We start from the raw sequence: 144,179 nt of genomic DNA, 5'->3' as shown, positions 1-144,179 counted from the left end.
CACGGAAATGGTCGAGCACCTACAGAAAAACGAGATATTCTCCATTTGTTTTAACCAATACAAAATTGAGAAATTCAGACACGACTTTCTTCTCACGTTAATATTTCATTTAATGCAGTTTCTATGGCGTTATTATATTGAAAAATAGCGAGAACGCATCAAATGCGCGAGCAATCTCTCTCACAGGCAGATTCCCTTGCACAAACCTGGAGGCGTGCGCGCGCTCTCTCTCTCGCTCAGATATCACAACTGCGCGCTCAAACTTTTGTCCTCCTGCATGTGCAGCCATGAATCTAGAATGGTCTTCTCTCCAGGATTTAATGTTGCCATAAGCGCAACATTATAGTGTGGGCACCCACAGGCAGAAACATTATTCGGCGCATATGCCAACAAATATAAATCAATATTTACATAGCGTAATAGTTGTAAATGTATGTGTCTTATGTGTCCCGCAAAATCACATCTACTGTCCTGCAACAGATCAATAGTCAGGTGGTCACCCTAGTCTAAAGTCACAATGAACATGTTTCCTCTTTTATTTACAATTTGCTCTCTCACTGCTGCACTCATATTCTGCTTATCAGTCGCCGGTTACTGAAGAAGAATCCAGCACGAGACAACGATATGGCGAAACCAAAATTGATAGGCTACTGTTACATGATTGGCTGTTAGTGTGTCACTCCCTACGTTGCTAGGTTACCAGAGAACGAGTGCCTTTGTTAATGCAAACAAACTTGCTTCGCAACCTCTGTTTTCTTCCGACGAAGAATAAAAAAATATCGAACGTTTTATCGAACATATTTTTTATTGATATCGATCACGTGTCTATCGCAATAGATATCGTTATCGTTTTATCGCCCAGCCCTATTAACAACAAAAGCAAACATTGAAAATGAGCAGTTCATAGTCACGTGTGTCTAGTATGAGTGTGAATGCAACTATATCTTATGTTTCCTATGTGTTAATTTGTAGAAATATTCTGTCTTCAGTGTGTGCATATGTAATTAACCTCTGGAATGAGTGTTTTATCATTACAGATGGGTTAAGTGAAATGAAAAATTTTGACAAGCTGATAATTTGTATTGAATCTGATGAAAAGACGATACAGAACATGGGACAAGCTTTATGTGGATTAGGATATCCAGCTCTGTCTACTAGTGGTAATTTTGACAACTAACCTTTAAACAGTACCTGATATTATCATTGCCATAATTTGTGTTATTCCAGCCGCGATGTGCAGAGAAATAGAAACCGTTTCTAAAATTTGCGTGTCGCGGCTGGTTAATTAATTGAATTTACCTTGGCATAGCTGAATAACAAGAGTTCAGTACATGGAAATGACATACACTGAGTTTCAAACACCATTGTTTCCTCCTCCTTATATAAATCTCATTTGCTTAAAAGACCTCCGGAAAACTTGCGGATCTCAACATAACACCGACTGTTACGTAACAGTCGGGATCATTAATATGTACAGTGTTTCCCACAGGATTTTGTGAGACTGTGGTGGGTGGACATCGGTTCACAGAGAATTTTGCACATTTTTAAATTTAAATGCATAAATCTGGTGCATTCTGAGAGCAAAATTAAGTGACTAGATCAATGAAGAAATTTGTTCTCTTGTAAACAATTTTGTGCTCTAAAAGTAATTTATTTATTGGTGATGGTAGGTCACATTAGTCATTGCTATTTGTATTCTTATGAAATGAAAAAACAATTATTATAAATAATAATTATATGTATTTATATTAATTTATATTAATAAAAGACGCTTATTTTAAATGTATTGTGCAGCTTTTTAATGGGGCAACAAGATATGATAGATACAACAGAACATAATAGGCTATTAATAATCTTTCAGTGTGCAAAACCATGATAATATGAAACGCTTCAAAACAGCAGCAAAAAAAAAAAACGCTAATGCGCATCCTGGGTGCAGAATGATGTGCTTGAAGCAATATCGAGTCAGAGCGCGCAGTTACGCAGCGCATAGAAAAGTTCACGCCACGGTACAAAAATAATCCCTGTGTATATCTGACTGCATCTAACAGTTTATTAATCATATGTTTCTTCTCACTTTTTTAAATTACAGTTATAGTGCGTGTGACGCCAATTCATAGTCCTTGTGTTGTGCGATCTAACAGACACCCTGTAGCCAGTGTGATGACATCGTTCAGAAACAGCAATAAACTCCAGCAAGATAAAGTCATTTTATCCAAATCCACAGCCCTTTATCTACATATCAAGTATTATAATAGGAATATATCATATTGGAGAGTTTTACCGTGCTGACTGTTGTTACCGAACGCGCCGCGCCGTTTGAGTGCTGAATGATTAACAGCTGCAGCAGAGGGAAGACAAGTTTCTGACTGTGAACTTAACGATGTATATATTTCTTCTGTCCCTCACATGAAGCTATGGAATGGCTTCAGATGACTTTGAATATAGTGCATAATAATTTAATTGGTGCTAGTCTACTTATTTTGCTCTATGACTCCCACTTTTGCCATACAAAAGAGCGCAATTATCAGACTGTAATTTAAATATCGCGACAAACCTGATTTCCGTTTCATTTTGAGACTGTGGCGGGACAAATTTGAATGTGGCGGGCCGCCACAGTCTAGTCAATGTATGGGAAACACTGATGTATGACCCCAATTTTTGCATATATGCCAGCCCATGTTCCAGGCAGACAAGGCAGTATTAACGTCTGGATGTGCACAGCTGAATCATCAGACTAGGTAAGCAAGCAAGAACAACAGCGAAAAATGGCAGATGGAGCAATAATAACTGACATGATCCATGATATCATGATATTTTTAGTGATATTTGTAAATTGTCTTTCTAAATGTTTCATTAGCATGTTGCTAATGTACTGTTAAATGTGGTTAAAGTTACCATCGTTTCTTACTGTATTCACGGAGACAAGAGCCATCGTTATTTTCATTATTAAACACTTGCATTCTGTATAATTCATAAAAACAACTTCATTCTTTATAAATCTCTCCAACAGTGTAGCATTAGCCGTTAGCCACAGAGCATAGCCTCAAATTCATTCAGAATGTAAATGTAAACATCCAAATAAATACTTTACTCACATAATTCGAAGCATGCATACATCATGCATGACGGACATCTTGTAAAGATCCATTTGAGGGTTATATTAGCTGTGTGAACTTTGTAAATGCGCTGTAATATAGTCGAGAGCTTGTATGGCAGGAAGCGCGAGCATTTAAAGGGGCCGCACACAGCCTGAATCAGTGCATAGTTAATGATGCCCCAAAATAGGCAGTTAAAAAAAGTATAAAAAAAAACTCTATGGGGTATTTTGAGCTGAAACTTCACAGACACATTCAGGAGACACCTTAGACTTATATTACATCTTGTGAAAAAGCATTCTAGGTCACCTTTAACAAGCTCCTATATTTTGCAGTATATAAGTTTAGATTGATAATAATGGGTAAAAAGTAGAGGTGCACTGATTGCAATTTACTTGGCTAATTCTGATTTCTGATTTTTTGTTAGTGTGATCAGCCAATACCGATTTTTGCAGATTCTGATTTTCTTTCTAAGAACTATAATTGACAACATATGCAAATCTACTTTACTTTTCTTCAATGCAAATTCTATTCTCATAAAAAAAAATACACAAGTAAAAGAGCTGTTTGGTGTGAGCGCGCAACCTGCGGGAATAACTAAAATTATGCGCAATACAAGCACTATTATAGTGACTAGCGAATGAGAGAGAGGAGGCGCCCAGGTGTGCGTCACTTTACCGTGACAGAGAAGAGAGCAAGAACGTGCAGCTGACGTTACTGCCTGTGCCGCTGGTAACAAAATGGATCGGCTCGGAATCGGTAAGAAGTGAGACTGATCAGCCGATTATGAGGGAAATCGGCCGATTCCGATCCCTGGCCAATCAATCGGTGCATCTCTAGTAAAAAGGCTAATAAATTTTGTTTCTATTATTCTATTTACCACAATGTCAAAGCAACACAGCTTAACCAAAAATAAAAAGCTCTTTCCACACTGATCACATGTGAACAGCTTCTCACCAGTATGAATTCTCATGTGAAGCTCAAGATGTTGTTTGGTTGTGAAGCTGTTTCCACTCTGATTGCAGGCTGGTTTTTCTCCAAGTTTGACATGATGTTTCTCCTCCACTTCACTCAGTTCTTCACTCTCCTCCTCCTCTTTAATCATATCTAAAATGGAAGAAAAAATAATTACTAAAATAATTATAAGAGAGAAATATACATAAAAGTGAGCCCTGATGTAATAGCAGAAACTAGACAACCGCTACAAGATATTATCATTACTTTGATGCCTTTATATAAATTAATCAATGTTAAGAAATGTCCCTAACACTTTCTATGAATGAGGATCAAAGATATTCAATTGTTATTTTTAAAACATTATTGACAAATCTCATGTTTCTGTAGTGAGAACTTCAAGGTGGAGTAAGTAGATTTTGAAAATCACTGTTTAGAAGTTAGTCCACCGACACCAACAACAATCGCGTAACCAATCAGAATTGGGGGGCGTGGCTATAATCTTGAGCACAGAGAACGAGTAACACCATGTCCTAACCAGACGTGATGTGATAAGATTCCAGCAACAAGCAACCTGTGAGACAGTGTTAGCAACCTAATTAGACAGTGATGTTTTCATTACAGCTAAAAAGCTGTGAACACAGAATGATGTTCAAACTCACATTAGACACTTTTAAGATTACATAAAGCCATAAGTCTTAAGTATATTAAGAAATTACGGTCAATATAAGATTTTAAGAGTCAAAATGTGAAGCTTGAGTCTTAGATCTTCTTAATGATGTATAGTTTGTCAAATGCACATTAACAGGCTATATAATAGGGCTGGGCGATATATCGCATGCGATTGTCACGCGCATTTCGTCAGTAAAGCTGGTTCCCTGATTACCGCTAAATCGCCATCTCCTGCTTTCAAATGGAGCGGCATTTAATAGACAGAACCGTAGATTACTGAAAAGCCACGCAATATCGCGTTCACATCGCATATGAATCGCCTTCGATTATGCAGCTCATTATACAGCTCATTATGCGTCTCATTATGCAGATCTTTTGTCTTCTCATGTGTGAATCACATCATTATTCATCAAGATTCACACCTTCATGCATACTGTGTTTCTTGACAAAAAGTGTCTTACAAAATCTAAATCTAAATATTTTTTACATGAACGAGTAGGCAGGATAAATTTATCTTTTTGAAGCAAAATCTCTAGTCTACAACCTCCAATAGCTAGAAGTCTTGTGAACATGTTTTTTCAATAACCTCGCATAAACATTATTCCTTCAAAAACACAAACATGTACATACATGTTCCTCACATATTATGGTAGCCTAGTTCCTGCTGAATACAGTGTAATGACACTTCTCCAGGTCCCGAAAAATCCTCAGACCCCAAAGCCTAATAAGGTAGTGTAACATTTTTCTGACAAACAAATCACTCCCAAATCAGGAATTAGCAGCACAGTAATTACTGACACAGTTAAGGGTAGACTATTTAAATAAAACAAGAATGACAAATAAATGAACAAACTGTAATAAATAAAGAACACGCTGTCCACGCTCATGTTTGAGGTTTAACAAGCTTTATATTTCGCAGTAGATTCATTTAGATTGATAATAACATGTAAAGGCAAATACATTTTGTTTCTATCATTAAATTTTCCACAATGTCAAAGCAACACAGCTAAAATACAAACCTAAAATACAAGCTCATGCTCGTGCGCTCTAGACAGAATACTTCAGTTGCAGGGAACACATTAGTAGACTAAGAAGAATCAAATATATTTAAGTTTAACAAGGTTGGGTTCCTTCAACTATGTATTGCCAAGATACTGGTGATGCATATCACAATGCAGGGGTTAAAATAAGATATTGTGATATAGTTTGTGTCCTACATTTTTCACTTAACCCTGTAACTTCTGACATGGTTTTCCTCCTTTTAAAAACAGAGTATTTATTAAAAATTGTGGCACCCAAAGTAACAGCATCTGGGCCTAAGATATAATAATGCTTTAAAACCTCTTAAGCACTGGCCACACCCTAGGACCCACCGGTGGGTCCGCGGGGGGGTCATGATATTATTTTTTAAAAATCTATAAACTGTGAAGCACAAAACTAGTCATACATGGTATTTTTTAAGCGTAGAACCTCTGTTTTCTTGCAAGTCCCATGATATTTGCATTAATTTTACATAAAAGAAAATAATAAGGTCTAAATTCGTTCTTCCGCAACAATGCCCCCTTGAGAAAATCAGATGAATAATGTTCATATTTCATATTTCTAGCACACAAACTCACCAAACCTAGACAAGTCATACATCAAATGAAAGCTCTCAGGAATGTTACTGTGTACTTTATTTCACAGATCTTATACATTATAGTGACATAAAGAATAATTTTCAAAAGAATCACGAAAACTGAAATGACTCCTGTGAACAAGCAAACTTATGCATCATTTCTGCGCTGATAACTACATCTGTGCTCACATACTAGCCTAAAATATCCTATATCAGCTTTTACTTTAGGTTGTTTTCCTCAAAATGAGACCATTCCCGTGTGTCTGTGAGCATGCATGGCTAAACGGCACTATAATATGTCTCAGATGCGCAGATCAAAACACGCGATGCAGCGTAAAACATTTATGACCAGTATTTGACTCTCTTTGATTTCTGTCGACTTGCAATGACGTCATCACGCAGTGTGTCCTATGTCATGAAAGCTGACGACCCCCCCTCTCCATAGACACATCGATAAAACTTCTAGACCATTCAGAGCCCGAGTTTTTCCTTTCCAAAGTTGAGGAGGTGGGACTAAAGAACACGAATCGCGTGCGCGCCATCAAACGGGATTTGATTGGAAGTTGGTTTGTGATTTTGGATGGCGTTTTTAGCTAATTATTGCGTGCTTTTATTATCTTGCACTTGTGTTAAACTTCTGAGAGTTTTCTGTAAAATAAGACAATTTTTATCAATTTATTCCAAAGTATGTGAGTAGGGCTGTCTTTTAAGTTCAGGTATGCCTACTGGTTTCAGAAATCAAAAATGGTGACTGTAAAAGTACACTTGGAGAGTCTAACGCCTCCTTTCGATTAAAGCTAAATAACTTTTGCTTAGAAGATGTTATCAAAAAAAAAAATTTCTCCTGTTTACTGCCACCTAGTGGAATCAAAAGAGATTGTCTGAAGCAACATAGACCACACATGTCCTAAATTACAGACTCTTAAATAAAAACTTAATAAAAAAAATAAATAAATAAAAATCTGACTTTTTGTTAGTGTTTATCACAGTATTGTAAACATATAAAATCCAAAATATGCAATATTTTACCCATGTTTTAAAATTCAGAGATTTTTCTGTAAAATGAGACCATTTTTATCTATTTATTCCAAAGTATGCGAGTAGGGCTCTCTTTTAAATTCTGGTATGCCTAATTCTGTAAAAAATTCAAAATATGCTGAAGAGGTTAAACTATATAATGTCTAAAATCCTGGTAATGCTGCAAAATGTGAACCATATATAAAATAAATGTAAGTTAATCTGTTAACCTGCATATAGTCAGAATTATTGTCATAATTATTAGAAATGTAAAGCTCAAAAGTATGTGTATTTTAGTTTGTGGGGTGAGTTTAAATAATTATATAAAAGAAAAGTGTAAATATCTTGCAAATTAAAAAAGGTATAAGAGATTTATTTTGATAAGTACAGTGTGATAATTTAGCTGTTGTTTAGCTAACAATAAATACACTGCAGCCATGTTCTATTTCAAATCAAATCTAAAACTCTAAACTATAAAATGCTAACTGATATTCATTCAGTATCTCGGTTTTGTGGTGCAAACTGCCCCATTCAGTTTCAGTCTCTCCTGCACACATTCACAGCTCTCCGGTTTGGTTATGGCTCTAATTATAATTCTTTTGTCATTATTGTAATTACTGGTGATTCTGTGTTTTTGTTTCTTCTCACTTCATCTCCTTTCAAGCATTCAAATGAGCTTTACTATTCAAACAGCTGCATAAGGGCTAGCTAGCATGTTAGCACTTCATCAAAACACGACAATTTATGAGATTAAAACCATGTTTTTGCTCCAAACTCATTGTAACGCAGGTCGAGTGTTTTAAAAAATCGTCTGTGATCTGACGTGGCTTCAAAACAAACAAAAAATAGATGATATAAAAATACATTAGCCTCTTTGTTTGTTTGGCTTTATATGCCTATTCTGCACAGTAATACAGGCTATGTCGATTAGCATTGTGTTATATACACTATTATACTAAAAAATACTCTAATATACTCTACCTGGCATGGCTTGAAGAACACAGATAATCTCTCTCTGCATGTTATTATCGGTGGATATCATGAGGACTACTGTCAAGTCTCACTCTTGCACTTTCTGCTCGAGTGTGCCCTCTTGCTTCCAGTGCACGAGAGAGTTTAGTGCTCCAAAACACAAACATCGCCACATTTAAGGGTAAAAATTGAATATTACTCCTTTCGAAATTTGACGAAACAAATAAGAATATATTGATATTTCTCCAAATTAACTAAAAGCCACGAGGGACATTATTTAGTCGATCACTTTCATGAAGACCGTCAGTTTTTTCTTAGTGCAGCTGAGGTTCATAATATACTAAAATATCGACTCACTTGGTGTTTCATTTTCATAACTTTCAAGACATTACTGTCACTATATGATTTTCAGACTAAAACAGGAATCAAATACTGAAGCTTGAGTTATTTTTAAAGATGTCCCAGATAGCAAACGGACGTCGATTCAACGTTTATTTTTGGTTGTAAAGATCAGTATCAGTCGCCGATCAAATTTCAATGTTGATTCAACGTTCACTATTTGATCGGTACATCAGAACGTTATTACGTCGAAAATATGACATCGATTCAATGTCGAAATGAGGTTGTTTCATCAACAGATACCTACGCCGACGCATATGATCGAAATCATAACGTCTAATATATGTTGAAACTTGGTTAGAGGAATCGGACATTGCGTGCACTATTAGGACGTGCATGTCTTTTGACTTATTTACTGATATAATTTTAATTCGTTATAAAAACCCTATTTAAGTAAATTAAACAAGTTTATAGCAGTGGTTATTTATAATAAATCCACATAAATGAGCAGCAAAATCTATAGCAGGCTCTTACTCTGACACTGATAAAATGAGCAGTCCTCAAGTTTCCGTGATTTCTTGTCCGATGCATCCATTTTAAAATTAAATGAAAGCATAGCCTACCGAAGATTGCTCAAACGGTATCGGCAGGTCATAAACACACGAGAAGGAGCGTTAATGAAAACCATGAATGCAACATATATGTGAAACACTGTTAATATGAAGACTTAAGATGCAAAAGCCTCTAAGTACCGTCTGAAATTTTTATCAAGCTCGTAGGTTCAGTAATTTCACTTGAATGGCAATTAATAGGTCCTTTTCATTGCCATTAAAGTGAAATAACTGAACATAAACATATAAGCTTGATAAAAATGCTCATTTTAGAAGAATTTCAGATGGCACTTAGAGGCTTTTGCATCTGAAGTCTTCATATACAGCTCTGGAAAAAATTAAGAGACCACTCCAAGTTCAGAAATCAATATTAAGTGGTCTCTTAATTTTTTCCATATATATATGTATATATATATGTATACTGTTTATATTTTAAAAATGTAAAAATGCATAGAACATAAAGCTTAAAAATTGATCTTCATGTTACATGCATAAATAGGCCTGTGTACATATGTAAAAATATATTTTAAAAATATAGCCTATTCATGAATCATGTTATGTATAGTTTTTAACAAGAGACAATATTGTGAAACAACGAATGTGAAATGACTATGAGTGTACACAAAGCAACACACACACACACACACACACACACACACACACACTGATGCCTGGATGCTATATGCAATCAATCACACAAACACATATTTATCAAAACCAGCAAGTACATATACTTCAATTCACCCACTCGACCAACAAAAAGAATCAAAATGTCTTTTGAGACTCCATCTATCTTACATTTTTTCATTCTGATTGCCATTGCTCATTGTTTCAGTATGTGTTAAGTTCAAAATCTTCAACGCTAGTTCACATACTGTGTTTGAACTCTAGCTCATAATGCTGTATGGTTAAAATATGTTTTTTTGTTGTTGTTGTTGTTGTTGTTGCTTCCGTCCTGGTGCCCATTGTAGTGGACATGAATAAATCTAATATATTGTACATTTATTTTATTTATTTTTTTACAGTTAAAGAGAATCTGAAAAGCACAAACTGGCTTTATATATATATATATATATATAACAAAAGTAAAGTGTTGGTATAAAAATACTCCAAGCACGTTTTCCAAAAATATAAAGAAGTTCTTTTAAAGTTTCACTTTCTCATTTTGCACAATGGGTCGATAGAACTACAAAATGCATTTTAATTTCATGATTTAATAATTGTATGTAATGTTATAATTCTATATGTTTATGTTTGTAAATGCTGCATGACTGTGACGTGTTTTAATGCGCGTGCGCGTTATCGAATCGCTTTCAAATGCTGTAGCGGATCTGAGTTGCCATGGAAACGGGGAAACGTCAAGCAGCAAGCCTCCGTCTCGCTGTTGTTTTCACTGATTTTAGGTAAGTTTAGTCCACAAAATCACACACATAATATATAAAACTGTTCCTGACACTTTTCTTAAGTGTAACTGACACACTTCTGTTGAATATTTACTTAAAAGAAATGATTTAGTGTCTTTGAAAAAGTCCGTTAGCATCTCAACCGTTTTCAGAAGCGGTTGGCTAACTCTATATTTTGAGCCCTTGTTTAATGAAAGTTTGGGCTTTTAATCTCATCGTTATGTGTAGATGAGATGTTTTGATAGCTTTGTTAACGTTTTGCTGGCATATTATCAATGAATGATGGTAAACTTACTTATTTATTTAACCTAAAAGTATGCGCTGGCTGTACCGTTAATCGGTGACGTCACTTACATGAGCGCGAATATTAGCTGAAACTATTTCAAACACGGTTTGATCTCTAATGGTAAACAAATATTGATAAAAATTGTTCTGTAATTTCAGGGACGACAGAAAACCCCCTCCAACAAAGGGTAAATTCCAAAGTTTGCAGCATTTCTGGAGGAAACACAGGTGAACTGAGAAAGCTCATTAAATATTTTAAAATGCATTTATTTCACAATATATTTTACCTATATCACCATGCATCTGCAGTTTTCTTTTGTAAAATTATTTTTAATGCATTAGTTAAGAAGGCTTTGACATCCAAACGTAAGTGACACTGTATGTACAATAGTGAATTCTAATACTAAAAATATAAATTCTGTTAACTTAAGAAATTATTTTTTTAATATTATGTATTTTATTCTTTCCACCTCTGCTCTAGCTTGGTTCCTTGTAATAAACCTGTAATAAATGTGGTTGGCTCTGTGACAAATTGAATGTTATGTTCCTAGATCCTTCCATGAGGATGGCCTCCTGCACCCCAGCAGAGCTGAGCGACCTCCTGTCAAAGGCCATGAACCAGATGACTATTGTAAGCAAAACCTCAATCATTCACTACACTACTGTTGAAAAGTTGTGGGTCTGTAAGATTTTTACATGTCTTTGAAAGAAGTCTCACATTTTAAAATCATTAACCCCAGGTTGTTTCAGTGAGGTTGTTCTTGAAAGGCCTGTAGGCTAAATAATCAGCTAAAAGAGGTAACATACGTGACAAGTATAATGTTATAATGCTTGTAGTTATAATCATTTATTTAACTATTATGATAACAGGATATCATGGTCATTAATCTATTTTATTGTATTTCTCTGTCTATTTGTAGTTATGTTTGCCAGTGACAGACGCCATACTGTTCCACTCAAAGGTATTTATTTATTTGTATACGTGCATGCATTTTTTAATGATATATTCTTAAATATTTTTACTTATAAAAGCTGATTGTGGTCCAGGGGGTCGACAACTTTAGGCAAGTAAGTTATTTTCGACAGAAATCTGGGCAGCTTACTCATTGCTCATACTCTTAGCCTCTAATGTGTTTGAATTTATATCATCAATGCAATATCAGGGGGTAAAGATATCATTAGAGTTCTTACAGTTATGGCTGTACTATGCTCTTGTTACCAGATGAGATGTAATCTCTAGCGTTTGGAGCTGTGATTCTTCAGGACAAGATGCCATTCACACTTGATACATGAAGATGGTGAGTTTCACAATAGCTGCACAGTCACAAATCAAGAGACTGACTCAAGCTTTCATCCTTATGAGCTCACCCATATGTAGGGATGGGTACCGAAACATGGTATTAAACAGGCCCCGGGGCTAAATTCTGAAAGACCAGAGTATCGATAAGCTTGAACATTATCGGTTCTGCCGTCGGTACTGGAGAAATTACACGCACTATTCATTATTGCTATATAGATGTTAGGGCTGGGGAAAAAAAATCGATTCACCTATCGCAATTTGTTTATGATTTAAAAAAAAAAAAAAATTTATTCCAGAATCAATATTAATTCATATGAAATTTCTCTATTTTAGTCCTTGCCTATAGACGAGGTGGACAGAAGTTACCCACTCATGTGTCATTATCAATGCTTGTCACGTGACGTAAACCAGTCCTGCTGTTAACGAGCAGAATTACTGAAGGAAAGAAACAACAACAGAAAAAGTGAAAAACTTCCAGGCACAGCCTTAGATGAAATCAACCAAAGATAAAAAAAAAGACCTTAAAGGGTTAGTTCACCCAAAAATGAGAATTATCCCATGATTTACTCACCCTCAAGCCATCCTAGATGTATATGACTTTCTTCTTTTTAAACAAACACAATCGGAGATATATTTAAAAATGTCCTGCACTACAAAAAAATTTTCTTACTTAGTATTTTTGTATTGTTTATATTCCAAATATCTAGAAATTGTTAAATCAAGATGCCTTTTCTAGATAATTAAAATTACATAAAATATTTCTTGTTTTCTGGGGGGGGGGGGGGGGGGGGTAAGAAAAATCTTGTTTCTGTTTGAAATCCCAAGATGAAATTCAAAAATCTAAAATCTGTTACAGTTGCCGATGGATATTGCCGCGCATATTGTGGGCAGCCTATAACACATCTCGATTGAGACAGACTGCTTCAAAGCTCATATGTGCTGTGATGCACGGAATATCTGTGATCACATAAACAGTAACATCTTCTCAGCATGTTTAATAATAGAACCTGTTATAATCTGTGATTTTGTCTACACTGGATGAGGAGTGACGCAACACAACAAATTCCTGACAGTAAGCGGGCTCCGCGTTCTATTTTCAACAGTCGGTCAGCTTTTAGCTGTTGAGGCGCGACACAAAAAAAGTCATGTCTGGTGTAGACACGGTGTTAGTTGTTGTTTAGAGTTGTTTAATCCTCCTCTGCTGAGATCTTGAGAGATTTAATGTCTTTTATCTTCAGTTGATTTCATCTATAAAGCAATGTTAATTATGTTCTTAATTTGTATATAATAAAAAGAACCGATAAGAATACCGTTGAAGTACCCGATCAATAATTAACAGTAGCAATACTAATATTTTGCATTAATTATTTCTCTTATATGAAAATTACAATGTAAAAGAAGACGTGACAAGGTCATTGGTCTTCTCACAAAATGCCACGTTAGAGGAATATTCAGAGGGGCGAATTGAAATAATTTCTTTTGGGCATTATCATGCCCACTAAAACTAAACCTGGAATGATAATTTGTGTTACCAGATGAGATACTTTGTAATGGGTATGTATGATGTATGATTTTGATCTGTACTATTTCTGTTTCAGGTTCTCAGGGATCCCCAGTTGAAGGCATCAGGACATCAGATGTTGGCCTGGACAGATGTACCAACAGTACACCACAAAGACCTCTGCTTTTAAATGGATGGCTGATTACTACCATGTTCTGTGAGGGTATTATTATAGCAAAACTGAGCACCTGTGACAGTGGGATTTCTAATTTTAAAGAATAGTCATACATCAGTAAATTATTTATTTATTTTTTTATTTAAAAATTTGAAAGGATTTTTAAAAGTTGCAAACTTTTTTCTCCAGTTACAAAAACAGCTACACCTTTTCAAATTCTTCATTGGGGGTGCACAAATCCTATTTCACAAATTAAGAAATTCATATGCTCACATTTAAGCCGTGCTCTTCAGACACTGTAACAGTCCTGATATGATGTCACACTTTGCAGTATCTTTTTTATTAACATGAATTCAAATTTTAACAAATATATTCAAAATGTAAAGATATACAATCTGACGATCTGATCTTGTCATTATTAATCAATCAGTAATCAACACTGCACCACCCCGAAATTACATGCACTGTAGAAGTATGGTTTTGGCAAGAAATGAACAGTAGCTAAATATTTATTATAAATGCTACTATTTGACATTCAGTATTTTAGTCTATATTAAAGGGATACAAGTCTCTTTTATGTATGATTTTTTTTTTTTTTATTACAAACTGTTTTTGTTTGTTTGTTTGTTTGTTTGTTTTTAGCTAGCACTTAATATTTCTTTAATGTTACCACATGAGAATAGCCAAACAGTGTAGGTGATTCACAAAATCATACACAAAGAAATGTGCATGATTGGCCAAAGTTTTACTGATCTACAAACAAATTGAGCTTATGAATTTCTTAATTTGTGATTTGTAGAATAGGTTTAGTGCACCTGCAATGAAAAAGATTAAAGGCAGCGGCTATTTGCACTAAGTGACAATAGCACATTTTCTTACACTAGGTGAAAATAGTGATAGATTCTATTTACACCATGTAAAGTATCAATTCTTTGCAATAAGAGTAAATAGATGCTATCTATAGGCCTACTTAATATTGGCAGATACTATTTGCACCTCAGTATTTTTGTACATTAACAGGATGCAATAATATAGAGTGTAAATGATTGTATTTATTAAAATGATTAAATGGATGCTGCCTTATTGGTAGAATAAAACCCTCCCTACACCTTCTCCTAACCCTACCCAATAAACATTTTTAATATTATTAAACACTCGTTCAGTTTAGTTCCGCTTTTAGAACATTATTTTCATTTTTATTGAAAATAAATGTGAGCTTAGCAAAAGGCAGATTTGAACCTGCATCAAAAGCCAGAACTCCCTACTCTCTACTGCTGTGTCACTGAAGACGTTGCCTTCTGTGCTTCTTTTTTAAAACTTGAGTGGCCCAAAAGCTAGTGTAAATAGCGTTTGCCAACAAGGGACGCTATTTGCACTTTATGTAAATAGACACTCTGAAATTTAAAAGGTGTAACTGTTGTGTTGTGTTTTTGAGAGAGAAAGGAACTAAGTTTTCAACTACTAAAACATTTTGATGACTTCACTGAAATATTGTCTACACCTTCCACTGTCAGTTGCTCAGTTTCACTACAATAATGCCAGATACAATACAGCATGTGCATAATTGAGTCGCTGTTCTAACAGCTGGGGGCTATAGAGAACCACCTGCACTGCAAATTTTCAGGAGTGACATTCGCATTTATCCAATTACAGGAGTGAATCCGTTAAATCATTGGAGCACTTCATGAATTGACACTGGTTTACATTTAGATAAAGATGAAATATTTTAATTTTGATATAAATGTCAATAATAATTATGAAATAAATTTAAATATTCATAAACCTTGAAATTAAAAAAGTAATTAAAAATATATATTTTATTGTCCATTGTATTGAAATTGTGGGTTACATCTTTGTCACCCTTTTCATCCCTGATGGGTTTACATCCCTGTTACAAGAGCAAGGAACTTACATTTTAATTGCAAAGGAAAACCAATTCATCGTCTATATTCTTCTGTCCTCCATTTTTAAGGGTAAGATTTCTTTATAAATCATCTAGTGACCCATATGTCTTTATTTTTGTTGAACACAAAAGGAGAGAGTCGTAAAGTCTCAGTCACAGTTAGAAAAGAAGCAGTGATAGTGAATTCTGACTCAGGCTGTCAGTCTCTTGATGTTCTGCCTTACATCTCCTTTTGTGCTCCAATAAAAATAACACATTTGGTACAAAAGAACATGACCAGTTTTATACTTGAGTAAATATTGCTTTTAATTTGTAGCTTGAGACTATTTATAATAGCTAATAATTAACTTGTATACCTCTTTGTGTGTATTTGAGAGTAAATGCCTTTTCTATGTTAGTCTTGTATAGAAGGTTTGTATGCTCTAACGATGTAGGCTATTTGTACCTGTATTTTGTAAATATTAAAGCAATGTTAACTGAATGTGATGTGTGATTATTTTGTAGACAGGCTTATCTTTTAGTATTAAGTGTTTGAGATTTTTAAAATAAGTAGAAAATGTGTTAATTGTATAGAGTTATTTCACCCAAATGAAATCAACATCAACGTTGGGTAAGCAAACCAGTTAGATCGATTTCATGTTGAATTCGTGTTGATCTACAACGTCGTTTCACTCAGCTGAAATCAACATCGTTTCGACGTTAGGTAAGCAAACCAATTAGATCGATTTTATGTTGAATATGTGTTGATTCTACAACGTCGTTTCAACCATCCGAAAATCAACATCGTTTCAACGTTCGGTAACCAAACCAATTGCGTCGATTTTCCGTTAGATTTGAATGGAGTGTCTGACGTTGATTCAACATTACCCCGATGAGCAAACTGATGCCGGATCAACGTCGGAGATCAACGTCGTTTCGATGTCACGAGAAACGTCGTTTCTACGTTGATTCTATGTCAGTTTGCTATCTGGGGTATCTTTTAAATTAAAACTAACTAAACGAACTAATGTGAACAAAGAACAAATTAGTGCGCCAACATTCTCCAGCAGGTTAAAATAATATTTAGTTTGACCTGATGTTGACAATTAATATGAAAGTTCCTCAAACCTCCCTTTACTGACCATTTGTTGAAAACAAACATTTGTAACGTTACTCATTTCAGTTTGACTGTTTCTGTTATCTAAATGTGCAGAAGTGTTTTTGAATCTTTCTAACATGAATGTTGTTCAGCATCATGAATGAATGAAGAATATACACCAACCTCTTTGTTCTTCAGATCTTCAGTGTGTTTCATTCTGCAGGGTTCTGGATCACTCATGTTCTCACTGTCCTAAAATAAATAATAAATCAGTTCGGGTTTGTTTTAATAATTGGCACTTCTAAGCATTTGCATGTCTGTCTATTCATGGTAAAGTAACCGATGCTATTTCATACATAATTTTTATTGCTAATCCTAACGTTATACTGCTTCTTCATTTAAATAAAGACATATATCAAGAACTAAAGAAAACAATACAAGTAATGTAATGTCACTTCTTGCAAATAAGAAAAACAGTTGAAAGTACAAAATGTTGACACCAGTGAAATGAGCTTTATTGTCAATTTGCAGGGGCATATTCTTCGTACCTCGCTTAATAAATCTGAGATGATTTGACAGATATGCCAGATCTTCTAATCGTGATAACTGAATTCTGGCTAATTTGGTTCTTCAAACTAATTTGCAGATCGGATTAAAATATCTGGATTAAGTTGTCTAAGATTACTGCGTGTTCTTGTGTTCCATGAAAAGGGCAGATGCATCGATACACGAAACCATTATCAGCAATGCAGCGATTGGCTGGAGTCAAGACGACAACGTAATGACATCATAGAATGAGAAAAGACACCTGACGAAAAACTTGACGAATTTCTAGACATTTATAAGGAAACAGCCAAGCGAATAAATGACAGAAGAACAACATAAATGTTATTATAGATAAATGAAATGTGCACTACTTTTTTTTTACATGATTACCCAATTATTTAGGCTATATTCACAATTTCCAGTATTTGTACAGGCAATTTTTTATTTCAATGTTGTAAATAGCAACTAATTTACCTTTGAAGCATATTTGACAGCATTAATTAAAGTTTCTTAAGGGTCAAGATCAAGTTATCTGCGTCTCCTGCGCTTCATCAAGTCACTCCCATAATAGGCTATCTGTCGCGGTTCAAATGCACAAATGCATGTACGGCATAGACATCTGTACATCATGTGTGTAAGACTCCTATAAAAATTATTAAGTAATTATTCCCTCACGAATTAATCTCTCAAAGAGTAAAACTGTTGGTCTATATTATGGTTTGAGCTTACGGACCTGTTGCTATGACAGCAAGTCTAGGATTAGCGTTGAACCGAACAATCCAAGATCATGCCAAATCGCCATCAGTCAAATCCAGCTAAGTGAGTTCCCAGCTAACCAAAATACGTGACTGTTACGTAACTGCAACGTAATTTGGTGACCAAACTTTCGTCGTGGCGACGTAACTAGTTACGTCGTGGCAACCGGAAAAGTGAAAGGTGCCTATACGTCGCCACAACGTAACTTTGTGACGTTGCCAGTTAGTAACTGCGACGTCGTGGCAACGTTGTGTATCAATAGTTGTGTGTTGGTCATCAGTTGGTAATTCTTATTTTTATTTATTTTTCTATGGGCGGACATGCAGTAGTTTAACCTAATTTATGTCCTCATTTGCCCAAACTAATGTAAAGGCTATTCCAACAGCTGTGAACGATGAATGCAGACTCGAAATGAATTCAATTCATTTATTTTGAAAAACACACAGAACATGAATAAAACTCCAAATAAAAATAATGAAATACACTCAAACTATAAATAAAAACATATAGCCTACAGCGAAACATAAAATAAAAGCATTCAAGACGTTTTGCTCTCAGTATCATTAAAAACATATGCTATGCTAACGTAACATTTTGCATAACATATATTTCAGACGATCAAGGAAATCACAAAGGTAAAAATATTAACAAAAGTACTTAAAGTAGACTGTGGGTAATGTTACTTAACCAATCTGACGCAGTTGTTGAACTTTATTGCTATAAAACTGACGAGAAACACGGAGAAACGTCGACGCTGTCCTCTCCAGCAGCTTGAATGTTTTCCCGGTTGCCATGGCAACTCTAACGGCCACCTGCACTAACGTAAACATAACAATAAAAAAAGGTTTTGCGTCTTTCCAAAGTTAACTTTATACATTTTTATAAAAGCCATTTATTCGTTGTCACCTCGGAAAAATAAATTCTTCTCTCAGAAAAATTAACTTTACACTCTTATCAACATACTGTGGGCACGCGCGCACTACATTTGTGGAGGCGCGCGCTGTATGTCACGTCACTATATATAAAAAACAGTCATCCATACTCTGATTTGGTGAAAAGAAACCTTTTTTTTCTTAAGGGGACATTTCAGTCTTGTGTCTGACATTTAATTACACGTTTTATATTGCAAATTCTGGTAATAATAACATATAAAGAATTTGTAAATGATGGTAATGAAATTACGAGCACATGACGTTGCTGCTACGTTGCCAGTAAGTCATGGAATGACCATTATATTACGAATAGAGGACGTATCTGGAACGTCCTTGGTAATCTTGTAACGTTTGGAGAACGTACTGACGACGTTGTGATATGGTAATTTGATGGTAATATTATTACGGGCATACAACGTTGTAGTTACGTTACTATTAAGTCATGGAATTACCAATATATTACGAATAGAGGACGTATCTGGAACGTTCTGGGTAATCTTATAACGTTAGGAGAACGTACTGACGACGTTGTGAGATGGTAATCTGAAGGTAATGAAATTACTGGCATGCGACGTCGTAGTTACGTTGTCAGTTAGTAAGTCATGACATTACCAAAAAGTACGAATACATTACGTAACTGTTACGTCGTGTGTTAGCTGGGTTAGCGACGTACGAAGAATATGCCCCAGGAGATCTGAAGACATCCGCAGTAATTGTCACTTGCTGGATTGCTCAGGGTGGCCACTAGAGGGCACTTCTTCCCTGACTCTCCTTCCCTCAGCCATGAACTTCAACTCCCATAGTCCTTTGTCTGGACTCCTTATTAATGCATTCAGCTGTAACTCATTTCATTGTTAGCTTCTGTCTATTTAAACCACAGCCGTTTCTCAATATGCGTTCTTGGGCCCGTTCTTTCTACGTTGCTTATTACAGCCGAGATCAAATGACACATCCAAGATGATATCATCGTGCTAATCATGATCCAGCTAATTGGGTTCTTCAAACACACCTGTTGTGTATGATTATTATCGCTGGATTAAGTTATCTGAGATAATTCCCCTTAAAAGGGGATATGTATCGATAGTAGAAACATTGATCAGCAATGCAGCGATTGGCTGGAGTCAAGACGGCAACGTAATGACATCATAGAATGAGAAAAGACACCTGACGAAAAACTTGACGAATTTCTAGACATTTATAAGGAAACAGCCAAGCGAATAAATGACAGAAGAACGACATAAATGTTAGATAAATGAAATGTGCACTTTTTTTTTTTACATGATTACCCAATTATTTAGGCTATATTCACAATTTTTATTATTTGTACATTCAATTTTTTATTTCAATGTTGTAATTAGCAACTAATTTACCTTTGAAGCATATTTGACAGCATTAATTAAAGTTTCTTAAGGGTCAAGATCAAGTTATCTGCATCTCCTGCGCTTCATCAAGCCACTCCATAATATATGTCGCGGTTCAAATCGTTCAAATGCATGTATGGCATAGACATCTGTACATCATGTGTGTAAAACTCCAATTAAAAATATTACGTAATTATTCCCTCACGAATGAATCTCTCAGAGTAAAACTGTCGGCGTCTATGACACTACACGGCATTATAGTGTTATTTGCAAATTTATTTTTAAATCATTATTATTGTCCCTGGTTTACATTAGGGTACTCTTGTGGGAAAGTAGCAGAGGCTGGGACAGACTTTAAACATCACCTCCGCTTAAAAAGATGCAATCTAATCCTGTTTACATGAAATAAGCCTGCTCCCGAGCAGGTTTAAGCTTACGGACCTGTTGCTATGACAGCAAGTCTAGGATGAGCTTCGAAGAACCAAACGATCCAAGATCATGCCAAATCGTCAACAATCAAATCCAGCTAACTGAGTTAGCGACGTACGAAGAACGGGCCCCTTGTCTGTACTTGTGTTCTTGTGAAATGTCATCAGTCGCTGCCAAAGTACTGTTCCAATTCAAAGTGCACATCTAGCCAGTTCAAAACCCTGGATGTGTTCTCAGGGGTTAAATTGGGATTTGTTATGTGGGGGGGCTCTGTGGTTTCAGGCTTTCGAGGGGTGAATGTGTATGCAAAGTCTACAAAATCGTATCATTTGACAAACTGTAAAATATAAAAGTTGAGAGAGCCCTCTGCTATGAACAATAAAATGCTGATCAAAATCATTCTATAGATGCTGGTAGTGTGAAAGCTACATCTGATGACAATAAAATATTTCTGTAGGCCTGTGCCTTCTCCTTTGTGTCAGTATCAAATATAAGAGTGATGCTACCATTAAAGGACAGAATATAAATTCAAAATACAGTGCTCAACATTAAGCCTGGTTTTGTGCTTGTCCTTTGGACAACTAAATTGGTAATTTACTTGCCAGAGTAAAAAAGTAGCTTGTCTGGGGAAAAAAAAAAATAAATAAAAAATAATATTATATATATATTTCAAATATTTTATCTTTTATTTCATATTCTTACATTTGATAAAATAGTAAGACACTATAGGGCTCTTACCAAATTAAATAATTTACACTGAAAAAGTACAACTGCGTTCAATAATGTTATGAGATTCTTTAAATATTTTTGAATAAACAAATAAGAAATGCTGGTGGGAAATTTATACTTTTAAACATGAAATTAAACCGCCAGTAGATGGCGGCAAGTGACCGTCTTAATGAGTGAGTCACTGAGTCATTTATTCAAACGATTCACTCTGAATCAAGAATGAAGCAGTTGTTTATGAATGGGCGATTGAATCTTCTCTCAACCGATTCGTTCAAAGCGCTGAATCATTCGAAACGGCTGACCTGCGAGATGCGCTGCTTCTGCTTTGTTTGGAACTATTTTCGCTGCTACAATAGAACAAAAAACAGGCATATTGCATCTAAAACGTAAGTGATTGATAGTAACTACTTGTTTATTGAACTGTTGTATGAAATTAGTGTCAATTTCAATCGAGGTGATATTCAGGAATTCAGCACTTTCGGTTGTTTGATGCTTAACTTTATCATATGCCGTAAATAGCAAGCTAAACCCCATTTTATTTTTTATTATTGCAACATGATAACTGAGTTTCTTTGTGTGAGCAGAGCTCATTTGTTTTGAATTCTCCTCAAGAGGTTACGTCATCCTCAACAGCGCAATATCACCGCCAGCTACATCCACTGTCAATCACCACTTAAGAGATTAATCATTCTCGCGTTTTGGTTGTTATTGACATTTTAATCAAGCTACTTATCTGGTCAGGCAAGTAAAATTCTCTTTCACTTCAAAAAATCCACTTGTCCCGCAGTCCCGGACAAGTGGATGTCGAGCCCTCGTAAGCCTATGTGCCGGGGCTTAGCCCCGGACGGCCCCGGCCCAATTTAACCCCTGTGTGTTCTTAATCCGCCCCTTTTATCGAGGATGCATTGAGAGGTGACTTGTGCAGACTTGATTCAGCCAGGTATCCCAGAATGCATCTCACACTAACCAGCACACTTCAATAGTAAAGGAGAAATCTTGCGCAATTTAAATTATTATGTCATGATATGTAGTTTTAAGTGTCTGAACCACATTTGAGGCTATTGATGTTTTTGTTTGTTTGTTGGCTAAAATATACTCAAAGATAATCAGGGAAGCCAGAGCGAGTTGAGTGATATTATCAAGTACGCTGCTGTGCCATTTGCAGAATCACTGGACTTGTGTTCTCCTGTCCTTGGGAGTCCGTTCTCCCGAGTCGAACTTGCCAAGTCCATACTACTAAGGACACAAGTTTGAACTTTGCGAACTTGGTTTTGAGAAACGCCTCAGGACAGATGGAGACTGTGATAGTAGGGGGGGGGGTGCCCTGGAGACCTAACAGGTCGGGAGCTTCAGGACGCCATGGCGGTGAGTATATGGCCCCCAACCCTGAAAATTTCTATGGAAGGATCTGTGCATCCCTGGACTGGAGTGGATTCTGAAGCGGGCTTGTAAACTTGAGCGGGCTCTGGAGCTGAGTCTGGGACTGGAGGGGGTTCTGGAGCTGACTCAGGGACTGGAGCTGAGTCTGGGACTGGAGCGGGCTCTGGAGCTGACTCAGGGACTGGAGCGGGCTGTGGAGCTGACTCGGGAACTTGAAAGGGTTCTGGAGCTGACTCGGGGACTTGAGCGGTCTTTGGAGCTGACTCAGGGACTAGCTACCTGCTAGCTACCGTCTACTTTCTTTTTTCCTTTAAACCAAACCTTCCTTGTTGATTGAATGGCGGATTTATCTGATGTATGTTATTCTGATCTGTCCTCGCCAGATCGGGAAGCTGTGGAGACGTTGCTGCCCGGCATTCATCGATCCACCGCGAGGTACAGCGTCCCGCACATCACCCTCGCCCCAGGCACCGGCAAGCGACCGAGACATCCAGCCAGCGAGTCCCGTGTGCGTTGCAGTTTTTCGGACGGCGTTCATCAACGCGGAACGTGAAAATAGAGACACCAGCCACCATAGTCACATGTTTGCCGGGGGCCAGAGCACCTGACATCAAAGCAAATGTAAAAGTGCTGGCTAATGCTAAACGTAAATATTCTAAAATCATTATCCACGTCGGCACAAATGATGTTCGACTTCACCAGTCGGAGATCACTAAAATTAACATTAAAGAGGTGTGTGAACTCGCAAATTCAATGTCAGCAAAAGTAATTTGTTCTGGCCCTCTTCCTGTTCGTCGGAGTGATGAGATAGTTAGCAGGTTATCATCACTCAATGGCTGGCTGTCTAAGTGGTGTGCGCAGAATAATATAGGTTTCATAGACAATTGGAAAAGCTTTTGGGGCAGACCTGATCTGTTGAAAAGAGATGGTATTCATCCCTCCCAGGATGGTGCTGCTCTTCTATCTAGAAATTTGGCAAATAGTCTTAGAGCTGAAACATGACAAACCAAGGCCCAGATCAGGACGCAGACAAACTGGCTAAACCGACCATCTGCTAGCCGCCTCACGTCACAGAACTCAAATAATTCACAGCACATAGAAACTCTTTCACCTAGATATTATCACATAGAGACTGTGTCTGTACCTCAAACTTGTAAATACAAAAAACTTCCGAAACCTTTTAAGAGTAAAAATTTAATTGATGTTCAAAAAATGAAAATCACAGATAAATCAGATAAACAAATGATAAAGCTTGGGTTACTGAATATTAGATCTATTTCTTCAAAAGCACTTATTGTAAATGAAATTATCACAGACAATAAACTAGACTTGCTGTGTTTGACAGAAACCTGGCTAAAACCAGACGATTACATTACTTTAAATGAATCTAGTCCTCAAGGTTATGATTATCGACAAAATCTTCGACAGAAAGGCAAAGGGGGAGGTGTTGCTGTAATTTATAGTAATATATTCAGAATCACTCAAAAGAATTTCAAATATAATTCCTTTGAAGTAGGGCTGCACGATATATCGCATTAGATTGTCACGCGCATTTCGTCAGTAAAGCCGGTTCCCTGATTACCGTTAAATCTCCATCACCTGCTTTCAAATGGAGCGGCATTTAATAGACAGAGCCGTAGATCACTGAAAAGCCACGCAATATCGCGTTCATTATCGAAGGCGATTCATCTGCGATATGAACGCGATATTGCGTGGCTTTTCATTGAACTACGGCTCTGTCTATTAAATGCCGCTGCATTTGAAAGCAGGTGATGGAGATTTAGCGGTAATCAGGGAAACGGCTTTATTGATGAATTGCGCGTGACAATCTCATGCGATATATCGTGCAGCCCTACTTTGAAGTGATGGTGCTTTATGTAACATTATGTAAGTTGACATTTGTGCTGGCTACTGTATACAGGCCACCAGGGCACCATACGGACTTTATCAAAGAATTTGCTGATTTCCTATCAGAGTTAGTACTAGCTGCGGATAAAGTCCTTGTTTTTGGTGATTTTAATATCCATGTAGATAATAATAAAGACGCATTTGGATTGGCATTTGCAGACATTTTAAACTCTATTGGAGTTAGACAACACGTGTCAGGACCCACTCATTGTAGTAATCATACCCTAGATCTAATACTGTCGCATGGAATTGATATTGATGCTGTTGAAATTCTACAGCAGAGCGATGATATATCAGATCATTATCTAGTCTCGTGTATAATACAATTAGCCAAGGCTGCAAAACCACCACCCAGCCATAAATATTGTAGAACCATCACGTCTACCACTAAAGATTGCTTTATAAATAATCTCCCCGAGCAGTTTCATCGCCTTAGTATACCTGACAACTTAGAAGAACTCGATGCTGCAGCAGAAACTATTGTCTCTCTCTTTTCCAGCACATTAGATGCAGTCGCTCCTTTACGTCTAAAGAAGATTAAGGAAACTAATCCAACGCCGTGGTATGATGAGCACACTCGGGCTCTAAAACGAGTTGTTAGAAAAGCTGAACGTAGTTGGAAGAAAACAAAACTAGAAGTTTTTAGCCTTTCGTGGAAAGAAAAAATGATTGAGTACAGAACGGCTATAAGAAATGCTAGATCTACTTATTTTTCAAATCTCTTAATAGAAAACAAACATAATCCTAGGTATTTATTTGAATAAATTAACTAGAAATTAACTAGAAACAGAGATTCAACTGCTGACGTTTCCATAGAGCACAGCAGTAATGATTTTATGAACTTCTTTACTTGCAAGATTGATAATATTAGAGAGGAAATTAAAAACATGCAACCGTCTACAGTTTCGCTTCAGACAGTGCACTGTAGTGTCCCTGAGGTAAAACTAGAATCATTCGCCGCTATAGGAGAGGAAGAATTATCTAAACTTATCAAATCATCAAAATCAACAACATGTATGTTAGACCCAATGCCGACTAAATTACTGAAAGAAATGCTTCCAGAGGTCGTAGGTCCACTTGTTGATATAATTAATTCATCCTTAACACTAGGATACGTGCCAAAAACCTTTAAGCAGGCTATTATTAATCCTCTTATTAAAAAACCTCAACTAGATCCGAGAGATTTAGTAAACTACAGGCCAATCTCGAATCTACCTTTTCTGTCAAAGATACTAGAAAAGGCAGTTTCAACACAACTGTGTTCCTTTTTAGAAAGAAATGGAATCTGTAATGAGAGCAGTCTCAGTACTATGGTTTGGTCTAAATCCTGACTGGAAATCCTCAGAGTTACAAACGATCTACTCTTATCATCCGATCGTGGCTGTATTTCTCTATTAGTGTTATTAGATCTCAGTGCTGCTTTTGACACTATCGATCACAACATTCTTCTAAAAAGACTTGAAAACTATATTGGCATTAGTGGAATTGCTTTGGCATGGTTCAAATCGTACTTATCTGACCGTTATCAGTCTGTAGTAGTTAATGAAGAGATGTCGTATCGATCACAGGTTAAATATGGAGTACCACAAGGCTCAGTACTAGGACCGTTGCTTTTCACTCTGTACATGCTGCCCTTAGGAGAGATCATTTGGAAGCATGGTGTTAGTTTTCACTGCTACGCTGACGATACTCAGCTCTATATTTCCTCGCGCCCTGACGAAACCTACAAATTCACAAAACTAACAGAATGCATAGCTGACATTAAAAACTGGATGACAAGAAATTTCTTATTATTAAATTCAGAAAAAACTGATATCCTAATCTTTGGACCAAAAACTTCCTCACGAAAAAACCTTGAACACACTCTAACACTTGACGGGTGCTCCATTAAATCTTCGTCCTCAGTTAGGAACCTGGGTGTGCTCTTTGATACCAATCTTTCATTTGAAAGTCATGTTTCTAGTATCTGTAAAACCGCCTTCTTCCATCTAAAAAAATATATCTAAATTACGGCATATGCTCTCAATGACAAATGCGGAACAGTTGGTTCATGCATTCATGACCTCAAGACTAGATTATTGTAACGCTCTACTGGGTGGTTGTTCTGCTCGGCTTTTAAACAAACTACAGTTGGTCCAAAATGCGGCAGCTAGAGTTCTTTCTAGAACCAGAAAGTATGACCATATTAGCCCAGTTCTGTCAACATTACATTGGCTCCCTATTAAACATCGTATAGATTTTAAAATCTTGCTACTTACTTATAAAGCTCTAAATGGTTTAGCTCCCCAGTACCTAAGTGAGCTCTTAATGCATTATAGTCCTTCACGTTTATTGCGATCTCAGAATTCAGGCCAGTTGATAATACCCAGAATATCAAAATCAACTGAAGACGGCAGATCCTTTTCATATTTAGCACCTAAACTCTGGAACAATCTTCCTAGCATTGTTCGGGAAGCAGACACACTCTGTCAGTTTAAATCTAGACTAAAAACAAATCTCTTTGCTCTTGCATACACATAACACATTATCAATACATTTACATTTTTCAAATCCGTTAAAGGATTGTTACGCTGCAATATTTAGGTCGGCCGGAACCGAGAACATTTCCTATAATACTAGATATACCTGTACATCAGAATAAGAATGGCATCTCCGCTAATATCTGTCTCTCTGCTTATCCTGAGGTTTGCCGGGTGCTGGATTCAGGCCGTATCCAGATCAGATGGAGAACCTGTGTCTGGACCTGACAACAACGTAGCCCAGGAGACAATGGGCCTACAGACCCAGTTCTGGCTGCATCTATAATTCAGATTTTTAATCCCCGTATCCGCTTACATATATTTATATATAATCTATTTTTAATATCTATAATAAAAATGTATAATTCAGATTTTGATCTCCATATCCATTTACATTTATTATATATAGATCTTCCAAGGGGTTTTTTCCCTCCTAGGACTTTTTTCCCAGTGCTAGCACGCTGGGTTTTTCTCCTAGGGGGTTTTTTCCACCCCTGGGAGTCAGCCGACATTGGCTTAATGTAGCACCATCTTGTATATGTTACATATTACCACGCTTGGTTGTACAGCTTACTTTTAACCACTTCCCTTTTTCTGTGCTTCTAATATGTAAAGCTGCTTTGAACAATTACCAATTGTAAAAGCGCTATATAAATAAATTTGACTTGACTTGACATCAAAAACTCAATGGAAAGCTATTTAAAACATTTCAGTGTCTTTTTAAATTATTTTTTAAATAATTACATCAAATGATTGATGTTGTGTGCTGTGGCTTTACCTTTGCAGACACACTATTGGCTGATTCAGAGGTTGATTTTTAACAGCTCAAGTCTAAGTAACAATGGATGCAATGTAATCTACTAGAGTCAATAATATATAAATAAGTCAGAAAAAATATAAATGTAACAATTTATTGTTAGTCATGCCAATTACAATATCAATTAAAAAATGATCAATACAAAACATCAAATGCTCAGAAATGACAGTAAAAGATGCATACCTGACATTTGGAAAATGCATAAAGAATGTCTGGAGGACACTGAGCATTATGAGCTGATCTGGCCACAGAATCACACCTGAAGTCTCCTCCAACATCTCTGACCAAGACAGAAACTTCTTTCAAATGGAATCATGAGCAAATAATAGGAATTTGCAATAATCAAGGTCCCAGACTTGGGTAGTTTACATCTTTAGGGAACAAGGGAACAATTTGCATAAAAGAGACCAATTGGCAGAGGACCCAAATAATATCTCTAAACTCTTACAACCTTTATTGCCTTTGGGTTCACCTCTGTGGGAATGAGACATTTCAAATGATACCAAACATGTATAGTGTTGTATGATAATTGTCTTAAACTGTATCATGTGGATAATCATGTTTTAAAGAAATTAAAAGGTTAATTTTCTTTTTCTCAGAGTAGCTCTCTCTTCCAGTTTCTATAAACTTAGACATGTGTGTGCAGCTTCTCTCCAGTGTGGATCCTCTCATGTCTTTTCAGATTTGTTGACCGATTGAATTTCTTGTCACAGTGTGAACACTTGTAATGTTTTTCTCCAGTGTGAATCCTCTCATGTGTTTTCAGATTTGCTGAGCAACTGAATCTCTTGTCACAGTGTGAACACTTGTAAGGTTTTTCTCCAGTGTGGATCATCTCATGTGTTTTCAGAGATGATGACTGACTGAATCTCTTGTCACAGTGTGAACACTTGTAAGGTTTTTCTCCAGTGTGAATTCTCTGGTGTTTTTTTAATATGCTCCCTGTAGTAAAAGTCTTCTCACACTCAAAGCACATGTACTCTCTCACACTAGTGTGTATTTTCTGATGTGATTGTAAATCTGACAGCCGTGAAAAACTCTTTCCACACACAGAACATGAATATGGTTTCTCCTTCGTATGAACTGTCAGGTGTCTCTTCAGGTTTGATGCAGTAATACATTTTCTGCCACACTGATCACATGTGAACGGTTTCTCTCCAGTGTGGATCCTCATGTGAACATTAAGACTCTGTTTGGTTAATGAACTCTTTCCACACTGATCACATGTGAACGGTCTCTCTCCAGTGTGGATCCTCATGTGACTCTCAAGACTAGAATTGGTTGTGAAACCTTTCCCACACTGATCACACTTGAACAGATTCTCTCCAGTGTGAACTGTCATGTGAACATCAAGACTTTGTTTGTATGCGAAATTCTTTCCACATTGACTACATATATATGGCTTTTCTCCAGTGTGAATCTTCATGTGTTCCTTAAAATTTCCTTTTTGTGTGAAACCTTTCCCACACTGATCACACTTGAACAGATTCTCTCCAGTGTGAACTGTCATGTGAACATCAAGACTTTGTTTGTATGCGAAATTCTTTCCACATTGACTACATATATATGGCTTTTCTCCAGTGTGAATCTTCATGTGTTCCTTAAAATTTCCTTTTTGTGTGAAACTCTTTCCACATTGAATACATGTGAACGGCTTCTCTCCAGTGTGGATCCTCATGTGACGCTCAATATTACGTTTGTGTGTGAGGCTCTTTCCACACTGATCACATGTGAATGGCTTCTCACCAGTATGAACTCTCATGTGATGCTGAAGACTTCGTTTGGTTGTGAAACTCTTTCCACATGGAGTGCATGTGAACGGTCTTTCTCCAGTGTGGATCCTCATGTGACTCTTAAGATTACAACTGGTTGTGAAACCTTTCCCACACTGATCACATGTGAACGGCTTCTCTCCAGTATGAACTCTCATGTGAATCTCAAGATCAGTTTTGTTTGTGAAACTCTTTCCACACTGAGTGCAGGTTGTAGATTTCTTGGCTCTTCTTTTCTTTAAAAATTTCTTTCTAGTCTTTGAGAGACTCAAAGGTTTTTCTCTAGGTTTGACAGGATGTTTCTCCTCCACTTCACTCAGTTCTTCACTGTCCTCCTCCTCTTTAATCATATCTAAAATGGAAGAAAAGGAATTTTAGAGAAATTATAAAGGATTATAGAGAGGAGGACGAGAGATCATGCATTATATTAGGTTTCTTTATTTTGCAAAAGCACAACATTTTGTTTACTCTGAGTGTACACAAATAAAAGAAAACATTCTTTAGTTTCAGTTGATATATTACTTGTGTCTCTGACAAAAAATGACAAGAGTATTTTAGATCTGTTTTGCTGCAATGTGAAAAAAATCCTGCAAAACGTGCAGAGTTAACAAGCTACTATATTTTGCAGTATATAAGTTTAAAAAGTAGAGATGCACCGATTGCAATTTTCTTGACCAATTCCGATTTCCGATTTTTTGTTAGTGTGTTATCTGCCGATACTCCATTTTTTAATAAATAATTGTTAATAATTATGCAACTAAATTTTGTTTCTATTATTCTATTTACCACAATGTCAAAGCAACACAGCTTAACCCAAAATAAAAAGCTCACACTGATCGCATGTGAACGGCTTCTCACCAGTATGAATTCTCATGTGAAGCTCAAGATGTTGTTTGGTTGTGAAGCTACTCTGATTGCAGGCTGGTTTTTCTCCAAGTTTGACATGATGTTTCTCCTCCACTTCACTCAGTTCTTCACTCTCCTCCTCCTCTTTAATCATATCTGAAATGGAAGAAAAAATAATTACTAAAATAATTATAAGAGAGAAATATACATAAAAGTGAGCCCTGATGTAATAGCAGAAACTAGACAACTGCTACAAAATATTATCATAACATTGATTAATTTATAAAAATGCATCAAAGTAATGTCCCTGAAACTTTCTATGAATGAGGATCATTGATCTTCAATTATTATTTTTAAAACATTATTGACAAATCTCATGTTTCTGTAGTGAGAACTTCAAGGTGGAGTAAGTAGATTTTGAAAATCACTGTTTAGAAGTTAGTCCGCCAACATCAACAACAATCGCGTAACCAATCAGAGTTAGGGGGCGTGGCTATAATCTTGAGCAGAGAGAACGAGTAACACCATGTCCTAACCAGAGGCGATGTGATAAGATTTCAGGCGACAAGCAATCTGACTGTCTACACCAGACACAAGATCTGAGGTGAATTAGCCAGTGATGTTTTCATTACAGCTAAAAAGCTGTGAACACAGAATGATCTTCAAACTCATGTTAGACACCTTTAAGATTACATAAAGCCATAATTTGTGCTGCTATTCCAGCCACAATGTTGCCGATATTTGTGTCATGGCTGGTTAGGGCAAAAACCTTTTATTGCGTGTCTGCCCAGTGTTAATAACTCAAGCTAAGTGAGCTATCCCTATTTGCTGCATACACATTGTGTTACAGCAGGAATCTCTGTCTGTCTGTCTATTTGCATTTGGATTATGTCAAAAAACATTCATCCAGTGGCGGGTTTGTTGCTGCGCATTTTGTGCATTATGGACACACGACACATTCAGAATGAGTAACTTTTAATAAACTAAAGAACCTCAAAATAAACTGGCTGAAAGTGGCGAACCTCACTCAAAGTAAAAACAAAATGTTGTGCTTTCTGTAAAATAAAGAAAACTAACATGATGTGTGATCTCTCATTTCCCTCTGAAAAAAGTCTGATAGTTGAACACAGAAAATGAACAGTAACTTAGTGAATACTAATAACAAAAAGAAACATTGAAATGTCAGGTTTTAAAGGTGCCCAAGAATGCTTTTTCACAAGATGTAATATAAGTCTAAGGTGTCTCCTGAATGTGTCTGTTAAGTTTCAGCTCAAAATACCCCATAGATTTTTTTATACTTTTTTTAACTGCCTATTTTGGGGCATCATTAACTATGCACTGATTTTGGCAGCGCTGCCCCTTTAAATCGCGTGCTCCCTGCCACACGAGCTCTCGACTATATTACAGCGCATTTACAAAGTTCACACAGCTAATATAACCCTCAAATGGATCTTTACAAGATGTTTGTCATTCATGCTGTATGCATGCTTCGAATTATGTGAGTAAAGTATTTATTTTGAGGTTTACGTTTGATTCTGTATGAGTTTGAGGCTATGCTCTGTGGTTAACGGCTAATGCTACACTGTTGGAGAGATTTATAAAGAATGAAGTTGTGTTTATGCATTATACAGACTGCACGTTTAAAAATGAAAATAGTGACGGCTCTTGTCTCCGTGAATACAGTAAGAAACGATGGTAACTTTAAACACATTTAACAATACATTAGCAACATGCTAATGAAACATTTAGAAAGACAATTTACAAATATCACTAAAAATATCATGCTATCATAGATCATGTTAGTTATTATTGCTCCATCTGCCATTTTTTCGCTGTTGTTCTTGCTGGCTTACCTTGTCTGTGCACAGATCCAGACGTTAATACTGCCTTTCCTTGTCTAATGCCTTGAACATGGGCTGGCATATATGCAAATATTGGGGTCATACATATTAATGATCCCGACTATTACGTAACAGTCAGTGTTACGTTGAGATCCGCGTGTTTTCCGTAAGTCTTTTAAACAAATGAGATTTATATAAGGAGGAAGCAATGGGGTTTGAAACTCAATGTATCTCTTTTCCATGTACTGAACTCTTGTTATTTAACTATGCCAAGATAAATTCAATTTTTGATTCTAGGGCACCTTCAAGTCAAATCGGAAACAAAAATTCTCAAATGTAATCTGAATGAAAATAGACACGTCAAACGTCTGTGATTCAGCTCATTATCCGCTAATTCGGTCTTGACCACGGAGCGAGCGCTATTCAGACGCAAATTCTGAGGCAATACATGTATCGTCTCAATAGTGTATTTATTGTCTTTATCTGTATGTTACAGCCATGGTTAGCGATCTCTGGAAGCCTGTTAGTTCCTGGAATGTCACATGATATGCCTGTTCTTTAGAGTAATTAGTGGACTAAATGTGCACAAAGCGCCCTCCGGCTGCAAGTATGAATTGAAAACACAGTATCCAGCGCTCACAGTGATGACAATAAATACAGAATAAATATTACTCCTCTGTATAGAAAACTGACATAAACATGAGAATCCATCAATATCTCTCCAAATGTGCATGACTTTAAGCATATTAAGAAATTACGGTCAATATAAGATTTTAATTTAATTTAATTTAGTCAAAATGTGAAGCTTGAGTCTTAGATCTTCTTAATGATGTATAGTTTGTTAACTGCACATTAATAGGCTATATAATATAACAAATATAGTAGCCTATATGAAATGCCATAGAGGTAGGAATGTTCAGATGCTTTGCATCACAGAAATACATACTGTTATATTCAAAGTATATTCAAATAGAAAATCATTATTTGGTTAGAGACTTGAGACTTCTTTTAAAAACATTATAATTGCAATGTGTTCAATCTTTTGACTAGTAATGTAATAGGTTGTTTGCAATCACGTGGTTCTGGTGACGCGTGAAATACCGGTGGAGGGCAAGCAGTGAAAATTAGAATGGAAGAGATGGAGAAAAGTCATTTCTGTGCTGGTTTAGAAAGATATAAACAGAAAATCACAACATATGGTAGATGTGATCTTTATGTTATGAAGATGAGTGACTTTTCCACTGAATTGAAAGACTTTCCTGCCATCGAGGAGGTAGATCGAGAATGTGAAGCTGCCGTCACGCTGTGTTCAGTTCTAGTTTGGTTTGTTTATATCGTTCTGCCTTTCTACTAGTGAAGTTAGGGCAATATTTCTGTCACGATTTCAGCATAAATGACCTACAATAGCGTCATTTTTCACATTGAGAATTGCAACAAGAGCTCACATCATCGTTCAAAGAAAAAACTGGATGGTGTAATACAATTGTTGCCTTGTGTGTAAAAACGCACTAAGGGAAGCAGGCTGAGGAGGTGATGGGAAGATGCCGTATTTCAAATCTAATATTGTCACTGATTATACCCAATCCCTATCACTCAATAAAATAATCACATAGCTGAGTGTTTTTGAACTTGTTTTCTTTGTTGTTGAATCAACTTCTTTCAGCTTGTTAAACATTTATTTATTCTGATATTTTATACCATATGATGGCTGAAGCAGCAGCGTGTGAAACTGTTCTCATGGTAACCAGATCAACATTGTTAACGGAATATTACAAAAATTAAATGAAAACACCAAATTATCATTCAATGGGATAAAATAGCTTCTCTTCCCTGCAAACAATACCATGAAGAATGTGGATATTTAACAAAGTCAAAAACAAATAAGGTAAGCATGTATCCATATTCATTTCAGTATCAGCATACACAAAACGCTATTAAAAGGCGACAACTTTTAAAGTTAAACGATATACGTTATGAAAACGGTATAAGTTATGAAAACGGTATAAGTTATGTAAACGAAACACTTTCTGTGTTCTCGATTTTATCGATTTGAGCAACCATAAACGATGCAAAACCTACAAAATTTGAGTTTGATAGGATTCCTATATAGAAAACTCACTCCTTGCCCTCCAGACTAATTCACGCTGCTGCTGTGACGTCATGTGCAACCTATTTAACACAGGCCTATACAAAATTTTCTTCACATGATGTGCAATAATACATGCATGCGATCACAAAAATCATGTCTTTTTGTCAAGAGTGGACATTAATCCTGTTATCAGCATAATCACAGAGAGTTTTTTTCTCAGCCTACCTGACTGAAAGGCCTCATTATGTGGCTCATTATACAGATCTTTTATCTTCTCAGGTGTGAATCACAGCATTATTCATCAACATTGATGTTTCTTGTTTCATTTGTTTCTTGACAAAAAGTGTCTTACAAAATCTAAATCTAAATATTTTTTACATGAACAAGAAGGCAGGATAATCTTTTTACATAATTTTGAAGCAAAAACTCTAGTCTACAACCTCCAATACCCAGAAGTCTTGTGAACATGTTTTTTTCAATAACCACGCATAAACATTATTCCTTCAAAAACACAAACATGTACATACATGTTCCTCACATATTATTATAGCCTAGTTTGTGCTGAATAAAGTGTTATGACATTTTTGTCGTTAATATGTTTATGAAAAACTGAAAAAAGCACAAATATCAGGGCATGTCAAAACTTCTCCAGGTCCCCAAAAATCCTCAGACCCGAGCCTAATAAGGTAACATTTTCTGACAAACAAATCACTCTCAAATCAGGAATTAGCAGCACAGTAATTACTGACACAGTTAAGGGTAGGCTATTTAAATAAAACTATAATGACAAATGATTGAACAAACTGTAATAAATAAACAACACGCTGTCCCAGTAAAATCTCATGTTTGAGGTTTAACAAGCTCCTATATTTCGCAGTAGATTCATTTAGATTGATAAATATATTTTGTTTCTATCATTCTATTTTCCACAATGTCAAAGCAACACAGCTTAACCTAAAATACAAGCTCATGCTCGTGTGCTCTAGACAGAATGCTTCAGTTGCAGGGAACACATTAGTAGACTAAGAAGAATCAAATATATTCAGGTATAACAAGGTTGGGTTCCTTCAACTGTAGGGCTGTGCAGTCCCGGCGCCATGGGCGGGCATTGGGGTCCTGGCCCGCCCTGTGAGGCACTAGTGCCCGCCCTGGACGAGTCGACAACTCCACGTCCCACCAACCACTAGTCCTTGCTTTTTTATCAATAGGCTACTGTCATCAAAAGTTATCATTTTGTATCATAACTACCAGATAAAAATGTGTTTGATCTGATTTCAAAAAATAAAATAAAATAAAATAAAAAACAGATTTGATTGGTTTGCAAATATTGAGCGTGGAAATGTTTGGTTGTGTGCTAAGCATAGTGCTGCCGCTTAATGTTAGCGGTCATTTTTTTAAAAACTGCTGAATTTTCTCGTGTGACAGTGTCTGAGGATATACGGCGTTTCTTTAATCAAAGACCACCAAAGTTGGCAGGAGAGATCAGCGAGGTAATGCTAGACGAAAGCCAGAGTGTTGCTGTGTGAGACTGAGACATATCCAGCTGAACTATTTTCGCTGCTAAAACAGAACAAAAACAGTCAATATGTCTAAAATGTAAGTAAATTCATTTTAATTACTTGTTTATAGAACTGCCATATGAAATCAGTGTCACATTTTCAGTCGTGATGGTATTATTCGGCACTCTTGGTCGTGTGATGTTGCTTAACTGTATCATATGTCATAAATACAAAAACTCCACATTTTAATTTTACTGCAGTATTTTCAGGATTCCTTGATGAATAGAAAGTTCAAAAGAACAGCATTTATCTGAAATACAAAGCTTCTGTAGCATTATACACTACCGATCAAAAGTTTGGGGTCAGTAAGAATTTTAATTTTTTTGAAAAGAAATTAAAGAAATGAATACTTTTATTCAGCAAGGATGCATTAAATCAATCAAAAGTGGCAGTAAAGACATTTATAATGTTACAAAAGATTAGATTTCAGATAAACACTGTTCTTTTGAACTTTCTATTCATCAAATAATCATGAAAAAAAAATATTGTACACAAATATTTTGTACAATTGTACACATTAAATGTTTCTTAAGCAGCAGATCAGCATATTAGAATGATTTCTGAAGGATCATGTGACACTGAAGACTGGAGTAATGATGCTGAAAATTCAGCTTTGCCATCACAGGAATAAATTACTTTGTGAAATATATTCAAATAGAAAACAGTTATTTTAAATTGTAATAATATTTCACAATATTACTGTTTTTACTGTATTTTTAATTAAATAAATGTAGCCTTGGTGAGCAGACGAAACTCCTTTTAAAAACATTAAAAATCTTAGTGGTTCCAAACTTTTGGACTGTACTGTATGTGTCTGTATCAGGTCAGTAACTAGTTGGCATGTCTGTTCTTCCTATGTGGAGTAGTGTATTAAATAAATGAGAGGATAAACCCTTTAGTTCATGTGAATAGCTTCTACATACGGTAGTTCTGTTGTGTTTGTTTTATGTTTTTCTGAGAATAGACATGACTTTTTTCTTCGCTGGAATTTTCTACATACCTTGTAACATTATTATGCACTAAGCCACTTAGACTAAATGAATGCAGAAGCATTATCGCATTTTGGTGATTCTCTAGTCATTTTTTTGTTATTGCCGTTTTAATCAGGCCAGGCAAGTAAAAAAATAAACAAACTTGTCCCGGGCAATGTCGAGCCCATGCGACGTGTTTAGTTCTTACTCGTTTTTTTTTTTTTTTTTTTGTCTATTTAATAAATAATCTATTTGTTATTATGCAATAAGGTTGATCTCATTTGTGCCCCCCTGAAAAAAATGTAATGCCTGTCCGTGAATTTGTGTCTGGCGCCGGGTCTGGGGCTATGTATTGCCAAGATACTGGCGATGCATATCACAATACAGGGGTTACGATAACATATTGTGATATAGTTTGTGTCCTACATATTTTTTAACCATATATAAAATTAATGTACAATAAAACAGTTAATCTGTTAACCTGCATATGGTCATAATTATTGTCATAATTGTTAGAAATGTATTGTTAGAAATGTAAAGCTTAAAAAGTATGTGTATTTCAATTTGTTGGGTGATTTTGTGGAATAGTTTGAATAATTCTATCAAAGAAAGTGTAAATATCTTGCAATTTAAAAAAAAAGGTATAAGAGATTTATTTTGGTACAGAAGTGGGAATTTAGCTGTTGTTAATGCTGCTTGAATTTTGTTTCAGTTTGTTCTTCCTTATATTAATAGTTAGATATGGTAGGATGGAAATTGGAGTAGCATTTTTGTATTAGTCAAAATGGTATGTCGGAGTTATCTGTGATTTAATTGTGATCTGGGTTTGGTTAGTACTGGGGTAGGATTTAATAAGACTAGCTAGCTATCCCTTTTCCAATGGGTGGAGTATTATTATGTTGAAATGTTTATTTTATTTTTTCAATGTATATTTTGTGTTATTTTTTTCTTTTAATAACTTGAGTTCGAAATAAAGACTACTACTTGTACTATTTTATGAAAATAAAATTAGCCTCGTTTCAGTCAAGAAATGCACTGCAAAGCCATGTTCTATTTCAAATCAAATCTAAAACTCTGCATTTTATTAAATTTGTTTTTAAGACCATGTGATTTTATTTTAAAACTATAAAATGCTAACTGATATTCATTCAGTGTCTCTATTTAGTGGTTCAAACTACCCCATTCAGTTTCAGTCTCTCCTGCACACATTCACAGCTCTCCGGTTTGGTTATGGCTCTAATTATAATTCTTTTGTCATTATTGTAATTACTAATGACTGTGTTCACACTGTTTTTTGTTTTCTTCTCACTTCATCTTCTTTCAAACATTCAAATGCTTTAGCCTACTACAGCTGCACAAGGGATAGCATGTTAGCACACCATCAAAACACGACAATTTATGAGATTAAAACCATGTTTTTGCTCCAAATTAACTCACTGTGACGCAAGTCGAGTGTTTTAAACAATCTTATGTGATTTGACGTGGCTTCGGAACAAAAATAGATCATATAAAAATACATTAGCCTCTTTGTTTGTTTGATTTTATAGTATGCTTGCACATACAGGCTATGTCGATTAGCATTGTGTTATACACTATCCAAAAATACTCTAATATACTCTACCTGATATGGCTTGAAGAACACGGATCATCTCTCTGCATGTTATTATCGATGTCATATATAAAAGTCTCACTCTTGCACTTTCTGCTCGAGGGTACCCTCTGGCTTCCAGTGCACGAGAGAGTTTAGTGCTCCAGAACACAAACATCGCCACATTTAAATGTAAAAATTGAATATTACTCCTCTCGAAATTTGACGAAACAAATAAGAATATATATATTTCTCCAAATTAACTAAAAACCACGAGGGACATTATTTAGTCGATCACTTTCATGAAGACCGTCAGTTTTTTTCTCAGTGCAGCTGAGGTTCATAATTCATATTAAAATATCGACTCACTTGGTGTTTCATTTTCATAACTTTCAAGACGTTACTGTCACTATAAGATTTTCAGAATAAAACAGAAATCAAATACTGAAACATGAGTTCTATTTAGCCTATAGATGTATTAGACGGGGTACAATATTTTACATTAACTTTGAACTAATGTAAACAAAGAACAATTTAGTGCGGCAACATTCTCCTGTAGGTTAAAATAATATTTAGTTTGACCTGATGTTGACAATTAATATGAAAGTTTCTCAAACCTCCATTTACTGACCATTTGTTGAAAACAAACATTTGTAACGTTACTCATTTCAGTTTGACTGTTTATATGTGATAAAGTGTTTGAATCTTTCTAACATGAATTTTGTTCAGCGTCATGAATGAATGAAGAATAAACACCAACCTCTTTGTTCTTCAGTATCTTCAGTGTGTTTCATTCTGCAGGGTTCTGGATCACTCATGTTCTCACTGTCTTCTTTAATAAACTCAGCTCTTCCTGATGCTCTCATGGGAATATTCCAGCATTTATTGGAGAATTGCGGTGGGAGGAGCTTTACTGATGATGTAACTGTGATGGGAGGAGCTGGTTTGCTAAAATGAAATAGCAGTTCGGGTTTGTTTTAATAATTGGCACTTCTAAGCATTTGCATGTCTGTCTATTCATGGTAAAGTAACGATGCTATTTCATACATTATTTTTATTGCTAATCCTAATGTTATACTGCTTCTTCATTTAAATAAAGACATATATCAAGAACTACAGAATATAATACAAGTAATGTAATGTCACTTTTTTGCAAATAAGAAAAACAGTTGAAAGTACGAAATGTTGACACCAGTGAAATGAGTTTTATTGTCAATTTACAGGAGATCTGAAGACATCAGCAGTAATTGTCACCTGCTGGAGTGCCCAGGTTGGCCACTAGAGGACAATTCTTCCCTGACTCTCCTTCTCTCAGCCATGAACTTCAACTCCCATTATCCTTTGTCTGGACTCCTCATTATTGCATTCAGCTGTAACTCATTTCATTGTTAGCTTCTGTCTATTTAAACCACAGCTGTTTCTAGTGATGGGAAATGGAGGCTTTCTGAAGCATTTGAGGCTTTCATCAAATTGTGAAAAACGGTTCATTACTCGAAGCTTTTAACACAGTGGGCATTAGCGATATCTGGTGGTCAGACTTGTTTTCTTCACCATATCTAAATCATCGTGGAGCAGATCTATGGTTTGAAAAATCATGTGACCAAACAAAGCTTCGGAAGTCTGTGTACTCACTCCAGTCTTGGATCAGTTCTATATAATCTGATGAAATCTCATCTAAATTAATTTGTGACAATGAGACTTACCACTCGTGTCATATGTAGCCTGGTCAACAGATTAACATATTGATTAATAATATAGATGTGATCATAACTTATGTGAGTAGTTATGTTTGGGTGAGCTGTTTAACCTTTATGTTCTGTTCAGGGTCTCTGAGACCCCAGCAATAAAACATGATTAACAATATCATTTTCCTTTATAAATCAGCTGAAGCGCCAATTCTTTTCAAACCAGCTGTCTCGACTTTCCGATACTGCATGACGTTTGAAGCTTCAATCACGTGGTATTGTCATTTCGACTGTCACAAATCCTGTCAGTTCCAGGACTACATTTCCCATCATCCTCCCGGCCAGTCACATGCTCACACTCCACTCCAATCATCATCAGCCACATACACCTGAAGCATATTATCTGCCTGCCTGACCGCCTGCCCGCCCTGACCATTGCCTGTTCCCTGATTACGACTCTGCCTGTTCCTTGCTGTTCCTGTCTGATCCTGATTGACCCTGCCTGTACGACTACGATATTCTTAATAAAGCTTGCAAATGGATCTCTGCCTCAGTCCCGCTCTGTTACAGAAGACCTCGCCGCCACCACGATCCAGCAGCTTTCCTGGAGGACCTTTATACGGTATGGACATTGTTCAATTGTTGTTGTGGAGTACGCAGGGCACACGATCACTGGAGGATTACATCACAAAATATCTAAACCTAGCATATTATTCGGATCTGCCTGACTGCGCACTCATTGACTTTTTCTGTGAGTTAATCAGCCACTCAAAGAACAATTAGTTCGCAATGGACCCCGTTCCACCCTCAGTCATTTTTTGGATTATGCTTTGTTTACTGTTGGCTCTCCGTTTACTGTGGGTGTCACGGAGGAACGCGATTGCTCATCTGGTTGTGTAATGGCCGCCGCGCCAGATGACACTGACAAAATGGCGGTCACCACAATAACAACACCAAGTCAAGTCAGCACTGATTACCTTGAAACACGTCACACCTTCGCTGATCGCCCAGAGCATCGTCACGTCTCCACTGATCGCCCAGAGCCATGTCACGTCTCCGCTGATCGCCCAGAGCAACGTCACGTCTCTGGATCAGTCAGAAAGCGGAGAGGATTACGTTCCATTGTGACTGATCCTCCGCTGACTTCAGCATGAGCGTCTGGCATTCCCAAGCCTCTGCCGGCCGCTTCGCTCTCAAGTACGGTGGCCGCTTCGCTCTCAAGCCCGGTGGCCGCCTCGCACTTAAGCCCGGCGGCCGCTTCGCTCTCAAGTTCGTCTGTTTCAACACTTTCAAGTTCGTCTGTTTCAACGCTCTCAAGTTCGTCTGTTTCAGCGCTCTCAAGTTCGTCTGTTTCAGCGCTCTCAAGTTCATCTATTGCAACGCAGTCAAGTTCACCGGTTGCAACGCACTCAAGTCCGCTGGACACGATGGACAAGATGGCCGCCCTGCAGTGTCAGTGAACAAGGGGGTCGTTACAGCCGTTGAGTCCGCTTCAACCAGTGAGTCCGCTCCAGAATCCGCTCCGGCCAGTGAGTCTGCTCCAGTCCCGCATGCACTTCCTGTCAGTCCCGTCATGGCCACAAGGACTGTGTTCACGTTCTATGTTCTGGCTGTTTTGTGGGCCTGGAGGATGCACTCAGGCTCCTTTGACCATGGACCAGTCTGCCAGTCCAAGCCCGCTGCCATCCCGGAGCAGTCCAAGCCCGCTGCCGTCCCAGAGCAGCCCGAGCCTGCCACCACCGCCCAGGCCATTTGTCCTGCTGCTACCGCTCAGGCGATCTGCCCTGCTGGCGCCACCCGAGCTCCTTGCCCATGAACCCGCCAATGCCTCCGTTGATTTCCCCAAAAACTGGGGAGGGGGGGGCAGTATACCTAAGGGTGGGGAGCTGGAGGGTGGAGAGCTGGTGGGTGGACTGTAGCCCACTAGGGCCATTTATGGACTGTTACCCAGCATGGTCATCTATAGACTCATTGCTGCGGCTGCCCAAGCCGCCTAATCTGCCGTGGTTGCCCAAACCACCTGACCTGCCGTGGCCGCCCGTTGCACCTGACCCACCGAGGCCGCCCGAGGCTCCTGACCTGCTGTGGTGCCTAGAGTTCCTGGACCTGCCCTGGAGACCTCCATACCTGTCTGCACTTTCTTTTTTCTCCATACCTGTCTCCAGGGCACCCCCCCCCCTCTTCGATTGTACCATCTACGGCGCGAGGACGCGCCTTCCGGGAGGGGGACATTCTGTCATACATCCTGTCAGTTCCCGGACTACATTTCCCATCATCCTCCCTGCCAGTCACATGCTCACACTCCACTCCAATCGTCATCAGCCACATGCACCTGAAGCACATTATCTGACTATAAAGGACTCTCACACACACCACCTCACCGCGAGGTCTTGATTACCCTGGTATCATTTCTGAGCGTTTATATTCCTGTCTGCCTGTCTGTTGCCGTTATCGTCTGTTCCCTGTTATTGACCCGTTGCTGCCTGTCCTGACCCCTGCCTTGTCTAACGTCCTGTGAATGATATCTGCCTGTCCTGACCATTGCCTGTTCCCTGATTATGACTCTGCCTGTTCCTTGCTGTTCCTGTCTGATCCTGATTGACCCTGCCTGTATGACTACGATATTCTTAATAAAGCTTGCAAATGGATCTCTGCCTCAGTCCCGCTCTGTTACAGTTACAGTGTGTGATACAATAGTGCTTTGAAAACTGCATCAGAGCCCCGGTATCAACCGTCCCATCACTAGCCGTTTCTGAATATGCGTTCTTGTCTGTACTTTTGTTCTTGTGAAATGTCATCAGTCGCTGCCAAAGTACTGTTTCAATTCAAAGTGCACATCTAGCCAAGTACAGTTCAAATCCCTGGATGTGTTCTTGAGAAAACCTGTGCAATTTAAATGTTAATTATAATTTTTCAGTTATTATGATATGTAGTTTTAAGAGTTTTTCGGGTGAAAATGTGCTGGATTAAAGCTCAAATCTGTGCCTATTTGAAAATTTGATCTGACGTTTTAAGAGTTGTGAGATCCAGGTGAGCACCGGGCGCTCAGCACTCATGTACCCCGCCGAGAGCAGCCTTACCTCAGCTAGTCCTTCTGACATTTGCCACTGGTTCTGATGTCTCTGTAGTGGTTAAACATGACACAATTTGTCTTTTGTATATAACGGGTGATCTTTGGTCTCATGAATCTATAATTTATTCAGTGGCAAATCGTTTTGGCTGAGGACAAAGTAACATTTAATAACTTTATATTTAACTTTACTGTTGTAGCCTTCTAAAGTGCTGATTTTGTACGTTTGAATTGTTTGTTTTATTTCTTATTGTATATTCTTATACCTTTTATACTTATAATGGCTATTGTTGATCATTTAAAACTGACATTTAACAAAAAGAGACAGGTTTGGGTTTGGTTGTATTTAATTTTATTACATTGAAGATAATCAGAGTATGCACATATATTAATATATTATTAATATTAATATGTTTAATATTTTGAAATATAAACGAAAAGAGGCAGGGTTGTTTAATGTATATTAATATATTTGTTATAAACAGTCTACTATACTATGCAGATGTTGAAGATAAATGAATGCGTTGCCTGAACCACATTTGAGGCTATTAATGTTTTTTGTTTTTCTTTTGTTTTTAAATAAAATGAAAAGAGGCAGAGTGGTGTTTTTTTTAACACATTTCGTTTTATTGTTGCCTAAAATATACATAAAACGATATCTGGAGAAGCCAGAACGAGCTGAGTGATGTTATCAAGTACGCTGCTGTGCCATTTGCAGAATCACCGGACTTGCGTCCTCTGGTTCACGGAAGTTCGTTCTCCTGAGTCGAACTTGTCAAGTCCTAACTACCAAGGACGCAAATCTGAACAGTATCCTTTTTAGCTTTTACTATCTGAGTACACTTGAACCAGTGCCAAGTGTTAGTTGGAGATCCAATAAGTTGTAAATTCCTATACCTTTTTATAATGGCTATTGATCATTAAAACTGACATTCAACAAAAAGAGACAGGGTTGTGTTTTATGTTGTATTTAATTTTATTGCAGTGAAGATAATCAGAGTATGCACAAATATTAATATGTATAATATTTTGGAATGAAATGAAAAAGAGAATGTAAATGAAAAGGCAGAGTTGTTAAAATTTTATTTAGTTATTAATATATGCAGACCATACCATACCATACCATACCATACCAACTTTATTTGTTAAGAACTTTACAACCACAAAGTTGACCAAAGTGCTGTACAGAAAAAATAAACATATGTACAATTTATAACCACACAATAAAAGCATTCAAAGTAACAAATTAAATCAAGTAAATAAAGTTGACATCTTACTAGGTGTCAAAAGCCAAAGAGAAATATGGGTTTTAAGAAGGGTTTTAAAAACAGATAAAGAAGAGGCCTGCTTAACATGCAAAGGCAGATCACTTCAGATGACAGATGACTGTTAAATTTAAGCTCAGGGTCCACTTTAACTCCCAGGTTTAATATAGGGTGCCAAGAAGCCCAATTTGCAGTTTGCCAGAATAATATCTGAGAAATGTTTTCTTTTAGCATCTTTCACAGTTTCCTGGTAATGACACCAGCAATCCCTTAACATTTGAAGAGACACCTGCAGTTTGTCCTTCTTCCACTTGCGCTCAGCTCTACGGCACTCACGTCTGGCAGCATGAGTCATGTCATTTAGCCAGGGCTCAGATTTAGTTTTAGGCTGCCTGGATTTTGATGGAGCCACAGTGTCTAAAACAGTTTGGCAGGTGGAATGAAACCATGAACTAAGCTCATCTGTATGCAGTACGAGTACGAGCAGCCGAGAACTGAACAACAGTGGAAGGGTTAATCATGCGACAGCGCCGTGCAGCAGCGCAAGATTTAACTGTATCACAGGCAAGAGCAGTCTCAAATAATACAGGCATATGGTCAGAAAACACTGCGTCACATATCTCTAGATTAGGAACAGGCAAACCATATGGTAAAACAAGATCAAGTGTGTGTCCATGTTCTTGTGTGGGTCCAGACACAGATTGCACAAGATTAAAAGGATCAATGAGGTTTAAAAAACCCTTTGCCACTGCAAGTTGTCGCCAGCGGGGACGAGGAGAGCAGGGGCCGCGTGGCTGGAACACCTCTTCTGGGCCGACGACAGGTATCATCCAGGCGTCGACAGGGTCCAGCGAGCGTCGAGGAATAACGAGGCTAGGCACAACTCCAAACTGATTCCAAAAAGGTGTAGAACAACATGCAAGACGGGCCTTCAACCTCACCAGCTGGCCGCTGCGTTTTCCCCGGCGGCGGGTGCGCTTTCGTCTGTGCTCACGCCGAGGAGATGGAGCCTGGGCACGCCAAAGGTGAGCCGAGAGCCTCGCCAGGAGAAGGGGCAAAGTTTCATGTCCACCATCATCCAATTTTACTATATTTTCGGCAGAAAATTGCAGAGTCTGGATCCATCTTTGGATGCTGGTTGAGGGGCTAAAGCCATCCCTGGATGCTGGTTGAGGGGCTAAAGCCATCTTTGGAATCTGGTCGAGGGGCTTAAGCCATATCTGGACTCTGGCCGCGGGCTAAAGCCATCTCTGGACTCCGGTTGCAGGCTATAGCCATCTCTGGACTCTAGTCGCGGGCTAAAGCCATCCCTGGACGCTGGTTGAGGGGCTAAAGTCATCCCTGGATGCTGGGCGCATGCTAAAGCCATTTCTGGACGCTGGTCACAGGCTAAAGCCATCATTTGACTCTGGTCACGGGCTGACACAGACCCAGGATCTGATTCAGGGGCTGGAGAAGACACTGGAGCAAATTCAGGGGCTAGAGAAGCAGCCATCATGTGACAAGGCTCTGGGAAGGCTGCCTTTTTGTGACAATGCTCTGGAGTCCTATTAGCAGCTGTAACTGGAAGGAAGGCAGACTTTAGCGCTGTTTGAAACCCATTTGCGCTCTCAGGGAAATACAGGCAGGTAGGAATGGGCAGATTCATTGAAGGGGTATGTGGAGGGAGCCGGCGGGAAGTGAGCTGACCAGGCTACGTGTGTTTCTGATGGGGCTGGATGAGGAGGATACTTTCATTTCTTCCACTTCAAAATTAGAACCATTTAAATAGAGAATAAGATTAATAGACTTGACTAGAAATAACAGGCAGGTTTGCTATAGTGAATAGTATCCTTATCCAGACCCATCAGAAAACAAGCACTAAGTGGAGCATTTGGCCAGCCCACCTGATTAGAGCTCAGTAAACTCCTCCACATACCTCTCCAAGGGACGACCATACTGCTTGAGACCCCACAGCAGAGATGTATTATTGGGGTCGGCAGGATTAGATGGGAGGAGAAAATGTGCCTACGGACAGATACTCGGGAGACACTGAGGTAAACATAGATGGATGTTTATTGACAAACAGAAGGTAGATGACAGTGATGTAGGTACGTGAACAGATGAGATGAACTAGGTTGAATGGAAACTAGGCAAGTAGACATACATAGACGTAGGGTCACGGAGAACACAGGGAGATCACTGGAGTGGAAACAAAAGGTTCTTAGGTACACTGGAGACAAACATAGAAATGTCTTTCATGCATGAAAAAATCAACGAGACCAGACAACTGAGGGGGGTGAGTGGCATGCTTAAATAGTCTGGTGATTGTGTGCTGATGGGAAGCAGGTGCGTGTGATTGGCAGATCAGGAGCGGTAATGAGGAAGTGTGTGCAGCCGTGGGCCAGGGAGGATGAAGGGAAATGGAGTTTATGGAGACCAGGACAGACAGAGACTGTGACATGAGCTGTGTCCCAATTCAGGGCTACGCACTTTGAAGTGCATGAAAGGGGTGGGGTTTTGGACAGGAGGGTTGCCAGGTCTGCACAACAAAACCATCCCAAAAGTAGTGTAATCACAGCACAAGTGTAAAAGGATCCCAATCTCAGACGTGGCAACAATGAGCCGAGTGTCCTTACATGGCTAGCGGCTGTGTGACAGACAGCTGACAGTTAATGTTTGTGTGTGCATTTTAAAGTTTTATGACTTCTATTGGGTTTTGACATGCTTCACGACATGACACTGGACCAAAATATGTATGGTTAAACTATGTAATGTTAGTTTTATATCGCTAGCAAGTTAACCTTGTTTTTTTAAAATGAATGTTAAATGAAATGTTAACTCTGAAAATAAATACATTAATATTTATACATTTACTCTGTATTTAAGTCTAAATTTAAAGTACAGTACTTTAGGGTTTTATTAAACTGCACTCCATCTCAGAGACCAATATTGTATTTATGAAAAACTGACTTAGTCTTTGGACATCATGGATATTACAGTTTTATTTACATATTACATATTGGTGAAAATACACTATATAACACTTTATGAAAGAAACATTGAAAATGTTTAGTCCCAGAGTAAAATTCATGTTTCAGTTGTTTTAACTAAAAGAAACTTACACTGACATATCTTAAAATTTACCTGCTATGCATGAGTATTTGTAACAGGCAAGAATTTTAAAGCTATGACAATCAAGACAAAATCTGAATGGGCCATAGATCTGTTTGTATGTTCAAATATTATGGCAGTCTTCGATTGAATCAGTCCTGCAAGTCTCTGAAGCCCATCCAGGTCCAGCAGCTCCACCAGCGTCTCCCTGCTCAGCTGAATGAACATGTACACACATATGCTTTGTTCTGTTTTATGTACTGTTAAGTGAAAATGTTATGTTGTTTTTCTGATGTTAAACCTTAGGTTCTGTTGTAAAAGGTACTTTATGTAGCTATAGAACAATGTATTTTAATGTAAAAACATTTAATTTACATGATGAAAAAATGATTGTATATGTTGTATATGTTTAATGTTTCATGTAAAATTATAAGTTGCATAAAAGAAATAAAATGAACAGAACAATTCTTTTATTTACACACGTGAACATGCGTAAAAAAATGTAGAACAGAAATTATAGTAAAAGAAATTACTCCTGCTCATTTACAAATAAATTACATTACAAATATAATGTACAACGTATGCATTTCATTTTTTAACTTACATCACAAAAATAAGCTGTAAATTAGGCTGTTTCACTGGCAAAGTGACATTTAAATAATATTTATATCGACACATTTTAATGTACCCATTTTACGCACTGTATTCTGTTCTTGAGAAAAGTGGGGGGAAAGCGGACTTTGAAGCGCGATTCACCGGGGCGCGAGGAGGGATGACGTAATTCGAGAGCGACTTCAAGTGCACCCCCTCCGTTTCCCAGTGGAGTGAAGCTCCCATCTCAAGACACTTCACAGTCTACACTATCCCACAATTCATTGCGCCGGTGACAACAGGAGTTCAGTTGTGAATTCAAATAAATGTAAGATATGCACCGGTTTCACCAGTATCTAAATCAAACTGTAATATCCGTGATGTCCAAAAACCTCAGTTCCCTTTCAGTCGGTCACGTTCGACGTACGTCAGTAGTGACCGACGAATTGGGATATCGCTTAGAGAGCCCTATCATCTTCGTGTAAACTAAAACAAGCCAATGGAATTGGCGTGCGATATTTGCATAATGCGCACCGCCCCCGACAGGTGTATATAAATAGGAAGCAGATGCAATCGCACTCTGTCTTTCGCTTCGGAGCCATTCACTGGTGTCCTGTTTTAGAAGACTCCTTTCTTCGTTTGTTTTATTCTAAAACATTGCCTCAGAAGAGGATTTACAGCGAGCTTTCAGTGCTGGTGAAAGGGCACGTTCAGCGAGGTCGCGAGTCTCCGAGGAGCTGAGCTATAAGCTCGAAAACTGCTGTTTTCACAGCAACACAAAGAGTGTGTGCGTGTGTAGCGATTTGGGCCGGTTCCTCGGTATGTCAGGGAGTGGTGTACCTGACACATCGCGTCGCTCCCTGGGTGCTTCAGCACGAGTGAGTTGACTTCCCCTTCTAAAAGAGCTTTACAGACGAACCCTGACAGTATGTCATTTCGTCTGTGCGTTAATGGGTGCGGTCGTTCCCTGGTCCCTGCTGATGGGCACAATCGTTGCATCTCGTGTTTGGGCATTCTGCACGCTGAAGCAGCTTTTGTGGATGGTCCATGTTCCCATTGCGGGAACATGACTATCGCGATGCTGAGGTCGAGACTCTCCTTCCTGAAGTCTCAGGAAGCGGGGGTCCCCTCTCCTATGCCGCGTACGACCGTTTTTTCCGGCCCCGGGAACCGGAATGACGGTACGGCGCTGTATAGGAAGGGTGACCGGAGGATTACGGTCAGGGCTTCCCCGCCGAGCGGAAACGCTCCTCGGGCCCCTGCCGCCTCATCAGCACCGCAACCCATCGTGCCACCGTTGGTTTCCGCTGGGCCCTCTACGGACTGTCCAGCCGTTACCTTTGGTGTGCTGGCGGCGGATCGGATGTCGATCGCTGCATCGGAAGGTGAGCCTGAGTCCTCGGGGGAGGATTCGGACGCGCTGCCGCCCGGGACGGTAGCGTTACCCGAGTCGGATCCCGAGCTCACGGCTGTGCTCTCCCGGGCCGCCTTGTGCGTCGGGCTTGAGTGGAACCCTCCACCCTGTCCCGGCCCATCTCGGTTGGACGATTGGTACTTGGCGGGGGGTCGCGCTGGTCAAATCCAGCGTCCCGCCCCAATGCCTTTCTTCCCGGAAGTACACGATGAGGTGACCAGGTCTTGGCAAGCTCCGCATGGGGCTCATACAGGGCCTGGTCCCTCGTCCGCCTTAACCTCCCTGGACGGCGGGCTAGCCAGGGGGTACGCGAAGATCCCGCCAGTCGAGCGGTCTTTTGCGACGCAGTTGTGTCCAACGGCCGCTGGCTGGCGCGGTGAGCCGCGTCTCCCGTCCCAGGCCTGTGAATTCTCAGCCGGTCTGACTGAGAAAGCTTACAGTGCCTGTGGGCAGGCTGCCTCTGCCCTGCACGCGATGGCCCTTTTGCAGGTCTATCAGGCAAAAGCGCTGTCGCAGATGCCCCAGGAAGGTCCTGACCAACAGCTGCTTGGGGAGCTGCGCGCTGCCACTGACCTTGCCCTCCGGGCAACGAAGGTGACAGCGCGTTCTGTTGGCCAGGCGATGTCTACTCTGGTAGCCCAGCAACGCCACCTCTGGCTGACCTTGGCAGACATGAGGGAGACCGACAAACATCGGTTCCTGGATTCCCCCGTGTCTCCGGTCGGCCTTTTCGGCGACGCGGTGGAGAGCTGTGCCCAACAGTCCTCCGCTGCACAGAAGCAGGCTGAGGCTATCAGACATGTCATGCCACGGCGGTCCGCTGCTGCCTCCACCCAGCCGCCCGTGGCTCAGCCTCAGCCCGCTCGTCGCCGAGGGCGCCCGCCTGCGTCTTCCTCCGCCCCTGCTAAGTTGGCAAAGCAGCAGCCTACACCAGCCAAACAGCAGGGTGCCGGGCGCGGACGTGGTGCCCAGCCCGTCTCTGCCAGCCAGGTGGCAAGCGGTCGGGGAAAACTCGGCCCTGAGACGGGCGACCTGGAGCGGAAGGTTCCTGCCCTTTGGGAGAGTATTCCATCTGCTCTACCACCCCCGGAGGAGGGCCGGGGGGGATTTTGTGGCGGCTGTCCATCTACCGCCGCTGGCTCTCCGGAGTCCAGCGGTACCCACTTTGCCACAAAAAGAGCAGTTTCCTCAAACTCCAGGTCACAACAAGGGGTGTCTGCCAGTGTGCCAGGCTCCGCCTCGCTGCTGTCAGCTCCCTCCCCATTCGCCAGCAGGTGGCAGTGTGATGGTGCAGACCGCGTCCCGTGCGCCGTCTCCCATGCACACTGCTGCCTCGCAGAGTCCGACCCCACTCCGGGCCGCCCTCAAGCCGTCCGAGTCGGGTCCCTCTCTGCCTTGCTGCCCCACCCCCGGTGCGTCTGTGGTGCCTTTGGTCCCGCTGGCTCAGTGTCTGGAAGCGTGGATAGCGCTCCCCAGCCTGTCCAGTTGGCTCATTCGTACTATCAGACTCGGCTATGCGATTCAGTTCGCCCGGCGTCCCCCGGTCTTCAGGGCTGTCCACTTCACTCAGGTGTCGTTGGACAGTGCTCCTGTTCTCCGGGTGGAGATTGCTGTCCTCCTGGCGAAGGGTACAATCAAGCCGGTCCCTCCAGCCGATATGAAGTCGGGGTTTTACAGCCCCTACTTCATTGTACCGTAAAAGGGCGGTGGGCTACGGCCAATCCTGGACCGTCCCCAGGATTGGTTTGCAGCAATAGACCTGAAGGACGCATACTTTCATGTCTCGATTCTGCCTCGACACCTACCCTTCCTAGGTCGGTCTGCGTTCGAGGGTCGGGCATGTCAGTACAAAGTCCTACCCGACATGGTTGTAGCTCCCAACCGGTTAGGTCTTCAGGTCAACTGGGACAAGAGCAAACTCGCCCCCGGGTAGAGGATCTCTTGTTTCGGTCTCGAGCTAGACTCGGTCGCACGGACTGCGCGTCTCACCGAGGTGCGCGTCCAGTCGGTGTTGTACTGCCTGAGCTCGCTCAAGTGCAGGACAGCGGCTCCACTGAAAGATTTTCAGAGGCTCCTGGGGCATATGGCATCTGTAGCCGCGGTAACGCCGCTCGGATTGCTTCATATGAGACCGCTTCAACACTGGCTCCGCGGCCGGGTCCTGAGATGGGCGTGGCAGTGTGGCACGCTCCGAGTCCCCGTGACACCGAGCTGCCTTCGCACCCTTGTCCGGTGGTTGGACCCTTCATTCCTGTGGGCCGGAGTACCCCTCGAACGAGTGTCCAGGCACGCTGTGGTCTCCACAGATGTCTCTGCCACGGGATGGGGGGCCACGTACAACGGGCATGCAGTGACAGGTCTTTGGACGGGGCCTCAGCTGCATTGGCATACCAATTGCCTCGAGTTGCTAGCGGTTCGTCTTGCGCTGGCCCGCTTCAAGGAGCTGTTGTCAGGCAAGCACGTTCTAGTCCGCTCACTAAGCACTGCGGCCGTTGCGTACACCTACCGTCAAGGTGGTCTACGCTTCCGTCGCATGTTGCAACTCGCCCGCCATCTCTTGTTGTGGAGTCAGAAGGATCTGAGGTCCCTTCGGGCCACTCGTGTCTCAGGTGTGCTCAACCGTGCAGCCGACGAGCTGTCACGGCAGCATCTACTTGCGGGCGAGTGGCGGCTCCACCCCCAGGTGGTCCAGCTGATTTGGCAGCGTTTCGGCGAGGCCCAGGTAGTCCTGCTTGCCTCCCCGGAAACTGCCCTCCGCCAGTGGTTTTATTCCCTGACCGGCGGCACGCTCGGCACGGATGCCCTGGCACACAGCTGGCCCCCGGGTCTGCGCAAACATGCGTTTCCCCCAGTGAGCCTTCTCGCACAACTCATGTGCAAGGTCAGGGAGGACGGGGAGCAGGTTCTGTTAGTGGCTCCGTACTGGCCCACTCGGACCTGATTCTCAGACCTCATTCTCCTCGTGACAGCACCTCCCTGGCCGATTCCTCTGAGGAAGGACCCCCTGACTCAGAGACGGGGCACCCTGTGGCACCCGCTTCCCGATCTGTGGAACCTCCACGTGTGGTCCCTGGACGGGATGCGGAGGTTCTGAGTGATCTCCCGCAAGCGGTCGTAGACACCATCACTTCCGCTAGAGCTCCTTCCACTAGGAATCTCTACGAGCTGAAGTGGAACCTGTTCGTCGAATGGTGCGCCTCTCGCCGAGAGGACCCCCGATCATGTTCGGTCGGATCCGTGCTTTCCTTTCTGCAAGATGGGTTGGAGCGAAGGCTGTCTCCCTCCACCCTCAAGGTGTATGTTGCCGCCATTGCCGCACATCACCATGCAGTTGAGGGTAAGTCCCTGGGGAAACACGATCTGATCGTCAGATTCCTGAGGGGGGCCAGGAGACTGAATCCTCCTCGCCCTTCCTCCGTACCCTCTTGGGATTTGACCCTGGTTCTCACAGCTCTCCGGGGTCATCCCTTCGAACCTTTGCAATCAGTCGACCTGAAACTAATGTCTCTTAAGACGGTTCTTCTGGTTGCATTGGCTTCCCTGAAGAGGGTAGGGGATCTGCATGCATTTTCGGTCGACGAAACGTGCCTAGAATTCGGGCCCGGTGCTTCTCACGTCATCCTGAGACCCCGGCCTGGATACGTGCCCAAGGTCCCTACCACTCCCATCAGAGATCAGGTAGTGAACCTGCAAGCGCTGCCCTCGGAGGAGGCAGACCCAGCCCTAGCTTTGCTCTGTCCCGTCCGCGCTCTGCGCGTTTACATGGACAGAACACAAAGCTTCAGGACCTCAGATCAGCTCTTCATCTGTTACGGAGGCCAGCAGAAGGGAAAGGCTGTCTCCAAGCAGAGGATGGCCCACTGGATAGTGGATGCCATCGCCTTGGCGTACGAATCCCAGGGCGTGCCTTGCCCGCTCGGGTTGAGAGCCCACTCCACCAGAGGGGTGGCCTCTTCCTGGGCGCTGGCTCATGGCGCCTCGCTGACAGATATCTGTAGAGCTGCGGGCTGGGCGACACCTAACACGTTCGCTAGGTTTTATAGCCTACGTGTAGAGCCGGTATCCTCGCGTGTACTCGCATCCACTAGTCGGTAGACGTGTTGTACCCACTCTAAGTGTCGGCTTGCAATGCCATTCCCGCCACTGGCCGGATACGTGCATACTTTCACTCCAGTCGCGTTCCCCGCTTGGCGAACCCTGTCGAGTTCCTCCGCCTCCCCCTTCGGCTCGGACATTGCGGAGTGTCTGATGCCAGGCCTACATCCGTCGCTGACGCTGTCTGTTGGCTGGGGCCCATATGTCGTGACCCCTCTACGTGAGCGGTCACATATGTGTATTTTCCACGGTTTAAAACTCCCTACGGGCCGAGTCCGTGTCTTTCCCTTAGCAGAGCCAGCTCTGCTGTCACCTGTCAGATGAGTCTCCCCCTAACCAGGTGGAGCCATCCCAGGGACTCCATATGCGTACTGCCCCCCCGGGCCAGTCCATGTGTGTATTCCCACGTAAACTCCTCCCCCATTGGGTAGGTAGTGGTTCCGCAGCGTCCCTTACGGGTTCGCTTCCCCAGTGTGTCTAGTTTACTTAGTGGGTAGTGGTTAGACAGCAGTAGACTCTCTCGGTGTAAGCTCGCCCCCTTCACCGCCAGCCGGTGCTATGGGCGGCTGAGCTTGTGCTGGGCACTGGAAGGGGTTTTGTAACTGTGGCGCTTTAGTTGGGATCCCAATTCGTCGGTCACTACTGACGTACGTCGAACGTGACCGACTGAAAGGGAACGTCTCGGTTACGTATGTAACCCTCGTTCCCTGAAGGAGGGAACGGAGACGTACGTCCCGTCGCCACAGTTTCTGTACCCTCGCTGTAGTGCGGACACCAGTTGTCTCCTCAGCGAAAAACAGAGTGCGATTGCATCTGCTTCCTATTTATATACACCTGTCGGGGGCGTTGCGCATTATGCAAATATCGCACGCCAATTCCATTGGCTTGTTTTAGTTTACACGAAGATGATAGGGCTCTCTAAGCGATATCCCAATTCGTCGGTCACTACTGACGTACGTCTCCGTTCCCTCCTTCAGGGAACGAGGGTTACATACGTAACCGAGACGTTTTTCATAAAAACAATATTTGTCTCTGAGATGGAGTGAAGTTGAATAAAATCCTGAAGAACTATACTTTGAATTTAGACTTAAATACAGCTTAAATACAGAGTAAATGTATAAATATTAATGTATTTTCACAGTTAACGTTTCATTTAACATAAAAAACAAACAAACAAGGTTAACTAGTTGCAGACGATATAAAACTTAGTTTAACCATACATATTTTGGTCCAGTGTCCTGTCGTGAATCATGTCAAAACCCAATAGAAAGTCATAAAACTTTAAAATGCACACACAAACATTAACTGTCTCTGTCTGTCACACAGCCGCTAGCCATGTAAGGACACTCGGCTCATTGTTGCCACGTCTGAGATTGGGATCCTTTTACACTTGTGCTGTGATTACACTACTTTTGGGATGGTTTTGTTGCGCAGACCTGGCAACCCTCCACTCCAAAACAACACCCCTTTCATGCACTTCGAAGTGCGTAGCCCTGAATTGGGACACGGCTATGGGCTTTCCTGGAGATGTTGGAGACGTTTATGAAACACATGACACATCATTGTTCCAATTGTAAATGAGTAGACATATAACAGAAACTCAATGGAAAGCTATTTAAATTGTTCCAGTGTCTTTTTAAATTATTTTTTAAATAATTACATTAAATGATTGATGTTGTGTGCTGTGCTTTGCAGGCACACTATTGGCTGATTTAGAGGTTGATTTTTAACAGCCAAGTCATTTTATCTGTTCATTTTTAACAGCTAAGTCAAAGCTTAAGACTATTTTTAAGAGCATTTCTGAGAAGTTGTATACATAAGGGCCTATGTAAAACATGACACTGATTTGCAGTAACAATGGATCCAATGTAATCTACTAGATTCAATAATGTATAAATAAGTCAGAATAAATGCAAATGTAAAAATTTATTGTTAGTCATGCCAAATACAATATCAATTAAAAAACGATCAATACAAAACATCAAATGCTCAGAAATGACAGTAAAAGATGCATACCTGACATTTGGAAAATGCATAAAGAATGTCTGGAGGACACTGAGCATTATGAGCTGATCTGGCCACAGAATCACACCTGAAGTCTCCTCCAACATCTCTGACCAAGACAGAAACTTCTTTCAAATGGAATCATGAGCAAATAATAGGAATTTGCAATAATCAAGGTCCCAGACTTGGGTATTTACACCTGTGGGGTTACAAGGGAACAATTTGCATGAAAGACCAATTGGCAGAGGACCCAAATAATATCTCTAAACTCTTACAACCTTTATTGCCTTTGGGTTCACCTCTGTGGGAATGAGACATTTTACCAGTCACACTGAGACATTTCAAATGATACCAAACATGTATAGTGTTGTATGATAATTGTCTTAAACTGTATCATGGAGATAATCATTTTTAAAAGAAATTAAAAGGTTAATTTTCTTTTTCTCAGAGAGTAGCTCTCTCTTCCAGTTTCTATAAACTTAGACATGTGTGTGCAGCTTCTCTCCAGTGTAGATCCTCTCATGTCTTTTCAGAGATGCTGAGCAACTGAATCTCTTGTCACACTGTGAACACTTATAATGTTTTTCTCCAGTGTGAATCCTCTCATGTGTTTTCAGATATGATGAACAACTGAATCTCTTGTCACAGTGTGAACACTTGTAAGGTTTTTCTCCAGTGTGGATCCTCTCATGTGTTTTCAGAGATGATGAACGACTGAATCTCTTGTCACACTGTGAACACTTATAATGTTTTTCTCCAGTGTGAATCCTCTCGTGTGTTTTCAGATATGATGAACAACTGAATCTCTTGTCACAGTGTGAACACTTGTAAGGTTTTTCTCCAGTGTGAATCCTCTGGTGCTGTTTTAAATCACTCCATCTAATAAAAGTCTTCTCACACTCAAAGCACATGAACTCTCTCACATCAGTGTGTATTTTCTGATGTCCTTTTAAACTTCCCAGCACTGAAAAACTCTTTCCACACACAGAACATGAATATGGCTTCTCCTTCAAATGAACTGTCAGGTGTTTATTCAGGTGTGATGCAGTAATACATTTTTTGCCACACTGATCACATGTGAACGGTTTCTCTCCGGTGTGGATCCTCATGTGACTCTCAAGACTAGAATTGGTTGTGAAACCTTTCCCACACTGATCACACTTGAACAGATTCTCTCCAGTGTGAACTGTCATGTGAACATCAAGACTTTGTTTGTATGCGAAATTCTTTCCACATTGACTACATATATACGGCTTTTCTCCAGTGTGGATCCTCATGTGACTCTTAAGTCTACTACTGCTTGTGAAACCTTTCCCACACTGATCACATGTAAACGGTCTCTCTCCAGTGTGGATCCTCATGTGAATCTCAAGACTCTGTTTGGTTGTGAAACTCTTTCCACATGGAGTGCATGTGAACGGTCTCTCTCCAGTGTGGATCCTCATGTGACTCTTAAGATTACAACTGCTTGTGAAACCTTTCCCACACTGATCACATGTAAACGGTCTCTCTCCAGTGTGGATCCTCATGTGACGCTCAAGATTTCGTTTGTTTGAGAAACTCTTTCCACACTGAGTGCAGGTTGCAGATTTCTCGGCTCTTCTTTTCTTTAAAAATGTCTTTTTAGACTTTGAGCGACTCAAAGGTTTTTCTCCAGGTTTGACATGATGTTTCTCCTCCACTTCACTCAGTTCTTCACTCTCCTCCTCCTCTTTAATGATATCTAAAATGGAAAAAAAATAATTTTAGACAAATTATAAAAGATTATAGACAAATCCCATGTTTCTGTAGTGATAACTTCAAGGTGGAGTAAGTGGATTTTGAAAAACACTGTTTGAGGAGACAGAATGAGTAAGAGGGAGATTTGAAAAAAAAAAAAAAAAACAGAAAGAGAGATGATTAGACAAAATACAAAATAGCTCAAAAGTATATCACTGGAATGAAGATTTATGACTGGGCAAGCGCTTCAAGAACTGCATTAAAGGATTATTTCACATTCAAATAAACTTTTCCTGATACTCAGCCCCCTTGTCATCCAGGATATTCATGTATTTCTTTCTTCAGTCGAAAAGAAATTAAGGTTTTTGATGAAAACATTCCCAGATTTTTCTCCTTATAGTGGACTTCAATGGGCACCAAACGGTTGAAGGTCAAAATTACAGTTTCAGTGCAGCTCCAAAGGGCTTTAAACGATACCAGACGAGGAATAAGGGTAATGATCAACTTGCACATGCTTCCGCTTTCCGTATTCTTCAAAAAACTTACACTGCATGTCCTACACCTTCCCTACTCTACTTACAGAATGAACACAGCGCCAGTTTCGTTTTTTTCCAAAAGTAGAATAGGGAAGGTGTAGGACATACAGCGTAAGCTTTTGAAGAATACGGAAAGCGTAAGGCCTTGCAAGTCGATCATTTGTGTTTATAAAGCACATACAGTTGTATTTTTTTTTTTTTTCGAAAATGACAGATCGTTAGACTAGATAAGACCCGTATTCCTTGTCTGGTATCGTTTAAAGCCCTTTGAAGTTACACTGAAACCGAAATTTTGACCTTCAACCGTTTGGAGGCCATTGAAGTCCACTATAAGGAGAAAAATCCTGGAATGTTTTCATCAAAAAACTTAATTTCTTTTCGACTGAAGAAAGAAAGACATGAACATCTTGGATGACATGGGGGTGAGTAAATTATCAGGAAAATTTTATTTAAAAGTGGACTAATCCTTTAATATTAGAAAAGCTTTTCAGTTCTGGAGAGAGCTAAGTGGGAAGGCCTGAAAACAGATGCAGAGGCTGCTTTGATCCCGCTACTCATGTGAGTAATACTGGGTTTTGATTGTCTGGAGCTGCTGTGCTGTTTGCAACTGTAGGAACAATGGACAAACCAGACAAATGAATCATTCAGATGATTCTTTCGAAACATAATTCCAGAAATCCAAACTCAAATGTCATGTGCGATCTCACGGGCGCGGCTCCATCTAGCGGCTGTAAGCAGTATATTTTAGTGTCTCAACATGATTACTCGTCAAGCGCCAAGCTTGTGTTTCGTGCGCTGAATGAGGTAAGGTTTTCCTTATTACCCGATTTTGTACAGTAGTCTCATATATTTTTTTCTCGATCTTTGTGACTTTGCACCCTTGATTTGCATTGCTTGGGCAGCGTATGACTGTATCGTGTGCTACTGTATTTATTAGCAACAACACATATAGTACACTGATATATGTTCTAAAATCGGCTCAAAATATCAAACATATTTGATATCCTCCGACTGGATGGAATCAAAATCTGAAGCTAAAAAATCAGAGTCTATGACCATGATATACTACGCGACTTTCCATGGAATCTTTCAGCTCCAAAAATATTCTTGTTGCTTTATAATATTAATATTGATCCACTGTACTCACATGAACTGATTTAGATGTGTTTTAGTACATTAATAGTAAAAAGAATAATTTATATAACTATGAATGGTTTATAATAACTACAAGTTTATCAGTAAGTATAAATCGGATTTTGCAGAAGTGCAGTTGTTGTGTTTACAACCTTGTCAGTCATTCTGGAAAGTTAATTTACTTCCTAAAATATAATAATGTTTTAAACTATATTGAAAATGTCTAAAAACCTGGTAATGTTAATCTGTTAATATGACACAGCCAAACTAAAACAGATTCTGGTCATGAACCCTTCACATGAAAAGCATATGGTCTCATTTGAAAGCAAACAATTTATGAAAAAAAGAGAATAAAATGAGCCTTTTCACTGCAGCTAAAGCCATATTTCAAATCTGAAGATGAAATGTTAAGAACATGTCATGTGTTTTTATTTTGAAACTCTAAAATGCTAACTGCTGTTTATTGTCATCCTCTAAGCATCTATTCAGTGTCTCTATTGTTTTGTGGTGCAAACTGCCCCATTCAGTTTCAGTCTCTCCTGCACACATTCACAGCTCTCCGGTTTGGTTATGGCTCTAATTATAATTCTTTTGTCATTATTGAAATTACTGATGACTCTCTATTCACACTGTTTTTTGTTTAAACTTTTCACTTCACCTTCTTTGAAATTGCATCAAATGCCCTTATTGAGTGGCACAAAGACTGAGCGGCAGCATTGGATTTCAGCGTGAATGTCGCGAATAACACAAAACACATCCAGAACGAGAAAGAGCAGAGTATATTTAAAGAGTGCCGAAAGATACAGAAAAAATGAAGCAAATGAATCACTGTAATTCACAGAAACAGCCGGACTGCAGGCAGAGAAACATGGATTTGCAGTTATCATTTTGTGAGCTTGAGGTAATTACAATCTTTTACATTAAAACTAACTTTGAACTAAAAGAACAAATTAGTGCGCCAACATTCTCCAGCAGGTTAAAATAATATTTAGTCTGACTGATGTTGACAATTAATATGAAAGTTTCTCAAACCTCCCTTTACTGACCATTTGTTGAAAACAAACATTTGTACCCATTTCAGTTTGACTGTTTATCTAACTGTGATGAAATGTTTGAATCTTTCTATCATGAATGTTGTTCAGCATCATGAATGAATGAAGAATAAACACCAACCTCTTTGTTCTTCAGTGTGTTTCATTCTGCAGGGTTCTGGATCACTCATGTTCTCACTGTCCTCTTTAATAAACTCAGTCTTTGCAGATTTCAGCTCCTCCTGATGCTCTGATGCTCATCTGATGGGAATATCCCAGCATGGGGAATTACAATAGGAAGAGCTTCACTGATGACATATTACAAGCTTAGTTTATGGTGAAACCCAGTGTGGGAGGAGCATCACTGATGATGTGACTGCTATGGGAGGAGCTGATTTGCTAAAATAAAAAAAAAATCAGTTTGTGTTTGTTTTTATAATAATTGACACTTCTTAGCATTAGTATGTCTGTCTATTCATTATAAAGTAATTGATATAAGTTCATACATTATTTTTTATTGATAATCCTAACAAACTGATTCTTCATTTAAATAAAGACATATATCAAGCACTAGAGAAAAGAATACAAGTAATGCAATGTCACTTATTGCAATTATAAATAATGTTAAGAAAACAGTTGAAAGCATACAGAAATAAATGCACTTTTAACCAACAAACACTCTTTAGTGCTCCTTTTCGAACAGGATTAGTTTTACATGGGGAGGTGGGGGTAAAGTAATTATTACCAGAGCTTCTCTGTGATTTTAGTCCTGTCCGAATGTGCCATCTTGGTAATCATTACAGACAATGTCAGTAAAGATTGCGGCGACTTTTACCTTCTGTAAAAATTACCTCAGGTAATACTAATCCCGCCCGAACAGACCTGCTGTAAATATGTACGGTAAAATTCCGTCATTTCCTGTTTCAGTTTTCTGTGCAGTTTTCAAGCATGGAAGCACTTGAAGAAACATTTATTTGTGTTGTAGGTGGTGGGACAAGTCTGTTGCAAACCTCAAGTATTTTCCACATATCATTCAGAGCAAAAAGAAGATCAGAAGCACTTGTCAGAGGCACAAAACTAATTTTATCTAAAAATTTGTACTAAAATTATTTGTGATTACTTATTAAAGAGTATCTGGCACCACCGCACAGTTAAATAAACACATGTAGGGCATCGTTCGACAGAACTTACCAAATAACTTTATCAACAAGGAACATGACCAAACAAAGCTTCATTTGACCAAAGATCCATTTCCTGACCCCATGACCCCCAGCCTTAACAGAAGTGATGATGTGACTTCTTTTAACAAAGAACTCTTCTCAGCTCATCTGGAGTAAACTAATCAAAACCTATCACGTGGGGTCTGATCACATTAAATCTATTGATTCTTTCACAAAACCCTCTTGTATTAACGGATGGAACAGGAAACACTAATCAACCGATTTGTGACCAATGGGTCCAAGACCATTTGTGTTGAGTTTTAACTCTATGCTTACAGACTCAATCCCGAATCTCAAAAGGAAAAATTGTTGATCATTTAAAGTATTAACTATGTTCAGAAAAAAACATGCCATGATGTTATTACTATTATGTTATCCAATGACTTATATGTGTTTTCCTCAAATTCATTATTGTAATAATTGTTTTATTAGGTCACGTTATTTCATGGGCGTCAGAAGCAAAAAAAATGTGGGTGGGTCCTCCCTCTAAATGTTTTTTTTATGCAATTTATAGATAGATAGATAGATAGATAGATAGATAGATAGATAGATAGATAGATAAAATGCCAATCAATCGGTAGTTATTGATTTTTTTTAAAAGAACAACAAGACACAAGCCTTTACATTCAGTCGCATTTTTGCTCCCATTTATTTTCACACATTGATCACACAGTGCATACAAAGTTTAGTCCCAAAGCGCGCACAACTGAAGGAATACACGTTTACCTTTGATTTCGTTCGATAGACAAGAAGCATGGCCTTATGCAGCATTTCATAATTACTGAGGTTACATAATGTATTATGCTAGGGGGGTTCGGGGGCATGGTCCCCTGAGAAAAGTTTGATTTCCTTGGTGTACATATATGCATTTTAGGACGTTTTAAGGCCAACAAATTGGATAACAATAGCTTTAAAACCATGCCAACAAATACATAAATGCACAGTTTTGAGGCATCTTCAATTGCATGTTTGGTCATTTCATTATTTAATTTACAACAGAATAACGACGGTGCATGCCCGTAGCTTCTTTTGCGCTTTAGTTAAGCTACAATAACGTATATGCAGCGCGCGCCGCCGCATTTGCGCGAGCAATTCTTGAGTTCACGCCTCGAGCACAGTAGGCTATAGCCTAAATGCTTGGAGCTTTACTGGCATAGCCTGGCGACATCTCATCTGACCACAGTTCACTGTTGTTCAACTGAAGCTACCTTTTCCGCTCGTTTGACTTGCGCCTGGCGCTGAGGCAAAGGTGGAATGCGCGTCTGAAAAGTGTCCTGTTTGTTGTCGTGGTAAAGAGACATTTCTTTATAAACGCGTTTTACTTGGCAATGTTTTAAAAACTATCTTTATTTTTGATATTTTTTATGCTCTGTTGGAGGTTTGTGGAGTAGCAACACCTGGGGGGAAAAGTGAGTGGGTCCAATATATAAGTGGGTGGTTACAATGGTTCCGACGCCCATACGTTAGTTATATATGCGTAAGAAGTGTGTCATGTTTGAGTTTGAATTACAGGATTTCTTTTTCTCTTTAATTCTGTGTGCATGAAACATTGAAATTCGGTATCAGCGAGATATTAGGAAACTTTATAAAGTTACTAATAAAACAGGAATGTTCGACGGATATCTCATGATGCAATGAATGGACAATTAGACAGGGCGTACTCCGTATAGCAATGTCGGAGGATGGAGCGAACTTTCTCCTTTAAAACTATGCTGCCCAAACAACTGGGTGGAAGTTGAGAACTGATACTTTTACCATGGTTGACTTTTGTTATCTAAGAGCCGCAGCTGCTTTGTCCCATCTAACGGCCGGGGCTGATTTTCCATCTAACAGTCGCTGACCATCTTCATCCACGAGCTGCAGCTGATTTCTCACCCAACAGCCGTCACATCCCGAACTCTGAAACACTCCGTTGAACTTTGTGACCAAAGTCTCCAAAGAAGAGAGCCGCTTAAGCCAGACTCTCATGCTGCGTCCCAATTCACCTACTTATATTACGCCCCAAAAGTATGTACTCTTACTGTGAACAAAAAGTACTTAATTTTGTGTGTGTAGCCAAAGAGTAGACAAGCTTTGGGACATACTATCACATCATACAATTGCGTCTTTTCTCTCTGTCTTATCCTGTCACTGTAAACTGGCCTGTCAATCATCTTACATACTCCACATTTCATTTAGCTAATTTCCTACCGTATCCGAGAGAAATACAGCACGTTGATCTGCCGTCGCGGGTCTTTCATGTGGAGAACTCTCCTCATATTAATGCATAATGATGCATTATAAAGTTAATGGACATTTGGATATTTATAAAAGTCCACATTGGTATTTGCAGATGAAAAATAACACGGATAACATTAAATAAATATTTTTTATCAGGTTGAACTGATTATTAGTCACTCAAACCTCTCAGCTTCGATCGCGCATATCCGCCATGTTTTGTAGTCTTTTAACACTTTTTACTCGTGTTTGTAGTTTTGAACGGATCCCTCGTCCAAAGCGCAATGGGTTGTGGGCAATATTAGCTTTTATCCACAAGTTTCCTACGCCCCATGAGGCCTTGCGTCAAACGTAGGAGCGTCTTCCGGTTCGAGGTAAACAAGCTGGACGTGACACTCATTCATTCAACAGTTGACAGTAATTCAAGATTTAACGATCCAAACTTGCGAACGTTTGTTTTTTACTTAAAGATTTAAGATTCCGGCATCAATATTTGAACAATGTTTTACAATAAAAAATGTTACAGTAATGGTAATGTATTAATTTATGTCAAGAGTGCACATCATGCTAAATCTAACTGATATTTATATTGACATAAAAAGAAAACACAGACCTATTCAGTTGCGCCTGCTTCCATTTATTTGCGATCACAAGAACGCAAAAAACAACTCCACTAAGGCTTTTGAATCCAAAGGCTTACACATTTAGAAATGTGAAGTGTTTAGAAGTGTTTACTTCACTTTTCTGAGCATTTCTATTTATTTTCCTCTAAATTATGCGATGCTTGCTATGTTTGCGTGATCTCTCCGTCTATCTATCCTGATCCTTTCAGCCAGAGCAACAGAGGGAGCTCATGAGAAGACAACGGGAGTTATGAGTTATACGAGTTAACCGGAGTGTGTGAATCTGTGAAAATACGGATTTGTCAGGAATCAACAGGCACAGGGAAGAGACAGATAAAACATTAAACCAAATAAATACACGATTATAATCATATAAGAATTGTCTTCGTTCCTCAAGCAGCCTCTGATATTTTCCATAAACGTGTGTATTTATTATTGCAATGGTTAACATAAGTAGCCTTTAGCATCGCATATATGACAGTGGAAACGTGTCTGGCTCTGGCACGCACGACACGTTAGGAGTAAAATATCACATCATCTGGCTTTGGTGCATCAGTGACGGGTGAAGTACAGACAGCGGGTTGTTCATGCAGGGTCAGGATCCTCTAGTCATGCAGCAGCACTTTTATGAAAAGTCAGTAAAGTAAAGTAAAGAGCAATTAAGGGCACGAAAACTGTTTATTGTATTGTGATATTAATGTAATAAACTGAAATGTTGTCCCTGAGCACCGTAACGACATCTCGCATAAAGAGTTGCAACTTTACAAAGTAAACAATGATCCAAAAAACACTTAGCCTCTTCGCTTATTAGCACACAAAACACCATTGGTATGCTGCTTCCGCCGCCTCACCGGAAGTTGTACCCACGTTCTCTTTTACAGTAGCGCCCCGCGGAAACAGGTGGATAGAGGGTATGCATGTGACGTCACCATCGACCGTTTGGACTGCGGTCACGCACGCTGGGTGGCAAAAGAGTGAGCAGCAGCATTGGTTTTCAGCGTGAATGTCGCGAAAAACACACAAAACACATTCAAAACGGGAAAGAGCTTTGCGGCTGACTGTACAAATAGATTTGACACAAACCCTGAGGTATATATTTAAAAACTAGAGAAAGCAACAGAAAAAGAAGCAAATGGATCGCTGCAATTCACAGAAACAGCTGGACTCCAGCAGAGAAGATCTGCAGTTATCATTTTGTTTCAATTGTTGGATTTTGAGGTACAATCATACCTTATATATTGTATTGTTATATATTGTGTTGATGACTCATCAATTAAATATTTTCTGTCTTATATTATGCATAATTGGGTGTTTTTAAATAAACAACACTGTCAAAAACTATACTATAAAAGTTTTAGGGCTGGACAATATGACGATATTGATTTAAACCTACCGATATTGTAGTTATATAAAATATTCACAGGCAGATTTGCTTTATGTATTTCCCCGGCATCAAATCAGGCACATATAAATGTCAGGAAACACGACTCCTGGCTGCATGTCAATATCCATGGATTAGGTTTATTTGACAAGTTGTAAGAAACACTTTTGAGTCCAACCTTTAGGGTAATTCGTTAGTTTTACTCGCGTTTTCGCCGTTTCTCCTATTAATCCAGTTACGCAGCTGGTTCTTTTGCCACTCAGTCTAGCTGAAGGAGCGTGTTTTCGGCAGGAAAGTGGCGTCGATGCATACCCTCTATAATGTTCACGGATCCACACTTCGAAAATCTACCGGAAATAGTAGACCATCCGGGGACTTTTGCCATACTCTTTTCAACATACTATGCTTTGGGACACACTTATTTTAATCTCACATACTATTTAGGATGGATAGTATAATATGATTTGGAGTGTGTGTGTGTATGTTTGTTTATGTATATACAGGCTACCTCAATTAAATACATTTTGAAACAAAATAAATAAATAAATAAATAAATAAATGCTCAAACATCCATTTTGTACTGCTGAAAAAACAGCTGGTAAGGTAGGTTTTGAAGCTAGTATGCTGGTTTGAGCTGGTTTATGCCGGTCAAGTGCTGGTCCATGCTGGTCCTCAGCTTTGTCAGCTGCTCATATCGGTCATTCAGAACCTCATCCTCATACACTGCAGAAATTCTCTGGCTATGGACGGGCGATGGCACATGAGTGTGAGGGGCTGGAACTGGCTTCAGTGATTGATAAGAAGTCTCTCTACTTGTAGCTATCTGCTGGATCTCCTGCTTCAAAGTGCCGTTCTCTGCCTTGAGCCCTAGTAATGCAGACAGGATCTCAGGTAGAATGTGGGTGTAAAGCTCATCACTGTCTCTTTTCATCTTGCGCCACATAGGCTTAATGTCAGATAACTGTTGGGCTTGGTTGCGGAGCTCATGCCACGCCGCATTGCTGCAGTAATTCAGGCAAAAGGAGCCCCAACTAAGTACTGAGTGCTGTACATGCTCATACTTTTCATGTTTATTCTTATCAGTTGGCCAAGATTTCTAAAAATCCTTTCTTTTTATTGGTCTTAAGTAATATTTTAATTTTCTGAGATACTGAATTTGGGATTTTCCTTAGTTTTCAGTTATAATCATCAAAATTAAAAAAGAAAGAAATAAACATTTGAAATGTATCAATCTGTGTGTAGTGAATGTATATAATATACAAGTTTCACTTTTTGAATGGAATTAGTGAAATAAATCAACTTTTTGATGATATTCTAATGACCAGCACCTGTATATATATATATATATATATATATATATATATATATATATATATATATATATATATATATATATATGTGTGTGTGTGTGATAAAGCGAGAACAAGCTTGGGGACAAAGTGAATGTCCGTAAAGATGTTAAAAATGATGGCTCAGCCCGCAATTGTCACAGATCCCTTGTTCCCCGTACTCCATTTCCCATGATCCTCTTGTTTCCACACCTGCACTCACTTCCCTTGTCATCTCCTCCTCATCACTCATCATCTACACCTGGACTTAATCATCATCACTACCTTTATAATGGACCCACTCCCTTCACTCCCTGTCCATTCTCTGTTTATGTGAAGCTTATGTGAATGTTAGTTTATGTGTGTATCGTGTTTGATTCTCCTTCGTGTCATTAAACTACCTTGTTTGTGGATATCCGTCTATTCATCTCTCCTGCACGGCACACCGTAACAGAAGAACGACCCTTAACACCACCGGATTTCCACAAGTTTAAAAAATGGATTCCAGTCTTTCTGAGGCTCTTACTCCCGTGCCTCCCGCTACCATGACTATGGCAGAGCGGCTCATCGGACTGCTGCAATTTGGATGTTCACTGGAGAGGTATGTGGAGAAGTTTGTTGAGTTGGCTTGTTTGACGAACTGGTCGGATGCTCATTTGATCGCCCTGTTTCTGGATGGACTGGACGAGGACACAATCCGCTTTTGTTAACCTGACTATTATGTTTCCTTAACTGATACTATAAATTTAATTTTGTATTTAAACGGCTCCAAATTCATTGTCCAAGAGGTTCAGGAAAATCTGTGTTCATCTCGTCCAGTCCCCCCAGAAACACGGGTGGCCTGGCCAGTTCGTCCGTCTCCCTCTTCCTCCACATACCCCTCCAGTGAGCTTTTCCCCAGCGCCCTATCTGAGCCACAACCCTCTGTTGTGTCCGGGCGGACCAAGAGGAGGAATCGGAAGAAGGACCGGCTCTCTCCGATCTCCTGCGAGCCAGTTTCTCCAGTCTCCTGAGAGCCCCCTCCGGTTCCCATGGGAATTTTAATAATGTATGAGGGAATGGACTGGATCCCTCTTCAAGCGGTTCCAGCCGCCGCCGCCGAGCCCTCTGCTCCAGCCGCCGCCTCTCCAGCGTCTCCAGTCGCAGCCGCCTCTCCAGCGTCTCCAGTCGCAGCCGCCGAGCCAGCGTCTCCAGTCGCAGCCGCCGAGCCAGCGTCTCCAGTCGCAGCCGCCGAGCCAGCGTCTCCAGTCGCAGCCGCCGAGCCAGCGTCTCCAGTCGCAGCCGCCGAGCCAGCGTCTCCAGTCGCAGCCGCCGAGCCAGCGTCTCCAGTCGCAGCCGCCGAGCCAGCGTCTCCAGTCGCAGCCGCCGAGCCAGCGTCTCCAGTCGCAGCCGCCGAGCCAGCGTCTCCAGTCGCAGCCGCCGAGCCAGCGTCTCCAGTCGCAGCCGCCGAGCCAGCGTCTCCAGTCGCAGCCGCCGAGCCAGCGTCTCCAGTCGCAGCCGCCGAGCCAGCGTCTCCAGTCGCAGCCGCCGAGCCAGCGTCTCCAGTCGCAGCCGCCGAGCCAGCGTCTCCAGTCGCAGCCGCCGAGCCAGCGTCTCCAGTCGCAGCCGCCGAGCCAGCGTCTCCAGTTTACCACAAGCCCACTCCTGCCCACAAAACCACTCAAAAGCCCAAAGCTCCAGACCCGCCATGGCTGCCCACGGCTCCTGACCCACCATGGTTCATGGATCCCCCCTGGAGACCTCCGTTCCGAGCCAGTTTCTCTGGTCTCCTGCGAGCCAGTTTCTCCAGTCTCCTGAGAGCCCTCTCCGGTTCCCATGGGAATTTTAATAATGTATGAGGGAATGGACTGGATCCCTCTTCAAGCGGTTCCAGCCGCCGCCTCTCCAGCCTCTCCAGTCTCAGCCGCCTCTCCAGTCTCAGCCGCCTCTCCAGTCTCAGCCGCCTCTCCAGTCTCAGCCTCCTCTCCAGTCTCAGCCTCCTCTCCAGTCTCAGCCGCCTCTCCAGTCTCAGCCTCCTCTCCAGTCTCAGCCTCCTCTCCAGCCTCAGCCGCCGAGCCAGCCGAGCCAGCCTCAGCCGCCGAGCCAGCCGAGCCAGCCTCAGCCGCCGAGCCAGCCGAGCCAGCCTCAGCCGCCGAGCCAGCCTCAGCCAAGCCCGCTCCAGTTTACCACAAGCCCACTCCTGCCCACAAAACCACTCAAAAGCCCAAAGCTCCAGACCCGCCATGGCTGCCCACGGCTCCTGACCCGCCATGGTTCATGGATCCACCCTGGAGACCTCCGTTCCTGTCTGCTCCTCTCCCTGCACCTGCATGAGATCTCCAGGGCCCCCACCCTATCCACGGTGCGAGGACGCGCCTACCGGGAGGGGGAGGGGGGGGGGATTCCGACCATCGCACGCCCAATTAAACACACTAAAACAAGGACAGGACAAGACAATACATCAAACAATGTGCAGTGTAAGTGTGAATGTCCAGGGTTATGAATAATGACAGAGGGGCAAAGAAATAGTGTACAACATGTTCATGTGCCATCGGGACTGCGTGTGCACCCGTGCCACTGACGGCAGAAACAGCGGGTGGGGAAATGAGCATGGGCCATTACAAAGGTTAGTATTTCTGTGTGAGTGCATGTATGTGTGAGTGTGTGCCAGTGTTGCCCAGCGGTGACAATTAGGTCAGCTGCTATTCATGCACTTAAGTGCTGTTGTGATGGGTTTTCTTTTTTTCTGCTGATAGCACGTTTGGTTTGGTCATGCCATGGTTTCCCACATACAGGTTTCCCTTTTTACCTTTTACAGTCTGAGTACACTTGAACCAGTGCCAAGTGTTAGTCGGAGCTCTAAAATCTCAGTTATCAAGTTTGTTTGCCTGTATAATCTTTAGGGTATTAGGTTAGCAAATTTTTCTTGCTGTCCACGGAGGAGGGACTCGATGAATCAGCTTCAACTCCAGCTCTGATATACCTACACAGTGAATAAATGTAAGATATGATTACATAGGAAGAGGTGACTGAGATGAGTTTGGGGAGGTGGAGGGATGAGGGAACAGCTGAGACAGAAGAGAGGTAAGCAGCTGCTTATACTCTGGCTGTTGATTGGAAGATTAGATGGGCTCGCTCCTCCCTAAATTACATTTAGGAACTTCACTTAGTGCACCGACGTGTTCCTTGTTCCTTGCCTTGCCTGTATTTTTCACCCTGGACTTAGTTTGATGATCGTTTGCTGCCTGCCTTGACCATAGCCTGTGTTTGGAATACTCTCTTGCCTTGCCTTCTTGGTACTGTTTGCTCGTGTTTGACCTACTGCCTGTACAACTACACTCTTAATAGCCTGCACGTGGATCTCCAACTCCATTGTCCTGTCCCATCCGTTACAGAATACTCAGCCACACCGATCCAGATCCAGCGGCTTTTAAAAGCATTTCCAGCCACTATGGATCCAGCAGTTTGACTCGTCAGCCTACGCCAAGGTAATCATACCCTTGAGGACTACAACAATTATACATTGCTTATTTATCAAACCTACCCGACTTTGCACTCATCGACTTCTTCTGTCATGGACTAAACAAAGACAAACTGGTCTGTGATGGTCCTCGAGGGTCACTTCTGGAATTTTTGGATTATGCTTTGTTGTTGTTTGGTTCTCCTTTCACTGTCTGGAAGATTAAGGATGCTTCCCCTAAATGTTTTTTTTTTTGTGGCCATGGAACTTGGCCCATCACAGTGTCTAGCAAGCCCAGTTATGATGTTGGCTAGCCCCATGCTACATAAACCTTCCTGTCCTGTGGTTCCTACACCTAAGCCTGTTCACAAAATAGCCATCATTCCTGAGCCTCGTCACATTTCTGCAGATCTTCCAGAGCCTCGTCACGTCTCCGCAGATCTTCCAGAGCCCTCAGCTAAGATGGCTGCCATGAATCCGCTCCAGAGCCCATTCGAGTTCATGGGTTCACTCCTGAGCCTGCTTCAACCTATGAGTCCAGTCCAGAGTCCACCTCAGTCCGTGAGTCCACTCCAGAGTTTTCCGTGGTCCCAGAACCCAGTCTTGGACTTTCTGTCTGCCTGGTTACGACCACAGAGGTCATCCATGAGTTTCTTGTCTGCCCTGAAACGACCACAGAGGACATCCCTGAGTCCCTGATCCGCAGAGGTCATACTAGAACTGTCCATTTGTCCCAACGCAACTGCAGAGGTTGTTCCTTTATGGTCTGTGGCAAGCAGACCAGAGACGATGTTCCAGTCAGAGCCCTGGAGGGCTTTTCTGAGCTCCCTGTCTGTATTGTCATAGCCCTTGTTGTCAATGCTAACCTCTCTGTGTTTCATGTTTCAGTTTCTACTGTTTGTTGGTTCCCAGTGGTACCTGAGCTGCAGTGGTGGTCGTTTGCTCTGCTGTGGGGGTCTTCAAGCCAGTCTGAGCTGCAGTGGTGGTCATCTGCTTCACCGTGGGGGTCTTCAAGCCCATCTGAACTGCCCTTTGGTCGTCTGTTCCACTGTGGAGGTTATCAAGCCCATCTGCTCCACCGTGGGGGTTTTAAAGCCCATCTTTTCTTCATATGGACTCCATTTCCCACAATTCCCCACCTAGGAACCAATCATGCACTCACACCTGTTTCCCATCAGTGACCGTTTGCCTTGACCATAGCCTGTGTTTGGATCACTCTCTTGCATTGCCTTCTTGTTAATGTTTGCTGGTGTTTTGAACTACTGCCTGTACGACTACGCTCTTATTAATAAAGCCTGCACGTAGATCTCCAACTCCTTTGTCCCATCCCATCTGTTACAACGTCATTGCTCCAATTGTAAATGAGACGACATATCGAACACAGTGGAAAGCTATTTTATAAAATTAAAATATTAAAACGTTTCAGTGTCTTTTTAATTTTTTGTATTTTTTAAATAACTACATTAAATGATTGGTGTTGTGTGCTGTGGCTTCACCTTTGTATGCTCACTATTGGCTGATTCAGAGGCTGATTTTTTTTTTTTTTTTTAAACAGCTAAGGCAAAGCTTAAGACTATTCTTAAGAGTATTTCTGAGAAGTTGTATACCTATGTATAACCTGACACAGATTTGCAGTAGCAATGGCTGCAATATAATCTAGAGTCAATTTATTGTTAGTCATGCCAATTACAAAATCAATTAAAAATGATCAATGCAAAACATCAAATGCTCAGAAATGAGATAAAGATGCATACCTGGCATTTGGAAAATACATAATGATTGTCTGGAGGACACTGAGCGTTATGAGCTGATCTGGCCACATAATCATACCTCGAATCTCCTCCAACATCTCTGACCAAGACTGAACCTTCTTTCAAATGGAATCATGAGCTAATGATGCGAATTTGCATTAATTAAACCCAGACTTGGGTACATAACATCTTTAGAGAACAAGGGCAATTGGCATAGAACACCAGTTGGCAGAGGACCCAAATAATATCTCTAAACTCTAAACACCTTTATTACCTTTGGGTTCACCTCTGTGGGAGTGAGACATTTTACCAGTTGCACTGAGACATTTAAAATGATACCAAACATGTATAGTGTTGTATGATAATTGTCTTGTGGGGATAATCATTTTATATAATCAAGGAGTTAAAAGGTTAATTTCCTTTGTTTTCTCAGAGAGTAACCCTATTTTCCAGTTTCTCCAGTCTTATACTTCATGAGTTTGTGTGCCCATATAATCCTAGCTTAAGTGGTAAACAGATTTGGCTTGCTGTCTGCTATAGAGGGGCTCGGAAAGAATATCCTACTCGAGCTCTGATTGCCCCCCTATAACAGGCAAAAATAAGTACAAAAGGAGGAGAAGGGGAGGAGGAGGGATGCCAAAAGAACTAACAACGGGAAGAGGTAAGATGCTGGTTTTATACCTCGGTATTAATTGGAAGATTAGATGGGCGTACTCCTCCCGAAATTACGTTTATTAACTTCACATGTGTGCAGCTTCTCTCTGCTGTGGATCCTCTTATGTCTTTTCAGATTTGTTGTACGATTGAATATCTTGTCACAGTGTGAACATTTGTAAGGTTTTTCTCCCGTGTAGATCCTCTCATGTATTTTGAGATGTGCTGAATAAATGAATCTCTTGTCACAGTGTGAACACTTGTAAGGTTTTTCTCCCGTGTAGATCCTCTCATGTCTTTTTAGATGTGCTGAATAAATGAATCTCTTGTCACAGTGTGAACACTTGTAAGGTTTTTCTCCAGTGTGAATAATCTGGTGCCGTTTTAAATTGCTCACTGAAATAAAAATCTCACACTCAAAGCACATGAACTCTATTACACCATATGTATTTTCTGATGTGTCTCCTTTGTATGAACTGACAGATGTTTCTTCAGGTCTGATGCACTAAGAAATTTTTTCCCACACTGATCAAATGTGAACAGATTCTCACCAGTATGAACTCTCATGTGAACATCAAGACTATGTTTGTTTTTGAAATTGTTTCCACACTGACTGCATACATACGGCTTCTCTCCAGTGTGGATCTTCATGTGTTCCTTAAGATTTCCTTTTTGTGTCAAACTTTTTCCACATTGATCACATGTGAACGGCTTCTCTCCGGTGTGGATCCTCTTGTGAATCTCAAGATTACATTTGTGTGTGAAACTCTTTCCACACTGAGTGCAGGTTGTATTTCTTGGCTCTTCTTTTTTTTTTAAAAATGTCTTTTCAGTCTTTTAATGACTCAAAGCTTTTTCTCCAGGTTTGACATGATGTTTCTCCTCCACTTCACTCAGTTCTTCACTCTCCTCCTCTTTAATCATATATAAAATAGAAGAAAAAATAATTAATTTCATTTTTGGTAAATCTAAATAATCCAAAGAGAGAAATATATACATAAAAGTGAGCCCTGATGTAATAGCAGAAACTAGACAACCGCTACAAAATATTATCATCATTTTGATGCCTTTTTTCTAAATTAATAAATGTTAAGTAATGCCCCTAAAAAACTTTCTATGAATGAGGATAATTGAAAAAAAGCTCAAAAGAATATCACTGAAATTAAGATTTATGACTGGGCAAGCGCTTTATGACCTGTGTTTTATTAGAAGAGCTATTCAGTTCTGGAGAGAGCTAAGCGGGAAGGCCTGAAAACAGACGTTGGTACTGCTGAAATCACATGACTTTGGAGCTCTGAATCGCTGATTTGACACAAAAGATTCATAACGCTCCAAAGCTTCATGAAGCATTGTTTTTAAAATGGCCCATCACTATATAAATCAGTGGCTGTGTCCGAAATCGCCCATTACTATATAAGTCATTGGCTGTGTCCGAAATCGACCCCTATACCCTTGAAAAGGGTACTATTTGAGGGGACGGCCATTTGTAGTGGTGTCCGAAACCATAGTGGAAGATGTTGAGTGAGCTCGTTCAATCCCATAATGCACTGCAATAAACAAGTGAAAAAATATTTAGCAAAATATGCAAGAAAACTTGTTACACCACCACAATTGCACTCAGATGATCTTCCTCACTATTTTCCTCAAATTAGTGCCTTACTGTGCTAATATGGTCAAATACATACAAAATTATGTCAAAAAGGCTATCTTGGTGAGTATTCAGTTAAACACAGTCAGTTTTGGATCGTTAAACAGCTGAGAAAGAGAATGCATGTGTGTATTATTGGGTCCTCTTAAAGGGACAGCAGTCCAATATTACTACTGCATGTTAATCAAAGAATAAAAGACAAAGAAAATCACTTTCTGCTCTTGACTGAATATGTTTTTTTATAACTTTAATGGTAAGCATTAATCTGTATTTAATTTGTACAATGAAGACTACAGAAACTGTAAAATGATGTTTACTGTCATCCTCTTAGCATCTATTCAGTGTCTCTATTGTTTTCTGGTTCAAACTGCCCCATTCAGTTTCAGTCTCTCCTGCACACATTCACAGCTCTCCGGTTTGGTTATGGCTCTAATTATAGATTCTTTTGTCATTATTGTAATTAATGACTCTCTATTCACACTGTTTTTTTTTTATTTCTTCTCACTTCATCTTCTTTCAAACATTCAAATGAGCTTTACTATTCAAACGGCTGCATAAGGGCTAGCTAGCATGTTAGCTTAGCACACCATCAAAACATGACAATTTATGAGATTAAAACCACGTTTATGCTCCAAATTAACTCACTGTAATGCAAGTTAAGTGTTTTAAACAACCTTCTGTGATCTGATGTGGCTTCAGAACAAAAATGAGACAGAAAATACATGATTTTATAGTATTATTCACAGTGATACAGGCTATGTTTCTGTCATATAGAGGGTATTCGTCACTTTCCCGCCAAAAACGCGCTCCCTCAGCTGCACTGAGTGGCAAAAGAACCTGCTGCGTGACTGGATTTAACAGGGGAAACTGCGAAAACATGAGTAAAACTAACGAATTACACTAAAGGTTGGAATTGAATGTGTTTCTTACAACTTGTCAAATAAACCTAATCCATGGATATTGACGTGCAGCCAAGAGTCGTGTTTTCGGACATTTATATGTGCCTGATTTCGACGGCGGGGAAATACATAAAGCAAATCTGCATGTGACTATTTTATATAACTACAATATAGGTAGGTTTAAATCTGCATAATCACTTATATCAATGTTATATCGTCATATTGTCCAGCCTTAAAACATATATAGTTTTATAGTATAGTTTTTGTCAGTGTTGTTTATTTAAAAACACACAATTATGCAGAATATAAGATCGAAAATATTTAATTGATGAGTTGTCAACATAATATATAACAATACAATATATACGGTATGATTTTACCTCAAAATCCAACATTTTGACACAAAATGATAACTGCAAATCCATGTTTCTCTGCCTGGAGTTCAGATGTTTCTGTGAATTGCAGTGATCCGTTTGCTTTTTTCTGTTGCTTTCTTTTTTTTTTTTTTAAATATATGCCTCAGGTTTTCTGTCAAAGCTATTTGTACAGTCAATCACAAAGCTCTTTCCCGTTTTGGATGTGTTTTGTGTGTTTTTCGCGACATTCACGCTGAAAACCAATGCTGCCGCTCAGTCTTTTGCCTCTCAGTGGACGTGACTGCAGTCGTAACGGTCGACGGTGACGTCACTTGCATACCCTCTATAATTAATTAAAGTCTCATTCTCTGACTTTCTGCTCGAGGGTGCCCTCTGGCTTCTAGTATGAATGAAAGTGCTCCATAATGCTCACATCGCCACATTTAAGAGTAAAAATGTAATAAATATTACTCCTCTCTACAGAAATTTGACATAAACATAATAGAATATATAAATATTTCTCCAAATGTACATGCTTTTGAACTAAAAGCCACAAGGGACATTGTTTAGTCAATCGCTTTCATGAAGACCATCAGTTTTTTCTCAGTTCAGCTGAGGTTCATAATTCATATTAAAATATCGACTCACTTGGTGTTTAATTTTCATAACTTTCAAGACATTACTGTCACTATCAGGTTTTCAGACTAAAACAGGAATCAAATACTGAAACTTCAAGTTTAGACCTTTGTAGTTAGTTGAGGTTATTACAATCTTTTACACTAAAACTAAAGTTGAACTAATGTAAACAAAGAACAAATTAGTGCGCCAACTTCCTCCTGCTGGTTAATATTTAGTTTGACCTGATGTTGACAATTAATATGAAAGTTTCTCAAACCTCCCTTTACTGACCATTTGTTGAAAACAAACATTTGTACCCATTTCAGTTTGACTGTTTATCAAAATGTGCCGAAGTGTTTTTGAATCTTTCTAACATGAATGTTGTTCAGCATCATGAATGAATGAAGAATAAACACCAACCTCTTTGTTCTTCAGTATCTTCAGTGTGTTTCATTCTGCAGGGTTCTGGATCACTCATGTTCTCACTGTCCTCTTTAATAAACTCAGTCTTTGCAGATTTCAGCTCTTCCTGATGCTCGTCTGATGGGAATATTCCAGTATTTATTGGGGAATTGCAGTGGGAAGAGCTTAACTGATGATGTGATTGCAGTGAGAGGAGCTTCATTGACTGTGAAGTACAGTGTGGGAGGAGCATCACTGATGATGTGTTTGCAATGGGAGGAGCTGATTTGCCAAAATCAATGAAAATTAGCAGAAGTGGAAGAGCTTAGAGTAATTTATTGATTTTAAAAACAACATGTTTAAAGAAACTTCCCTGTTCAATAAATAATTACAATTAATGATCATTTTCATGACATACAACTCTCTGGTCAAGAGAGATTCTTGGTTGTTGGTTTTATTGATCATTCTTAAAATTCTTAAAATCAGGCAGGATTGATTTGTTGGTTTGACTCTTTAAAGGTCAAACAGAAGAATTCACTATCAAAGGTTGGAAATGACTGCAGTAAAGTATTGGGTGTGAAATTGCATGGGTTGCCAGATTTGTTTTTAATATTCAGTAATCTGTTGCATGAAGCTAGTTGAACAAACTCTGAGTTTCAGAGTACGTTTGGAGTTGACAAATCCAGATAAATCCAACCTGGTTTAGATCAGGATCAGATGATTCAAAATGCTCAGTATAAACCTTCTCTGTCACCTGTTTGCAAAGCGTGTGCACCTGAAAGAGTGACGAACAGCCAATCACACGGAACAAGGAGAACGTCAGTTTAATTTACTTCTCGAGAGAGAGTCGCGCAATTCATGTCTCTTCCGAAGATTAAGAGATCTTTATGAAAAAATATGAAATTAAACACATTTACAAAGCAGAAATAAACACTGATGTAGTGAAAATTTGAGAAAGAAAATATCTGACTATATCAATGCATGTGAATCAAACAAATATACTGAATAATTAATAAAGAGCTCAAAAGAATACAAGTAAGCTTAACCTGTTAAAAAGATTTATATATTATGAATGTATTATATTTATTTTAATTTAAAAGCAAAGTGTAATACTGTCATTTACTAGGCCTAATTCTATGAATATGTCATGAATTATTCATAATTTTAATTTATTTAATATTAAATTCAATTCACATTTATTTGTATAGTGCTTTTCACGATACATATCATTTCAAAGCAGCTTTATAGAGAATGCATGTGAACATCACAATTTAAAGAATGCAGTTAGCAAATTATGTAATAATTTAGGCAATTAATTTACAATCACTGTTAGCAGTTTAACTGAAGGTAGAAGCAATGAGCTCCTGGAAAAATGAATTACATTAACAATAATTAGGATATAGAAATTTGGGAATGTGCATGTTGACCCAGATGTTGCATCTTCTGAAGTCCTAGCAGGAGTTTGCATCGTCTCTTCATAGGTGTTGGTCATCTGAGGTCTTCTTAAGAGGCTGGATCCAAACTGAGGCTGATGTACTCTCTAGTCACGGGCATCCCGAGGTAAAACAGAAAAGCAAATGGAGAACAATTAGCGTAGCTGCTGTTCATAACATTAAGCAAATATAGTCATGTGCAATTGATCTGGTATGAGATGCATTATGTGAATGCTTGGCTAAAGACATGCGTCTTTAATCTAGATTTAAACTGGGTGAGTGAGTCTGAGCGCCGAACATTATCAGGAAGGCTATTCCAGAGTTTCGGAGCCAAATGTGAAAATGCTCTCCCTCCTTTAGTGGACTTGGATATCAGGTACAACCAGAAGTCCAGAGTTTTTTGTGATCTTAAGGAGCGTGAAGGATTGTAGGGCGATAGAAGATCAGTTACAGGAGCTAAACCATTTAGAACCTTATAGGTCATTAGCAATACTTTATAATCAATATGGAACTTAACCTTAACTTAACTTAACCAGTGTAGAGATGATAAAATTGGTGTTATATGATCATTTTGTTTTTGACCTGGTAAGAACTCTAGCAGCTGCATTTTACATTTACATTTAGTCATTTAGCAGATGCTTTTATCCAAAGCGACTTACAAATGAGAGTAGTAGAATCAATCAAATCAACATGAGAACAACAGTATGTAAGTGCTGTGTGAAGTCACAGTTGGTACAGTAAAGTGCTTGTAGCAATGAGTTTTTTTTATTTATTTTTATATATATATATATATATATATATATATATATATATATATATATAAATACACAGATAGAAGAAGAATAGAAGTCAAGGCAAGTGCTATTATTACTGGGTCAAGTGCTGAAGAAAAAGATACGTCTTTAGCATTTTTTTGAAAATGGCTAAAGACTCAGCTGCTCGGGTGGCAGGTCATTCCACCAACCAGGGACAGATCCGGAGAAGGTCCGTGAGAGTGATTTTGTGCCCCTATGTGATGGCACCACAAGGCACCGTTCACTTGCAGAACGCAGGTTTCTGGAGGGCGCGTAAGTCTGAAGTAGTGAGTTGTATAGGTATAGCGGTGCAGATCCAGCGGTCGTTCTGTAAGCAAACATCAGAGCCTTGAATTGGATGCGAGCAGCTACTGGCAGCCAGTGCAGACTGACTAAGAGAGGAGTGACGTGTGCTCTCTTCGGTTCATTGAAGACTAGTCTTGCTGTAGCGTTCTGGATCAGTTGTAGAGGCTTGATAGTGCATGCTGGAAGGCCAGCCGAGTAGTCCAGTCTGGATAGAACAAGAGCTTGGACAAGAATTTGTGTGGAATGTTCCGATAGGAAGGGTCTAATCTTCCTGATGTTGTACAAGGCAAATCTGCAGGACCGGGCCGTTGACGCAACATAATCTGTGAAGCTAAAACAATCATCCATCACCACTCCAAGGTTTCTGGCTGTCCTGGAAGGAGTGATGGTTGAAGACCCAAGTTGAACTGAAAGGTTGTGATGAAGTGTTGGGTTTGCACCGATCACAAGCAGTTCCGTTTTTGCAAGGTTGAGTTGGAGGTGGTGGTCCTTCATCCAGGCAGAAATGGCTGTCAGGCAGGCTGCAATACGACCAGCAACCGTCGGATCATCTGGTTGGAATGAGAGGTAGAGTTGTGTGTCATCAGCATAACAGTGATAGGAGAAACCATGATCCTGAATGACCGATCCTAGTGATGACGTGTAGATGGAGAAGAGAAGTGGTCCAAGCACAGAGCCCTGAGGTACCCCAGTAGCAAGATGATGTGACTTGGACACCTCACCTCTCCAAGATACCCTGAAGGACCTACCTGAGAGGTAACAATCGAACCACTGGAGTGCGGTTCCCGAGATGCCCTTCGACATGAGTGTTGACAGGAGGATCTGGTGGTTCACCATGTCAAAAGCAGGAGACAGATCCAACAAGATGAGTACTGATGATTTTGAAGATGCTCGTGCCAGTCTCAGTGCTTCAGTGACTGAGAGCAAGGCAGTCTCAGTTGAGTGGCCACTCTTGAAACCAGACTGGTGATTGTCAAGGAGGTTTTGTGTGAGATAAGTAGACAGTTGGTTGAACACAACTCTCTCAAGTGTCTTAGCAATGAAAGGAAGAAGGGATACTGGTCTGTAGTTTTCTAAAAGTGCTGGATTCAGAATGGGTTTCTTAAGCAGTGGGGTAATCCTAGCCTGCTTAAAAGCTGTGGGAAATGTTCCAGTGTGAAGGGAGGAATTGATTATTTGAGTGAGTGCAGGTAGAATTGAGGAGGAGATGGCCTGAAGAAGGGGAGTAGGAATAGGGTCTAGCGGACAGGTAGTAGGGTGATTGGAAAGGATGAGCTTGGAAACATCTGCCTCAGATAGCATGGAGAAGGAGGGGAGAGTTTGTGTGTTTTCTATTAATATGTTATTATCAGTGTGTGGTGTGGAGAATTGGCCGCTGATGGTTGTTATTTTATGTGTGAAGAAAGTGGCAAAGTCATCAGCTGTAAGAGCTGATGTGGGAGGGAGAGGAGGAGGGCAAAGAAGAGAAGAGAAGGTTTTGAAAAGTGTGCGGGAATCATTTGAGTTGTTAATTTTAGTGTGATAGTATGAGGTTTTAGCATTGGAGACATTAGTAGAGAAAGAAGAAAGGAGTGACTGATATAAGCTAAGGTCAGTAGGATCTTTAGATTTGCGTCACTTCCTCTCTGCAGCCCTGAGTCTAGACCGATGCTCACGCAGAACATCAGAGAGCCAGGGTGCAGAGGGGGTGGCGCGGGCTGGTCTGGTTAAAAGGGGGCAGAAGTCATCTAAGCAAGATGTTAGTGTGGTGCAAAGAGTGTCAGTAGCAGTGTTAGTGTCCAATGATGAGAATTTGTTAGGGGGAGGAAGTGTGGATGAGACCAAAGAGAATAGGCGGGATGGTGAGAGGAAGCGTAGGTTTCGCCGAAAAGTGACATGTGGTGGATTGTGTGTTGAGTTAGGGGTCAGGTTGAGTGTGAAAGTAATGAGAAAGTGGTCTGATGTGTGTAGTGGAGTAACCAGTGTATTGTGTATTGGAGCCACAGCATGTGTAGATGAGGTCCAATTGGTTACCTAATTTGTGGGTAGCTGAGGTAGCCACTCGCTTGAGATCAAATGAGGCAAGCAGCGTGTGGAAGTCAGCAGCCTGAGGTTTGTCTAGATGGATGTTGAAATCACCAAGTACTAACAGAGGAGTACCATCCTCAGGGAAGGATGAGAATAACACATCCAACTCCCCCAAGAAGTTACCTAGCTGACCTGGGGGATGATAAACAACTACAACATGGATTTTAGGTAGGTGATGGTAATTGCAGTTAGGCAGTTAAAAAAATCAAAAAAAAAAAAAAAAATCTATGGGGTATTTTGAGCTGAAACTTCACAGACACATTCAGGAGACACCTTAGACTTATATTACATCTTGTGAAAGAACGTTCTTGGGCACCTTTAACGTGTGTTAAAAGTTTTGTGAAAATATGATGCTAATATACTTTTAAATATTTAAAGATAGTACATTTTTGTTAATATATTTTTCAATGTACTATAGAAAAAGGGAATATATTTAAAATACAATACTTTTTTTTTTACTAGGGTTTACAACCCACAGCTTTACAATTAATAGAGACGGTAAAACTAATTCACACATGCAGTCGCTCTCATTACATACTGGTACTGTTCACTAATTAATTTTTATCTGATTTACAATGAGCAGAAATCTATAAGAAATGTTACTAAACAAAGATACAATAACTGCTGAAAGTGAGCTGTTATGTCAGATCACTCATTCAATAGGAAACAATATCCCAACTTTATTAGTCAAGCATATTTACAGTACAAACCTTGAAAGTGAACTGAGGGCAAAAAACAAAACGAAACTCAGAAACACAATAATCGTTCATTAATCGTAATCGAGGTAAAATGTTCAATTAAATGAGGTCATAATCGTCCAACCCTAACTTAAGTGTGCAGCTTCTCTCTGCTGTGGATCTTATCATGTGTTTTCAGATTTGATGAATCACTGAATCTCTTGTCACAGTGTGAACACTTGTAAGGTTTTTCTCCAGTGTGGATCCTCTCATGTTTTTTCAGATGGGATGACACACTGAATCTCTTGTCACAGTGTGAACACTTGTAAGGTTTTTCTCCAGTGTGAATCCTCTCATGTGCTTTCAGAGATGATGAACGACTGAATCTCTTGTCACACTGTGAACACTTGTAAGGTTCTTCTCCAGTGTGGATCCTCTCATGTGTTTTCAGAGATGATGAACGACTGAATCTCTTGTTACAGTGTGAACACTTGTAAGGTTTCTCTCCAGTGTGAATCCTCTCATGACTTTTCAGAGATGATGACTGACTGAATCTCTTGTCACAGTGTGAACACTTGTAAGGTTTTTCTCCAGTGTGAATTCTCTGGTGTTTTTTTAAATCGCCCTCTGTAGTAAAAGTCTTCTCACACTCAAAGCACATGAACTCTCTCACACCAGTGTGTATTTTCTGATGTACTTTTAAATTTTGCAGCAGTGAAAAACTCTTTCCACACACAGAACATGAATGTGGCTTCTCCTTCGTATGAACTGTCAGGTGTTTCTTCAGGCTTGATGCATCAAGAAATGTTTTCCCACACTGATAACATGTGAATGGCTTCTCACTAGTGTGGATCCTCATGTGAACATCAAGATGTTGTTTGGTTGTGAAGCTCTTTCCACACTGATCACAAGTGAACGGTCTCTCTCCTGTATGAACTCTCATGTGAATCTCAAGGTGACATTTTTGTGTGAAACTCTTTCCACACTGAGTGCAGGTTGCAGATTTCTTTGCTCTTCTTTTCTTTAAAAATGTCTTTTTAGTCTTTGAGCGACTCAAAGGTTTTTCCCCAGGTTTGACATGATGTTTCTCCTCCACTTCACTCAGTTCTTCACTCTCCTCCTCCTCTTTAATCATATCTAAAATGGAAGAACATATTATTTCTTTTTCAGTACATCAAAATAATCCAAAGAGAGAAATTTACATATATTAGGTCTGTGCAGGCCTTTATTTGTCCCAAGCCTAAAATTCACTCTGTGAATCACCCCCTACCCACATAGTGTTTTTTTTCCCCCAACCCCACTGGTCCTGGTAAATTTAGATGTAAATTTAAATTTGTTTCCAGAATCTCGCATTTAAACATCCCCTAAAGAAAGAGTGTGTAACAAGTATAAAGTGTTGCACAGCATATACAAGATTTTTATTTGTTATTATGATGCTGTTAACACCATAAAAATGTCAAAGAATAATAGGCTAAATATCACAAAGAAAATTAGCTACATTAAATAGACTACAACATGTCCCTCAAAACTATAGGCTAAGCCAAAAATACAATGAAAACTGTTGGCTTATTAGCTATACTGCAAAATGAAAATTTATTTAATATTCAAGCAAGAACAGAATGACCCTGACTGATGACCGTTTCAGAATGTCTCTCCTCCAAAATCCGAACAGGTTTAAGGTTTAAAAGATTAGTCCACTTTTAAATAATTTTTTCCTGATAATTTACTCACCTCCATGTCATCCAAGATGTTCAATGTCTTTCTTTCTTCAGTTGAAAATCAATTAAAGTTTTTGATGAAAACATTCCATTTTTTTCCATATGGTGGACTTCAATGGGCACCAAACAGTTGAAGGTCAAAATTACAGTTTCAGTGCAGCTTCAAATTGTTCTACATGATCCCAGATGAGAAATTATCTAGAGAAATTATCTAGAGTCTTATCTAGAGAAACCATTACTCATTTTCTGATAAATATTGAAAATTATATACATTTTAACCTTAAATGCTCATTTTTAACTAGCTCTCTTCTTCTTCTCTATTTGAATTCCAGCAGTGTAGACACTGCTAAGTGTATTACTGCCCTCCACAGGTCAAAGAACTAAATTGTCATATACAATATGCTAGTTCAATAGTATATAACAATTAGTTCAAACTTTGACCTGTGGAGGGCAGTATTACGCTTACAGTGTCTACACTGCTGGAATTCAAATAGAGAAGAAGAAGAAGAAGAAGAAGAAGAAGAAGAAGAAGAAGAAGAAGAGAGCTAGTTCAAGATGAGCATTTATGGTTAACTTATATAATTTTCAATTTTTTTTTTTTTTTTCAGAAAATGAGTGCATCTGGGATCATGTAGAACAATTTAAAGCTGCAGTGAAACTAATTTTGACCTTCAACTGTTTGGTGCCCATTGAAGTCCACTATATGGAAAAAAAATCGTGGAATGTTTTCATCAAAAACTTTAATTTCTTTTTGACTAAAGAAAGAAAAACATGGACATATTGGATGACATGGGGGTGAGTAAATTATCGGGAAAAGTTTATCTAAAAGAGGATTAATCCTTTAATGCTCTCTTAAGCTGCACTCACGCAGACCACTAATGCAAAGAAAATATCTCGCCAGGTTTCTCAGGAGGGAACTGGTTACTGTTTGAACGCAGCCACTGCAGAAAGTTTTGTTCACTTCAAGTTCAGGCGCTGATGTCAAAGCATCTCGCGAGAGACCGGGTAATTGTCAGACCGGTCGCTCCTGCTTAATGTACACCATAGTTACCAACCGCAATCCCCCTATCCTTCAAATTTTAATCCCGCACAGCAAGAAATTTTATCATGCCGCGGGAATGCAGACCTCTAAAAATGAGCCCTGATGTAAAAACAGAAACTGCTATAAAATATTATCACTTTGATGCCTTTTTATAAATTAATGAATGTTAAGTAATGCCCCTAAACTTTCTATGAATTTACATTTACATTTATGCATTCGGCAGATGCTTTTATCCAAAGAGACTTACATTGCTATACATTTTTACATTACTATACATTTTTATCTGAGTATGTGAACCCATGACCTTGGCATTGCTAGTGCCATGCCAATTTTTTTAAAAACATTGTTGACAAATCCCTTGTTTCTGTAGTGAGAACTCCAAGGTGGAGTAAGTAAATTTTGAAAAATACAGTTTGGAAATTAGTCCGCCGACACCAACAACAATCACGTAACCAATGAGCATTAAGGGGCAGAGTGTGAGTTTTGGAGGCGGAGCAATGAAGAGAGGGGTGGGTTTGTTTGGGTTGATTTCTAATATCAACAATGTCTAATCTACTTATCCCACCTTGAAATATATTTGAGCAACAGCACAATAATCTAATATAATATAAACATTAAAAAATATACAATAGTTCCATCATTTTAATACCAATTTTTAGATTTATATTTATTTCACCAAAAGCTTTTTCATTATTAAAGGGTTAGTTCATCAAATTCTGTTATTAATTACCCGTAAGACCTTGTCGAAATCTGATGGCTCACTGAGGCGTCATCAGTCGCTAGTAAAAAATAGTTATGAAGAGCTTAAATATTATTAGAAATGTAATTTATTAAACATCTTTATGAAAGTAAAATTGGCCTTGTTTCAGTCTAGAAATGCACTGCAGCTAAAGCCATATTCTATTTCAAATCTGAAGATCATTTTGAGAAAACATCTAAAATGCTAACTGATGTTTATTGTCATCCTCTAAGCATCTATTCAGTGTCTCTATTGTTTTGTGGTTCAAACTGCCCCATTCAGTTTCAGTCTCTCCTGCACACATTCACAGCTCTCCGGTTTGGTTATGGCTGTAATTATAATTCTTTTGTCATTATTGTAATTACTGATGACTCTCTATTCACACTGTTTTTTTGTTTCTTCTCACTTCACCTTCTTTCAAACATTCAAATGAGCTTTACTATTCAAACAGCTGCATAAGTGCTAGCTAGCATGTTAGCTTAGCACCCCATCAAAACACGACAATTTATGAGATTAAAACCATGTTTTTGCTCCAAATTAACTCACTCTAATGCAAGTCAAGTGTTTTTAACAACCTTCTGTGATCAGAAGTTGCTTCAGAACAAAAATGAGACAGAAAACATTATTTTATAGTATTCTGCACAGTGATACAGGCTATGTTGTTTAGCATTGTGTTATACACTATTATACTAAATATACTCTAATAAACTTTACCTGACATGACTTGAAGAACACAGATAATCTCTTTTTGCATGTTATTATCAGTGGATTTTTGAGGATTTCTGTCATAATGAAAGTCTCACTCTCTGACTTTCTGCTCGAGGGTGCCCTCTGGCTTCCAGTCTGAATTAAAGTGCTCCATAATGCTCATTGCCACATTTAAGAGTAAAAATGTAATAAATATGACTCGTCTCTATCAAAATTTGATGTAAACATATGATAATATATAAATATTTCTCCAAATGTACACGCTTTTGAACTAAAAGCCACATGACATTGTTTAGTCTATTAGTTTCATGACGATTAATTTTTTTATCATTGGACTAAAACAAAAGCCAAGAACTGAAGCTTGAAGTAATTACAATCTTTTACACTAAAACTAACTTTAAAACATTAAACTCTGCTCGAGGGTGCCCTCTGGCTTCAAGTATGAATGAAACAGACATGATACATGAGAGGGTTTAGTGCTCCATCATGCTCACATCGCCACATGTAAAAATTGAATAAATATTACTGACAAAACATATGAGAATATATCAGTATTTCTCCAAATGTACACACTTTTGAACTAAAAGCCACGGGACATTGTTTAGTCAATCGCTTTCATGAAGACCATCAGTTTTTTTTTCTCAGTGGATGCAGCTGAGGTTCATATTAAAAAGCTTAGCCCTTTTGATGTAGTTAATTGAGGTAAATACAATCTTTTACACTAAAACTAACTCTGAACTAATGTAAACAAAGAACAAATGAGTGCACCAACTTCCTCCTGCAGGTTAAAATAATATTTAGTTTGACCTGATGTTGACAATTAATATGAAAGTTTCTCCCTTTTTACTTTCTAATTTGTTGAAAACAAACATTTGTACTTATTTCAGTGACTGTTTATCTAACTGTGCAGAAGTGTTTTTGAATCTTTCTAACATGAATGTTGTTCAGCATCATGAATGAATGAAGAATAAACACCAACCTCTTTGTTCTTCAGTATCTTCAGTGTGTTTCATTCTGCAGGGTTCTGGATCACTCATGTTCTCACTGTCCTCTTTAATAAATTAAAGTGGGAGGAGCTTCACTGATGACGTGTCTTCAGTGGGAGGAGCTTCATTGCCTGTGAAGTCCAGTGTGGCAGGAGCATCACTGATGATGTAACTGTGATGGGAGGAGTTGATCTGCCAAAATCAAACATATATCAGTTTGAGTTTGTTTTAATAATAAATGACACTTGTAAGACACTTGTTTATGTAGGTCTGTCTGTTTATTGTAAAGCAAATGATGATAATTCGTAAATTATATTTATTGCTAATCCTAACATTATTCTGCTTCTTCATTCAACAGTCAGATATCAAGAAATACAGAAAAATAATACAAGTAATGTAAAGTCACTTCTTGCAATTATAAATAATGGTAAGACAAACAGTTGAAAGCATAAACTTTGTTGACAGCGATGAAATAAGCTTTAAGTGTCAATTTACAGCAGATCTGAAGACATCAGCATAATAAATGAGGTGAAAACAGGAACTATTGACATGAAATAAAGAGTGTTTTCAGCAGTTTCTCTGTTAATATTGATGATCCTCAGACTATCAACACTCATTCAACAAAACATTCAGATCATCATCTGAGCATCTCACTATAATGTATTATAATATATTCTGTAGTACTTCATTTGGTTTTAATCACTATGAAAAAAAACTTTTTTACTTTTTGATTTTTTTTTTCTCCAGACCACGCATTTTCCAATAAAGATATGTTTAAAGTTATACGATGACATGGAGCTGCTCAATTCTTTTTGCAACTGACTGGTAAAAATGTAATAACTTAAAATAAAATTAATACACTTAAAAAATTCCATCAAAATATTTATATTATTTGAACAAAACAAAGTGAAGGTATTTATCTGACAAAAGTTTTTGCAAAAAAGGTTTTACAAAAACAAAAATTTGCATTGACTACAACATAATCAGTTTTTAATATTTCATTGGTCCTCTTGTTTTTACGTGTTCATAATTTCTTTGCATGACTGCCCATAAATAATATCTGCACTTTTTTGTCACAGAGCTCAGACTCGCTTTATTTAAGGGGAATCCAAAATTGTAGTCACAGCCAGTCAAGTGTCAAAATCCATAGAAACAGTCCAAAAACAAGAAAACAAAACCAGGTGCTCAGAATTGCAGATGACCCTCTTTGGCTTACCCTCATTGTAGAGGGTTTTGAAGATCGTCTTCTGGACAACTGTCAAGTCAACAGACTTCCCCATGACTGCTGTTGGGATTACTGACCTAAACTCAGTATTTATACCCTGAGAATGGTAATTTAATATTGTTTTGTGTGTTCGTGTGTACGAGTCCTCTATAGGAGGTGGGGACTAGATGGTGCCATTGGCATATATTGGCGTTATGTTGGAGTGCCAGATGGAAGCGCTGTGAGTGGATATTATCTTTGACCGTGCTCACAGGAGTTGGCGTGCACACAACAAAGAGCAGAGGCCTTGAAGTTTGTTTGTTTATTTTCTGATTTGTTTTGAGTTTTAAAAGTAAAATAAAGAAGAAATGCACTTTCGACAACTTTGTGGATTTTATTCAGGAGGAAGCACAAGTCAAACACTGGTCAATGGCGTTTCCCATGTGGTTAACATATAGGAGTTTTTGCAGATACAGAACTTTCTAACAGTCTAACAATTATGATACATAAATACACTCACCTAAAGGATTATTAGAAACACCATACTAATACCGTGTTTGACCCCCTTTCGCCTTCAGAACTGCCTTAATTCTACGTGGCATTGATTCAACAAGGTGCTGAAAGCATTCTTTAGAAATGTTGGCCCATATTGATAGGATAGCAACTTGCAGTTGATGGAGATTTGTGGGATGCACATCCAGGGCACAAAGCTCCCGTTCCACCACATCCCAAAGATGCTCTATTGGGTTGAGATCTGGTGACTGTGGGGGCCATTTTAGTACAGTGAACTCATTGTCATGTTCAAGAAACCAATTTGAAATGATTTGAGCTTTGTGACATTGTGCATTATCCTGCTGGAAGTAGCCATCAGAGGATGGGTACATGGTGGTCATAAAGGGATGGGCATGGTCAGAAACAATGCTCAGGTAGGCCGTGGCATTTAAACGATGCCCAATTGGCACTAAGGGGCCTAAAGTGTGCCAAGAAAACATCCCCCACACCATTACACCACCACCAGCAGCCTGCACAGCGGTAACAAGGCATGATGGATCCATGTTCTCATTCTGTTTACGCCAAATTCTGACTCTACCATCTGAATGTCTCAACAGAAATCGAGACTCATCAGACCAGGCAACATTTTTCCAGTCTTCAACTGTCCGATTTTGGTGAGCTTGTGCAAATTGTAGCCTTTTTTTCCTATTTGTAGTGGAGATGAGTGGTACCCGGTGGGGTCCTCTGCTGTTGTAGCCCATCCGCCTCAAGGTTGTGCGTGTTGTGGCTTCACAAATGCTTTGCTGCATACCTCGGTTGTAACGAGTGGTTATTTCAGTCAAAGTTGCTCTTCTATCAGCTTGAATCAGTCTGCCCATTCTCCTCTGACCTCTAGCATCAACAAGGCATTTTCGCCCACAGGACTGCCGCATACTGGATGTTTTTCCCTTTTCACACCATTCTTTGTAAACCCTAGAAATGGTTGTGCGTGAAAATCCCAGTAACTGAGCAGATTGTGAAATACTCAGACCGGCCCGTCTGGCACCAACAACCATGCCACGCTCAAAATTGCTTAAATCACCTTTCTTTCCCATTCTGACATTCAGTTTGGAGTTCAGGAGATTGTCTTGACCAGGACCAAACCCTAAATGCATTGAAGCAACTGCCATGTGATTGGTTGATTAGATAATTGCATTAATGAGATAACTGAACAGGTGTTCCTAATAATCCTTTAGGTGAGTGTATATTATATATAATATTCTTTTTGAGATACTGTTTTTTATTATAATTTTGATGAGCAGCAAGCTGTAATCATCAAAATGAAAACAAAAATGTCTGGAAATATTTGTCTTTGTGTCTAATAAATCTAGAATATGTTTAAATTTTAATTTTTTTATTGAGATGCACCTGTATGATTTGTCATCACATTCAGCTGTGTTACCCTCTGTAATGATTCATCACAAAGGCTTTGCATGCTTTATTATAAGAGAGCGTCATCGTACAGGCAAGGTCAAAACAGGAGCAGACAGGTACAGCAGAGGGCAGACAGAATCGTAATCAATCTACAGGCAGGGGTCAGGACTGGCAGATATCACTCACAGATCAGAGAACAAAGCACAGGTCAGGGGTAGGCAGCAGAGATTCGTGGACGGTAAGCAACAGATTCGTTAACAGGCAGACAATCAGACAATAGAATAACGCTCAGAACTCAGAACACACTGTGCAATACAAGACTTTGCGATTGACTGAGGGAAATGAGAGTCTTTTAAAGTCCGATTGATGGGGAACAGCTGTAGAGTAATTAGTCCAAGGTGGGAGTTTATGGGAAATGTAGTGTGTGTGTGTTAGTATTCAGGTGAGGGCTCCCTCGGATGGCCAGAGGAGGGAATCACGGAGTTCGTCTCTGTGACACCCTCATTATCTTCTGTATATCACTGTATATCATGTATTTGTGTACACACATCCATAACAGAACACCGGACCAGATATGGGTTTAGCAGCACAGTTCACTGCTTTGACCCAGAAGGGTCTTAACTTCATGGACTACACTGTGGAATTCTGCTGTCTTGCCGTTTTCTCCCACTAAGATGACAAGACCCTCAGAATACAATATATATGATAACTTATACCACCCTGTTGACCTTCCAGACACACAAGCACATTGCTGGAGGGACGCTATCCTCAAGTGTCTGGAAAGTGTGTACCCCTGGTCCAAATTTCTGCCGAACCCAGAGCCTAGCCCATCATCACCCCAATTGACAGTGCCCGAGCCCCTCTCATCTTATCAGAAATTCCATCTTCAGTCTTGTTAGAACCCTGCTCAGCCTCCCTCTCCCACCACCACTTCAAACTTCCATCAACTATGCTCTGTTTTTCATGGAATTTTGTTCAGTTCTCCAGGTTCCTCATCAGTCCTCAGTCAGTCTGTCCACCTAGTCACCTTCGTTTCCCATCTGTCCATTGGTGCAATTTTTACCTCTTCTCAGTAGCATGGCTACACCACGGACCATCTGTGAACCTCCTTCGCCTGGGCGTCATGAGCCTGAAGCTCCGTCTCCAGCCTTGGAGTGCACTGATCCACCTCGACTGGACGTCCAGACTCCTACACCTTCACTCCTGCCCCCTCAACTCCAGCATGGACCATCAGCCCCTCAGTCTCACCGGGCTCCCTGGGCACATCAGTTCCACCTGGGTCAGACATCGCCACAAGCTCCACTTTCCCTCAGGCACCACCTCTGCCCTCGGTCACACCAGCTCACCTTCAGCCCTCAAGATCCCACTTACATTTCAGGAGATTGTTGCGGCCGTCCTGGTCATTAGTGTTCCATCGCTCCCTCAGATTTCTGTCTGCGATTTCCCAGACTTTTGATCGTCACCCTGGTGTCATCAGCAGGGATATCCCCATAGCTCCTCCCTCCGTCCACTCCGCCTTGGACCTTCGCCCTGCTAGTCACTTGGCTCCCTCCACCATCCCAACCATGGCTTCTACCTCTGTCATCACCACCCTGGTTTAATCTGTCTGCCCCTTTCACCATTCCTCTGCCATCTCTGTGTCCGCCTCCCAAACCTCCACCCATCTCCCTCATCTCTGTGCTTCAGTCACGGCACAAGGTCGCACCTACTGGGAGGGGCTGTTTTGTCACCACTAATCTGTCTATGAGTCATCTTAATTTCACTTTCATGGACCTATAATTTGTATCCATTAGTTCCTGTTTTCCTTTGAGAAGTTTCCAGATACTTCTTGGTTGTCATGGTCACTTATATGATTTGTCATCACGTTCATTTGTGCTACCCTCATTATCATCTATATCAGTTCATGTGTTTTCAGTGTTCTTTGTCCAGTCTCGTTTCATGTGATATGTGTGTACCATGCTGCCTGTTTGGATTTAAGCCTGTTTAGATTATTCTATTAAACGTTGTTTGGAGTTTTATTCATCTTTGTCGCCTCAACCCTTGTGATGTGTGTCAGCAGCAGCGTGAGATATGTCAGGAGAATGGTCAAGCAGACACAGATCAAGTGGTACAAAGCATTCTCACATTTATTCGGGATTCAGGAAGAAGGGTAATATTTATAGACATAGGTCAAACAACAATCTCCAGGATGGCTTGAGCATCCAATCATACGACTTAAGAATCAATCCTTACCATGTATGACATTTCAAGAAATATAATAACAAATATGAAACGTATGTGTGTAAATGTGTGTGTCTTCAACTTTTTGTTACGTGTGTGTGTGTCAGTTTGTCCAAGGACTACTTCTTGTTTTGTCTAGGTAGATACATGATGTGCACAATGGAGAAATCCCAAGACACAAAGAATGTCAAAAAGTGAAGCCCAAGAATAAGAAATTATTTAACAGGAAAGCTATTTTATAATATATCAATCTGAATGAATTGAATCCGATTGTAGATATGTTTACATGTACTCTAAATATTGTAATCTGGTTCAAAGTTCCATTTATATGTGTTTTATATACATTCCAAATAAAACTTTTGTGCATGTGCTCTGCGTGTGTGACATCATATCAACACTTGCAGGAACCTAGGTTGCTTCAACAGACATCGATCATGTATCGATTATAGCCAGAGATATTGTCAAAAGCATCAAATCTTGGAGATATTAAGAGGATTTGGTATTTCCAATTAATGTAGGCCTGGTACATTATTCTAGTCTATTATTATAACTATTAGGTTCAGCTTCTTTTATTATTAAATTAATATTAGTATACATGCTGTGAGGATAATAAAAGATTAGGCTATTAGCTATCTTTGAAAATCTTTTACATTTTTTTAGGTCTATTAGCCAATACAATGAATTGCAGGCCTATAATTAAAATTATTAAGAGTGTTGGCTATAATATTTCCAAACACTGCAGTCATTAAGTGCAGCTTTACTTAAAGCACAGACTTTAAAAAAAAACATGTTAAACACAAAATACTATTATTCTCATTTGTTTCACTAGCCTACACGTACAGCCACAAGAAAAATAATGGAAAAAAAGAGAGTTATATACCGTTACTGGCATATTATGTTGAAATTCCTTTCTGAGAGAATATGCTCCGTTAACAATCTGGTCTCATGACGAAAACATACCCGTGGGCACGAAACACGTATCAATGAGTACGTATCACTGCAGTTTGTCCGGATCCATGCGCATTCCCTCAACCGATACAATGTAACCCAAAAAAGGAACAGAATGGAAAAGACCAGCCCTTTTGGGCTGTCAGGAACAGACAGCCCAAAAGGAAGAGCGGACCCCATTGGGGCGGGTTAAGAAATTGTCACTTTATTTGTGGGGCGGGTTGGGGCGGGTCATTAAAAAAAAAATCATGTATGTTGCAAGCAATTCCCTATAGCATATATTAAATATTTGGGAATATCTATTTACATATTTTATACGTTTTTTTATAAGGTTACAAAACAAAGGCCATAACGTATCTTGAGTGATGTCCCCAAACCTTTGGCGTCACGAAAGCGGCGTGCCAAGCAGCTCCCGTCGCCAGCCACGAAAACAAAAACGGAGAAATAAAACAAAATAAAACGCTACATTGAGGGCCAGTTCTTCTGGGACGGAGAGGACATTCTAAGCTTCCTGCAGTCGCAGTCAATCGCCCTTTCCTGTGCTTGCCAATGTGTCAAAAATGATTCTCTGTATCCCGGCCGCGAGCGCACATTCAGCTCTGCTGGCCGAGTTTTGGAGTCTAGGCGAAATAAACCCCGGTACAGTGGATGCCATTCTTTTTTTGCACAGTGAACATAAAAATGGTAAATTAACATTTCCATGTGTTAAATAGTACACAAGTTCAGTGGTTATGTGACGTAGGCTGTAAACGGTTGTCCTACAAATCTGAAAGGGATATATAAAATGCTTAATGTGAAAGAGAGTAACGTGGCTTAATTTACTAAGGCAGTGTTATTAAAAAAAAACAAACTTAGTAAATACCATACAAATAAAGCATATTATTGTTACGGTTGCTGGTGTAGAGATGAGGCAGATACGGATTTCCACAATAACATCCAATACTTTAATAAAACAAAGGCAGGAACACCAAACGCAAACATAACACAACAGAGAACGGACGAGGAGTGAAGGGAGTGAGTGCAATATAAAAGGCAGTGAAGATAATCAAGTCCAGGTGCAGGTGATGAGTGATGATGGGGAGATGACGAGGGAAGTGAGTGCAGGTGTGGAGAACAAGAGGATCATGGGAAATGTAGTCCAGGGAAACAAGGGATCTGTGACATTACCCCCCCCTCCCGGTAGGCGCGTCCTCGCGCTGTGGATGGGCGTCCCTGAGACCTCATGCAGGAGCGGAATGGAGTGGAGGTCTCCAGGGCGGGTCCAAGAGCCATGGCGGGTCAGGGGCCGAGGGCAGCCATGGCGGGTCAAGAGCTCCGGGCGAAGCCGCAACGCCGTCGAGCCCAGGCGGCGCTGAAGGTCCGGCGGGAGATGGCGAAACCAGCGGCTCCGCCGACCGAAGCGCAGGCAGGGCTCCAGAAGGCCGCAGTAGAGACAGGACGACAACCAACAAAGGGAACACAGGAGGGAGTGAAGAGGCAAACTGAAACTGAGTGACGGAGGGATGGAGCGGAGACAGAGGAGTGCAGTCCAGGGGTGAGGGCAGGCTGATGAGGGACCAATGTGTGACCGGAGGCAGGGTGGAAACTGGTGGACAGATGGGCCATGGTGGAGACGAGGGAGGTTGGAGCCAGGGTGAAGGTAATCGACCAGAGGACCGAGGTGGAGATCTGGACGAGGGGGCTTGAGGTGGAGGTGAAGAGTGGATACAAATGGGAGGAGGTGAGAGAGGGAGGCAGGGAGGGAACACAGTTTTAGGGCTGGAGACCAGCAGGGAAACATACAGTCCAAAGTTTATAGCTGGAGCGGGCTCATGACAGGCTGGAGCGGGCTCGTGACAGGCTGGAGCGGCAGCGGCTGGAGTGGCTGGCTCAGCGGCGACTGGAGCGGCAGGCTTGGCAGCGACTGGAGCGGCTGGCTCGGCGGCGGCTGGAGCGGCAGGCTCGGCGGCGGCTGGATCTGGAGATAATGGCTCAGAAGAGACCGGAGAAACTGGTTCAGTCCAAAAGTCCATTAACCAAACTGCCTCACTTGGCGGCTCGTGTGAGGCTGGAGCCTCCTGGGAGTAGTCATGGCCGATTTCGAAACACTGCTTCATGAAGCTCCGAAGCTTCATGAATCTTTTTGTTTCGAACCAGTGATTCGGAGCGTGTATCAAACTACCAAAGTCACGTGATTTTAGTAAACGAGGCTTCATCACGTCATCACTGTTTCGAAACAGTTCGAAATTTCAATGGTTCACCAACAGAGAGCGATGATAAAGTGAGCCCATGAATCATGCAGATTCACTGAGAACTATTGAACAAGTGTCTAGGGCTTTACCCTATGGTTTTACCTGATCTCCGATCAGTTTTATACAGTTGTACATGTTTTAATTATACATTAGAATAATTAAAATGAATAATGGTAGTTATTAATCTCTTATTGGCCTGTTTAGCTTGAGCCATGGAACAGAGAAACAAGCCTTTAAAATTGATGAAAGAACACAAATTATACAGACACTCTATATTTAATCTTATTAGATGATTAGATTAGAATGTGCCTCGAATCATTACGGCACATTTGATTCAGCTGCTTCAGTGTTTCATGAAGCCTCGATGTGCCCATCACTACCTCGGAGAGGGCTGGAGCGGCAGGTTCATGACAGGCTGGGGCTGCTTTCTTCCTTCTCCTCTGCTTTCTGGACCCAGCGGAGGAGTGTGGGTCCAGCGTAGAACAGGAAAGTAATTCACTGGAGGGGTATGCGGAGGAAGACGGAGGCTGACCAACTGGCCTGGCCAACCGTGTTTCTGGAGGGGCTGGACGAGACAAACACTTATCCTGAACCTCTTCTACAAGGAATTTGGAGTCATTTAAACACAAAATTAAATTGATAGTTTCGTTTAAGGAAAAACGATAGTCAGGTTCATCAAAACAGATAGTGTTGTCATCTAGCCCATCCAGAAACAGGGCGATCAAATAAGCATCAGGCCAGTTAGTCAAAAAAGCGAGCTCAACGAACTCCTCCACATACCTCTCCAGTGAACGACCAACTTGCAGGAGCCCAATGAGACGATCGCCGGCCGTCACGGAAGTGGCAGGCATGGGAGAAGTTGGAACCTGGTAGCTGAAGAAAGAATTCATCTTCTTCTTGTGAAAATCCAGCAGTTTAAAGGTCCGTTCTTCTGTTACAGTTGCTGGTGTAGAGATGAGGCAGATACGGATTTCCACAATAACATCCAATACTTTAATAAACCAAAGGCAGGAAGACCAAACGCAAACATAACACAACAGAGAATGGATGAGGCAGATACGGATTTCCACAATAACATCCAATACTTTAATAAACCAAAGGCAGGAAGACCAAACGCAAACATAACACAACAGAGAATAGATGAGGAGTGAAGGGAGTGAGTGCAATATAAAGGCAGTGAAGATAATCAAGTCCAGGTGCAGGTGATGAGTGATGATGGGGAGATGACGAGGGAAGTGAGTGCAGGTGTGGAGAATAGGAGGATCATGGGAAATGTAGTCCAGGGAAACAAGGGATCTGTGACAACTATATAGAATAATTGTTTTGTGCAGAATTTGATCTTGATCTCTGACTGGCTACATTAAACGACGTTAAGATTTTTCTTTATGGCGGTTTTATATGGGAGGAAAACATAACATGAAATTAAACAAATTGTGGTTATATTCTGGGCTCAACTGCTTTTCTGTAGTATGCTTTATTAGTATTAGTATTAGCTAGTCATTTGTTTATCATTAGGCCTATCTTGTTATTACTGATTTATGGTTCATATTCATAATCATATGTTGTTGCCAGTTTACAGGGCAATGTTTCCAAGCACTTTCAGACTGAAATAAAGGCTGTTTTAATTTATATTACAATGCCTAGTCGGAGCGGGGCAGGTTGTAAAAATAGATACAGTGGTGTGGGGCAGGCTGGGGCGGGCCAAATAATGTCATAAAAGCGGGACCCGCGGGTTGGAAAAAAAGCCGACCCGCACATCACTAACACACACACACACACACACAGAATGAGCATACAGACCCATGAACCGTGACAAAGACGTGAACGTGCGCACTATGTAATGTGTGTCAACATTGCACTGCGCATGTGCCCCAAAGACTTCTGAATATGATTGAGAAAGTAGTCGGATTCAAGTGTTTACATGGTCATTTTTTGCTTTTGGATCGGATTAGAAAGAGAATAAACCACCCCTTCCAATCCGATTGAAATTTTATTTGGATCAAGCTCATTTGGTTCAATTAAAGTCCCTGTAAAGTCAATTCTCAGAATTCTTTCTAAACACTTTATAAATGTTACAAATGTATTGCGGAAACACATTACAAAGACTGTGAATTGTGTAATGCTTAAAAAGTAAAGTTAGAGTGTTAAACAGTTTTTCACCAAGTCTCTGTTCAGGATTTTTTGGCCGTAGCTAAAACGGGGGGTCTGATGACACACTGGGACCCCCGAGCATAGCCCCGCCCCTAATGCACCCGCTAAATCTCAAATGCCATTACAGTTATACAGCCCTTTGCACATTTAGCTAGTAATGCCTTCTTCACACAAATGCATATTACATGGTTGTTATAATATACAATACTGCTCGGTCCCCTTATTTAAATTTCCTAAAACGATGATATGAAGGATTCTAAAGTGATCGTTCAACCGATGATATGATATGAAGCCGGACAGAATCTCTCCCATCCCGACCTTCATCCTCCCGTCTCGCGGCGCCGTCATTTGTCGACTCGACAACAGTCGTCAGTATGAACCCACCAATGAGTGTATGTTGCCGTGTGTGTTTGTGCTATAAAAGTAGGTAGTCCACTGTAACTCTACTAAAATGGGTAACCGATTCTGAGCCACAGGCGCCACGGGGCAGCCGAGCTCGGGCCGATTACTACATGCTATCTGGGCTCTAACGTGATTCTTTTTGTGAAGTTCCTAAACGTAATTTAGGGAGGAGCGAGCCCATCTAATCTTCCAATTAACAGCTGCTTACCTCTCTTCAGTCTCAGCTGTTTCAGCATCCCTCCACCTCCCCAAACTCCACCTTCATCTCAGGTACCTTGCCCAATGTAATCATAACCTACGTTTATTCACTGGGGGGGTATATCAGAGCTCGAGTTGAAGATGCTTTAATCGAGCCCCTCCTCAGTGGACAGCAAGCCAAATTAGCTAACCTAATACCCTAAAGATTATATGGGCAAACAAACTTGTTAAATATGCATCAGTATGTTTGACTCATTAGACAAGTCAGTTGAGGCTGCAGCTCTCGCGAGTAGGTGTGGTTTCAGCGCTGACAGCGGACATGCCCCACAGCATTTGAGAGCAGAGAGCACTTTTGAGTTGACATCATTGTAGTCCCCAGTTCACAACAATTAAGAATCAGTCTTAGACTTTACTAAAGGTTGGTTGCTTTTGTCACGGAATGAAGGGACGATGCAGATGCAAGTTAAATCTCTTTAATAGAGCTTCACACCGAAGGTAGTCAGATACAACACAACAAGCAACACAGGAAACAACACGCGGACACCACACAACGATCTGACAAACAAGAGACGAAAGACAAGGCATTATATAGGCAGATGGTAATAGCTCACAGCTGCCGCTGATCAACAATCAGCAGGAACCCAACTTCTCTCCTCCGGACCGTAACCTTCCCAGTCCACCAAGTACTCCGCGTCCCCTCCGCCTCGAGTCGAGAATGCAATTAACCGAATAGGTTGGTTCCCCGTCTACGAGCCACGGCGGTGGGGGAACCGGAGTAGGCGGATTAAGATGTGAGTGAAAAACAGTCTTAATTTTGGAAACATGGAAGGCGGGATGAATCCTCCTGTACGCCGGAGGCAATTTGAGTCGGACTGCCACTGGGCTAATAATTTTAGTGACAGGAAACGGGCCAATGAATTTGGGAGCTAACTTATTGGCAACGGAACGGAGCGGAATGTTCTTGGTAGAAAGCCACACTTTTTGACCCACGACGTATACGGGAGGCTGTGACCGGTGGCGATCAGTCCTAGCCTTGGTGCGCGCCCTCACTTGCAACAGAGTCTCGCGGGCTCTGTTCCAAGTGCGGTGGCACCTCTGGACAAAGGCGTGAGCAGAGGGGACTGCGACTTCGGATTCCAGACTGGGAAACACAGGTGGCTGGTAACCTAAACTGCATTCGAACGGAGAGAGGCCCGTAGAAGACACTGGTAACGAATTGTGTGCGTACTCAATCATAGAGAGCTGTTGGCTCCAGGAGGAAAGATTCTTGGACGCCAAACATCGCAACATACGCTCTAAATCTTGGTTGGCTCTCTCTGTCTGTCCATTGGTCTGGGGATGGAACCGAGAGGAAAGACTAGCCGTCGTGCCCAGCAGTCTACAAAACTCCTGCCAAAATTTGGACACAAACTGGGGACCCCTGTCGGACACCACATCTACCGGGAGGCCATGTAACTGAAAGATGTGGTCTACGACAGTAACCGCTGTCTCCTTGGCAGGGGGCAATTTGGTCAAGGGAATGAAATGGGTCGCCTTCGAGAACCGGTCCACTACGGTCAAAACGACCGTGTACCCCTGGGAGGGTGGGAGGGCGGTGACAAAATCTAGTGCGATGTGGGACCAGGGTCTCGAAGGGACCTACAGCGGTTGGAGCAACCCATCTGGAGGGCGGTTGGACGTCTTACCAGTGGCACAAACCGAGCAAGCCAAAACAAAACTGCGGAAGTCCCGAGCCATAGCAGGCCACCAGAATCGTTGCTTAACCAAAAATCTGGTTCGATTAACCCCTGGATGACAAGCCACGTTGGAACAATGACCCCACTTGATGATGCAGGACCTTAACCCCTCCGGCACAAACAAACGGTTCGGTGGGCACCCGGACGGAGGCGTTACCCCTTCTAAGGCCGCCAGGACCTTCGATTCGACCTCCCATGTAAGAGTGGAGACTACTAATGTCTCAGGAAGAATACACTCGGGAGTAGACGGGCGCTCGGATGGATCAAAAATACGAGAAAAAGAATCGGGCTTGATGTTTTTGGAGCCCGGGCGGTACGATAGAGCAAAATCAAAACGTCCGAAAAAAAGTGCCCACCGAGCCTGCCTGGAGTTGAGTTTTTTAGCCGATCGAATATATTCTAGGTTCTTGTGATCAGTCCAAACGATGAAGGGTACCCCCGACCCCTCCAACCAATGACGCCATTCTTCCAACGCTAATTTGACTGCCAACAACTCTCTGTTACCAATGTCATAATTGCGTTCAGCGGGAGACAAACGATGAGAAAAGTACGCGCAGGGATGCATCTTATCGTCTGAGGGCGCCCGCTGGGATAGAACTGCGCCTACCCCCACCTCTGACGCATCGACCTCCACCACGAACTGACGCAAAGGATCAGGGGCAATGAGAATGGGGGCCGAAACGAAGTGGCCCTTCAGTTTGGCAAATGCAGCCTCAGCTGCATCTGACCACCTGAAGGTCGTTCTGGGGGAGGTCAAGGCGGTCAGAGGTGCGGCTAGTTGGCTGAAATTGCGAATAAAACGCCGGTAAAAATTGGCGAATCCCAGAAACCGCTGTAGGGCCTTACAGGAATCTGGACTTGGCCAATCCACCACAGCCTTAACCTTGTCAGGATCCATGCGAATTCTCTCAGACGAAACAATGTACCCTAGGAAGGAAACAGATTGTGCATGAAATTCGCATTTCTCCGCCTTGACAAAAAGCCCATTCTCTAACAGACGCTGGAGCACTCGTCTGACGTGTTGAACATGTTCCTGGAGAGACGACGAAAATATCAATATGTCATCCAGGTAGACATATATGAACTGATCAACCATGTCTCTCAACACGTCATTAACGAGTGCCTGGAAGAACGCAGGCGAGTTGGACAGCCCGAAAGGCATGACCAAGTATTCAAAGTGCCCTCTGGGGGTGTTAAAAGCAGTCTTCCATTCATCCCCCTTCCTAATGCGGACCAAATGATAAGCGTTCCTCAAGTCCAATTTAGTGAAAACGGACGCTCCCTGCAGCCTCTCAAAGGCTGAAGACATCAACGGCAAAGGATAAGTATTCTTTACCGTGATGTTGTTCAGCCCTCGGTAATCAATACAAGGTCGCAGAAATCCATCCTTCTTCCCCACAACAAAGAACCCCGCCCCCGCTGGAGAAGAGGAACGGCGGATGAACTTCGCTGCTAGAGAATCAGAAATGTATTTCTCCATGGCCTCCCTCTCGGGAACAGATAGAGAGTATAATTTGCCCTTAGGCGGAGACTTACCCGGAACTAAATCTATAGCACAGTCATAGGGACGGTGTGGAGGGAGAGAAGCAGCGCGAGACTTACTGAACACCTCCTTCAGATCCAGATACTCCTCAGGCACGTTAGACAAATCCGCTGCCTTCTCCTGTAACACAGAAACAGACACCGTGGGACAAGCAGACAAAAGACAAGACCTGTGACACAAAGTGCTCCATTCAGTGATGGTGTTGAGCTGCCAGTCGATCCGGGGATTGTGCTTAGTGAGCCAGGGATGTCCAAGAACTACAGGTGCGTGTGGTGAGTCCATGAGCATGAATTGAATCCTTTCGTTGTGGTTACCGGAGGTGATGAGGGTGACGTAATCCGTAGTCTGAGAGATGTTAGGGAGACGTTGACCATTGAGTGCGTTGACTGTAATCAGGTGAGGGAGTGAAGAGATGGGTAGTTCGTGCTGTCGTGCAAAGATGGTATCCATAAAGTTCCCCTCAGCCCCGGAATCAATAAGTGCCTCGCAGGTGACGTTGTGAGTTGCCCATCTCAGTCTTACCGGGAGAAGGGTGGATGGTGAGGACTTCTCAGCGGAGATCCCGCCCGATAGTAGCCTCAAGTTTACTATCGGGTTTGGTCTTTTACAGGGCAAGACCTGAGGAAGTGTCCAGATGCACCGCAGTAAAGGCATAAGCCCAGGGATCTCCGCCTTTCTCTCTCCTCCCGGGAAAGCCGAGCTCTCCCTACCTGCATGGGCTCAGGATCTGACGTGGGACCGACCGTATTAGCAACACTGGCCGTACGGCCCTCCGCTCCCAGCGTTCTAGTGCTGGGAGCTTCCAAGGACTTCAGTCTCTGGAGACGGGAATCCACCCGTAAAGCGAGGTCGACTAGCCCGTTGAAGGTTTGGGGAAGATCTAGGGCGTAAATCTCGCGATGGATACGGTCGGCCAGCCCATGCAGGAACGCATCCCACTGCGCCTCCTCGTTCCATCGGCACTCTGCCGCGAGGGTGCGGAACTTGATGGCGTAGTCCGCGAACACCCTCTTCATCTCCGTGGAGAGTGCCAGGAACGAGGTGCAGCACGGGTCTTGATTCTCCCACACCACCGTTCCCCATAAGGCCGCCTTCCCAGTCAGGAGGGTAAGGACGAACGCCACCTTGGATTCCTCATGTTCGAAGGTGCGAGGCTGCAGTGAAAAATGCAAGGAACATTTATTCAAAAAGGCTCTGCAAAACTCAGGCTCACCGGCGTAACTCTGGGGCACAGGAAGGCGGGGTTCCAGCAGATCGCGTCGCTCCAGCGACGCGGGGGGAACAGGCGGTGTGGGTGGTGCAGTGGGAGCGCAAAGTTGTTGAAGTTCTCGGGAGAGCTCGGACACCTGTGTTACCAGCGCTTGGACAGCGCGTCCGGTGGAAGTGATGCTCTCCTGCTGCTGGTCCATGCGGGAGATGCTGTGGTTGATGAACTCCGTTAAAGCTGCTGAACTCGCTGCATCCATGTTGGTCAGATCCTTCTGTCACGTTATGAAGGGAGGATGCAGATGCAAGTTAAATCTCTTTAATAGAGCTTCACACCGAAGGTAGTCAGATACAACATACACAAAAACATATGACAGTCAGCAGGAGAGTGGTAACACAGGGACGTCGATGGGCGGTGAAGATCCGTGATGAGTGGTGACCGAAGAGAGGTGTCCGTGTAGTAATCCGTGAGTGAAGTCCAGAGAGTAATCCAATGAGAACACGAAAACCAGGAAGCAACGAATCAAAGTCCAGTCCAGGGAAACACACAACAAGCAACACGGGAAACAACACGCGGACACCACACAACGATCTGACAAACAAGAGACGAAAGACAAGGCATTATATAGGCAGATGGTAATAGCTCACAGCTGCCGCTGATCAACAATCAGCGGCGACGCCCACACAAAACAATCAGGTGACACACCCACACCATCACACAGACACCAGAATGAGACAGCGGATTCATGAACCGTGACAGCTTTTAACTTTATACATACGGGCCTGGACTTTATCCTGTTACTAACCTGATGCAGATTTGCGGTAACAATGGATGTAATGGAATCTACTAGAGACAATAATTTCGGAGTAAGTCAGAATAAATGTAAATGTAACAATTTATTATGAGTCATACAAATTACAAAATCAATTCAAAGATTATCAGTACAAAACATCAAATGCTCGTCAGCGCCGGTGGCCTCATGGGTAGTGTGCCGACATGTAGCGCTAATGCGCTTCGGGCGACCCGAGTTCGAGTCCCGGCTCGTGGTCCTTTCCCGATCTCGTCCCCCTCTCTCTCTCTCTCCCACTTCGCTTCCTGTCTGATCACTGTCCTATCATAATAAAGGCAAAAACGCCAAAAAATAAATCTTTAAAAAAAGAAAAAAAAAAAAAAAAAAACATCAAATGCTCAGAAATAAGAGTAAAAGATGCATACCTGACATTTGGAAAATACATTTGGAAATGAATGTCTATAGGACATTGAGCGTTACGAGCTGATCTGGCCACATAATCATACCTTGAATCTCCTCCAACATCTCTTTAAATACTCAGACCATGACAGAAACTTCTTTCAAATGGAATCATGAGCTAATGATGGGAATTTGCAATAATCAAGGTCCCAGACTTGGGTAGTTTACACCTTTGGTGAACAAGGGAACAATTTGCATTGAAGACCAAATGGCAGAGGACCCACCCTCCACAGAAAGCAAAATATCTCTAAACTCTTACAACCTTACCTTTGATTTTCTGTGGTAATGATACCTTTTTACCAGTCACACTGAGACATTTCAAATGATACCAAACATGTGCTGTATGGTAATTGTCCACATTAAACCTTATAGACTTTTGGGTGAATTTCAGGAAATCTCAGTGTGGGGACAGAAGAGATGGGTGAAGAGGGGCAAAGGGAAAGGAATTATATTAAGACAATATTGAGGTTATCAACTTTGTGTGATTGCATCTTAGTGGGGGATAATAATTTTACAAGTAGGAGTTCAAATGTTAATTTCCTTTGTGTTCTCAGAGAGTAGCCCTATCTTCCAGATTCTCCAGTCTTATGTGTGTGGCTTCTTTCTGCTGTGGATCTTCTCATGTGTTTTCAGATTTTCTGACTTATTAAATCTCTTGCCACAGTGTTAACACTTGTAAGTTTTTTTCCTGTGTGGATCCTCTCATGTCTTTTTAGAGATGATGAATCACAGAATCTCTTATCACAGTGTGAACACTTGTAAGGTTTTTCTCCAGTGTGGATCCTCTCGTGTCTTTTTAGAGTTGATGAATCACTGAATCTCTTGTCACAGTGTGAACACTTGTAAGGTTTTTCTCCAGTGTGAATTCTCTGGTGCAGTTTTAAATGGCTCACTGAAATAAAAGTCTTCTCACACTCAAAGCACATGTACTCTCTCACACCAGTGTGTATTTTCTGATGTGCTTTTAAATTTGCCAGCTGTGAAAAACTCTTTTCACACACAGAACATGAATATGGTTTCTCCTTCGTATGAACTCTCAAGTGTATTTTCAGGGATAATGCCACTGAAAATGTTTTCCCACACTGATCACATGTGAATGGCTTCTCACCAGTATGAACTCTCATGTGAACATCAAGGCTTTGTTTGATTGTGAAGCTCTTTCACATTGATCACATGTGAATGGTCTTTCTCCAGTGTGGATTCTCATGTGAATCTCAAGATTATGATTTTCTGTGAATCTCTTTCCACACTGAGTGCAAGTTGTAGATTTATTGGCTCTTCTTTTCTTTAAAAATGTCTTTGAGTGAATCAAAGGTTTTTCTCCAGGTTTGACATGATGATTTTCATTCACTTCACTTAATTCTTCACTCTCTAAAATGGAAGAAAAAAAGAGCGTAGCTATAATGTTGTTGATTGTGACCTCCAAATATATTTGGGAGCATTTGTGCGAGTGCATTTCTCTACAAAACGTTCAGTAATTACTATGTGCCTGTTGTGAGCTGATACAATGACCAATCCACCGTTCTATCACATCACCAGTTAAACTTTACATTTATGTTCTTAAGTTCAAAGCAGACTTAAGGCTGGTTAATAATGTAATTAATATAAAATAAATAATGTAAAGGAAAATGTAAAGAGCTGAAGAGAGAAGATGAACAGTTACAGCAGGGCTTGACGTTAACACTTCAAACGATTCATTCAAACACACTTAAAAAAAGTCACCAAAACGTGAGAATGACTGATTTTATTGCATTTATTATAAGTGGTGATTGAAATAATTATATAATGTATATGTACTGACGTTATCAAGGTTGCACAGCGTCTCGATAAGAAATGAAAACCAATGATCACAGCACACACAAACTCAGTTAACATAGCCAACTGCTGTAAAAATTTAAAATGTGGCATTTTTATATTTATACACAACCAAGAAGAGTCTTCCACCATGATTGAAAACGTGACTGATTTAATGCAACAGTTGAATAAACCAGTAGTTCAAATTAAATCACTTACATTTAATGCTCAATATTGAATTTTTTCTGTTTTAGCTGCGAAAATAGTTCCAAAACAAAGATCACAGTAGAGCCATTGTGCATCTCGCAGCAACATTTAGTAATGTTTACATAATGGTTTAGTTTCATTTTTAAAAATATCATTCTTTCCAACATTTCATATTTGAAAATATCATTCTTTCCAACATTTCATATTTATATATTCATTTATTTAAAAAAAATCTCATAACATTTTTTAATGCAGTTTTATTTTTTCAGTGTTTAATTGGTAACAGCCCCATACTGTCTTATAATTCTGGAAATTGTTGATAAAATTTAGGAATTTAAAATGAAAGATGAAGCATATCATTTATAAAATAAAAAAGCCCTTTATAAAGGTAAAAAAATGCTTTTATCACAAATATGCAGATTTAAATATGTCAAAGCTGAAATGTAACTTTTTGTTGGGAGCACCTGTGCTACCAAGTAAAAAAAGTTTATTTCGAGCCCAGAAGAAGGAGATTTGAAGCAAATAAATGAAGCATTTTGTTGCACGTCAGCTGTGATAAACAGACATTCACTCTGGCATTGTGTGTGTAACAGTGGCCAGAACCGCTGATACGAAAGAAAAGATTCGAAACAGTGTTTTGAGACCGTCCATCACTAGATATTGTTAAAAAAAGTCGTTATTTAGTTTTTTTGGTGCACAAAATTATTCTCCCTGCTTTATAATGTTAATAAAGGTCCTACGGGTGTAGAACGACATGAGGCTTAGTAAAAAATGACATAAGCCGCTTTTTCACCGTCAGGCCGAACGGTTCTTAGAATGGTACAAAACAGTTGTGTTTCCACTTCAGCCTGGTACAGCACGATTACAAACCGTTCTCGGCCATGAATTATCTACACGGTTGTCTAATTTTGCTGAATGAATTGTTCTGGTAGAATCCGTGAAGTGACGTCGCCGCTCATAATTGGTCACTTGTCTGTTGCCTAGCTACCAGTTTCTCTGTAGCTGGCTAAGCACTCTATTTGAGCAACGTAAACACAAATTAATAATAAAAGAAATATCTGATCATCCGACATTACGCAGTCATTATTTACATATCATATCATCAGTAAACCGTTGCGTTACCAAGGCAATGGCTGACGCTTTTGTATTACATTCTAAAGAGTGGCCCTATATCAGCCCCACAGTGGAAATTGAACCATAACCGTACCAGCTCGACTGGATCGGCATTGAATGGAATGGTTACGCATTGAGAAACATTCAGCCCGATGGTGAAAAGGCGGCTATTATTTTCATTTTTGTCTGAACTAACCCTTTAAACGTCACACTAGACTTTTCCTTCCACTGACTTCCATTCATACGCATGTGAATCTGGGACACCAGAAACACAAGCTCAAGTGAGTTTTCCCATGTTAAAGTTTGGTAAACTCTGACCTGAAAATATGTATCATGTGAAGGTTTGTGACCAACAGAAGATTGATACGTCAGCTGACCTAAAGAACGCATGCTTTTTTTTCAGTCAGGTGGAGTAGATTGTATACTTTTGAATTTTTGTTTGTAAAAAAAAAAAAAAAAAAAAAAAAAGAATTATATAAACTATATTGAAAATGTCTAAAATCCTTGTAAGGTTGTTGCAAACTGTGAACCAGATAAAAAAAAAAAAATATGTAAAATAAGTATGGTCTCATCTGAAAGACAACAACTGGCAGTTTATTGTAAAGTCAGAATTAATTATTTTAATAATATGACAATAAATTTGGACTTGTTTCAGAAATACACTGCAGCTAAAGCCATGTTCTAAAGCCATCTAAAATGCTAACTGATGTTTATTATCATCCTCTAAGCATCTATGCAGTGTCTCTATTGTTTTGTGGTTCAAACTGCCCCATTCAGCTTCAGTCTCTCCTGCACACATTCACAGCTCTCCGGCTTGGTTATGGCTCTAATTATAATTCTTTTGTCTAATTATAATTCTTTTGTCATTAATGAAATTACTGATGACTCTCTGTTCACACTGTTTTTTGTTTAAACTTCTCACTTCACCTTCTTTGAAATTGCATTGAATGCCCTTCTTGAAAAAAGAAATATTTAAATGAGCTTTACTATTCAAACTGTCATATGATTAATGAAAGTCTCAACTCTCTGACTTTTTGCTCGAGGGTGCCCTCTGGCTTCCGGTATGAATGAAACAGGCATAATACATGAGAGTGTTTAGTGCTCCATAACACTCACATTGCCACATTTATGAGTTCAATTGGAAATATTACCCTATATAGAAATTTGACTTAAACATATGAGAATATATCAATATTTCTCCAAATGTGTACGCCTTTGAACTTAAAGCCACGAGGGACATTGTTTAGTCAATCACTTTCATGACGACCATCAGTTTTTTTCTCAGTGCAGCTGAGGTTCATATTATTCATATATAATATAATTCATATTAAAATATTCACTCACTCGTGTTTCATTTTCATAACTTCTGACACAAATCAAAACATTTCTGTCACTATAAGATTTTCAGAATAAAACAGAAGTCAAATACTGAAGCTTGAGGCTTTGAGCTTTCAATTATCATTAGACGAGGTAATGACGTTTTACATTCAAATTTAAAAGTAACTTTGAACTAATGTAAACAAAGAACAAATTAGTGCACCATCATTCTCCTGCAATTTAACAGGTTAAAATTTAGTTTGACCTGATGTTGACAATTAATATGAATGTTCCTCAAACCTCCCTTAACTGACCATTTGTTGAAAACAAACATTTGTACTCATTTCAGTTTATACTGTTTATCTAAATGTGCTGAAGTTCTTGAATTTTTCTAACATGAATGTTGTTCAGCATCATGAATGAATGAAGAATAAACACCAACCTCTTTGTTCTTCAGTATCTTCAGTGTGTTTCATTCTGCAGTGTTCTGGATCACTCATGTTCTCACTGTCCTCTTTAATAAACTCAGTCTTTGCAGATTTCAGCTCCTCCTGATGCTCTGATGCTCATCTGATGGGAATATTCCAGCATTTATTGGATAATTGTAGTGGGAGGAGCTTCACTGATGATGTGATTGTGATGGGAGGAGCTAATTTGTTAAAATCAAAAATATATCAGTTTGGGTTTGTTTTAATAATTGGCACTTCTAAGCATTTGCATGTCTGTCTATTCATGGTAAAGTAACCAATGCTATTTCATACATTAGTTTTATTGCTAATCCTAATGTTATACTGCTTCTTCATTTAACCCTCTACCGCATAGTGTAGCCATATGGCAACATACACTTTGTGTTCATTTCCTTGCCTCTTTAACAGAACATTCTCGTTTTTTTTTTTGTTTTTTTTTGGTAAGAGAAGACCTTAGTTTAGCCAATGATGTGCTTTGGTTAAGTCACATGACATGCAATTTTTTTCTGTGGCGCGATTTTCGGACAGACTGCCTTCTCTTGTATGTAGTTGCTGAAAGCAAATTAAAACCTCAGTAACAAACAAGGACCCGCCCATGTTACATTCACAAAAAAAAATTGTTAACATCATCTCAGGTAAGGTATGATGACATATTCACCACTCAAATTTTTTTTTATGAAATTAGTTTTTGGTAAATCTATAAAATGTCTGTGTTGCCATATGGCAACACTGCACAATAATGGAATGGCATTATTATAATAGGTTAGCTAGCTAGCAAAGGCCAGCTGCAGTCTGTTAAGCTGTAACAATAACAACATTAATGCTAGTGATATAATGTTGATTAATCGTATGTCAAGGACTGCCATGGCATTTATATTATGGATTAAATCAACATCGGAGACCTGCCACCACAGCAAGTATACTGGCCCAGACCAACCACTGGCCTATCATAGTGTCTCAAAAAGGCAGGTGCAAGTGGCTGTAAGTGTATTGTTAGGGTGAAGTGCACCAAATGTGATGTGTACATGTGTCTCACCTCTGAAAAAAAAAAAAATGCTTTTTTAAGTTTCATACAGAAAAAAGGTGAAGTTTTAAGGATTATGGGGGGTTCATGTTCATAACCTTCCTCTCATAAGATTGCGTAATGTTGAATTTTCATGAACTACAATATTTTTGGTTTTATGTCAATGTTTTATGATACATGATGAACAGTATTAGATTTGTTTTTAACTGTCTACATTTGCAATTTAAATAATATTCACAAAAAATGTAATGAAATTCAAAGAATAAAATGCATTATTCAGCAAAAGAATAAATTCCATAAATAAAAGCACAAGATGTTGGAAAATAAGTATAAGGTGTTGTTTATATTTACTGCTAAAGCTTATAATAGCACCAATTTATTCAATACAAACAACATTTCTGAAGAAAAATATTAACTATATACACTTACACTTATTTTAAGTTATTTCCACTATTGCGCATTGTTGCCATATGGCAACATATCATAAAGTACCTTAAAATAATATTTTTTTTTCCAATTTTTTTTTTTTTTTACAGCACTTCAAGTTAAGCCATTCTAAGAAAAGAAAAAGAGTCAAATATATATATTTTATAAATGTATCATAATGCGTGCAGTAGAGGGTTAAATAAATACATATATCAAGAACTAAAGAAAATAATTCAAGTAATGTAATGTTACTTCTTGCAAATAAGAAAAACAGTTGAAAGTACAAAATGTTGACCCAGTGAAATGAGCTTTATTGTCAATTTGCAGGGGCATATTCTTCGTACCTCGCTTAATACCTCTGAGATGATTTGACAGATGCCAGATCTTCTAATCGTGATAACTGAACTCTTGCTAATTTGGTTCAAACAAATTTGCAGATTGGATTAAAATATCTGGATTAAGTTGTCTAAGATTACTGCGTGTTCTCGTGTTCCATGAAAAGGGCAGATGCATCGATACACGAAACCACGAGCAGCAATGCAGCGATTGGCTGGAGTCAAGACGGCAAAGTAATGACATCATAGAATGAGAAAAGACACCTGACGAAAAACTTGACGAATTTCTAGACATTTATAACGAAACAGCCAAGCGAATAAATGACAGAAGAACGACATAAATGTTATAATAGATAAATGAAATGTGCACTATTTTTTTTTACATGATTACCCAATTATTTAGGCTATATTCACAATTTCTAGTATTTGTATAGGCAATATTTTATTTCAATGTTGTAAATAGCAACTAATTTACCTTTGAAGGGTCAAGATCAAGTTATCTGTGTCTCCTGCACTTCATCAAGCCACTCCCATAATAGGCTATCTGTCGCGGTTCAAATGCACAAATGCATGTACGGCATAGACATCTGTACATCATGTGTGTAAGACTCCAATAAAAATTATTAAGTAATTATTCCCTCACGAATGAATCTCTCAAAGAGTAAAACTGTCAGTGTCTATATTATGACACTACACGGCATTATAGTATTATTTGCAAATTTATTTTTAAATCATATTGTCCCTGGTTTACATTAGGGTACTCTTGTGGGAAAGTAGCAGTGGCTGGGACAGACTTTAAGCATCACCTCCACTTAAAAAGATGCAATCTAATCCTGTTTACATGAAATAAGCCTGCTCCCAAGCAGGTTTGAGCTTACGGACCTGTTGCTATGACAGCAAGTCTAGGATGAGCGTCGAAGAACCGAACAATCCAAGATCATGCCAAATCGCCATCAGTCAAATCCAGCTAAGTGAGTTAGCGACGTACGAAGAATATGCCCCAGGAGATCTGAAGACATCAGCAGTAATTGTCACTTGCTGGATTGCTCAGGTTGGCCAGTAGAGGGCACTTCTTCCTTGACTCTCCTTCCCTCAGCCATGAACTTCAACTTCCATAATCCTTTGTCTGGACTCCTTATTAATGCATTCAGCTGTAACTCATTTCATTGTTAGCTTCTGTCTATTTAAACCACAGCCACAGCGTTCTTGTCTGTACTTCTTAATCCGCCCCTTTTATCGAGGATGCATCGAGAGGTGACTTGTGCAGACTTGATTTAGCCAGGTATCCCAGAATGCATCTCGCACTAACCAGCAAACTTCAATAGTAAAGGAGAAATCTTGCGCAATTTAAATTATGTCATGATATGTAGTTTTAAGTGTCTGAACCACATTTGAGGCTATTGATGTTTTTGTTTGTTTGTTTTCAAATAAAACGAAAAGAGGCAGAGTGGTGTTTTATAATGCATTTTGTTTTATTGTTGGCTAAAATATACTCAAAGATAACCAGAGAAGCCAGAGCGAGTTGAGTGACATTATCAAGTATGCTGCTGTGCCATTTGCAGAATCACCAGACTTGTGTTCTCCCGTCCTTGGGAGTCCGTTCTCCTGACTTGAACTTGCCAAGTCCATACTACTAAGGACACAAGTTCGAACTTTGCGAACTTGGTTTTGAGAAACGCCTCAGGACAGATGGAGACTGTGATAGTACCCCCCTCCCAAAGGGGGGAGGGGGTGCCCTGGAGACCTAACAGGTCGGGAGCTTCAGAGACCTCCGTGGCTTTGGCCACTACGGCCACAGGTATATGGCCCCCACCCCTGAAAATTTCTATGGGAGGATCTGCGCATCCCTGTACTGGAGCGGATTCTGAAGCGGGCTTGTAAACTTGAGCGGGCTCTGGAGCTGAGTCTGGGACTGGAGGGGGTTCTGGAGCTGACTCAGGGACTGGAAAGGGTTCTGGAGCTGACTCTGGGACTTGAGAGGTCTTTGGAGCTGAATCTGGGACTGGAGCGGGCTCTGGAGCTGAATCTGGGACCGGAGTGGGTTCTGGAACTGACTCGGGGACTGGAGCAGGCTCTGGAGCTGACTTGGGGACTGGAGTGGAGTCTAGAGCTGACTGGGATGGGACTCCATCTCTGGACTCTGGTCATGGGCTAAAGCCATATCCTTGATGCTGGTTGAGGGGTTAAAGCCATCCCTGGACACTGGTTGAGGGGCTAAAGCCATCCCTGGACAGTGGTTGTGACAAAAGTCATCATTTGACTCTGGTCCTGGGCTGACATAGACACAGGAGCTGATTCAGGGGCTGGAGAAGACACTGCAGTGGACTCAGGAGAAGACACTGGAGCGGATTCAGGGGCTGGAGAAGCGGCCATCTTGTGACAAGGCTCTGGAGTGGTATTAACAGCTGTAGCTGGAAGGAAGGCAGCTACTTTAGATTTCAGGAAAATACAGTCAGGTATTATTGGGGTCGACAGGACTAGATGGGAGGAGAACATGTGCCTATGGACAGATACTCGGGAGACACAGAGGTAAACGTAGATGGATGTTTATTGACAAACAGAAGGTAGATGATAGTGATGCAGGTAAGTGAACAGACGATATGAACTAGGTGGAATGGAAACTAGGTAAGTAGACATACACAGATGTTGGGGCACGGAGAATACAGGGAGATCACTGAAGGTCCTTCAGAACAGAAGGTCCTTAGGTACGCTGGAGACAAACATAGAAATGTCCTTCATGCATGAATGCATCAATGAGACCAGACAACTGAGGGGGGTGAGTGGCATGCTTAAATAGTCTGGTGATTGTGTGCTGATGGGAAGCAGGTGTGTGTGATTGGCAGATCAGGAGCGGTAATGAGGAAGTGTGTGCAGTTGTGGGCCAGGGAGGATGAAGGGAAATGGAGTTTGTGGAGACCAGGACAGACAGAGACTGTGACATGGGCTTTCCTGGAGTTGTTGGAGACGTTTATGAAACACATGACACATCATTGCTCCAAATTTTAACTGAGTAGACCTATATCAAAAACTCAATGGAAAGCTATTTAAAACATTTCAGTCTCTTTTTAAATTATTTTTTAAATAATTACATCAAATGATTGATGTGTGCTGTGGCTTTACCTTTGCAGGCACACTATTGGCTGATTCAGAGGTTGATTTTTAACAGCTCAAGTCTAAGTAACAATGGATGCATTGTAATCTACTAGAGTCAATAATATATAAATAAGTCAGAAAAAATGTAAATGTAACAATTTATTGTTAGTCATGCCAATTATAATATCAATTAAAAAATTATCAATACAAAACATCAAATGCTCAGAAATGACAGTAAAAGATGCATACCTGACATTTGGAAAATGCATAAAGAATGTCTGGAGGACACTGAGCATTATGAGCTGATCTGGCCACAGAATCACACCTGAAGTCTCCTCCAACATCTCTGACCAAGACAGAAACTTCTTTCAAATGGAATCAAGAGCAAATAATAGGAATTTGCAATAATCAAGGTCCCAGACTTGGGTAGTTTACATCTTTAGGGAACAAGGGAACAATTTGCATAAAAGAGACCAATTGGCAGAGGACCCAAATAATATCTCTAAACTCTTACAACCTTTATTGCCTTTGGGTTCACCTCTGTGGGAATGAGACATTTCAAATGATACCAAACATGTATAGTGTTGTATGATAATTGTCTTAAACTGTATCGTGGGGATAATCATGTTTTAAAGAAATTAAAAGGTTAATTTTCTTTTTCTCAGAATAGCTCTCTCTTCCAGTTTCTATAAACTTAGACATGTGTGTGCAGCTTCTCTCCAGTGTGGATCCTCTCATGTCTTTTCAGATTTGTTGACCGATTGAATTTCTTGTCACAGTGTGAACACTTGTAATGTTTTTCTCCAGTGTGGATCCTCTCATGTGTTTTCAGATTTGCTGAGCAACTGAATCTCTTGTCACAGTGTGAACACTTGTAAGGTTTTTCTCCAGTGTGACTCCCCTCATGTGTTTTCAGAGATGATGACTGACTGAATCTCTTGTCACAGTGTGAACACTTGTAAGGTTTTTCTCCAGTGTGAATTCTATGGTGTTTTTTTAATGCGCTCCCTGTAGTAAAAGTCTTCTCACACTCAAAGCACATGTACTCTCTCACACCAGTGTGTATTTTCTGATGTGACTGTAAATGTGACAGCCGTGAAAAACTCTTTCCACACACAGAACATGAATATGGTTTCTCCTTCGTATGAACTGTCAGGTGTCTCTTCAGGTGTGATGCAGTAATACATTTTCTGCCACACTGATCACATGTGAACGGTTTCTCTCCAGTGTGGATCCTCATGTGAACCTCAAGACTATGATTGGTTGTGAGACTTTTCCCACACTGATCACATGTGAACGGTTTCTCTCCAGTGTGGATCCTCATGTGAACATTAAGACTCTGTTTGGTTAATGAACTCTTTCCACACTGATCACATGTGAATGGTCTCTCTCCAGTGTGGATCCTCATGTGACTCTCAAGACTAGAATTGGTTGTGAAACCTTTCCCACACTGATCACACTTGAACAGATTCTCTCCAGTGTGAACTGTCATGTGAACATCAAGACTTTGTTTGTATGCGAAATTCTTTCCACATTGACTGCATATATACGGTTTTTCTCCAGTGTGAATCTTCATGTGTTCCTTAAAATTTCCTTTTTGTGTGAAACTCTTTCCACATTGATCACATGTGAACGGCTTCTCTCCAGTGTGGATCCTCATGTGACGCTCAAGATTACGTTTGTGTGTGAGGCTCTTTCCACACTGATCACATGTGAATGGCTTCTCACCAGTATGAACTCTCATGTGATGCTGAAGACTTCGTTTGGTTGTGAAACTCTTTCCACATGGAGTGCATGTGAACGGTCTTTCTCCAGTGTGGATCCTCATGTGACTCTTAAGATTACAACTGTTTGTGAAACCTTTCCCACACTGATCACATGTGAACGGCTTCTCTCCAGTATGAACTCTCATGTGAATCTCAAGACTCTGTTTGGTTAATAAACTCTTTCCACACCGATCACATGTGAACAGCTTCTCTCCAGTGTGGATCCTCATGTGAATCTCAAGACTGTTTTTGGCTGTGAATCTCTTTCCACACCGATCACATGTGAACGGCTTCTCTCCAGTGTGAATCCTCATGTGAATCTCAAGATCACGTTTGTTTGAGAAACTCTTTCCACACTGAGTGCAGGTTGTAGATTTCTTGGCTCTTCTTTTCTTTAAAAATTTCTTTCTAGTCTTTGAGAGACTCAAAGGTTTTTCTCTAGGTTTGACAGGATGTTTCTCCTCCACTTCACTCAGTTCTTCACTGTCCTCCTCCTCTTTAATCATATCTAAAATGGAAGAAAAGGAATTTTAGAGAAATTATAAAGGATTATAGAGGAGGACGAGAGATCCTGCATTATGTTAGGTTTCTTTATTTTGCAAAAGCACAACATTTTGTTTACTCTGAGTGTACACAAATAAAAGAAGACATTCTTTAGTTTCAGTTGATATATTACTTGTGTCTCTGACAAAAAATGACAAGAGTATTTTAGATCTGTTTTGCAGCAATGTGAAAAAAATCCTGCAAAATGTGCAGAGTTAACAAGCTCCTACATTTTGCAGTATATAAGTTTAAAAAGTAGAGATGCACCGATTGCAATTTTCTTGACCAATTCCGATTTCCGATTTTTTGTTAGTGTGTTATCTGCCGATACTCCATTTTTTAATAAATAATTGTAAATAATTATGCAACTAAATTTTGTTTCTATTATTCTATTTACCACAATGTCAAAGCAACACAGCTTAACCCAAAATAAAAAGCTCTTTCCACACTGATTGCATGTGAACAGCTTCTCACCAGTATGAATTCTCATGTGAAGCTCAAGATGTTGTTTGGTTGTGAAGCTACTCTGATTGCAGGCTGGTTTTTCTCCAAGTTTGACATGATGTTTCTCCTCCACTTCACTCAGTTCTTCACTCTCCTCCTCCTCTTTAATCATATCTGAAATGGAAGAAAATATAATTACTAAAATAATTATAAGAGAGAAATATACATAAAAGTGAGCCCTGATGTAATAGCAGAAGCTAGACAACTGCTACAAAATATTATCATAACATTGATTAATTTATAAAAATGCATCAAAGTAATGTCCCTGAAACTTTTTATGAATGAGGATCATTGATCTTCAATTATTATTTTTAAAACATTATTGACAAATCTCATGTTTCTGTAGTGAGAACTTCAAGGTGGAGTAAGAAGATTTTGAAAATCACTGTTTAGAAGTTAGTCCGCCAACACCAACAACAATCGCGTAACCAATCAGAATTGGGGGGCGTGGCTATAATCTTGAGCAGAGAGAACGAGTAACACCATGTCCTAACCAGTGCTAACCATGTGATAAGATTTCAGGTGACAAGCAATCTGACTGTCTACACCAGACACAAGATCTGAGGTGAATTAGCCAGTGATGTTTTCATTACAGCTAAAAAGCTGTGAACACAGAATGATCTTCAAACTCATGTTAGACGCCTTTAAGATTACATAAAGCCATAATTTGTGCTGCTATTCCAGCCACAATGTCAAGTCAAGTCAGATTTATTTATATAGCGCTTTTACAATTGGTAATTGTTTCAAAGCAGCTTTACATAATAGAAGCACAGAAAAAAAGGGAAGTGGTTAAAAATAAGCTGTACAAACAAGCGTGGTAATATGTAACATATACAAGATGGTGCTACATTAAGCCAATGTCGGCTGACTCCCAGGGGTGGAAAAAAACCCCGTGCTAGCACTGGGAAAAAAAGTCCTAGGAGGGAAAAAACCCCTTGGAAGATATATATAATATATGTATAAAGTTATTCATTCTGAACGTGTCGTGTGTCCATAATGCACAAAATGCGCAGCAACAAACCCGCCATTGGATGAATGTTTTTTGACATAATCATAAATGTTGCGGATATTTGTGTGTCACGGCTGGTTAGGGCAAAAACCTTTTATCGCGTGTCTGCCCAGTGTTAATAACTCAAGCTAAGTGAGCTATCACTATTTGCTGCATACGCAACGTGTTACAGCAGGAATCTCTGTCTGTCTGTTTGCATTTGGATTATGTCAAAAAACAGGGGTTTGTTGCTGCGCATTTTGTGCATTATGGACACACGACAAGTTCAGAATGAATAATTTTTAATAAACTAAAGAACCTCAAAATAAACTGGCTGAAAGTGGCGCACCTCACTCAAAGTAAAAACAAAATGTTGTGCTTTCTGTAAAATAAAGAAAACTAACATGATGCGTGATCTCTCGTTTCCCTCTGAAAAAAAATTCTGATAGTTGAACACAGAAAATGAACAGTAACTTAGTGAATACTAATAACGAAAAAATTAGACTTATGTCTAAAGAAACATTGAAATGTCAGGTTTTAAAGGTGCCCAAGAATGCTTTTTCACAAGATGTAATATAAGTCTAAGGAGTCTCCTGAATGTGTCTGTGAAGTTTCAGCTCAAAATACCCCATAGATTTTTTTTAAATTAATTTTTTTAACTGCCTATTTTGGGGCATCATTAACTATACACTGATTTTGGCAGCGCCGCCCCTTTAAATTGCGTGCTCCCTGCCACACAAGTTCTCGACTATATTATAGTGCATTTACAAAGTTCACACAGTTAATATAACCCTCAAATGGATCTTTACAAGATGTTCGTCATTCATACTGTATGCATGCTTCGAATTATGTGAGTAAAATATTTATTTTGAGGTTTACGTTTGATTCTGTATGAGTTTGAGGTTAAGCTCTGTGGCTAACGGCTAATGCTACACTGTTGGAGAGATTTATAAAGAATGACATTGTGTTTATGCATTATACAGACTGCACGTTTAAAAATGAAAATAACAACGGCTCTTGTCTCTGTGAATACAGTAATAAACGATGGTAACTTTAAACACATTTAACAGTACATTAGCAACAGGCTAATGAAACATTTAGAAAGACAATTTACAAATATCACTAAAAATATCATGCTATCATAGATCATGTTAGTTATTATTGCTCCATCTGCCATTTTTCGCTGTTGTTCTTGCTGGCTTACCTTGTCTGTGCACAGATCCAGACGTTAATACTGCCTTTCCTTGTCTAATGCCTTGAACATGGGCTGGCATATATGCAAATATTGGGGTCATACATATTAATGATGCGTAACAGTCGGTGTTATGTTGAGATCTGCATGTTTTCCGGAAGTCTTTTAAACAAATGAGATTTATATAAGAAGGAGGAAGCAATGGGGTTTGAAACTCAATGTATCTCTTTTCCATGTACTGAACTCTTGTTATTTAACTATGCCAAGATAAATTCAATTTTTGATTCTAGGGCACCTTTAAATCGTGCAAGTCAAATCGGAAACAAAAATTCTCAAATGTAATCTGAATGAAAATAGACACGTCAAACGTCTGTGATTCAGCTCATTATCCACTAATTCGGTCACGACCACGGAGCGAGCACTATTCAGACGCAAATTCTAAGGCAATACATGTATACATCGTCTCAATCGTGTATTTATTGTCTTCAAAAGTGTTTATCTGTGTGTTATAGCCATAGTTAGCAATCTCTGGAAGCCTCTGTTAGTTCCTGGAATGTCACATGATATGCCTGTTCTTTAGAGTAATTTGTGGACTAAATGTGCACAAAGCGCCCTCCGGCTGCAAGTATGAATTGAAAACACAGTATCCAGCGCTCACAGTGATGACAATAAAAATAGAATAAATATTACTCCACTGTATAGAAAATTGACACTCTCCAAATGTGCATGACTTTAAGCATATTAAGAAATTACGGTCAATATAAGATTTTAAGAGTCAAAATGTGAAGCTTGAGTCTTAGATCTTCTAAATAGGGCTGAAACGATTAGTCGACATTGACGACAACATCGACAATAAAAAATTGTCGACAAATATCTTTGTTGTCGAGTAGTCGTTTGAACTCACGTGACCTAATGTAAGGGCTTGCAATATCACGATTTTACCGCTACAGCGCTTTAGCGCTAGAGAGTAATGCGATTGCAGGCCTTAAATGCTACTGCAGTAGAAGAAAACAGCGTGAATTATGATGGAGTGCAAACGAATCCGAACGAGCAAGGTGTGGGAAAGTTTCACAAAACTTCAAACTAAGAATGCTGTTGTGTGCAATACATGCACACATACAAGGCAGAACTTGCCTTTCACGGGAGCACAACGTGCATGTTGGAGCACTTAAAGAGGAAACATCCCGGCACAAGAGGAGCTGGTGAGAGGTGAGTGTTCTCCAGCTGGAACTAACTAACTAGTGGTAAATCTCTTAGAGAATGCAATGCTACTAATAATAGTAATAACATTAACAATAATAATATAATTACGATAATGTGATGATTTATTTTGCATAGAATAAAGCTTGATCGAGCTTAGGAGTCAGGACTGTTTTTATTATTGTAACATTATTAGGTATTATAGTCTTATTATTCTTGATATTCATGAAGATTTACAAAACGTGTAATATATATATATATATATATAAAAGAAAGAAGGATATCACGTCAGTTACTTTTTCATATTGTTTATTAAATGGTAAATATAAAATGTCTCTGTCAGATCATTTGTAGTATATACTTATTTTTATACAGATGAATGTTTTACCATTCTTTCTGTCCTGAAGTAAATGTCCCTTTTTCTGTTTCAGTTCTAAGAAGAGCAGTGGGCCTAATATTGATGACTTTTTTCTGAGGAAGAATTCTTGTACTCTTCAGCAAGCTGCTGCTCTTACAGACTCAATTCTGAACATGATTGTGAAAGACATGAGACCCCTTTCCATGGTGGATGGAGAAGGCTTTCGTGAAATGGTTTCTGCGTTCAATCCTGGATATATCCTTCCATCAAGAACCTACTTTTCAAGATTAATGGAGCAAAAATATGAAAAAACCTGTCAAAAAGTAAATATACACCTAATGCAGTGTTGCAAATACATATTTCAGGAACAATCTATGGTATCACTTTACAATAAGGTTCATTAGTTAACATTAGTTAACTACATTAGTTAACATGAACTAATAATGAACTGTACTTCTACAGCATTTATTATTGTTTGCTAATGTTAACTTAAACATTTACTAATACATTTATTAACGAATACACTGAACATGAACGGCTATATTTTCATTTACGTTACAAACAATGAACATTATGAACATTTACAAAAATTAATAATGTTACAAATGTTCTGCTTATATTAGTTAATTCATGTTAGTTAATAATACATTGTTTACAAATGAAACCTTAGTGTGAAGTGCTTCTAGATTTCAAACTAAACACCCAGTAAAGATAACTAAACAACGGTTTAACCACTAAGAGAGTTAAAAAAATAAAATAAAATGTTCAACTAAAATATTCTGATGTTTTTTTAAAGGTTAATGAAACTATTCAGGAAGGAGGAAGCTTCATTGCACTGACCACTGACATCTGGACTAGCCTCACAACAGAAGCTTACCTTGGTGTCACGTGCCACTTCATCACTGAGGACTGGAAAATGAAGAGTATCACTCTTGCAACCATGCCTCTAGATGAACGACATACCGGTGTCAACATAGCCACATGGCTTGAAGAGGTTGTCACAAAATTCAACATTTCCGTAGACAACATTAAAGCAGTTGTTCATGACAATGGGTCAAATGTTGTGGCTGCGCTAAAATTGCTGGCAGAGAAACAAATGGGTCTCTGTCCGCTGTACGGGACATACACTTCAGCTTGTCAACAATTCTCTTAAAGAGACCACCATCAGCAAAGCTTTGGGAGCTGCAAGGACCTTGGTTGAACATTTTAGAAGAAGTGAACTGGCCAATACTAAGCTGAAAGAAAAGCAGCAGCAGATGAACACACCAGAGCATAAGCTGATACAAGATGTGACAACCCGGTGGAATAGCACCTACTTTATGCTGGAGAGACTGCTGGAGCAGTGCTGGCCCATTACTGCCACACTTTCTGATCCTGAAGTGACACCAAGGGGCAAACATTACTTTGACTTGAAGCCTGATCAGTGGTCATTGCTTGAAGAACTGACCCAGGGCCTGCAGCCTTTTCAATGTGCCACTGAGTTTCTTAGTGGCCAAGAGTATGCAACATTGTCATGCCTTCCTCAGCTTGCAAAAGGGCTACAGAGGTCTGTGCAACAATCCCTCAACTTTGAAACAACACCTGGAAAAGCTTTTTTAGGCAAAGCCTCTAAAGAGTTAACAGAGAGGTGGGGGGGAAATCAGCACTTTCTGCAAGGAGAAAGACAACATAGTTCTTCTGTCAGCAGCCCTAGATCCAAGAAAAGTCAAGTTTATGCCTGCTGAACAGAGGATAGAGGTTCAAAGCACTGTCGAAGTCCTTGCTATTAAAGCAAGAAAAGAGCTCTGGAAACCTACAGAAGAAGGGCAGCTTCAGTGTCACAGTGTCACTGCCCCAAGGAAAGGGGAAGAATCAGTGCTTGAAAACCTCCTCCAGTCTGACACTGACAGCCTCAGTGAAGAGGAGGAGTCGCATGAGGAACAAAAGATTCAGGTGGTGAGAAAGGAAGTACAAATGTATTTCTCGGAATCACAAATAGCCAAACAAGAAGATCCTTTAGGTTGGTGGAAGGAAAATGAGGGATGGTTCCCTAACCTATCAAAGCTTGCAAGATGTTTTCTTTGCATCCCTGCCACATCCACTCCAGCAGAACAGATCTTCTCTGCTGCAGGAAACATTTGCTCACAAAAAAGAGCAAGCTTGTCACGTGAACATGTTGATATGCTGACGTTTCTTCATTTTAATTGAGTACTTATTTGAAAATCAGGCCAGTGCAGAAAGGACACTGTTAGTTACTCCTTTTCATTAAACTTTTAGAAATGAAGCTCTTAATATTGCTGACAAGAAATGTTTATGTTCAAACATATTTTTTTGTTTGTTTGTTTTTTCTATTGAAAGAGAACAGAATATTTTAAAATGCTTAGAGAGCATTTGTGTGTGATTTGAGTTGGACAGAAATCTGAAAACTTAAAGCAGAACTAAGTAACTTTTTTTACCTTCATAAATAGTTTTCTAAGTCCTTACAATGGTTAATTGACTTGTAGTGGTGTGTTTGAGGCGAGCACTAACCCCCTCTGGCACGTCTACGCCAGAATACAGCACTTGCAACTTGAGCTGCACCGACCCGAAACAATCTCGCCTCGTGTTCACGTTCACGCGAGAGTGACAAAATGCTTTACGGTAATTCAAAAACAATGTATATATTATGACTTGATAAGACAATTTCGAAAATTACCCACCACCATCAAGTGTACTGTATTTGCAAATTACCCACCTCCTCTTTCTTGTACTATATTTGCAAAACTACTGCGCTGATGAGCGTTGTAGTCGTTGTAGTCCAGAGCTTACGCTTGAAGTATTTACGACGGTGTGATTCACTGAAGGAAACTGTAGGTGGAGCTTCACAAATCTTACTGAGTTCTGCTTTAAGAGAATGACCTGTTTAGTTGGCTCAAAGTTCATTAAAACAACTATTTCAAAAGCTGAAGTGATTTTCTTTTTTTCTTTAGTAGTTAGAATATGTATAACGCAATGTTTTAATTAATTGAAAAAGCTGAATAATCATTCAAAATGTACTGATTAGTCATCAAAATAATCAATGATTAGTCCATTAATCGTTCTAATAATCGGTAGATTAATCGATTATCAAAATAATCGTTTGTTGCAGCCCTACTTCTAAATGATGTATAGTTTGTCAAATGCACATTAACAGGCTATTTAATATAACAAATATAATAGCCTATATGAAATGCCATAGAGGTAGGAATGTTCAGACACTTTGCATCACAGAAATACATACTATTTTAAAGTATATTAAAATAGAAAACCATTATTTGGTTAGAGACTTGAGACTTTTTTTTAAAAACATTATAATTGCAATGTGTTCAATCTTTTGACTAGTACTGTAATAGGAGGGCAAGCAGTGAAAATTAGAATGGAAGAGATGGAGAAAAGTCCTTTCTGTGCTGGTTTAGAAAGATATAAACAGAAAATCACAACATATGGTAGATGTGATCTTTATGTTATGAAGATGAGTGATTTTTCCACTGAATTGAAATACTTTCCTGCCATTGAGGAGGTAGATAGAGAATGTGAAGCTGGGCAATTCCACGCAAATGTCAACTTTACCATGAAAAAAAAAGTTTTAACCAAAAGAACAAAACCCTTTTTAAATTGTCCATTTAGGTCTGTAATATACTGTAATAATGTGCTCTAACAGAAATTTTAAGAAAATTGCCTTGTTTATCCACAATATATGTGGTAAGCAACAATGCTTAAATTTAATTTTCAACCCACCATATTTCATGCTTTCAAAAAAGGGATCAAAGACCCCCCCTTTTTAAACTTTATTTTAACAGTAAGCATTGTATAGAAAGATGGAGGCATGCCTGAGAAATAAATACACTCATTTAGTCATAACAGCACTGCCTGTTGAATTTATAAGGGCTGGAATAAAGAGGTCATGACGCTTCAGTGCTCTGTCACGTCCGTAACGTTTTAAAGATTAAGTTTATGTCATATAACAATTATAAATGCAAATAACTTGAAACTTTATATGCAAAGCTAAATTATGTTTATGCTTATTGGGATCAACAATTAATTTCACTACGTTGCTCTGAACAACCATAATAAGCGTTACGGACGTGACCGTTACGGACGCTTCCTATTAAATCCTATGAGTTTGCTTCTTTATATTGCTATCATCTGTTTCAGGCTTATCATATCAGAAAATATCAAATAATCGCAATACAAGAAAACATATTTAATTTCATATTTATGTTTAAATATGCCTATTATAATGTTATTTATTTTTTAATTTCATCATAAGATGCGCAATACATCTGGAGACATGGGGCCCTATTTTAACGATCTAAACGCAAAGTGTAAAGCGCACGGCGCGTGTCCAAATCCACTTTTGCTATTTTAAAGACGGAAAACGGTCCGTGCGCCGGGGTGCATTTTTGAAATGGGTTGTCCCTATTCTCTTAATGAGTAATGGGCGTAACGTTCAATAAACCAATCAGTGTCATCTCCCATTCCCTTTAAGAGCGAGATGCGCTCGAGCCATGGCGGATTGCTATTTACATGGCGGAATTTGTTGGCGGAAAAGCTGGAAAAGCCACATACAGCCACCCCAGACCTAACGCCAGCGGAGGACATCTCCTTTATTATGCCTCCTCCGTCTTTCGATTCTTTGGCCGAGCAGGTACTCCATTTGGCTGAACAATTCGAAAATACGTAACATTATAAAATACACTGACTTATTAAACACACCGATTCAACTGAGGAGTTCAACGAGTGGTGTTTTGCTGAAATTACCTGTTAAGTGGCCAGTCAATCTTTCAGTCGTCTGCGTTGGATGCAGGCTTTCAAATAGCTCCGCGCGATGAGTATTGGCACGATTGTTCAATTAATTAGCCTTTTTCATTCATCATTATAACTATTAATAGGCTGAATTGAAAATAGGTAGCCTAATTCTAATACACGCAATGACTATTCATCATTACATTTTTATATTTATGTAGCCTACGCAATAATATTATTTTACACTGTAATCCTTTTGTTTTTAATATTTGGCATGTTTGTGTGATGCGCATCCCAATAAGCAAAGTCAACGCGCACTGTGGACGCGCCCAGAGGCGCAGTTTCTTAACGCGCTCTAACAAAAAAATATTGTGCCACTGACTTTAGACTTTAGACCAGGTTTGAGTTGGTCTATGGCGCAGTCTATTTTCAGCTCCTTAAAATAGCAATGCGCCGGCAATGCGCCTGAACACACCTCTTTTTTAGACCAGCACGCCCATGGGAGCACTAACTGGCGCAAATGCATTTACTAATTTAAGGACTTGGCGCTGAACGGGAAAACGCGAACGGCGCCGGACGCAAACTAGCAAACACACTTGCGCTGCGCCTTGCGTCGCATTGCGCCGGGTGTATTATAGGGCCCATGGAGTGGGTCAGACATGATTTTGATCGCTTCATTAAGTTTTGTTTTGTAGAAAGCCTTTCTTTAAAGTGAATTTCGTTTTGTAAAAATTGAATCTTAATTTTAATCAATGTTTCATCAACAAATTGCCTGGATTTAATAAATAAGAAGCAAATATATTCATGGATGCGCGGGCGCGATCACTTGATCTGGAGCGCGTCTTATAGGCTAAATGAACCGAAACTCAGCATAGGCTGCTTGACTCACAGACACGAGAAAAATATCTATAGAAAGCTCGAAATGTCTTCTTTTAAACGAAATAATTAAAAACTAAAAGAAATGGGCTACTCTCTGATTATGTAATCCGAATGAAAAGTGCATTCTGCACATCCACTGCGAAGATGATGAGAGTCAGCAATGTCAACTTCATCTTTGCAGCCGACACTGATTTAGAAAACATTAGATTGTTTTTTTGTGTTTTTTTTTTTTTTTTTAAAATCAAAATGTCTCCTTGCTGTTTTTTTTTTTTTTTTTTTTTTTTTGTCACATTCATAATTTCTTTTGCCAGTTCTTTGGCAAGCTTTATGCTTGCGCTTGAGTCCTATATAAATGCTAATTATAATATTCTCTCCAGTATTTAAGTAATTAAATGTGATAGTCAACTAATGGCTTGAACAACTATAGTCGATGAAGGAGAAAAAAAAAACTTATAGGCCTATTTTAGCATGTCAAAGGGTAGGCTATTCTGATTTGAGCTCGCGCTCTGCTCGCATGCTCACACACACTGAACTTTGTGCGATTGCTTCGGAAATCGGCAGGTCGAAAAATCGTGTCGTATAGCCTATCACCTCGTCCGTGCAATTTTCAGATAAACTCACTCGTGACGTGGACATACGATCTTCTGACCGTCAAAATTCGCACCGTGTAGCCTAGACCTTCATTTACAGAACGAAATATGAACATCAAAAGGTAGGCCTATATGATACAGTACAACTTATAGAAGAGCATTGTGTCTCATAGGACATTTCCCTCGAGAATTGGGATGTCGCGTTTTTACCTGTTGGTTAAAAAATGAATGGCCTAGCCTTGATCACAATCTGCGCGATCAAGCTGACAAAATGAAAATAATAAGATTGCAATAATTTTGACTTGAAATAAAGTTTGATCATTTTAACTCAAGACTCCGCTTTAAACTGTGAAACTAGCCGAAAACCGTGGGTTCATTCACACACAAAACTGACATGATTGCGATTGGCAATAGTGTAGGCTACGTCAATCGGTCCACCTGTGGGGAAAACTTGCGATTTTAAACTGCTTTATGATAAACATTAATATTTGTCAATGTATTTTAGCAAGCAGTTCTGTAAGAAGGAAAATCATGGTCTCTAAATTGAATCTTGAATGCACACGCTTGTCAACATGAGAAATAGGTCTAATCTATAACCTTTTGCAATACAGAGTATAAAGTTGTAAAAAGTTTAGTAAAAAGTTAATAAATTGTGGGGTCTTACCATACTGGTATCCCAGATTTCAATATTTGGTGGTTTAAATGCCTGCTTGAGGTCTCTGTGAAAGTTTTAAAGCAGTTTTTAAAGCAGTCTTCTGTGCCGCTTTCAGACCGGTCACGTCCGTAACGGAAAACTGTCACATCCGTAACGTTGTTTTTTCCTCATTAATGCGAACACGAAAAATGAAATAAAATTATTATTTTATGCTCTGTGGAGAGCCATCCCTTCTTCATTCGGTGGGCAGTATTACTTTTGGTTTGCGCAATGTAATTCACAGAATTCGTAAAAAATATGTTGTCACCCAAAGCTTAGTGACTTTTTTTGTCACGTCCGTAACGCTGTATATTTTCCTCATCTAAAATATAAAACAGTTGTATAGTCTGACATTTTTCTAATGTCTGGACTCCTTTAGTAAGGGGTTATGAATATACAAATAGACGGTTCAATATGTTGCTATTAAATGCAATCTTTGAGCGTTTATATTTCAAGTTTTGACTCCAAATGTCACGTCCATTACGCTGGAATTGCCCATATATAAAATTAATGTAAAATAAAACAGTTAATCTGTTAACCTGCATATGGTCATAATTATTGTCATAATTGTTAAAAATGTATTGTTGGAAATGTAAAGCTTAAAAAGTACGTGCATTTCAATTTGTGGGGTGATTTTGTGGAAAAGTTTGAATAATTCTATCAAAGAAAGTGTAAATATCTTGCAATTTAAAAAAAAGGTATAAGAGATTTATTTTGGTACAGAAGTGGGAAGGGAGAGTGATAATTTAACTGTTGTTAATGCTGCTTGAATTTTGTTTCAGTTTGTTCTTCCTTATATTAATAGTTAGATATGGTAGGATGGAAATTGGAGTAGCATTTTTGTATTAGTCAAAATGGTATGTCAGATTTATCTGTGATTTAAACGTGATCTGGGTTTGGTAAGTACTGGGGTAGGACTTAATTAAAGGATTTAAAACTAGCTATCCCTTTCCAATGGGTCGAGTATTAGTACTATTTTATGAAACTTGACTATTTTTAATGAAAATTAAATGTCTTGTTTCAGTCAAGAAATGCACTACAAAGCCAGGTTCTATTTCAAATCAAATCTAAAACTTTGCATTTGCATGTTTTTAAGACCATGTGATTTTATTTTAAAAACTATAAAAATGCTAACTGATATTCATTCAGTTCAGTTTCAGTCTCTCCTGCACACATTCACAGCTCCCCGGTTTGGTTATGGCTCGAATTATAATTCTTTTGTCATTATTGCAATTACTATGACTCTCTATTCACATTGTTTTTTTGTTTCTTCTCACTTCACCTTCTTTCAAGCATTCAAATGAGCTTTACTATTCCAACAGCAGCTACATAAGGAATAGCTAGCATGTTAGCACCCCATCAAAACACGACAATTTAAACCATGTTTTTGCTCCAAACTCACTGTAACGCAGGTCGAGTGTTTTAAACAATCGTATGTGATCTGTCGTGGCTTCGCGGAACAAAAAATAGATCATATAAAAATACATTAGCCTATTTGTTTGGTTTTATAGTATGCCTATTCTGCACAGTGATACAGTCGATTAGCATTGTGTTATATACACTATTATACAAAAAATGCTTACTCTTAATAAATATACTCTACCTGACATGGCTTGAAGAACACAGATAATCTCTCTCTGCATGTTATTATCGGTGGATATCATGAGGACTTCTGTCATATATAAAAGTCTTACTCTTGCACTTTCTGCTCGAGGGTGCCCTCTGGCTTCCAGTGCACGAGAGAGTTCAGCGCTCCAGAACACAAACATCGCCACATTTAAGGGTAAAAAAAATAATATTAGTCCTCTCGAAATTTGACGAAACAAATAAGAATATATTAATATTTCTCCAAATTAAGTAAAAGCCACGAGGGACATTATTTAGTCAATCACTTTCATGAAGACCGTCAGTTTTTTTCTCAGTGCAGCTGAGGATAATATTCATAATATCGACTCACCTGGTGTTTTATCATAACGTCCAAGACATTACTGTCACTATAAGATTTCCAGACTAAAACAGGAATCAAATACTGAAGCTTGAGTTATTTTTAAAGATGTATTATACGGGGTACAATCTTTTACATTAAAACTAACTCTGAACTAATGTGAACAAAGAACAAATTAGTGCGCCAACATTCTCCTGTAGGTTAAAATAATATTTAGTTTGACCTGATGTTGACAGTTAATATGAAAGTTTCTCAAACCTCCCTTTACTGACCATTTGTTGAAAAAAAACAAAAAAAAAACATTTGTACTCATTTCAGTTTAACTGTTTGTCTAAATGTGCTGAAGTGTTTGTATCTTTCTAACATGAATGTTGTTCAGCATCATGAATGAATGAAGAATAAACACCAACCTCTTTGTTCTTCAGTATCTTCAGTGTGTTTCATTCTGCAGGGTTTTGGATCACTCATGTTCTCACTGTCCTCTTTAATAAACTCAGTCTTTGCAGATTTCAGCTCTTCCTGATGCTTTGATGTGTTTAAAGTGGGAGGAGCTTCACTGATGATGTGACTGTGATGGGAGGAGCTGATTTGCTAAAATCAAAAATATATCAGTTTGGGTTTGTTTTAATAATTGGCACTTCTAAGCATTCGCATGTCTGTCTATTCATGGTGAAGTAACTGATGCTATTATTTTTATTGCTAATCCTAATGTTTTTCTGCTTAATTCTTCATTTAAATAAAGACATATATCAAGAACTACAGAAAATAATTCAAATAATGTAATGTCACTTTTTTTTGCAAATAAGTAAAACAGTTGAAAGTACGAAATGTTGACACCAATGAAATGAGATTTATTGTTAATTTACAGGAGATCTGAAGACATCAGCAGTAATAGTCACTTGCTGGAGTGCCCAGGTTGGCCACTAGAGGGCACTTCTTCCTTGACTCTCCTTCCCTCAGCCATGAACTTCAACTCCCATAATCCTTTGTCTGGACTCCTCATTATTCCATTCAGCTGTAACCATAGGCGTAATTTGCGGGTGTGACGGGTGGGACATGTCCCCACCACTTTTTGAAACATCTTGCGGCATCTCGCGGAAATCTAATACAAAAGAAACACCTCTAGTTGATTATCAATTTGTGTTAATAATAGGCGATCTGGCGCTGGGATGTGTCGTTTTTTAAATCAAGTTGAGTACTCGTTGTCGCTGTTATCAGAGGCGCTACAGTGTTCTCTTGGCGCTTGTGCACACTGCGCCCCAGCTAACACACGATGTAACAGTTACGTAATGTATTCGTACTTTTTGGTAATGTCATGACTTACTAACTGACAACGTAACTACGACGTCGCATGCCAGTAATTTCATTACCTTCAGATTACCATCTCACAATGTCGTCAGTACGTTCTCCTAACGTTATAAGATTACCAAGAACGTTCCAGATACGTCCTCTATTCGTAATATATTGGTAATTCCATGACTTACTAGTAACGTAACTACAACGTTGTATGCCCGTAATAATATTACCATCAAATTACCATATCACAACGTCGTCAGTACGATCTCCTAATGTTATAAGATTACCATGGACGTTCCAGATACGTACTCTATTCGTAATATATTGGTAATTCCATGACTTACTAGTAACGTAACTACAACGTTGTATGCCCGTAATAATATTACCATCAAATTACCATATCACAACGTCGTCAGTACGTTCTCCTAACGTTATAAGATTACCAAGAACGTTCCAGATACGTCCTCTATTCGTAATATATTGGTAATTCCATGACTTACTAGTAACGTAACTACAACGTTGTATGCCCGTAATAATATTACCATCAAATTACCATATCACAACGTCGTCAGTACGTTCCAGATACGTCCTCTATTCGTAATATAATGGTCATTCCATGACTTACTGGCAACGTAACAGCAACGTCATGTGCTCGTAATTTCATTACCATCATTTACACATTCTTTATATGTTATTATTACCAGAATTTGCAATATAAAACGTGTAATTAAATGTCAGACACAAGACTGAAATGTCCCTTAAGAAAAAAAATGTTTCTTTTCACCAAATCAGAGTATGGATGACTGCTTTTTATATATAGTGACGTGACATACAGCGCGCGCCTCCACAAATGGAGTGCGCGCGTGCCCACAGTATGTTGATAAGAGTGTAAAGTTAATTTTTCTGAGAGAAGAATTTATTTTTCCGAGGTGACAACGAATAAATGGCTTTTATAAAAATGTATAAAGTTAACTTTGGAAAGACGCAAAACCTTTTTTTATTGTTATGTTTACGTTAGTGCTGGTGGCCGTTAGAGTTGCCATGGCAACCGGGAAAACATTCAAGCTGCTGGAGAGGACAGCGTCAACGTTTCTCCGTGTTTCTCGTCAGTTTTATAGCAATAAAGTTCAACAACTGCGTCAGATTGGTTAAGTAACATTACCCACAGTCTACTTTAAGTACTTTTGTTAATATTTTTACCTCTGTGATTTCCTTGATCGTCTGAAATATATGTTAGCAAAATGTTACGTTAGCATAGCATATGTTTTTAATGATACTGAGAGCAAAACGTCTTGAATGCTTTTATTTTATGTTTCGCTGTAGGCTATATGTTTTTATTTATAGTTTGAGTGTATTTTATTATTTTTATTTGGAGTTTTGTTCATGTTCTGTGTGTTTTTCAAAATAAATTAATTGAATTCATTTCGAGTCTGCATTCATCGTTCACAGCTGTTGGAATAGCCTTTACATTAGTTTGGGCAAATTAGGACATAAATTAGGTTAAACTACTGCATGTCCGCCCATAGAAAAATAAATAAATATAAGAATTACCAACTGATGACCAACACACAACTATTGATACACAACGTTGCCATGACGTCGCAGTTACTAACTGGCAACGTCACAAAGTTACGTTGTGGCGACGTATAGGCACCTTTCACTTTTCCGGTTGCCACGACGTAACTAGTTACGTCGCCACGACGAAAGTTTGGTCACCAAATTACGTTGCAGTTACGTAACAGTCACGTATTTTGGTTAGCTGGGGCAGTGTTCACATGGACGAGCGCTTCAATCTATCGCTTAACTGTTGCAGAGACTCTCTATTCGTTACGTTGAATCACAAAACAAAATACAAATAAACGTGTCCCTGCTCTTGATATAAAATCACTGATGAACATCTTTGGGTTTTAATGAGAGAAAAAAAAAAAATCATACGTTGGATTCAAACCCAGAATCTCTTGCATGCTAAACGAAAATATTGCCTTCAGTCCATCAGAACAATCTATTTCCAACAGCGGATCCACGTATTTATTAATATACATACTTTCGAGACATTGTATTATAGCAGATGTAAGGAAGAAACTATCATATTAATTTTAATATCATATTATTATTGTAATAATACAATTACAATACCGTCATCAATCACATGGTATTGTCATTTCGAAACAAGCATCGGTATACAGTGTGTGATACAATATTGCTTTGAAAAAACTACATCGGATCATCAGAGCCCCGGAATCAACCGTCCCCCCACTAGCCATTTCTCAATTATGCGTTCTTGTCTGTACTTTTGTTCTTGTGAAACATCATCAGTCGTTGCCAAAGTACTTTTCCAATTCAAAGTGCACATCTAGCCAAGTACAGTTCAGATCCCTGGATGTGTTCTTGAGAAAACCTGTGCAATTTAAATGTTAATTAAAAATTTTCAGTTATTATGTTATGATATGTAGTTTTAAGAGTTTAAACTACGGGGCACAACCTGATATTGCTGAGTTTAACATGTTCCTGGGTCAACATTTTTGTTGATCCTGGAACGACATTCAAATCAGCCAATCAGATTTGAGGGACAGTATTACAGATTATGTCAAGTTTAAAAGCGTCTCACTGCACAATACAAATCATCAGCTTTTATGTCACCAGCTTCAACAAGGGTGTCTAACTGTGTTTTGATGTCAGAGGGAATAAATGATTCCTCCAGCCTGGCCTGCAAGACATTTCTCAGATCATAAATGTGCAAAGCCACTTCTGTGGCAGATATATTGTCTTGCTCTACTGTCTCCAATGCACAATGGAAAGCTGCAGTTTGCTTAAGTGCAAATCCAAGCCAAAGTTTTGTGCAAGGGTTGCTGAATGTGTCTTTTAGAAACTTTGGGCACTTTTCTTGAGAAAGAAAGTATGCACGTAGACCATCAAAAAGGTGCAGAATTCGTTCAAGAGATGGACCAAGAGAGAGGAAACGTGTGCTACCATGCTGCAGTAATTTCTGATAGTCCAGCTGTACAAAGTCACAAAACCCCTTGAGCTCCTTTACGCGCACTGTATAGATATGAAAGTATTTGTATACCTTCACAGCAAAACACTCCAAATCAATTGGTAAGCAATCCACTGCTGTTTGCAGGGTATTGTGGATGATGTGTGCATTACAGCCAATGCCCAGAATATCCCTTCCTAGCTGAATTTGCAGCTTTCTCCAGATATTGCCTTTACCAGCTCTTTTAACACCGCCAAAGTTTGTGTTAGTGTTATCAGCACAAAGTGCAACTATTTTCTGAGCAAGGCCATGTTTTTCAATGACAGGGGAAATGTAGGCAGTTTGCAATTCCGATGTCTCACCTGGCAGAGATGAAAATTCAATGATCTTGACCTTTACACCCTCTAGTGACTTGAAGTATCGCACAAGCACAGGGAACAATTTAATGTCTTTGTGGTTGGATGCATCCACAGTTAATGTGACAAAGGAGCATGTGGCGACCAGGGCGGGCGAGAGCCGTGAGGGAACGGCGCGAGGCCGGTGGCGCGAGTGTTAATGAGCTTCACCTGGGAGGCGCACCGGCCTTGAGTCCCTCACGGAGGAGCTCCGGGAGCATAAAAGGAGGAGCGACTACCATGGAAGACGAGAGAGGACCAGGCCTGGATATTATTTTATGTTTTATTATGTTTGTGTGGCCGGCAGACGTCCGCGAGGGTCTGCCGGCATTACTTTCGTTTTGTTTGTTTATTTTGAGATTAAAGTTACGTTGAATGTTCGCCGGTTCCCGCCTCCTTATTCCCACATCTACGAACCGTGTTACAGAGCACTTGTCCAAATCATGCTGAACTTCTTCCTCTGACAAAGAACGTTGCATATTATAGCCTCAGATTTAGTGCGAGCGGAAGAAAATTTTGGATCATACAATTTCTTAATCAATTTTGGAGTGCAGTCAGCTGACCGAAAACTATGGCCATGAATAACAGAATGATATGCAAAAAGTCCTTCACTTGCATGCACTTTATCAGATTCGCAACTTTGCTTCACAAAAAAATTCGCTGACACTTGGAGTAGCACACTTTTAGCAGCATCCATGTGCTTTTTTGTGTGCATATGCTGCGTAATGTATTTATTAGGTTATTCCGTATGAGAGGAGTACTCACGCTATCACTCAGCAAAAAAAAAAAAAAAAAAAAAAAAAAAAATAAATAAATATATATATATATATATATATATATTAACAATGAAATACGGGACAAAACATGATTTTTTCATAATAAGTCGGGACACTAAAATACGGGACTGTCCCGGGAAAAACGGGACGTCTGGTCACCCTAGTTATAAATATACACCATAACTCATTTTCAGAATAAAACAGAAGTCAAATAATGAAGCTTGAGGTAATTGCAATCTTTTACATTACAACTAACAGTAACTTTGAACTAATGTAAAAGAACAAATTAGTGCGCCAGAAAATAATATTTAGTCTGACTGATGTTGACAATTAATATGAAAGTTTCTCAAACCTCCCTTTACTGACCATTTGTTGAAAATAAACATTTGTACCCATTTAAGTTTGACTGTTTATATAACTGTGATAAAGTGTTTGAATCTTTCTAACATGAATGTTGTTCAACATCACGAATGAATGAAGAATAAACACCAACCTCTTTGTTCTTCAGAAGATCAGTGTGTTTCATTCTGCAGGGTTCTGGATCACTCATGTTCTCACTGTCCTCTTTAATAAACTCAGTCTTTGCAGATTTCAGCTCCTTCTGATGCTTTAATGCTCGTCTGATGGGAATATTCCAGCATTTATTGGGGAATTGCAGTGGGAGGAGCTTCGATGACGTATTACAAGCTTAGTTCATGGTGAAACTCGGTGTGGGAGGAGCATCACTGATGATGTGACTATGATGGGAGGAGCTAACTTTGTAAAGTAAAAAAATATATCAGTTTGTGTTTGTTTTTATAATAATTGACACTTCTAAGCATCAGTATGTCTGTCTGTTCATTATAAATTGAAATAAGTTCATACATTATTTTTATCATTATTTTTATTGCTAATCCTAACAAACTGATTCTTCATTTAAATAAAGACATATATCAAGAACTAGAGAAAAGAATACAAGTAATGTAATGTTACTTAATGCAATTATAAAGAAAACAGTTGAAAGCAGAAATAAATGCACTTTTAACCAACAAACACTCTTAGTCTGTTGACACCAATGAAATGAGCTTTATTGTCAATTTACAGCAGAACTGAAGACATCAGCAGCCCTATTCGCACAGGATTAGTTTTACATGGGGAGGTGGAGTAAAGTAATTTTACCTCAGGACATCTATAACATTAATGGCCCATTCGCACGGGACAAGACATCACAGTAAAACTAGCAGAAGTGGGAGGGGTAACTTGATTTAGGATATAGTGGTATACCCATATATACGTTGCTTCCTTCCTGATACCATGTGTGCAAACACATATAATTTAAATATGTAGAGTTTAATTACAAAACGCAATAACTCCATTTTGATTGAAATTTTTTTATCCAATTTGAGTAAAAAGGTGTTTTCTTTACCTAGAAACTAGCAAGATGAAAACCACTATTGTCCATTTCAAACTTTCACATAGCATCTTTTGGTTATAAAAACATTAAAAATTCAAATCTACATTTTGATTTTAAAAAGTTTATCATAAAAACATAGTTTTTTCCCCCCAAAATGCAATAAATCCATGACACTTTTTTCCCCAAAATGCAATTAATCCATAAATATAAAAGTTCACATATATGACTGAGTCTAAACTCTGCCAATATTTATCTTATATACAGGCATTTTACTAAAAATACATTCAGCCGTCGCTCCCAAAATGAATTCAACGGGTCATCTTGTTAATGTTATAAATTATTTGTGATTACTTATTAAAGAGTATCTGGCACCACCACACAGTTAAATAAACACATGTAGGGCATAGTTAGACAGAACTTAACAAATGACTTCAGCCCCAGCTTTAACAGAAGCGATGACGTGACTTCTTTTAACCCTTTCGATCGTGAGTTTAAAATATTCTAACTGTCCCCCCAGAGTGAGTTTTTTTTTTTAAGGCGACCGTTATTTTAGAACGTTCGCCTTTAATGTTTCCATAGCGACGCGTCTTGCGTGTCACGAGTGCTGAACGCAGCAACAATAACAGATGGATCGCTATTATTTAGTTTTTCCTTTTTTATTTAAAATATTCGCAAAATTGCTTACCATGTCATCAACTATCTGATATTCCGATTCTCAAATATGTGTAAGTGAGTGTGCTTTGTCGTTTTGAAACCTTTATAAATGATCTTTATCTTGATATATAATGCGAGATGGGCGCCGCCATCTTAGTTTGCGCTGCAGTTCACAAGAGTCCTGTCAGTCGGATTTACAGCAGGTTAATTCATCATTTTCTTCCGAAATATATGCAAGTAAGTGGCTGGTGAACTGGAAGAATAATAGAGTAAACTTTATAGTTACTTAGGCCCATTATGTGTGTCTGATATGAATAAATATCGGCAAATTATATTTGTTATTGCTTCTTCCACTGATTTCGGACATCAATGTGTAAATTATAAACGCTTAATGTATTGTTTTAATGGTGCTTATGCATATTTAAATGTCTGAAACCTTAAAATAAACATTATGTGCCTGAAAACACTGCATATCTGTGATTTATGACAAGAGCTGTGCGCGTCCGTCTTGTAGCCAGAGCGCGAAAGCACAGTTTGAATCTGGCAGTTATGTGACGTCGCTGAACGTTCGAAATCCCATGTGGTACCGTACGCCCAGGGGCACTGAAATAAAAATCCCATATGTGGGACCTTACCGCTCAAAGGGTTAACAAAGAACTCTGTCTTGAAGACTTCTCAGCTCATCAGAAGGGCGGGGTCTGATCACATTAAATCTCGAATCTCAAGAGGACAATAGACCTTTTTCACACTTCCGGGTTTTTGGCTTCCGGAATGGCCCTCGCCGTGCAAAGGTTTTTCCGGTTGCAGTGATAGATAGCCTTGTTCAGAACCAGCTCGGGAATCAAAGTCGTTTTACGAATTAAATGCCATGAAAATGTTTGAACGTTCTTGGTGAATTATTGGTGAGACTACAGAGCTCTCATTAAGATCTACATTTAATAAATAATTCAAAGTGATGGCGGTTAAACTGGTTAAATTATTCGTGTCTGTTTGGCGCGGCTGTGCATTATCGCGCTCCATGTGCTGTAAAGACAGTGCCTGCTTCTCAACGTGCATACTATACATCCTAAATAGTAGTCTATGTGACATTAGTAATATTCAGTACTGTTTAGGTTGGATATGCACATTGGGATGTGCGCTATATAGATTGTTTTTAGTGACGTGCTGGGGAAATGATCAGCTGGCAGCTCCCTTATCACACAAGCCTGATCCTCTGATTCATGAAACAGGACCGCTCGCACCCTGATATTTCTGGATATAAACACTTCAGTCTCTCACTCGTATTTTCCTGTCGTCATCATCATAAAGTGTGTATTATGCACAGTGTTGTGCTGTTGCAACATTAATGCAAAGACTGATAGTTGTAAAGTGTGGTGTTGGAAATTAATTATGTATTAGTTTAATCATTTTAATCGATCAGTATTAATTATAACATAATGCTTGAATGTGGGATGTGATGCCATATGAGATTATATGCTATATATTTTTAAAACATATTAAACGACAATATTATGTATCTCGACTTTATATCCCCTAGCCTATTGTGATTTTTTTATTATTATTATTAATTAATTATATAAATAATGTTCGTCGTAAGTGATACGATCGGGGAAATTGCTGAATGAGTAGCTGTGTAGCCTTTACTGTATGACAGCTGGTGATATAAATCCACCTGCCGGTAAATACGAGCAACGGTCTGAGTGGCCGTATAAGCTACAAACCAGTAGAAAATAATTTATTTGTAGATTATACAACAGCAGGTTGGAAAACAGAAAAGGTAAGAAGCGATATTTGAGAAAAAGCGTATCAATCTAATAGCCGTAGACGCACAGCGGAACTAACTTTACCCGTCGTCACATGATTTCCGATTCTTGTGAAAAAGGTCTATTGTTGATCATTTAAAGTATTAACTAAGTTCAGAATAATACATCACATCATTTTTGTGTTTCTTTTCCAATGCCGTATCGTGTGTGAGATCAGTGGCGTGCAGTGATGTTCTGAAATGAGGAGGCACATTTTTTATTATTATTTATGAATCAATGTAAATTCATGCATTACTCTTAACGTTGACACATCTTCCTTGTTAAATGCTAATGTTAAATACATTACATAAAAAAATAAACCAAAGACAATTCTATTTTGTAATTTTGCATTAACAATGTATTGTAATAAATGTTCTATTTATCAAAACCAAGTCAATCTCATCAAGTTAGTGTTTTAAGCATTTTTGCATTCCTTCCAAAATAATAACTAAAGGCAATAATAATTTAAACAATATATTTTATTTGTGTATTGATGTTTTTCTTTTTGATTGTCATCTTAGGCTGTTTTGGATCATCACTCATGATCAAATATGTGTTTTTAATTTCACCAAGCTGATTGCACTAAAAAACCCCGCAGTCATCAATCTTTCAGTCCATTTCAAGTTTGATTTTGACATGACATAAAGCAGTGATTTCTAACTGGGTGATCTGTTTACTTACTTTTTAATTAGTCTTCCCATTAAAGCCATCATTTGCAGCGGTTAAACACTCTGGCTAACGCATGCTGCTGCTGTTGGTTAATGAAGTTTTGATGGATGAACTCACGGTTCAGTTAGTCTATTGTCATGTGAAAAGTTATAATACTTTTCAGTTTTATGGACGTCACCATCTTTAATATTACTTTGATCACTGTTGTCATGGTTACTAGTAAGAGAATACAGGCTTGACACTCGCTGCACGTTCAGTGATCCAGACGCTACTGAAAGTTGCTTTGTGAACGAGACATTTCGAGACTTATGCCTGTTAAGTAAATTCTGTTGTCAATCCCAAAAAATGACTGTGTGAACATAGCCTATATATAGCAGTTAGGTCTGGTCAAATGACTTATTAATTAAATTCTGATTGGATTATGCACTTAGCTAAAGCTAAAAATTAGTTTTGTGCCTCTGAAAAGTGCTTTCGATCTTCTTTTTGCTCTGAATGACGTGGAAAATACGTGAGGTTTGCCACAGACTTGTCCCACCACCTACAACCCAACTGAACGTTTCTTCAAGTGCTTCCATGCTTGAAAAATGCACATAAAACTACTTTTAAACAGGAAATGACATCATTTTACCGTATATAGCGGGTCTATTCGAACGGGATTAGTATTACCTGAGGTAATTTTTCCAGAACTTTTTACAGTAGGTAAAAGTCGCCATAATCTTTATTGAAATAAGCCCTATTCGGACTGACAGTGCCAGTGCAGTCCGAGCGAAGACTCATGGACATCTTGTTGGCCTTGACGAAGCCAGAAGTCACAGGTACTGGATCTGGAGGTGACTAAAGACTGATGGACAATTGCTGGCCCATTGTTGAAGCTCAAAGCCACCGTAGGATAGAAGTGAACAAAGTTGATCTACTAGATCTCTGGCCTCTTGGGGAGAGTTAAGACTATGCAGACCATTATCAACATAGAATGACCTCTCTGACTGGGTCTTCAGGTTGGCTGTGGCCCATGACATGTCTTTGCAGGGCGTATGTGGCACAGCAGGGACTGCACATGGTGCTGAAGGGAAAAACCTGCGACTGGTACACATCAAGGGGGTGGTTCAGGCTTCAGGTCACGCCATAGGAATCTGAGTAATGGCATGTCATCAGGGAGCAGCCTCACCTGGTGAAACATACCACGAATATCACTGCTTATGGCTACTGGGTGCTCTCGGAAGTGGAGCAGAACCTAGAGCAGCCTAGAGTGGGTCCTCGTAGGAGGAAGTCATTGAGGTTGTGACCTTCATATTCAAAAGAGCAGTTATAGATTACCCGATTCTTGTTGTTATGCTGCACCATGTGGTGGGGGATGTACCATGTCTCTGTGGAGCTATCCACTTCTCTCTGTTTCAGCTTGGCTACATAACCTGCTTCCTTCAGTCTAGTGACCTCAGCTTGGTAGGCAGACGCTTGATATTGGTTCTTAAGCAGTCTCCTCCTAAGCTGAGGGAGAACAGCTTCTTTGGGCATGGTCAGCTCTGTATACAAATGAGTGGCATGGCATACTGCATCGTTCCTTCTACTTCCACTCACATAGTATTCTACTGCAAGAGCCTGACAGCTTCTTTGTCTAACCTGGATCTTGTCGCTGTCTTGTTGCCGCGGTATGGAATCACATCCATAATCTCTCAACGTGAGCAAACAGGTCTGCGTTGGGAAGGATAGATGTAAAGAAACACTGGTGAGCCTTGATCCCATGTCTAATCCCATGCATCGGTCCTTGAAGAGTCCACCCCAGGTGGGTCTTGACTGCTGCGGTTCCACCTGGTGGGCTTAACCAAACAGGTTCAACCCGATCAGAACATAGGTTGCACTTTATCCATCTGCTGCAATGGGAGGTCAGACATATGTCTGTACCTTTTCTTTAAAGAAGCCACTGATTAAGTATGTTCAGCAAGGCCTAGTCACTATGCTCTAAATGCATGTTGGATGAGGTACTTCTTGTGTGAATGAGACTGATGATACTGTAAAGGAGACAGCCGCCCCATGAGGCACCTGCTGATTACTGTTCTCAGTATCAGGTCTTCTGGTTCAGCTGTTGTGTGTATGCATGGAGGAGAATAGCCTTCTCAGACCCATCACCTAGCACTGCATACGTCTCTAACGATGCATCTCCATTTGTGATGATCACCTTACTCACTTTTAGCAGAACTCTACTGCTTCTGGCAGAGTAGTCTTTCGTGGTACTCACAAGACAGGAGTTCTCTGGGGGCTCGGACACTGTACTGGCAGACACAGCTCTCTTGTTCAGATCATGCAATATGAGGGTATGTTTCCTATTGCAGGTCTTACAAAAGGCTTTCAAGGTACATTGGGAGGCGTGATGATTGCGGCCGCATCTCCAGCACTGGTTATTCTTATGAATCCATGCCTCTTTTTGTTCTTTAGTAAGCTCTTTAAAGTTGAGACACCCATTAAGGAAGTGACTGGCATTGTTGCAATAAGGGCAGTAGGCACGCAACTTCTCTCTGTACCTGCCTGGACTTTGGAGAGGACACTCTGTGTTAACTGTCTGCAGTAGGCTTCTCTGCACTGAGCAGGAAGATTGTGGATCCCCCTGAAGGCTTGGGGTTGTAACAACTGTCTCTCTTTTTTTGGTTGATGAGTCTGGAGCACAGGTAACTGTCCTAGCAGTATCATCCTGAACCTGGAGCTCATACTCTAACCAGTCCGCAAAGTCAAGGAGCATATGAACTGTTATTCAGGATGGGTGGACATACCTCTTGAAACTGGTCTTAAGTTCGTGAGGAAGGTTGCCTTGCAGCCTGGAATCACATTCCAACTCAGCTGCCCTTCTGACCCTAACTGCTTTAGCATACTCACTAATGACCACACATGGAGGGCAAATAGCTTGAATGCTCTAACATCTCCTGGTCTGATGTTGGGTCCTTCCAACACTTCAGCGATGTTCTGCAGAACAAGCTTGTGGGGTTGTCCATACATCTTCACAAGAGCTCGACTACGCTCTTATTAATAAAGCCTGCACGTAGATCTACAACTCCTTTGTCCCGTCCCATCCATTACAACATCATTGCTCTAATTGTAAATGAGGAGACATTATATCGAACACAATGGAAAGCTATTTTATATTAAAACATTTCAGTGTCTTTTTTATTTTTTTAAACGACTGCATTAAATGATTGGTGTTGTGGCTTCACCTTTGTATGCTCACTATTGGCTGATTCAGAGGCTGATTTTTTTAACAGCTAAGTCAAAGTCAAAGTCTTAAGTCTTAAGACTATTCTTAAGAGCATTTCTGAGAAGTTGTATACATAAGGGCTTATGTATAACCTGACACAGATTTGCAGTAACAATGGATGCAATATAATCTAGAGTAAATAATGTCAGAGTAAGTCAGAATAAATGCAAATGTAACAATTTATTGTTAGTCATGCCAATTACAAAATCAATTAAAAAGGATCAATACAAAACATCAAATGCTCAGAAATGAGAGTAAAAGATGCATACCTGACATTTGGAAAATACATAATGAATGTCTGAAGGACACTCAGCAGTATGAGCTGATCTGGCCACAGAATCACACCTGCATAACCTGATATTTCAATGTTCAACATGTTCCTGGGTCAACATTTTTGTTGATCCTGGAACAACATTCAAATCAACCAATCAGATTTGAGGGACAAGTTTACAGATTATGTCAAGTTTAGGCTTAAAATCATGAATTGGTGCTTCTACATCAATGGTATTCATCTATCATTTGCCTCTGATTTTTGGGATAACTTATGGGTAGGGTTAGGTTTAGGGGTAGGAATAGGTTTAAGACTCAATTTTCAGAATAGAATGTTGTTCCAGGATCAACAAAATGTGTTGACCCAGGAACACATCTAACTCAGCAATATCAGGACGTGCCTCCATCATCTCCTTAAATACTCAGATCATGAGAGAAACTTCTAATGTAATCATGAGCTAATGATGGGAATTTGCATTAATCAAGGTCTCAGACTTGGGTAGTTTACACCTTTAGGGAACAAGTGAAAAATTAGCATGAAAGACCAATTGGCAGAGGACCCAAATAATATCTCTAAAGCAAAATATCTGTAAACTCTTAACACCTTTATTACCTTTGGACTCACCTCTGTGGGAATGGGACTGTTTTACCAGTCGCACTGAGACATTTCAAATTATACCAAACATGTATAGTGTTGTATGATAATTTTCCATATTAAACCATCTTGTGGGATAATAATTTGATATAATCAAGGAGTTAAAAGGTTAATTTCCTTTGTTTTCTCAGAGAGTAACCCTATCTTCCAGTTTCTCCAGTCTTACACATGTGTGCAGCTTCTCTCTGCTGTGGATCCTCTCATGTCTTTTCAGATTTGTTGTACAATTGAATATCTTGTCACAGTGTGAACACTTGTAAGGTTTTTCTC

At 39.7% G+C, this 144,179-nt stretch overlaps 2 protein-coding genes and 1 pseudogene across 2 annotated transcripts in view; all 3 read right to left on the bottom strand.

Annotated features, from left to right (window-relative positions):
- Window positions 1-8,431, bottom strand: part of LOC137017086 (zinc finger protein 709-like) — a 15,080-nt gene extending 6,649 nt beyond the window's left edge. The window contains exons 1-2 of the mRNA XM_067381039.1: window positions 8,341-8,431; window positions 4,056-4,205 (exon numbers count right to left, since the gene is read on the bottom strand). Coding sequence (XP_067237140.1) covers window positions 4,056-4,205; window positions 8,341-8,401 — 211 coding nt within the window. The 5' untranslated portion in view covers window positions 8,402-8,431. The remainder of the gene's footprint in view (window positions 1-4,055; window positions 4,206-8,340) is intronic.
- A 19,985-nt stretch (window positions 8,432-28,416) lies between these two features.
- On the bottom strand, window positions 28,417-63,794 carry LOC137003328 (zinc finger protein 721-like). Its single transcript, XM_067363449.1, has 9 exons — window positions 63,668-63,794; window positions 57,386-57,909; window positions 56,672-57,301; window positions 46,908-46,996; window positions 41,799-42,099; window positions 41,649-41,740; window positions 39,730-39,917; window positions 30,934-31,077; window positions 28,417-30,427 (listed from the first exon to the last, which is right to left on the bottom strand). Exons 1-9 carry the CDS (start codon window positions 63,792-63,794, stop codon window positions 28,932-28,934), a joined length of 3,591 nt encoding a protein of 1,196 aa, XP_067219550.1. The 3' UTR covers window positions 28,417-28,931.
- Window positions 63,795-73,142: 9,348 nt separating this feature from the next.
- LOC137003321 (uncharacterized) lies at window positions 73,143-129,543 on the bottom strand (annotated as a pseudogene).
- Between the last annotated feature and the right edge of the window lie 14,636 nt (window positions 129,544-144,179).

Source organism: Chanodichthys erythropterus, chromosome 3 (assembly GCF_024489055.1).
Source record: "Chanodichthys erythropterus isolate Z2021 chromosome 3, ASM2448905v1, whole genome shotgun sequence".
Taxonomy (NCBI): Eukaryota; Metazoa; Chordata; class Actinopteri; order Cypriniformes; family Xenocyprididae; genus Chanodichthys; species Chanodichthys erythropterus.
The sequence above is the reverse complement of the archived record's forward strand: the minus strand, read 5'-3'. Positions and strand labels throughout refer to the sequence as shown.

What these genes read in the sequence shown, in the direction of transcription:
- LOC137003328 (XM_067363449.1), bottom strand. Translation starts at nt 63,794, where the DNA reads ATGAGAGTCTGGCTTAAGCGGCTCTCTTCTTTGGAGACTTTGGTCACA. An exon ending in GAGAGAAGCTGCACACACAT is followed by an intron (nt 46,997 to 56,671) that starts GTCTAAGTTTAT and finishes ATCTGTCCGTAG; the next exon opens with GCACATTTTCTCCTCCCATC. An exon ending in GCTCTGGGCGATCAGCGAAG is followed by an intron (nt 39,918 to 41,648) that starts GTGTGACGTGTT and finishes ATTTCATTTTAG; the next exon opens with CAAACCAGCTCCTCCCATCA.